This window comes from Hyaena hyaena, unplaced genomic scaffold (genome assembly GCF_003009895.1).
Source record: "Hyaena hyaena isolate Hyena2069 unplaced genomic scaffold, ASM300989v1 scaffold_722, whole genome shotgun sequence".
NCBI classification, from domain to species: Eukaryota; Metazoa; Chordata; class Mammalia; order Carnivora; family Hyaenidae; genus Hyaena; species Hyaena hyaena.
In genome coordinates this window covers 715,414-859,592 of record NW_024081357.1, presented here as the reverse complement: position 1 = coordinate 859,592, position 144,179 = coordinate 715,414, and the positions used below count along the sequence as shown (strand labels likewise).

General features: G+C 41.7%; 2 protein-coding genes and 1 pseudogene across 2 annotated transcripts in view; 1 reads left to right on the top strand and 2 right to left on the bottom strand.

Moving 5' to 3' along the window:
- Positions 1 to 63,038: 63,038 nt before the first annotated feature.
- On the bottom strand, positions 63,039 to 70,125 carry LOC120220777 (annotated as a pseudogene).
- A 1,019-nt stretch (positions 70,126 to 71,144) lies between these two features.
- Positions 71,145 to 123,789, top strand: DAPP1 (dual adaptor of phosphotyrosine and 3-phosphoinositides 1). Its single transcript, XM_039217949.1, has 9 exons — positions 71,145 to 71,387; positions 92,501 to 92,623; positions 97,019 to 97,152; positions 109,687 to 109,817; positions 115,399 to 115,446; positions 116,709 to 116,771; positions 117,863 to 117,948; positions 120,289 to 120,376; positions 122,132 to 123,789. The coding sequence occupies exons 1-9, from the start codon at positions 71,287 to 71,289 to the stop codon at positions 122,198 to 122,200; spliced, it is 843 nt and encodes a 280-aa protein (XP_039073880.1). The 5' UTR covers positions 71,145 to 71,286; the 3' UTR covers positions 122,201 to 123,789.
- An 8,347-nt stretch (positions 123,790 to 132,136) lies between these two features.
- The window catches only part of LAMTOR3 (late endosomal/lysosomal adaptor, MAPK and MTOR activator 3), a 15,421-nt gene continuing 3,378 nt past the window's right edge, over positions 132,137 to 144,179 (bottom strand). The window contains exons 4-7 of the mRNA XM_039217950.1: positions 137,768 to 137,826; positions 136,144 to 136,277; positions 134,597 to 134,660; positions 132,137 to 132,717 (exon numbers count right to left, since the gene is read on the bottom strand). Of these exons, the coding sequence (XP_039073881.1) occupies positions 132,644 to 132,717; positions 134,597 to 134,660; positions 136,144 to 136,277; positions 137,768 to 137,826 (331 nt within the window). The 3' untranslated portion in view covers positions 132,137 to 132,643. The remainder of the gene's footprint in view (positions 132,718 to 134,596; positions 134,661 to 136,143; positions 136,278 to 137,767; positions 137,827 to 144,179) is intronic.

The window sequence follows — 144,179 nt, the reverse complement described above, 5'->3', positions numbered from 1 at the left end:
TGAAATAACGTATGTAAAGCAGTTATCCCATTGCCTGACGTGGAAAATGCCTCAATAAACTTATCCACCTGGCAAATATATTTTTCTTGCTAAGACCTCCTATCATGGGCTGAGTCGTGCCCTGCGAACTCCACCAATGCCTTCCCCCACTCCCACCACCAATCCATATGTTGAAGTCCTGACTCCCCACACCTCTGAATAAGACTGTATCTGAAAATAGTGTCTTTGAAGAGGTGATTAAGTTAAATTGAGGGCATAGGATGGGAACTCATTCATTGTGACAGGTGTCCTTGTGAGAAGTGGAGATCAGGACACGTGCGAATACAGAGGAAAGATGAGGTGAAGACACAGGAGGAAGGTGGCCATCTACAAGCCAAAGAAAGAGGCCTCAGAAGACACCAGCCCAGCCCATACCTTGACCCTGGCCTTCTAGCCTCCAGGATCCTAGGCAGATCCTGTTGTTTAAGCCCCTGGTCTGGGTACAATGTTGAATCTTCAGGTGCTTCTGAGCCCTAGCACGCTAATGACCACACAGTGGGGACTGTCACCTAGGAACCTGCTTCAGGGCCCAGGGGAGGCCATTGTCCTGAATCTGGCATGCCTGTGACAGCTTCGCTTTTGGTGAAGTAGCCAATTGAAGGAGGGCAGGGTATTTCAGTGACTACAGTTAAAAGATCAAGGCTGCAACTTCAAGCCATTATGCTTTCACTTCCTTTTTTCTCTTAATTTGTTTGCAAACAGGCACAGGTTATCTGCAAATGCCTGATTGGCTTTGAGAGAGACTACAGTTGGCCCATTGTCTATATTCCCAGAGGAGAGTGTGAGCTACTATCATTGAAGAACCAACCAGCAGCATAGTTTGGGCACAAATTTTCTCCAAGAAGACAGGAACAGTGCAAGGGAAAAATAAATAATGAACTGAAATGAAATAGACAATCCTGACATGCTTTGTGGGGACCACAACTCACACAAAGTTACACCACAGCAAATATGCTGTGAAAATAGTAACTGTATCCTCTCAAGAAAACAACACCATCATTTCTGATGCTTTCATGTGGGACATGCAAAAGAGCTTTGAAGGGAAAACACACACACAACACTGAGATATCCAAGCTAACAGAGGTTTTTAAAAAGCCAGCAACATGGAGTATCTAACAAGGAAGAAAAAATCTAGGGTACAAAGTGCCAAGGTCCCTCATCACTGTCATCATTTAAAGCCCTGATTTAGTCAGTCATCTGCAGCCAGCCCACATGCTTTGATTGACTGCAATTTGGATATTTGTGTTTCCTGTAACGTCAACCTCCATGTGACTTCTGAACTCCATTGTCTTCTGCTCCCTTGATGTCAGAGGGGGGGAAAAGGACAGAGTGGAGGTTGGAGGGGGCATGAACCACTTCTCAGGCTGTCAGAGAAGCGGTTGTTTCCTCCAAAGAGGGACTGAATGTCAAGATTTTTGTCACGATGTTTTTTACCTCTTCTCCATCTTGGCAGATTTGAATTCTATAAACATCTGTATGTATTTTTGCATCACTGTGGGAAATAGCTACAACTTTGATTTAATTTTAAAGTATCTTTTTGAATTTTTTTAAACCATTTACATGGTGCTGTGATCTGAGAATCCTTAGTTTGGAGGATGCATTGTTCTCCAAGAAGCCAAATGGTACCTCCCAAACAACAGTTGTCGAGTTATGAGAAGCTTGCTCGGTGACTCTGAACTCTCACCTGTGCTTTCTATCAAATGAAAAGGATGATCAGGAGAAAAGAGGCATTATTTCATTAGTCTTTGCAGATTTTGATCAGTCTACAAAATCTCTACCAGACTTTTTCCCATTTCCAAGGACTGTGGCTCTGAAGTGCTTACCGACTATACCTTCAACAGGCTACATAACTTTCTGCAAAGGTATGATTTTAATTAAAATTCAAACTTAGACCCTCTTCAGTGATGACTTCTCTCATGCTTGCTTAATTTTTTTCTTGCCTTGTGCCACTATAATTATTTTAATATAAATCAAATGCAAAAGGATAGAATTTTCAACCATATTCTTCTACTTGATGAAGTCCTACTGTACACAGATGCTCAACTCAGATCCCTCTACCAACCTTTAAGAATCTTCTCCAGATGGATGGATCCAGTTCTACCCTTCCTAAGTATCCTACGCATCATGTATGCCCATCTAGAATATCACCACATCAGAAATGTCTTTCAACACTGGATTACACACTCCTTGAGGAGAGAAGCAGTACATGATACTCGGTATTCCCAGGGCCTGTATATATAACCCCCAGAATACAGTCAATGCTCCATTAATCCTTATTGAATTGACTCTCAGGGCCCTATTGAGATCAAAGGCACCATCAGATACCTGTTTTATGAAAACTCACTCATGATCAAGGTACTAAAAAATAAAGACCATCCCAAGAGGATGTTTATACATGATACACAATCTTTGGGATGATTTTTCATAAAGTTACCAAAACAATCTCAGATGCTTCTCAGGGCCATTGTCTTTGGAACTCATTAAAAAAAAAAAAAGCTATTGAAGAAAGAGCCAATGTCAAGAGCCTTGCCACTCTGAGAGCTACAATGATTATAAAGATGGCTAGAGCAATTTTAGGACCTTCTGAGTTCTATCTTTTTTCCCCTATATATTTCATCAAGAAGGGTAAGAATCAAAAAGAATCAAATCAACCTTTGCTTTACATGCTTATCTCCGTGACCATGAAATTTTCTCAGGGGTGTTTTCTTAGTCTCATATATGAGTGACACCTGAAAGGGGCTTAGCATTTCAGGATTTGGGCATGCTTTATCTTAATGTTTTAGGGCCTCATTCAACAAATACATATAATTTACTATTTGCCAGGCATAGTGTTAGATGCTGGGATTGTAGCAATCACTACTGTTTCCTAACTCAAATCCAATTCCTGCCCACCCCTAGACCCCACCCCAATTTCCTTATTAATTTTGATCAAGATAAGAATGTGTCTGGCTAAAAATCTCAAGCTTCCTAGACTGTCAGAATTGGGTGTGGCCAAGCAACACTGTCGCAGACAATAAGATATAAACCGAGGGCTTCCAGGAAATCGTTCTTATACATTTAAACCATTCTGGGGACAGCTCTCTGTTACTCACAGCTGAGTGAATTTCTGACAATACAGCAAGGCAAACCCAAGTACTGTTGAAGTGTGACACTTATCTGCCGGAGGAATGATAGGGCTTAAATGTTCACGTCTCATATCCTGAGCCTTTTATTTCTAGACCAATCTGAAATCTTCTCAGTGGGTGGATGAATGAGAAGAATTGAGGAAATACAGCTTCCCCTGTTTTAGGGAAGGAAGTGGATTATGGGCCCATGTTATTACCAGTAGGCCTAAGATACAGTGTGGGTGTTTGTTGTAAGGCAGCATCATGCTAACGAATCCAGCTGGGGTTTGTCTTCTGTCCTTCTCATTTTCCCAGTAAAGCTGGAAGCGACGGATCAGTTCCCGTAGTGCTTCGAAACACCTCTGGGCGACAATCTGGCCCATCCACGGGAGGGAACGTGATCATTATAGGAGGACGCGGAGGCATTTTCTCTTCTTCTAAATCCAGATTTCCTTACCGACACGGCCACTTCACGCCCTTGAAGAGAAGGCGGTCCGGGACAAGAGTTGCCTTCTTAGCAAACAAATTATGGCTAGAAGCCAGAGCAACCAGCGGAGGAGTATGTGGTTTGGGGAGAGGAGGCGATGCTAAATGAATCGAAATAGAGATATATTATTGCATTTCCTGCCTCTCTTTTGAGGTCACCTTAGTCCTTAGATCATCTTTTGTAATGATCATTCACTTCAGACTGGAAAAGCAAAGTCACTCCCACTGGCCACGGTAAATATAGTAAGACCTTGCAGAGCAGTGCCTTTGAGCCGCCAGGATCCTCTATAGGGAGCAACCTCATCTCAATAACAAAGGGATCATGAGGGGCCTCCAGCTGGCCTGCTGGGTGTTCTTGGACTCAAACAGCTGCTTCCGGATGGATGTGTCATTCCCACCTTTTACAGCCTTTCAGCGGAAATATTTTACTGACTCAATCACGGAATAGCAAGTCTTTCCAATTAAGCAAGTTGGTATAAAGGCCCAAGGTGAGAGCTGGCGAAGGTTCCTGGAGGAACCCACCGCGTGTGACAGCCTGAGTCTGAGTGGAGGGCAAGGGGGCTGCGGGCACGTCAGAGGCCTTCGGTCACAGATCTGGGACCGGGTGCCGAGGTCGGGGTCCTTCTCATTTTCTTCTTAATATCTCATTGCTGCTGTTGAAGTTTTTAGTTTTTCCAAGGCATAATCACAAACGCCCCGCGCCCCCAACAGCTGTGTGCCCATATGTTTGTAGAGAAGAGAAAACGGGTAGGAAGAAAGAGGCTTCTGCCGCCTGGAGACCGAGGTATTTGCAATTACCCGAGACATTTGTAAATAAATATACTTACGGTACTGTCTGAAAAGCTAAAATATAACAAACATGGAAAAGAAGGGAATGGACTAAAATAAAAAAGCGAGTCTTAGGAAAGGGCCTTGCTGCTTGGTTTAAGGAGCAGAGTTTTTTTTCTCCCTCTGTCACCTGCCTACCGGGTCCCGGCCAGCTTGTCTTGCCAAGGCCAGTGACTCAGCAGAGCACGCCTCCAGCAGCTACTGAATGACACCCGCGGAACAGTTACCGCGGGTGTCTGCACTCAGGAGCGACACAGAGACCCATGAGGCACTGTATCTTTGTTCCTGACGTTTTCATCTCCAAGTGCATGCCCGCCACTGTGTGCGTTTTCCGCACGGCTCCAGCTTGCCTCGGTGCTGTAAGTAATGCAGTAAGGGGCCACGAGAGAGGCCTCCCGCAGTCTCCAGGCTCCAGCTTGCGATGTTCCTATCTGACTTGGCATTTAGAACAGCTGGATGGCTCCAGCTCCTTGCCAAATGTGGCTTGGAGCTGTGCACCGGGGGTATCTCGCTTTGTGACATGATTAAGTGAAAGCATACGCTTTCTCTTTCGTTGACTTTCTCTGTGCCCAGAGCTGACATCAGTCCAATCAGTAAAATCCTGATGCAGCAAATGATGAACTTCAAGGTTTACTACTGTTACTGAAAAAGGGCCAAACGCAGCTTCCTTGACCCAGCTGGGGGAGTTTTGCCTTTACCTGGAGACCATGAATTTCCCTCCCTGTTGAAGAGCATGAAATTGCCATTAGATGGAGCTCAATGAAAGAAAAAAATAGAGGATGGGCTTTTTCTGGGTTAGAAAGAGGTTTTTCCTGGGAAATCTCCTGGAACTGTTAAAGGAACAAGTGGCATTGTGGCATGTGATTTCACAGAGGAAAACTCCATATAAGCTCAGCAGATGTCTCTCTGACATTAATGTTACCAGTGCAAACTCATACACCTAAAACATCAGAGAGGAAGCTAGCAGGTAGGAAGTATGGGGACCCAGGAAATGACATCAAAATCAAAAAGAATAGGGGCGCTTTGGTGGCTCAGTCAGTTAAATGTCTGACTTCCTTTCAGGTCGTGATCTCGCCGTTTGTGGGTTCAAGCCCCACATAGGGCTCTCTACCGTCAGCATGGAGCCCACTTCGGATCCTCTGTCTCCCTCTCTCCCGTGTGCATGTTCTAACTCCCTCTCTCAAACATAAATAAACATTTAAAAATGTTTTTAAAGAATAATCTAGTCTATATCATGTGGGAGGTAAATTATACCAGCAAACTAAGATTTCCTTGTAATTTGTAAAATGAGCTCTGTTCTACCTTGTTCCCCTCTCTGGGCTCCTTAGTCATCTAGGCCACCAGCAGACTTTCTGGCATTCAAACATGGAACAAGCTAGAGTCAAAGAGATGGATGGCCCGGGAAGGGAAAGGAAGTTTCCAGTCCGGCTTTGTGTGAGGGTTTGTATGATGACGGAGCCAACCACTATGGCCAGACATGATTGTTCTTTGCTTTATGGGGAGGGTCAACTCAGAATCTGTGTGATCCTTTGTAATAGGAAAAATGCATGTGTCATGGGAAAAATATAACCTTGCTGAGTATCACAGAAGAAAAAAAACCTGGAGATTTTTCCTAACACTCAGCTAGTAATATTACTTAACTGTATCGTAATCATGGATATTCCATTGAGTGACATCGGAAATTTTTGAAGGTTGTTTCATTTCAGAGCTTCTGCATGCTGAGGTGTCAAACTACCATAGAGTTCAAAACATCATGAGAAAGAAAATAAAACTTCATTATTTCACTGAGTTTCTTTATACCCACATGAAGCCACAGTACAAGACTTGTATGTTATCAGCAGTAATGAAATTATGGGTTTAAAAGGTGAATTGGATTCTACGAACTGATCTGTACCACTCGATTTCTAAAAGAAGTCATTTTCTTTCTGTTTTCTAATTGTACCTATACAGTTCTTCCATCAGTGCAGAGATTGTCCATTTGTCCTTTCCTTTCCACCCAATACACATCACTTGCCATGTCAGAAGAGATGTGCCTTTAAAGTATTTGTTTGTAAATCAAAATATATTTTAAGTGTTTTTAAACTGGTGGTTGCCAGTGGGGGATGGGTGAAATAGATAAAGGGACTTAAGAGGTACAAACTTCCAGTAACAAAATAAATAAGCCACAGAGATGAAAAGTAGAGCATAGGGAATATAGCCAGTAAGATTGTAATAACGTTGTATGGTGACAGATGGTGACTATACTTATCACGGTGAGCACTGAGTAATGTATAGAATTGTTGAATCACTGGGTCGCCTGGGTGGCTCAGTCGGTTAAGTGTCCGGCTTCGGCTAAGGTCATGATCTCACGGTTCGTTGGGTTCGAGCCCCGCATTGGGCTCTGTGCTAACACCTCAGAACCTGGAGCTTGCTTCAGATTCTGTGTCCCCCTCTCTCTCTGACCCTCTCCTGCTCACACTGTCTCTCTCTCTCTCTCAGAAATAAATAAAAATGTTAAAAAATTAAAAAAAAGAATTGTTGAATCACTATGTTGTACACCCGAAACTAACATAACATTGAATGTTAATTATACTTCAATTGAAAATATGTTTGAATCTCACTGGGAGAGTCTTTATTACATTATTAGGAATAATTTCAGACAAAACATCTTTTAGAGAATGAATAAACTGTTGTAAATAATTTTACATAGATAAGAGCTCATATACTAAGTGTACATAGTACAAAACACTCTGCACAAAGTAGTACATTGTGTATCCATTATGTAGAGGGCAGGTGCTTTCAGTTTGGTCAGCTAGTTAATGCTTTCCGAAAAGACATCCCCAAGGTCCTTAAAGATGTCAAAGATCTGAGCTCCGTCACTAGATCTCAAAATGATGCTCTCCCACGCCTCCACTTACATCCTGATTTTCACCCCAGACACAACTATCCACCTGGTCTCGAGTCTGTTCACACCCAGAATCAAAGGTGGCCATGTATAGGAAACAGTAGCCTTGTTATTAATTCTCCAGGAAGGTATTTTCTCCCGAAGAACAAGGAAAGAGATGTCTTGGGGCAGGAAGGCAAGACAGAAGGAGAGGAAGAGGACAACACAGCACAATTAAAGAGTGCTGAGCCGTTGGTTTATGCTTCAGTGCTAGCTTCATCAGTGAATGCCCGTGTGGAATGTTAATTTAGATTTCTATTCTTGCATTTACCCTCTCTAACAAAGAAGAAATGTAGATTCTCCAGGACTCAGTGACTGATTGGGGAATGAGAAGAGGAAAGAATCAAGGAGAGTGTGGCGTTCCTGATTGGGACCACCAGTAGATGATGGTGTTGTTCACTGAGATCAGGGTAGACACTTCTACAAGTTCAGTGCTAGGTTGATAAATGTTGAATATGTCTATCTGTATTTGGTAAAAGACAGTGTTGTAAAGAATGAAAGTGTTATTGCATTATGTTTATATAGCACTTTATAGTTCTCAAAGTTTTTTTCAAAAACACTATCTGTTTTGATATAACAGCCCAATAAAATATGTTGGTTAGTTATCAATAGCCTTGTTTCAGAGATAAGAAACCTGAGGCCCCAAATGCTTAAATGACTGTCCAAAGGTCACTGGGGAGAGAAGTGGCAAGGTGGGGCTTGAACTTTGGCCTTCTGTTTCTGAATCTTTAGTCCACTGAGTTTAGGGTCGCCTGGGAGACTCTGTCAGTTGAGCCTCTGACTCTCAATTTCTGCTCAGGTCATGATCCCATGGTCATGGTATCAAGCCCCTTACCGAACCCTATGTTGGGCTCCAGACTGAGTGTGAAGCCTGCTTAAGTTTCTCTCTCTCTCTCTCTCTCTCTCTCTCTGTCTCTCTCTCTCTCTCTCTCTCTATCTCTCCCTCTCTACCCTTCCTGCCTCCCTTTGCCACTGTCCCCCACTTATGCTCTCTCTAAAATAATAATAGTAATAATAATAAGTAAAACATAGGCCACTGAGTTTAGTATTTAACTATTCTTTATAACTTCAAAATTTGTAAGTTAAGTTGCTGTTGTGAAATTAGAGCATATAGTCTCTTTTTTTTAATTAAAAAAATTTTTTTAATGTTTTAGTTATTTCTGAGAGAGAGACAGACAGACAGCGTGAGCAGGGAAGGGTCAGAGAGAGAGGGGGAGACACAGAATCTGAAGCAGGCTCCAGCCTCTGAGTTAGCTGTCAGCACAGAGCCCGACACGGGGCTTGAACCCACGAACCGTGAGATCATGACCTAAGCCAAAGTCTGAGGCTTAACCGACTGAGCCACCCAGGTGCCCCGAGCATATAGTCTCTTAAAGAGAGAGTAAGAGTATATGCATAGTCCCTGATTTTTTCTATCTTAGCACTCTCGACCTTTTGGGCCAGGTGTTGCCTGTGCATTGCAGGGTTTCTAGTAGCCATTAGAATGCCCATTAGATGCCAATACCACTTTCCATGTTGTGACAAGTAAATATGCTTTCAGTCATTGCCAGATATTCTCCGAAGGGCAAATCACCCTTGTTTGAAAATCACTGATTTAGCATGTTGCAATCCTGGGCACATAGACATCCAGTAAATTCCTTGTAATTGAAAGCTAGTATGCATTCTGATGTTTTTAATAGAAACGGATCAAACAATGAAGTTAAACTGGAGTGTAAAGTCAAGGACTTGGCCTTTTAGCATTTGGCACGGTGCCTGGCAAACTGGGAACGATTGTGACGGTGACTGTCTTGCGCTGATTAGCAGAATCAGCACAATTCTGTGGGGATTAATTCGGGAAGAGAAGAGGGACACGGTTTCTTTCAAAAGCAGGCATGTGCAGTCTCGCTCTCCCTCCCTCTGCAGCAGCGGGTCTGGAGTAGAGGACGCACTCATGTACATTTCCCCTGTTTAGAAATCCCAGCCACTGGGGAGGAGCTCATTAAAGGGCGGTGAGTAGAAGGAGCCGGGGATTCAAGCACCTTGCGAGTGGAGTCTATTTCTATCTCTGCTACTAACCGAGTAGTAAGACCTTTGGCAGGTCACTGCACTTCTCTGGACTCCGTGTCCTCATTCATAAAACGAGGAGGTTGGAATATATTAGTACCTTCCCACTTGAACATTTATTTATGATTCCATGATACGGGTCCCCACTGCCCTGTTTGAAAACCTGGAGATTGCACGTGTTACTGAATTCAAGCTTGTCACATTCTTTCAAAGGTACTAACGTGCATACCCTCTTTTTTTAAATAATATTTCCAGTGCGGACTGAAGCAACAGCCCCAAATCAAATACATTGATATTTCTACAGTAAAATGTATGCCTGTTCATACTCCGTGAAATAAATAAAGATAATTAATAGCAATGTATCAGTTCAGGGTTGGTTTTTCTGGTCACAAAAGCAAGCAAACAGAAACCCATCTTGATTTTCAGACCACTTTAAACTTCAGAATTGTGGATATGCAATCCTCCATGTGTACCTAATTTTGATTATTGATAATTCATTAATAAATCCTGTTATGAGTAAATAAAGTCTGCTAAATAAGCCTAGGGTAAACCTTTACAAAAGATTTAAAAGGGATATAAGAGTTTTATTTTAAAAGAATAAAAGGCCACGGGGTGCCTGGGTAGCTCAGTCAGTTAAGCATCTGACTTTGGCTTGGGTCATGATCTCTCTGTTCGTGAGTTCGAGTCCCATGTTGGGCTCTGGGCTGACAGCCTGCTTTGGGTTCTGTGTCTTCTTCTCTCTCTCTGCCCCTCCCCTGGTTATGCTCTGTCTGTGTCTCTCAAAAATAAATAAACATTTAAAAATTTTTAAATAAATAAAAGGCTTTTTATCAATATTTTTTCTCTTGGTTTCCAATTTCAAAGCTAACTCAATAGGCAGTTTTTCAGGCCTTGATTTTCATTCTACCATTTTGTTATCATGGAAAAAATGTGATGGGAAAAATATGAATGAAAATGAAAACTAGAGGTGCCTGGGTGGCTCAGTCAATTAAGCATCCAACTCTTGGTTTCGGCTCAGGTCATGATCTCGTGGTTTCGTGAGTTCAAACCCTGCATCGGGCTCTGTGATGACAGTGTGGAGCCTGCTTGAGAGTCTCTCCCTCTCTCTCTCTCTCCCTCTGCCCCTCCCCTACTCATGCTGTCTCTGTGTCTCTCAAAATAAATAAATAAACTTAAATTAAAAAAAAGAAAATGAAAACTAAATAAATTCCTTCTATGTCTTAATGTAAAAGCATATTATAAATTTCATGAAAATGGTAATGAACTAGAAACTTATCAAAATATGTGTATCACAAAAAAAATTTAACAAGGAAAATACTATTGTTTGTTTTACGTTATATGAATTGGGGTCATGTTAACTTACAGTTTGACAAAACGGAAAAGGAAGAAAATTCAGTAAATGCTGTTTACAGGGCGATGCTACCGGAAAGCTCTGATAGTTCCTGGCCGGCCCAGACTTCAAGTTCTTCTGTTGGACGTGAATCTGACTCCTGCACGTCTCCATTTTCCAAATTGCTATTAATAGTGCTGCCACGCATAGCACTTTCCTTCCCTCACTCAACACTTTCTGTCACACACTGGGAATACTTCTCAACAGACAAACACCACTGAGCTAAATATGTCTGAAAGTCTTTAGCAAACAGAAAATGCATGCTCCCTGTACTGAGGGAGAAACCCAAGCAGGTAGGGAGCCAACAGTGAAAGCCATACAATTTTTCAGCCAGCAGCTAAACGCAGAATATAATTGCTTTGCACTTTCTGGGAGCAGCAGAGCAGAGAGTGGAGAAGTCAAGGTTGGGGGCGGGGTTGGGGGAAGGACGAAGGGAGGAGGGAGAAGTAGGAGGGAAGAGTTTGTGAAGTGGTGCTGATTCTGGAAGGTCACCATGACAGATCCAGCTGTCTAGTTGTCTCTTTTGTCTCTCATTCACCAGCCCGAGAATGAAGATGATGAAGACAAATGGCAATCACGGTGCAGGGTGTTGGTAGCACAATGGCCAACAAGGCATTTGATACCTAGGGCTTAGTGGTAGGAACGCACAAGAAACAAGTCAGAAAAAACCTTATTTTCAGGTGATGATAAATGCCGCAAAGGAAAGCAACCACGTAGTCAGATAACATGTAAGCTGCATGGGACGCTTCCAAAGGGGTTGTCGGGAAAAGCCTTTCTGGGACCTGGGAGTTAGACTCAAAACCTGAAGGAGGGAAGTAAGCCAGCCACCGGACACACTCCTTCTGCAAAGCTCGAGGTAGGAATGGGCTGGGGCAATTGCAGGAGAGAAAGGAGGCAGGGGGTAAGGTTGGAGAAGCAGCGGGCTCTGGGGTGCTGGGTCTAAGTCAGGGTAAGGAGGCTGTACGTTCCAGTGAGGACAGTGAGAAGGCCCTGAAGGGCATAACAAAGGAGAAGTGACTGCTTTGTATTTTAAAATGAGTGTGCCAGCTGCCTTGTGGAGAATGGATTGGGAAGGGCATGAGGGAAGGTGAAAGCACTCATTAGAAGGTTGAGTTGAATAAGGCTATTGCATGAATTTAAGAATGCTCAAATACACCAAGACTAGGGGCTTGTTAAGGGGAGGTTGGGCGATTGCCTTTACATGTCAGCTTCCCTGTAGCCTGTGATTTTTATAAGGTCTACATGTATCTGTTTATATTTTCAACCTGCAACTTCTGTACAAAAAATGTTTATTTTCTGTGTGGGCAATTTTTTTTTAAATAATCCAAATATAGACAAGACCTCCACAAAGGCCATATTGCTAAAGGACCTAAGTAAGCATTCCCCCTGACCTCAGATGAACAGTTCCTCTTTAACTTCTCTGTATCTTGTAGGATATTAGACTGAAATTAAATTTCCTTTCAAACTTTAACTTCCGAGACTGAAAAATATCTGTCTTAAAAAAGCTTCCCCCTTATTTTAGATCCTTCTACCACTCTTTTTTCTAAGTTGACCAGTGGATTTTCTTGAAATGTAAAATTAGCACACCCCAAAAACCAAACATGGATACTATGTTTTATTTGGTTTTCTTTAGAGCAAAATTTTACTTTTTTTCCCATTTATACGATACTCAAATAGGTCAGCAGTTTCATTCAGCTGGGAACCATGGGAAGTGAGGGAGACACCTGTTGTTATGTGTGTGTGTGTGTGTGTGTATGTGTGCAAATGCACACACACACACGCATGCATGTTGGCTTTGATTATCATGTTTTTACAATTTTAGTCAGGTTTTATATGTCTTTTCAACTTTTGTAGTCCTGTTAAGACCATGATTTCATGGTTGACCATGAATGGTCTCACTGGTGAAACAAAGTTAAATAAGGGATTTAATTAGTTACATATTGCTGTGTAACAAATTTCCAAACCTAGAAAATTATAACAAGAGATATTCATTATCTCACAGAGTCTATAGATCAGGATTTCAGGAACATCTTAGCTGTTTGGTTCTGCCTCAAGGTCTCTTACAAAGTCACCATCAAGATGTCTGCTGGGGCTGTAGACATCTGAACACTTAAACGTGGCAAAGATCTGCTTCCAGGATGGCTCACTCACTTATCGAAAATTAAAGCTGGCTCTTGGCAGGTGGCCGCAGTTCCTTCACAGGGATGTGTGAGTGTCCTCATGACATGGCAGCTGGCTTCTCCCAGAGCTAATAAGCCAAGAGCGAATGAGGCAGAAACCACATATCTTTTATAACCTAGCCTTGGAAGTCATATTCCGTCATTTATGCAGCATCCTATTGGTGACACAGTTCAGCTCTATTCAGTGCACACGCAGGCATGAACACTAGGAGGTGAGAATCACTGGGGGCTAGCTCGGAGGCTGCCTACTGCAGGATGTAAACTAGAATAAGGAGGGGCAGATTGGGAAGAAGCAGGCCGTGGAACCAGACACCAGAGCAAGATCAACTATTTTCCTTTGGGAAAGTCCCACTGGCCAGGCTGCACAGATATCAATGCCCAGCTTGGTCACTTCCCACCATCTCCAAGGACACAAGTCTCTGCTTGTGAAAAAGATTCATAGTACCCACCGGAATACGGTTATGGAATCAGACAAGTTAACATACATAAAGTCCAGAGCCTGGTACAGTCTGAATACTCAACTAATGTAAATGATTATAAACTGCAAAAGCTTACCAATATTGCTTGAAAAAAAGCTTAGCAAAATTTACACGTCCAAAAATCCAAGCCGTGTGGATTTGCATCAACATCAATTTCTGTCTCAACTGATCTTCCAAATGCTTCCACATTACTTTCTGCCTACCCTGAAACTTTCAAACTCAGTTTAATTACTTAAAAATGTTAAAATAAGAAGTTAGAAACCGTACTGGCAACATTGGTTGGATGGTGGTAAAGATGATGATTGACATTTGTGCTACAATATTTTTTGCCTGATGTTATTTGGAAGGCAGTGTACACAGTGACCAAACCACCCATCATGACAGATGGTGGGCAGTGCCAGGCTCATCTGCACTGGCACGATGATGGGTAGGCACAATGACAAGGCCCTGACCTTTGAGTTGTTACAGGAAAGACAAGGATGATGCCCAATTCCATCTCTGTAATCCTGGGCCATTTCTTCTGTAGAAGTATAAAGCAGGTCATATCGCCCCCCATTTTTATTAATGAGGGAGCTGAAGCCCCAAAGTTTTCATGACTAATAAAAAAAGAAAATCAGGATTCAAAACCAGCCTGTTAAATGTAGTCTAGTTTTTGTTTTGTTTTGTTTTGTTTAAACCACTATACGGTCTTTCTATACAATAAAGAGGAGTCTATTAAAAATAACATTCTAGGGGCGCCTGGGTGGTTCAGTCGGTTAAGCATCCGACGTCAGCTCAGGTCGTGATCTCGCAGTTCGTGAGTTCAAACTCTGCATCGGACTCCATGCTGACAGATTGGAGCCTGCTTCACATTCTGTGTCTCCCTCTCTGCTGCTCCTGACTCATGCTCTGACTCTGTCAAAAATAAATAAACATTAAAATAAATTAAAAAAAATAACATTCTAATGAGCACTGGGTGTTGTATGAAAACCAATTTGACAATAAATTATATTAAAAAATAAAATAAAAATAACATTCTAGCATGACATTGGAGTGGGACTCAGAGAAACAGAGAGAAACAAAGCAACACATTAATTTTATGGACACAAAGAATAGTTAGCTATGACAACCAAGTTTAAATATTTAGGTACCCACATCTCGGGGATATTGAGTGGCACAAGACATGTACATAAAAACTTACACATATAAATGGTTTGGAGTCATAAAGATATATAGAAGTAAACTTCATGGCAGTTGTTGAAGCTAGCAAAGTAACAATATAAGTGGGGTTATTTGGTGGTTGTAAGGAGACAGTGACAAAGGATATTTTCATACCTACTTTTGAGAACATGGAAGATAACCATACTGGGCACTATTTATTGAGCACCTACCCTTTGGTAGGAATTCAGAGAGGCTATCTCATATAGTTCTAAAAAACGACCAGGAGAGGTAGGCATTGACTTGAACATTAACAGAAGGGAAACTGAGAATCAGAGTAGTTTGTCCAGTGGCACAGGACTGTAAGTGATGGGGAGAGTTGCTATTTGAACCCAGATCTGTCTAATTCCAGCCCATATGTTCTTGCCCCTACACCAGCTGCTTCAAGTCAACGGAACCAAAAGAATTTTCCGTTCTTTCTCTCTTAATTCCTTAATGCCGAGTTTGCTAAAACCTATTCTTGTTAACTGATGTTTTTCCCAAATCTGCTTCTCCTCATGTGCTTTCTCTCTGTGATTCCCTTGGCAATCATCCCAATCAGCCAGGCTTGACGCCTTTCTTCCATTCGTCCTACCCATCCAATCTGTTTGCAAGTCCTGGCAATTCTAATTCCATCTTCATTTTCACACCATTCCCCTATCTCAAGCCTGACAAGAACCACCTACTGCAATGCCTCACTACTTCTAGCTTACTAGGTTGAAATAACCCCTAAAATGGGCCCCCCGTGAATCCTACCTATTTATTTACACCCTTGTGTATGGACTGGACTTGGTAACTTGCTTTGAATGAATAAAATAAACACAGTGAATAGAATATGGTGCATATGATGGGCTATCACTCCCAAGATTAGGCTACAAAGAGACTCTGGTTTCCATCTTGCTTGCTTTTTCTTTTTCTCCCCTCCTCTCCTCTCCCCTCTCCTCCCGTCCCCTCTTCTTCCCTCCCTTCCCTTCCCTTCCCTTCCCTTCCCTTCCCTTCCCTTCCCTTCCCTTCCCTTCCCTTCCTATCCCTTCCCTTCCTTTTCCTCCTTTCTGGCTTAAAACAAAGAAATTTATAGCCTCACATTCTGTAGGTCAGAAGTCCAAAATCAAGGTATCAACAGGGCCATGGTTTCTCTGAGGCACTAGGGAAGGATCTGTTGTGCATTCTTCTCTTTCAGCTGTAGAGAGATGAATGACTACAGTCCTGAGTTTATCTTCACATAGCCTTCTTCACATGCTCTTTGCTTGCCCTTTCTTGCTCTCTCATTTGCTGGATCTGATGGAAGCTGGCTGTTATGTAATGAGCTACCCTAAGGTAAGGCTCACTTGGCAAGGAAGTGGGGGAAGCCTCTGGCCAATGACCTTGGAGGAACTGAGGTTCCCAGTCTAATAGCCTGTGAATAGCTGAATGCTACAATAACTATGCCAAGATTTCTCATCTACAGAAACTGAGATAATAAATGCTTGTTGTTTTAAGCTGTTACATTTTAGGATAATTCATTATGCAACAATAGGTAACAAATATACCTTTAATGGGTATTCCCAAATCTAGGAATAGTATTGTTAATTTTGGGGCTGCCAAATCAAATTTCTAGTAATATAATTCTGATTATGTCATTCCCTCTTGAAAAACCTTCAATGACCCTTTCTTTACCTTAAGAAAATATCTCAGCTTCTCGACTTAGCAGTGAGATGCTTTATCATTAAGTCCCAGCATATGAGTTAATAATTAATTAGAGGCTTATTTCATAGTTGAAGGCAATTGTGTACAATTCAGGTATCCACTGAATCCACTCTGTCCTTTAAAGCCTAAATAAGATAGGCTCCAGCCATCACCACACAGTCTGTGGACCCCCCACCCCAAATTTCAATCAATTGCTTTTGGGTTTATAACCTCACAAACACCTCTGGCTTCATTTTTCTCCTTTTTCTCCTGCTGAATCTCAGTACGGTGTATGGATTTTCTCTGTGCCACACATTACTGTTCCACATCATGTCAACCCCAGATGTGGAACTCAGTCCTGTTCCTTCACACACACACAACCACACCTATGAACAAGACTGTTGAGTGGAACAGAGTTTGCTAAATTTTGAAGATTTGCCTCACATCTCAAAAAACTTAGATTGAATTTTAGACATCACTATTAACATATTTGGGGAAGTTAGAAAATAAAAACTTAAATTAGTTTTGGTCTGTGTTTGCAATAAACACTGGAAAGATACCCTAAAAATTAAAAAAGAAATTATCTGGGAGAGGGGGAGGGTGGCATGGGGTAGATGGGGACACAATTTGGACTAAGGCATTTCACTGAATGTATTATTTTGATTTATAAACCACATAAATGTTTTTCCCCAGAAGATTAAAGTAAAAAAATAATTTAATTTAAAAAAATCATTTAAACCGTGTTCAGAATTTCTCAGTGGCCACATCATCCTGCTGGATTCTGAATCCCTCTCTTATTTCTCCTCCTTAAACACTCCTTCAAGGGTTCTCTTTTGTCCCACTCTCAAATTCAGCTCTAGGGATACTTTTGTAAATCAAACACTCACAAAAAGGGGTGCCTGGGTGGTTCAGTCTGTTTAGTGTCTGACTTCAGCTTAGGTCATTATCACATGGTTCATGAGTTCAAGCCCTGCATCACGCTCTATTCTGACAGCTCAGAGCCTGGAGCCTTTGGATACTGTGTCTCCCTCTCTTGCTGCCCCTCCCCTGCTCACATTCTGTCTCTCTCCCCCCCAAAAAACATTTTTTTAAAACCTCACAAAAGTACTGATATACACAAAGTACAAAGGAAGACCTACGAGTGATACTTTCCAATGCAATCCCAATGCACCTACCTATCCAGGATACAGAATAAGATGGGGCTGATGGGGAGGAGTTGTCAATGGAGCCATGTTACCACAGACAAGTTGGAAGGGGGAACCCAATGGGTGAGGTGAAAGGAGAGCAATGGCAAATTGTTCTCATAACACAACTTTGCTCGGGACCAAACAGACCACACTCCCTGGCTTCTTCTCATGCTCTCTTTGCTGGGCATGTGTGTGCTGGATAAGCTAATAAAGCTTAAATTGCCGCTAATGACATGCATTGTTCAAGTGACTTCCAATTCAGTAGTGTAACTTTCAAACATCATAATTTTTTTTAACTAAGCAAAAATTTGAACTGGCATTTCACACAAAAGAATACACAAATGGTTAATAAACACATGAAAAGGTGCTCAATTTCATTTGTCATCGGGTAAATGCAAATCAAATATATAGTGAGATATACAACATGGTCATCAGAAAAGCTAAAATACAACAGACAACCTGAAGTGTTGGCAAGATTGTAGAGGCCCACTGGTGGAAGTGTAAATTGGTACAACCACCTTGGAAAACTGGCCATATCTACTAAAGCTAAGCTTCCACACCGTATGAATACTCTGACTCAGCTAGTTCATTCTTAGGTGTAGTCCAAACAGATATGTGTATATATGTCATGGTGATACTTTAACATTGTACCTTATGTTAAATTCAACTACATTTTTAAAGATAATCAGAGATATTATTACAATTATTACAATCTCACTGCTTAATTTGTTCTGTACCTTAGTTATCTGTGTGACCTTGGGCAGGTCACTTCACCTATCTGGGCCTCATTTTCCTCAGATACTGAATGAGGAAGCTATAAATGAGCAATCCCAGACTGAAGGTCTCCAGCTGTAGATGACCAGAAGGACTGGTGAATACTCTGGAAGCAGTGTGGCACAGCCCTGCTCCAGCTAAGAGGCAGTGAACAAAGCTAATTGCCCCCAGAGCAAAGCCAGTACTGGGGTGGAATGTTCTGTGGTAAGCACAGGAAGGGAGATTAATTTGTAGCCAAGGGTACAAGTAGTTCCTGACCTCTCCCGACTGGAGAAATGGTTTGGGAAATTGAGAGAGCCCAGTGTCCCTCTTCCTCTTGCCCACACAAGAGAACTGAGACATAGCTCCACCCATTGTGGAGAGCATCTTCTGGCTCTATCCAATTGGAAGGGTTGGAGACATCTACTGGAAGCAGTGTAGCCCAGCAGCACTGGAAGTGAGGTGCATAGGCAAAACTGATAGATTGCAGAGCAAAGCCAGTGACCCTCTGCAGCTGGGGAACTTGGAATGTGGGTTGGCTTCCTTAAGACAACAAACAATGAACTTTACCAGTTTTAGAGTTACTTCTGCTGCACCCAGTCAGAAAATCTAAACCCTATCCCTGTTCATTGCTGAATACAGCCTTCAGCCTGTCCAATCAGGGAACCTAACCATAGCACACAAAGTTGTATAGCTCATTCAACAGCACTATGTACTATGGAATCTTGAACGGGAAGCACAGACCATGGCTTCCCTATGCAGAGCAAAACTAATAACCTCATCTGACCTGGGAATTCAGTGCACACTGGGGCCTGATTTCAGCCCCCAACCAATGAGCTGTACAGGTCTGAACTCTGCCCTGCTGCAATCCCAGGGCAAGAAAGCTAACTGATAGCTCCCATCTATAACTGACTATAGTACCCAGTCCCAACCATCTAGTAAGCCTGACCAGAGAATCCAGGCAACTGAGAGCCCATCCTACAGACTCACTTGAGCAGGAATCAAGCCAGCAGTCCTATCAACCTTTCTCAGCCTGTGGTTCCCCCATCCCTATCCACAGAGCTCACACAATTGCCTCACCCCAAAATAGACCATAATAGCAGCTCCCACCGCCCAAGGACATTTCCAGCAAATACAACCTGAAACCCAAACTGAGCTGACAGGGAAAGAACTCTCTATGCCAAAGTGAACCTGCAAAGTCTGGAAGAGAAGCCCAGTTACCCAAATGCACAGATACCAACATAAAGAATCAAGGATCGTGGGGCATCTGGGTGGCTCAGCCGGTGAAGCATCTTACATCAGCTCAGGTCATAATCTCTTGGTTTGAGGGCCTGAGCCCCGCGTTGGGCTCTGTGCTGGCAGATCAGAGCCTGGAGCCTGCATCACATTCTGTGTCTCCCTCTCTTTCTGCCTCTCCCCTACTCGTACTATGTCTCTCTATCTCTGTCTCTGTCTCTCTCTCTCAAGAATAAATAAACATTAAAAAAAAAAAGAATCAGGATCATAAAAATTCAGGTAAATATAACACCATTAAGGGAAATTTGTAAGTCTCAAATAACTCACCTAAAAAAAATAGAGATCTATGAACTGTCAGACAAAGAATTCAGAATAACCCCCAGAGTTCTGGAATTTTCCTCAGAAAACTCCTGAGGAGGAGTTAGAAACCTCCTCAGGAGTTCCACAGAAATTTTAGTGAGCTACAAGAAAACACAACAAAACAAAATTAGGAAAACAATGCAAGAACAAAATGAGAAATTTGACAAGGAAATAGCAACCATCAAAAACAAACTAACAAAACCACAGAAATCTTAGGGTTGAGTAATTCAATAACTGAACTGAAGAATTCAATAGAGAATTGCAAAAGTAGATCAGTGACCTGGAATATAAGGTATTAGAAATTACCCAGAGGAGCTAAAAGGAAAATAATTTTTTTTTTTTAAATAAAGCCTATGAGAATTTTAAGACAGAATGAAAAGAAACAATATTTGCATTATGGGAATTTCGGAAGGAGAAAAGAAAGAAAAGGGAATAGAAAGTGTATTTAAAGCAGTAATGGTTGAAAACTTCCTGAACTTCAAGAGAGAAATGACATCCAGATTCATTATACACATTGTAATTAAATTGTCAAAAGGCAAAGACAAAGAATTTTAAGAGCAGCAAGAGAAAAGAGAGAAGTTATGTACAAGGGAACTCCCATAAGACTAGCTGCAGTTTTCTTAACAAACTGTTCAGGGCAGAAGAGAAAGGGGTGACATATTTAAAATATTGAAACTGTCAACCAAGAAGTCTAAACTCAGCAAAGGTGTCCTTCAGAAATGATAAAAATTTTCCCAAACAAAAAAGCTGAGAGAGTTCACTACAGTCAGTGCTGCCTTACAAGAAATACTAAAGAAAGGTCTTTGAGTGGAAGTAAGAGGATGCTAATTAACACCATTAAAACATAAAGAGGTAGTGTAAGTATCACTGGTAATGGTAAATACATAGTCATAGTTAGATTCAGCAACTTAGTAATAGTGGTGCATAGTTCACTCACAACTCTAATTTAGAAGTTTAAAAAAAAGAATGCAGTAAAAATAACCAAAACTATAATATTCTGTTATTAGTAACACAATATAAAAACATGTGACTTATAACACCAATCATTTAAAATGTGAGGGGAACAGGGTTCCTGGGTGGCTCAGTCCACTGAGCATCTGACTCTTGATTTTGGCTCAAGTCATGATCCCATAGTCATGGGACTGAGCCCTGCATCAGGCTCCTTGCTGAGTGAGGAGCCTGCTTAAGATTCTCCTTCTGCCCCTCTCCCCTGTTCACACACTCTCTCTCTCCAAAAGAAAGAAAGAAAGAAAGAAAGAAAGAAAGAAAGAAAGAAAGAAAGAAAGAAAGAAAGAAAGAAAGAAAAGAAAAGAAAGGAAGGAAGGAAAGAAGGAAGGAAAGAAGAAAGAAAGGAAGGAAGGAAATATGTGAGGGAAAGAAGTAATATGAAGTTTACTAAAAAGGTATTATAAGTTTAAGATATTTTACATAAGCCTCATGGTGACTACAAAGGAAAATCCTATAGTAATTACACAAAAGAATAGGATAAAGAAATCAAAGCACACTCATACCAAAAGTCATCAAAACAAACCAGAAAAGACAGCAGGATAAGAAACAAGAAACAATGGATCTACAAAACAACCAGAAAACAATAAACAAAATGGCAATAGTGAGTCCTTACCTACCAATAATTATTTTAAACATAAAGCATTAAGTTCTTCTACTGAAAGACATAGAATGGTTCAATCTATTAAAAAAAAAACAAGATACAATAATATGCTGCTTATAAGAGATTCATTTTAGCCTTACAGATACATATAGACTGAGAATAAAGGGACGGAAAAAGACATTTCATGCAAATAGTAATCCCCATAAAGCTATACTTATTTCAGACAAAATAGGCTTTAAATTGAAAATACTAAAAGAAGACAAAGAAAATAATTATGTAATGATAAAGGGGGCAATACATGAAGAAGATATAACAATTTAAATATTTATGCACCCAATATGGAAGCACCTACATATATAAAGCAATAACTAACAGAAGTAAAAGGACAAATAAATTGCACTACAATAATAGTTAGGGACTTGACTATTTCACTCTCACAAATGGAGAGATCATCTAGACAGATAATCAATATGAAAACAGCGAATTTAAACAGCACTATAGACCAAATGGATCTATCAGATCTGTACAGAATATTCTATCCAGCAACAGCAGAATATACATTCTTCCCAAATGCACATGAAACATTTTCTAGGATAGACCATGTGTTAGGCCACAAAACAAGCCTCAGTAAATTCAGGACGACTGAAATCATATGAAGTATCTTCTCTGACCACTATGGCATGAAACTAGAAATAAATAACAAGGGGAAAACCAGAAAATTCATGAGCACATAGATATTAAATGGCAGTCTTCTGAACAACCAAAGGAGCAAAAAAGAAATTCAAGGAGAAATAAAAATGTTTCTTCAAATAAGTGAAAATGGAAACAAAACATATCTGAACTTGTGGCATGCAACAAACACAAGTCTAAGAGGGAAGTTCATAGCAATAAACACCTACATTAAGAAGCAAGAAGAATCTCAAGTAAACAACCTAACTCTATATCTTAAGACATTAGAAAAAGAAAAAGAAAAACTAAGCCCAAAGTTAGCAGAAGAAAATAATAAAAGTAAAAGCAAAAAGAAATGAAATGCAGAACAGAAAAGCAATAGAAAAGATTAACCAAACTAAGAGTTGTTTCTTTGAAAATATTTTTTTAATTGACAAATCTTTAGCTAAACTAACCAAGGGAAAAAGATAAAGAACCTAAATCAACAAAACAAATTAAAAAAGAAACATTATAACTAATGACACAGAAATTCAAAGAATCATAAGAGGCTATTATGATCAGCTATAAGCCAACAAACTGAATAACTCAGAAGTTGAAAAATTCTTAGAAACATACAACTTTCCAAGACTGAATTGAAAGAAATAGAATATCTGAATAACCCAATTACTAGTTGGGATATCAAAGCAGTAATGAAAAATCTCCCAATGAAGAAAAACTCGGGACCAGACAGCCTCACAGGTGAATTTTTTAGCAAACATTTAAAGAAAAATTAACACCAATCTTTCTCAAATGCCTACAGTAAAGAGGAAGGAGCACTCCCAGACTTATATTATAAAGCCAGTATTATCTTGATATCAAAGTCAGAAAAGAACTACTATAAAACAAAACTATAGGACAATATCCCTGATGAATATGGTTGTAAAAATTCTCAATAAAATTCTCCACACTGAATTCAACAATACTTTAAAAAGATTATATATCATAATCAAGTGGGATTTATCCCTGGGATGCAAGGATGGTTCAAGGTATGCAAATCAATTACTGTAATACATCATATTAACAAAATGAAAAAAAGAATCATATGATCATCCCAATAAATGCAGAAAAAGCATGTGACAAAATTCAGCATCCATTCATGGTAAAAATTCTTAACAAATTAGGCCTCAAAGAAATGTACCTCAACATAATAAAGGCCATATGTGACAAGCCCACAGTTAATATCATTCAATGGTGAAAATTTGAGGGCTTTTCCTTTAAGATTGGGTGCCCACTCTCACCACTTCTATCCAACATAGTACTAGAAGTCCTAGATTAAAGCAACCAGATAACATAGGGAAATAAAAGGCACCAGAATTGGAAAATTGTCTCTATTTGCAGATGACATGATTTTATATATAGAAAATCTTAGAGGCCCCACCAGAAAACTGTTAGATCTAATCAATAAATTCAGTGTAGTTGCAGGATACAAAATTAACATATAAAAATCAGTAGTATTTCGAGGCATAGGAGCACATGTACCCCAATGTTCATAGCAGCACTCTCCACAATAGCTAAAACATGGAAAGAGCCTAAGTGTCCATCAACAGACGAATGGATCAAGAAGATGTGGTTTATCTATACCATGGACTACTACATGGCAATGAGAAACAATGAAATCTGGCCATGTGTAGCAACATGGATGGACCTTGAGGGTGTTATGCTGAGCGAAATAAGTCAGGCAGAGAAGGACAAATATCATATGTTTGCACGTATAGGAGGATTAGGAGGAACTTGACGGAGGAACAAGGGGGAGAAGAAGGGCGGAAATGGTGGGGGAAAGGGGGAGAGGCAAACCATGAGAGACTCTTGAATGCTGACAAAAACTGAGGACTGATGGATGTGGGGGAGAGGGGGGATGGGCATGGAGGAGGGCACTTTGGGGATGAGCACTGAGTGTTATGTGGAAACTAATTTGACAATAAACTATTTGTAAAAAAATAAAAAACAAAAAAATAAAAATAAATCAGTAGCATTTCTATACTCTAACAACAAATTTTCTGAAAAAGAAATAAATTAATTGCATTTACAATATCATCAACATCAATAAAATGCTTAGGAATAAATTTAATTAAGGAAGTAAAAGATCTCTACTCTGAAAGCTATAAGACATTGATGAAATAAATTGAAGAAATGGAGAAGTACCCTATATTCATGGATTGAAAGAATCAGTACTATTAAAACATCAACACTAAACCAAAAGCCATCTATAGATCAGTGGCATTTATATTAAGATTTCAATGGCATATTTTACAGAAGTAGACAAACAATCCTGAAATGCACATGGAACCACAAAAAGACCTTGAAGAGCCAAAGCACTCCTGAGAAAGAAGACCAAAGCAGGAAACATCATACTTCCTGATTTCAAGCTATACTGTAAAGCCACAGTCATCAAAACAGTGTAGTACTGGCATAAAAACAGACAAATAACCCACTGGAGCAGAACCGAGAGCCAGAAAGAACTCAAGCACGTATGGTCAACTAATATTTGGCAAGGGAGCCAAGAATACTCAATGGAGAAAAGACATTCTTTTCAATAAATGGTGCTGGGAGAATTACAGCTTATAAAAATTAACTGAAAATAGATTAAAGATTTAGATGTAAAGCCTGAAACCATGAAACTCCTAGGGGAAAAAAACAAACATAGGAATAAAGCTCTTTGACATAGGTCTTGGTAATGATTTTTTGGATATGACTCCTTAAGCACAAGCAACAAAATTAAAAATAAACACCTGGGACTACGTCACAAAGCTTCTCCACAGCAAAAGAAGCCATCTGCAAAATGAGAAAACAACCTACAGACCAGGGGAAAAAATACTTGCAAGCTATATATCTGATAAGATGTTAATTCCAAAATATATAAAGAACTCATACAACCCAATAGCAAAAACAGCCAAGTAACCCAACTTAAAAATGGGCAAAGGATCTGAATAGACGTTTCTCTGAAGAAGATACACAAGAGCCCAACAAGGATATTGAATGATGCTCAACATCACTAGTCATTAGGGAAGTGCAAATTAAAACCATAAAGAGGTATCACCTGACAACTATTAGAATAGCTATCATGAAAAAGACAAGAAATAATAAAGGCTGGCAAGATGTAGAGAAAGGGAAACACTTGTACACTATTGGTGGGAAGGTAAATTGGTGCAGCCACTATGGAAACAGTATGAATTTTCCTGAAAAAAACTAAAAATAGAACTATCATACGATCCAGCAATTCCACTTCTGGGAATATATAGAAAGAAAAGGTAAACACTAATTTGAAAAGCTATCTACACCACCAAATTTGTAGCAGTATGATTTACAGTAGCCAAGACATGGGAACAACTTAATTGTCCATCGATAGATGAATGGGTAAAGAAGCTGTGGTTTATGTATGCAGTGGAATATTACTCAACCATTAAAAAAAAAACCCAAGGAAATCCTACCACTTGTAATAACCTTGAAGGCATTGTGCTAAGGAAAATATATCAGAGAAAACAAATACCATATGATCTCACTTACATATGGAATCTAAAACAAAACAAAAAAAGCCAAAAAAACTCATAAAAAAAAAAGATTAGGTTTGTGGTTGCCTGCCAGAGGTGGGGAGTGGGGAGAGGAGAAAACAGTCAAAAGGTAGAAACTTCTGGTTGTAAGATAAATAAGTTCTAGGGATGCAATGTACCACATAACGACTGTAGCTAACACTGCTGCAGGATATATAGTATAGTTATTAAGAGAGTAAATCCTATGAGTTATCATCACAAAAAGAATTTTTTCCTTTTTTTCTTTCTTTTCTTTTTATTGTATCTATATGGAAAGATGAATATGTAAGCTGAATCTATAGTGGTGATCATTTCACACTACCTGTAAATCAAAGTATCATGCTGTGCACCTTAAACTTATATAGTGATATATGTCAATTATTTCTCAAAAGGAAGGAAGGAAGGAAGGAAGGAAGGAAGGAAGGAAGGAAGGAAGGAAGGAAGGAAGGAAGGGAGAGAGAGAGAGAGAGAGAGAGAAAGAGAGAGAGAGAGAAGGAAAGAAAGAAAGAAAGAAAGAAGGAAAGAAAGAAAGAAAGAAAGAAAGAAAGAAAGAAAGAAAGAAAGAAAGAAAGAAAGACCGACCTGGAAAGGAAAAGAACCTGGTGAACTAATTAACTCATTTAAGAATGCTAATACTATCAAGCCACTCCTCATACTGCATAAGAAATCTAATACAGAAATTTCTTTAAAATATCGCCATCAAATGACCGAGATACCATTGTTATTTTATAGCTCAGTATGTTAGTGCATTAGGGTTTGTGACATGACAACTAAAGCAATTGAATCTGGTAATTACTGTACTATGGAGCTGTCTTCTAAAGGGAGTGACCATGATCATCTGAGAAAGTGTGTATTAGTTTCTGAGACGGAACTGAACTCCTTTCCTAAGTAGGGCAGCAGGAAGAAGAGCTGACTCTATTTGTCTCATGTTGGTCTTCTTTCCCTCTCTGGCCTCCTGGGTGTAACAGATGCAGAAGAAAGGCTTTGCACAGTTATAGCCAGGAGAACCATCCCCAGGGAGGGTTCAGTTAACCTTCATTAGTTGCTAACTATCTTTTGCAGGTTGTTTCTAAATTAAGTTCTGTAGATTAGTGGCCTTCAGTCTTTCCATGCATGAAGCAGACTGTTCTTGCTCCTGTGAGTAATCCCTAAGGAAGTCATAGCCACGATGATCCATGCGGGGGTGAAAGCTACACTCAAGACTGGAGGGGTTTTTAGGGTAATAAGATTTTTTTTATGTCATTTTCAGTTAGGAATGTAACATAATGATGTCGAATGTTAGCCAATTAAAAGGCAGTTATCGTTCAAACAAGAGCCTTTACAGAATGATTTACAAAGAAAAGACACGTGTGCCTGTTGCATCTGACATTTGGCTGTCAGCCATAAAGGCCGTGGGGGTACACGGAGAACCTCCTTCTCTGCTCCTCTCAGATTTCACTATATCTGGAAATATAAATGTCAGATGTCTTGTTCCAGGTGGAGTTTCTTTGATTCACAGCAGAATTTTATCCTGCCGGGAATTACAGTTACATTGTCAAGGATGAAGAAGGGTGTGAAATTGGACATGTTTTTGCTGAATGTTTTAAAAGGCACTTTAATTTTGAGGTTGGCCTTACTGGAAAGAAATCTGGAAATACGTATTCAAAGTTTCAAAATTGGCCTGTCCTTTTACCAAGAAGTTGCACTTCTGGAAAATTAATCTAAAGAAACAGTTAAAGATTTGTCCCAAATATATACCTCCAAGAATATTGATATGAGAACCATTTGTAGCAATGAGAAGTCAGCAATAACCTAACTGATCAACAATAGAGGGTTGGTTAAATCACCTTTGGTCCAGTCATATCATTGAGTACTATTCAACTCTTCCGAGTGATATTACACAAAAGGATATTCAATATATATCCTTTAAAAATGTATCATATGCCCATTTTTTATATAAACAAATGGCTAAGTGTGTTGAATACTTACTATGCACTAACATTCATATGCATCTTCATATTTAATCCTAACGCAGCTCTATGAAGTAGATATTATTATTACATTACCTTCACTTTACAAATGATGAATGTTCTCAAGGTCACATGAGTAATAAATGTCAGAGACATGAGAAAGAGAGAGGGAGAGTAAGGACAGGGAGAGACTGGGAGGTATAGATTAGAAAATCACATCATAAAGGATCAGCCCTAAGATGTTAAAAGCTGTTATCTATGATTATATGGGATTATGAGTATTGTCTTTTCCTTCTTTTTGTGCATATATTCTGTTTTTTTCCATAATGAGACTGAGTTGGTTTCATAATTAGAATGGCTTAGCCTCTCAGCCATCTTTTCTTTGCCTTGATCCTTTTCAAGATAGCGTCATATATATGGGAGAGAACACTGGCTCCTGTGACTTCTTGGTTACAGGGCTGGTGGGAAGGCAGGGATTCACGCAGAATCCTCTAGATCTTGCCAATCTCCATTGCAGAGTGGCTGGTCCCAGCTGCTCCTTGGACTGGTGAATACTGAGATACAACGAGTCTTATTTAACTTGTTAGATAAATATCCACGACTAATGGCTACATGGTCTTTGGTCATCGGGCTCTCCATTCTCAGAAGCCTCCTTTTCCCAACGCCAGGCTTTACAGACCAACGAGACTCTAAGAAACACTGTGCTCCTCTAAATCAGCACCTGGGTACATTTGCACCCCATGAATATTCTGTGTAAATTAAAACATTACCTCTTTTTTTATTGTGTTAAGAACAGATAGCATGTGGGATGCCTGCCTGGCTCAATCATAGAGCATACGACTCTTGATCTCAGGGTCGTAAGTTTGAGCCCCGTGCTGGATGTAGAGATTACTTTAAAAAGTCTTTTAAAAAATAATATATGTTTAAGAACAGAGAACATGAGATCTATCCTTTTAGCAAATTTTTAAGTGTACAATACAGTATTGTTAACTATAAACACAGTGGCATAGAGATCTCTATGTTCAGTTATCATGCATAACTGAAACCTTATACTTTATGTAAAGTTTTATATGGACTGCAACTCCCCATTTCCTCTCTCCCTAAGCCCCGACAACACCATTGTACTTTCTGTTCCTATGAGTTTGACTATTTTACTCCACTAAAAATTTTTTTTACCATTTTTTCATTTTTGAGAAACAAAGAGAGACAGAGCGTGGGGGAGAGGCACAGAGAAGAGAGGGAGACACAGAATCTGAAGCAGGCTTCAGGCTGTGAGCTGTCAGCACAGAGCCTGATGTGGGGCTCCCACTTACCAACCCTGAGATCATGACCTGAGCTGAAGTGGGATGCTTAACTGACTGAGCCACCCAGATGCCCCTTGACTATTTTAAACCAAGGGTATAATCTCTTAAACCCACTCCTGCTGGTACCTCTCCACTATCTCTCTGAATCTTCCTGGAAGTGATCACAAATCTGGCCTCTCTTAGTGCCTGTACCCTTTCTCCAGCATGTTCAGGCAAGTAGGATTCCTCTAGGTGGTTCCTCCCCAGTCGCCATCTGTATCTCCCTTCTTCTCTCACTGCCCATCCCCAGAAGAATGAAGTCTTTCCTCTATTCTTTTTTTCTGTCAGATCAGCATGTTCCTTAAATAAATCTTTATGAAGAGGTACACCAGACCTGACTCATGATATGCTAAAGGTGGGGACATTGAAATGTTACAATTTTCTCTCTCTAAAATGACTAACTTCTAGAATTGTTATTGCAAAATTATGTTTTAGGTGTCAGAAGAGGAATATTAACTCTTTATCTCTCTTGATATTCCTTCTGCAACACTTTGAAAATTTCCCTAATGAATCAGTCAGAGGTATCAAGTGAATTTCTTCAGAAGATATAAGGTAAGTCAGGTCCAGAAAATTCAAAGACCTAATATTTAGATTTCCCTAGTACATTGTTATAGGAAAGATTGAAATCTGGCATAACAATTATATAATTAGGGAAGAAGACAAGTTATGTGGGCTTTCAGAGTTATAGAAAACATTTCAATTAGTGAATTTGAGAAAAATGATCAGATGCTTTGTCTTTCTATAAAGCCCTGCAAAAAATATTCTGAGAACATTCTCTGAAAATGCTAGGTAGTGGTATGCCATGAATGTGAGTTGGAATAGAAAGGCAAATTTGAAAATAGTCAAACAAAAGTACTAAAAGAAAAATGTAAGATACTTTGAAAGAAAAGTCAAGAAGCCAACTCAGAAGTAAAGGAACTGAAAGAGATGACAGTGGAGAACCATATGTGCCACTTGCAACAAAAGTTGTCAAGTAGAAGGAACTTGGTCTTTGAGGTCAAATAGAACACAAATGAAATGCAGCTTTGCTATACTGACTATATGACAACCAGAAGTGACCAAACCTTTCTCTTGCCAACCATTTATTCATCTAAAAGATGGAACATAGGGCACCTGGGTGGCTTAGTTGGTTAAGTGCCAACTCCTGATTTCAGCTCATGTCATGATCTCATGGTTGTGCGATCGAGCCCTGCGACGGACTCCGTAATGAGCTGTAGCCTGCTTAAGATTTTCTCTCTCTCTCCCTCTGTCCCTCCCACGTTTATGCTCTCTCTTTCTCAAAAAGACTTCCTAAAGAAAAGAAAAGAAAAAATAAAAGATAGAGATAATACCTAACTCAATGAATTATACATTGAATAAAAATCAGATAATGAGTAAATGATGTATGTAAATTCTTCAAGGCAATGGGAGGGGGCATCTGTTCAGTAACCAGTGGCTTAACACACATCATCATCATTGTCATTATCATTATCATTGTCGTCATCACTACTACGATCATTAGAAAAGCACAGACTATATGAAAAACAACTAGAGAAAAAGGTTATGGTCCAGGCCTAGAAGAAGCCATTTGAGATCATTGCAAGAATGATGAGTGAGAGTCACACAGGAAGACAGGAGATAAACCAGACATTTAAGAAACTCCAAATGAAAGCAAAAGGAAAATGGGGATATATATATATGAGTTCCTTATGGATATGGAACCAGATGTGGTAGTAAATTCAGAGTCTATGCACGAGTTTAAAAAGGTCATCTTGCTTCCTCTGCTGATCTGCACAACTCTGCAACAAGAGAGGAAGAAAAGGAAGAAGACGAGAAAAGCAGCCCCACTAAAGTTAGATTTTTCACTGATCACAATAAGAGCCGTGAAACCCTAATCACATCCTCCACACATGTAGCTTCAATATCCAGAATATGAAACCCTCTGTGAATACAGGATATGTTGTAACCTGGATGTTCTCCTGGGGTTTCTGCGCAGGGCCCCTTTCTCCCATCCTGCTCTTCATTTCCTGGTCTTTCTGTGCAAGAGACTTTTAACTATTGAAAACCTTTATGAATTGCTACACCTGGTGCTGCGCTAGGGACATGGCTCCTGACACTTATGGGAGCAAGACGGCTTAATGCTTGGGACTGGCATTTCAAGAAAAGGGAAGGATGCCGCAGTGAGGCTTTATCTGTGAGAGCTCCCCTTCAGGCACAGTACCTGCGAGAGGTATCCTATATTTGCCCCTTGTTTAAATCTGCTATTCTTTTGTTGTTGTGCTGCACTTCTTCAAATGGGTGGAGCTCTGTTTCTAGCCTACAGTGTGGCAGGTCCTGGACCCCACAATGAACATGCTGATGAATTACTGCCTTCTTCCTTGGGCTCTCTTCTCTAGGAGCTCAGCATAACTATGTGACCAATTAGCAGATGTGGCTGCCGTCTGGTTTGTTGTCTACTTCTCCACCAGGCAGGAGAGCTTTATTTGGGAACATTCTATCCTAGCATGAATAATTTTGCTTACCTCTGCCAACAGCCCAATATATATGTCTGTTCCCACACTGCATATAGGTCCACAGCTGAGCTGCTATAATTATGACTGAGAATTATTTTTGATCTAAACTAATATTACTATTTGCCTACAGTCTTCTCAGTATGTATTTTTAGGAGAGGGGGGCTGAAATATCATGTCTTCGTTTATGCAAACCTGTATGTAAAGAGGAGATACAGAAAAAAGCAATTTGCACATTCAGAGAACTTGGAAATGAAAGTTTGCATTATTTATACTATAAGAATGCTTTTCTCCCGCAATAGAATTCCAGAGATCTTTTCTTCAAATCACTTACTGTGATATAAATATTGTGGATAAAGCTACTAGCCTTTGGCTTTTTCTATCCTACAATTCTCAAAGCTATCTGTTTATTTAATTAATGCCTCATGCCTCAAATCACATTTATTTGCATATGAGAACACAACTCAGGTTCAAATCCCCAAACACTTCTGAAACTCGAACACAACCATGAAATCTGAAGTCGGTGTAATTTATTAGTGATCAGTGTTTGTTAAGAAATTGCTAGTCTTGTTCCATGCCATTCAGTTTGACAAACAGAATGCGTCATGCCAGGCAGAAGGGAAACGAAGATGCCCTCAAAGACCTGAAGGTCTCCTGGGGAAGACTGGAGCACGAATGGATCATTTCAATCCACTGCTTAGGTGCTCTCATTGGCCTTTGCACAGGTTGCCATGGAAACATGGAGAGGGAACCTTTTACGGTCGGCCATTTGGAGAAGATCTGGACACAATGTCCACCAGAGCTAAGATGTGAAAGTTGTGCACGAATCGGTCAGGCCAGTGTGGGCATGTGCATTCCAGCAAAGGAATTTACCTGTATGTGTGAAGTGTGAGGGAGGAAATGACAGCAGTTTAAGTCGGAGTTTTAGGTGAACCATAACACTCCCCTAGAGTCAACCATTTGGACCTACAGAAATGGCAGTTTTGTATGGTTGCACCTATCAGTGAGGATAAGTTACAGACCACTTTGTATCAACTCCAGGATGAACAACACGTGCTTCATCTTGCCTGGGGTAGACACTAATGAAGAATTTTAATGAGGTGAGTTTCTGTCTAAAGTACAGATCTATGGCACAGATGAAAAGCGTGGCCCAAACTAGCTTACTCCTCAACTCATTTCTCGCTCTCATTTTCTCTCATCAGGTAATAGCCCAGCTGAGAGGCAGTGGAGGCCGGAACTAAGACTGTGGTACTAGTGCACAGTACAATTGGAACAGGTAATCACAAGATAAAATCTGTCAGGTTTTTGGTGGAGTAGAAGAGAAGGAAGAAAGACTCAGATTTCTGGTTTGTGTCACCAGAGGGAATGTGGAGCCATTAACTCAAAGAAGAAGAAAAGGAGCCAGACTGGAGTGAACATAATGAGTTACATTTGGATGTACAGATTACGAGGTGCCTGTGGAACATTCCAGCAGAGATAGTTATCTGGAAGGAAAGTGAATATAGGAGGCTAATCCAGGGAGGACTCTGAACTGGAACGAGAGATCTGGGGACCATGAGATGAACAGCAGGGTGGGAATGAAAGGGTCAAAGCATGAGAGCGGCCGATACTACTTAGAGGCACACAATTTTCAAGGGAACTTTAAAGAGCTGATGTTTTCTTTACATAACTTTCAGCTGAAGAAGCTTTAAAAATAGTCTTATTTGTGGGGCACCTGGGTGGCTCAGTTGGTTAAGTGTCCAACTTCGGCTCAGGTCATGGTCTCGCGGTTCTCTAGTTCGAGCCCCCTGACAGGTTCTGTGCTGACAGCTCAGAGCCTGGAGCTTCCTTCAGATTCTGCATCTCCCTCTCTCTCTGCCTCTCCCCTGCTCATGCTCTGTCTCTTTCTCACTCAAAAATAAATAAGCATTTAAAAAATCTCATTTGTAAATGTGAAAGAGTTGCTCCGGTGGAAATGGGAGTGAGAGCCACAGAGCCCTACTTGTTCAGACCCCCTACTCCTCCTCCATCTCTAAAGACACCCCCCAGAGGTCTCTGAGGAAACTTGGGAAGTGACTGACTTGGATCAGGGACTTTTCCAACTAAGTCCCACAGGCCACATCCAGCCACTGCCTGCTTTGGTAAATCAAGCTATATTGGAACACAGCTACACGCATTCTATTTCTTATTGTCTGTCTGCATTCATGCCATAGCAGCAGAGCTGAGTTGTAACAGGGACTGTGTTGACCACAGAGCCTGAAATATTTACTATCTGGCCCTTTACGGAAAGAAGCTTACTGACCCCTGATCTAGACTAAACCCTTTAGTTCGCAAATGAGAAAGCTAAAGCCCAGAGAATTTAAAAACAAATGATGAGCTGTTCAGGCTAGAACCCATCTTGGGATCCAGCTCCCACTGTCTTTCTTAAAAAAAAAAAAAAAAAAGGAATTAATTTGCCAAAGAATGAACTAGATGCATTGGCCACCCACAATAATTCTCATGAGAAAAGCAAACTAATAACTCTTTCGCTGAACTTCTTTTCACCGTGGAGCAAAATACAGTTTTTAGTATTTCTTTTTTGCTATTATCTTAGAAATAAACTCCCTTTGGGGCTCCTGGGTGGCTCAGTCGGTTGAGTGTCTGACTTTGGCTCAGGTCATGATCTCATGGTCAGTAAGTTTGAGCCCCAAGACAGGCTCTGTGCTGACAGCTCAGAGCTTGGAGCCTGCTTCGGATTCTGTGTCTCCCTCTCTCTCTGCGCCTCCGCAGATCATGCTCTGTTCTCTCTGTCTCTCGAAAATGAATAAACGTTAAAAAAAAATTTAAAAAGAAAGAAAGAAACCCGTTGTCTATATTGCTAACTATTCTATTAATATTTTTTCTTGCCTCATTCGATGAACTTAATTCTTCCGTAACTTAACACTTTATGTTAAAATGTGAGGTAGGGTATCCTCTTTCCTACAATAAGAAAGACGGATTGAGATGTTAGTTCCCCAAGATGGGGTCAGTATGGTGGTTCACAGAGGGGTCACACCTGCTGGCCCCAGTCACATGGCACACATCCTTATTACACCGCCCCCCGCCACATGTAGCCCCTTCCCCTTCCCTCATCTCACTCCTTTTCCCTATCACTCCCGTCCGCAGACACCATGTTAAGTGGGACCAGAAAGGAATTGGCGCAGAAAGGTTCTGTAGTTGCAGAGGTGGATGAGGTGGAAGAAAGACGTAGGGAAGCGCAGGGACCAGCCGTTCCGCAGGTGCGGGCAAGGTACTCCTGCCTCTGGGTCCTCCCCTCCCGGGGTCCAGCTCGCACACTCGGGCAGAGGGGAGAAGCACAACGCAGGAGGCACACGTGGCAGAGCGCTAAGTGTAGTTCAAACGGCACCGACTGGGAAAGGAAATCTTTCCCACCACTCTCCAGAAGGGTTTTAATGTAGTCGGAGGTCTGGCGGTGAAGAGACTTGATCTTGGTTCATCTGCTGATGACAAAGCAATATTGAAGAGCCTCCATTTTCTCCAATCCGGATCCTGTTTTTCTAGAACAATAAAATGAATAGAGAGGCATGAATAATAAACATGTATTTGTCATGTTTCTTTTAAGAATGATAAGGGAGAAGTGATCAGCCACTCATGAAAAGGAAAAGGTCCTTTTGGTAGAGAAATAAAAATTACAATGTTTAAGAACATCAGAATAAAATTTCCACTATGTTTAGTTAATATTTTGTCTGGACACATGAGGTGGGGAAGAGAAGTGTGAAGAAGGAGCACTGAATAAAGAAGGTCTTTATAAGAAAATGAAACAGTTAACTCTTATTTACAAGCTTAACAACCCTCTTCACATACTTTTCTCCACTGGTTTTGTAACTCATCAGTTCCATTTCTTATCATTAGCCATGTTGATTTCAAGTAAAAGGAAGAAAAGCAATATGGTGCTAAATTCTTATCTTGAGGGTGGATATTTTAGTACCATGCATTTATTTATCAAATATTTATATAGTTGCCCGCTATTGCCGAGAACTATTTTAATATTTCATAACTATTAACTCTTTATTGAACAGTTATGGAGTACATCAGGGAAAGAACTGATCACTAAGTTATAAAAGTATAGAAAAAAAAAGAGGAAAATATTACTCGAAGCAAGATTCAGGGGAAAATGCAAACAATATGTTGACAATTGGCATTTTATTTTACCCTATCTCGCTTCTACAGAACATCTCCTCTCCTGAACATTTTGTTGCTTCACTTAGAGTGTTTCTGTGAGAAAAAAAAATCCCATACCTAACGGCTCAGCAGTCAAGGGCGTTTTATCTCCCTAAGGCGACACTCACAGAAGTGATTGACTTTCCTCACTACTGGGATCTAAAAGAAAAAAATAAAACACTTGCATTTATATAGTGGTTTTAAAGTTATTCTATGCACATCATTTTACAGATTTATATTAAAATGTGTATTTAAATATGTAAATTGGAATACCAAAACCATTATTTAACTACAACATCTGTATACTTCCATTTACCAAGAACTTTTTATAAGCATACGACAGCCATTTTCAAAAATTGCAGTAGACTCGAGTTTTCATTATTTTCCTTTCGACTATTAGAATCTTCTCTTTTAAAAATATGCTCCATCTTTCTAACTGGCTCTTCTGGATGTTTACATGTCTCCGACATACACATTTCTACTGGATCAATAACCTCATCGACCCAAATGCAAGTTTGTGAGCTTCCTTTCCTCCTTCAATTAGCACATACCTAACCAATTTTTCTTCAGAGCATTCAAAGACTGAGCATTATTATTGTCTTTCCTCCAGTGGCCTCCATCCTTTCCTCCAGCGTTCTCCATCTTTGGTCAGAAGTTTGCTATTGACCCTGCGTGCTTCATTGCCTATAGCCAGCAGGGGGCTCTGTGAGTTTTCCATGTGTTACTGTTGTCTGAGCCCATCTGTTTCCTGAGCTCATGCTTCATCCTCAAGTCCATGCCTTTCTAAAGATCTTTTTTATTTCTTTATATTAGATGAAACAGGTGTGTCGAGTTCCTTTCCTCCATTCATCTCACAAATGCTGTGTTGAACTTCTAGGATGTGCTAGGCACAGGTGTGTCATCTCTACACATCCAATGATGAACAAAACAGACCCCATCCCAGTTCTCATGGAGCATAAAAAAAGTAAACAAATATTGTTTCAGTTGTTTGAAGTGCCAGGAAGGAAATAAGATCACCAAGGAGAATAAAAGAACTAGGACTTAGGGCGCTGGGGTGGCTCAGTCTGTTGAGTGGCCAACTTCAGCTTAGGTCATGATCTCGAGATTTGTGAGTTGGAGCCCCTCATCAGTCTTGCTGCTGGCAGTGCAGAGCCTGCTTTGGATGCTCTGTCCCCCTCCCCCCTCTATCCCTCCCCCACTTGTGTTCTCTCAAAAATAAATATTAAAAAAAAAAAAAAAGAGCTAGGACCTATTCAGAGTGGTCAAGAAAGGCTTCTTTAGTGAATTGTCACTAAAGCATCCTTTTACACAGGTGCTTTCCTCTGCTAGCAAAACTAGATTAACACACACTTCCTGCCACTTTTTTGAGAACTGGGAAAACTTGCTTTTTTTGTTGTCATCTCTTGTCTTAGAAATAAAAGAGCTCTATCTATCCCCTCATGGCTCGTGCATGGAAACATACGCTGCACTCTTCTCTACCTCAGGGTCAAAATAAGATCCTCTCCATAGGTTGCTGTCCTGGTGGCCCAGCCAAACTTGGCTAATGGGAAAGAGACGTGGCACCAGGGATCATATGACTAATTTTATTCTTTTTCCTGAAGACTTTCTCATCCAATCCCTTCCTCCCCCAGGATATTTTTTCCACATTTTAACTTTTATTTCTGCTTTTCTCCTGCTGCCTTCATCTCCTCTGAATGACAAATCAAGATTCTCTAAACTATCCTCCACGCTTACCTCTTGAACAGATTGAAGCACCTTTGTCTTCTGAATTCCTAGCTTTGGGGAGGCAGTCCAGCACAGCCACAAACACCCAGCAATGCAGGAGACACACCGTACTTGAACACCAACCTTACCACTTTCTAGTAGTGAGAGCTTGAACATGTGATGAACTTCTAGATTTCATTTTCTTCATGGATAAAGTGAAGGACAATACATCTGTATTAACTTCCTAGTTCCATGTACTAAATTACCATAAACTTAATGGCTTAAAACAACACACACTATTGTCCACAGCTTCTGTGGGTCAAGAGTCCAAACACAGCTTAGCCGGGTCCTCCGTTCAGGGTCTCGCCAGGCTGCAGTCCAGGCATCAGCTGAACTGTGTTTTCATCTGGAGGGTCGATTGGGGAAGAATCTGCTTCTAAACTCCCTTACTTTTTTGGAGGGATTCATTTTCTTGCAGGAGCAGAACTGAGGACCCCAGCTTCTCCCTGGCTGTTGGCTGGGGGCTGCCCTCAGGTACAGAGGTCCTCTGAAGTTCCTTGACACATAGCTTCTCCAGTGTGGCCACTTATTTCTTTAAGCCTGAAAGTAGAGTTTCTAGCTCCAGTGTGCCAAATGGGAGTCTTAGATAATGTAACATAATCATGCCTTTGCCACATAATGTAATCCAATCGGGGATTAGTTAGTGACATGCCATCACCTTTGCCATATTCTATTGTTAGAACTCTGTCTACCCCAATGTAACTCATAGGGCTGCTTAAATAGGTACATTAAATAAAGTTACACATGTGTTAAGTGTTTTACAGGTCCTGAGTGCTGGCAGGTCCTAAATACTCAACAATTAGCTAGTGCTGCACTGCCTCTTTGTTGTACTTTATAAAATCTACTGCCAGAGGGATGTCAGCTTTTTAAGTTATCACTGAGCACTGGTCACATCTTCTAATCACCATTTAACCTTCACAAGCTTGTCTTTTAAATACATTAACTGACAAATGGATCAAGAAGATGTGGTTTATCTATACAATGGAATACTACCTGGCAATGAGAAAGCATGAAATCTGGCCATTTATAGCAACATGGATGGAATGCAAGGGTATTACGCTGAGTGAAATAAGGCAGAGAAAGATAGATACCATTTTTTAAAATAGTTTATGAAGATACCATTCGTTTTCACTCGTATGTGGAACAGGGGAAACTTAACAGAGGACACAGAGGAGGAGAAGGGGAGAAAAAAATAGTTAAGAAGAGGGAGGGAGGCAAACCATGAGAGACTCTTAAAGAGAACAAACTGAGAGTTGATGGGGGGTGGGAGAGAGGGGAAAGTGGGTGATGGGCATGGAGGAGGGCACTTGTTGGGATGAGCACTGGGTGTTACATGGAAACCAACTTGACAATAAATTATATTTAAAAAATCTTTTAAGTTTAAAATAAAAAAATAAATACATATTCTGAGACCCTTATTTCTCCTCTCTTTGCTGGTCACTGGATTGGCTTTCCCACCTGCTAAGCACGAGAATGAATGAAGGTCATATTATCAGCATCAACTCTAGCACATTATGCCAGGGATAATCTTAAGGAGAGAATTACGTTTGTCTGATCAGCTTTTTTCTGTAGTCCTGAACATAATAAATATTTTCCCACACTCCTCCTTTGGCACATTTTCTATTTCTCTGCTGCTTGTCTGTACCTCCACACCATCAGTGCTGTGCCCTGTGCTGTTCTTGGCAGCTTTGTAGCTTTGTAGAACTTCTACTTCAAAACCTCTTAGAACAGTGTTTAAAATATTAGTAGCTTCCAAGGTCTAATTTCACTTTGCTTAAATGAATTTGACTGCCCCTGTCCTTATATCATTGAGCTGGGTCATGTCTGTACCCAAGACTCTTGGCATCCCATGGGACCCTAGGTCCTGTGTAAAAAAGGACCTAAAAGTTCATTGTCCAAAAGGCCAATAAAGTCTAGGGTTGAAAGCGATGCTGTAGTTACTGTTTTAATCTGGCAGAAGCTGGCATTAAAAATGGTGCAGTACCAGGGGCGCCTGGGTGGCTCAGTCGGTTAAGCATCCGACTTCAGCTCAGGTCATGATCTCACAGTTTGTGGGTTTGAGCCCCGCATCAGGCTCTGTGCTGACAGCTCGGATTCTGTCTCCCTCTCTCTGAGAGATTCTGCCCCTCCTCTGTTCACACTCTGTCTCTCAAAAATAAATAAATGTAATAAAAAATTTTTTTAAATGGTGCACTACCAGAAAGGAGGGTCCAGCCTTAAGGAGAGATTAAAAAAAGAGAAAGAAGAAGACACCCGAAGAAGGGACCATGATATCGACATAGTAGCCAGACTGAGATCAGAGATGGAATCCTACAGTCTGGTGCTCATGCTAAAATCAAGTGGATTGAGAGACCCAAAAGGAAATTGAAGCAAAAAGGGAAGAACTCCATTGTGCTTCGGCATTGGAGCACATAGACGCAGGGGTAGAAGTGGCGGCTGTAGGCAGGTGGGCCACAGAGACGGTGAACGGGAGGGAGAAAGTATCCTACCTATAAGGTGAGTCTTCCATCTTTAGCTTCCTCCATATGCAGTCACTTTTAGAGTGCCTGTTTTGCAAGCTGGCACACTGGCATGACCCATCTAATTTATTAGCAACTGATTCAGGAAATGTGATTCTGAAGACCGGGGCTATCCTGGTGACCCTGTCGCTTGGCCTGTGAGCACCATTTACACCATTTTCCTATGTGGACCATGGCTGACTCAGGCCATCTTCAGGTGTCAACTATGATGACACCGGCTGCTCTCATTTTTGACTGTTAATTAAATTCCAACCTATGTTATTTCCCTTCTCTCTTTATTTTTCCTGCTTGCAAAGCAGTCCCTTAAAGAACTCCACTTTCAAAATTTTAGCTATGTAAAAACTATATGTACACTCAAAACTATGACTTACCATGTCAACATATGTGTAGTAGTTTTCTACGGCTGTTGTAACAAGTTGCCTCACACAGTGACTTGAAAATACAAATTCATCATCATACAGTTCCGTGGTTCAAAAGTCCAAAACGAGTCTCATTGGGCTAAAACCAAGATGTCAGAAGGGCCGTGTTCCTTTCTGGAGGCTTCAGAGGAGAATGCATTTCCTTGCCCTTCTCAGCTTCTAGAGGCCACCAGTGGCCCTTGGCTTACAGCCCCTTCCTCCATCTACAAAGACAGCACGTGGGGCGAGGGGCTCCTACTGCCAGCCATCTCTCTGATTTTGTCTTTGGACTTCCTCTTCTACTTTTTAAGGGACTTTATGATTAAATTGGGCCTATGAGAATAAAAGATAAGACTCTTACTACCTCAAGGCCAATTGATTAGCAAACTTAGTTGCATCTGCACCTTTAATTCCCCTTTGCCATGTAATCTGACATAGTCACAGGTCCTAGGACTCGAATGCAGACATCTGTGGGGACCATTAGTGTGCCTACCATAGTAGGATTAGGGGTGATTTTGTTGTTGCCATTTTTACTTCACCTTATGTGTATTCTTTAATTTCTATATAATAGACATGGATTACTTAAATATATTTTTAAAAATCCCAAAATGATATATCTTTCTTATCCAAAATTTCCCCATCAGTGTCCCTCCCCTAACACCACCATGACCACTACCACTTAAGGGCAAAATAAATCACTGAAATTTTCCATAGGAGACTACTCTTTCTTGACTGTTTGTTTTTAACAGCTCGATTATATTTCCCCAGTTATCTTTGACTTGCTGTTTAAATTTTACTTTTTTTTAATTTATTTTTTTACTTCAGTGGTTGGGAGTGGGGAAAATATTTGTTTTTAGAACTTTCTCCATCAGAGTCAGCATTGCGTCTTTTACTTGAGAGAATATTGACATATTTGTAACATATACCCTCGGTCTCTGATATTTAGAAAAATCGATCAGCATTTTCTCCATTGATCCTGCCCCATAAAATGATAAAAGCTTACATTTATGTAGTACTTATGCTGTCCCAGGCACTGTTCTAAGCACTTTACCTATATTAAGTTAACTCATTTAACTGTACACAATCTTTTAATGAGATAGTTACTATCCTTATACCCTTTTTAAAAATAATGTTTATCTACTTACTTATTTATTTAGAGAGCACAAATAGGGAAGGGGTGGAGAGAGGGGGAGAGAGAGGATCCCAAGCAGGCTCCATACTGTCAGCGTGGAGCCCGATGTGGGGCTCGATCTCATGACCATGAGATCATGACCTGAAGTGAAATGAAGAGTCGGGTGTTTAACTGACTGAGCCACCCAGGTGCCCACTTATAACCATTGTAAAGATAGAAATAAGGCACATAAGAAGGAAAAAACTGAAGCACAACGAAGTTAAGCAGCTTGCTTAAAGCCACACAATCAATAAGTGATGAAGCTCATATTTCAACTCCAGAATCCAGGATCCACCCTCTGGTATTTTGTTACATCACCATTCATATTTTTGTATCTTCTTTTTCCAACATTTTTTGCTTAACTTACAATATTTTTTCATCTCTTATTCCTTTTGCCCAAATTACCATGTTTTTTGAGAATGTAATTTTTTTTCTGTTAGCATACCAGTATCAGGAAAGGAAGTACAGCATCTCTCATAATCTCTGTTCATCTAAGGCACACAAATGACACAAATTCTACTGGTGATCACTCTTTTTGGAAGAATATTCCTCACTATTTACTGCTGTGCTTTTTGATCCTCTGTTCATGCAAGCTGCTTCTAAGTATTTGGTTTCCTTTTACTTGTTTATTATTTCTGATCATGTTTGAATGCTTTCTGCAACATAGTTAAATCGTGTTATATCATAATCAAGACAAATATTATACCCTAACCTCAAATTCTCTTTTACATTTGTTTTAGAAGAAGGGAAACTAATGTCTATTGATTGGCTCTTGAGCTAGGAAAGAGAAGATGCTGTTTCAAATGTTTATTTAACCTTCACAAGGCAGCTGTGAGGCACGTGGGACCATCCTTACTTTATAACTGAGAAATGAGATGTTAGAGAATAATTGTATCTACAATTTACTGAAGGCTTGCTTTGACCCACCATCTGTTTTCATGCATTATCCTAGAAACTTAGAAGGTGTTATTGTTTATCTCCATCTACAGATGAGGAAACTGAGGCCTGAGGAGGTTAAATAAATTCCCCAAAATCATATAGTAAAGATGGTTTCTCTGACTTTAGGGACCTTTTCTTTAAGGCCTTTTCTCATTACCACACAGGGATTTTGGCTCCAACTTCTGTTGGAAAATCTGTTATTCTTATGTTTTTCAATCTTACTCCAGGAATTTCTATAAACCGAGTTAAATTCAAATGCCTGCAGGACCCAAGCAGGTAACAAAACAGAGCCAGACAAACCATGTGTCGGGTGCACAACGGTGTAAGCTAATGAAAGTCGCAACTGATCCTAGACCTTAATATCCGCAAGGGCACATGGATAAAACTGATTGTGAGGCTGCGTCCATGCACAAAATAAAGGATGGAAGCCCCAGATCCAGAAGTGATTGAGATGGCTGTTGTGGGCTCAGGGGCTTGGGGCTCTAGTGTAACGTCTTCATGGGGGAATGCAGTCACATGTTCCAGATCGTCAGATTTTTAAAGACAGAAAGTTATACTTTTCAATTATAGTTCCTAATTTTTCAATGATGACAATCAATTTGGCCCTTTGCTCTTGGGCCTACAGTTTGGGACCTCTGTTCTAAGCCTCTCTTGTGCCTTCTAACCCACTTTATTTTCCTCCTCCTTTTCCATATGTCGTAGAATTTCTTTTCCTTATTTCCTATACCATTTTTTAAAGAAATATTTCATTTCTAACTTTTTATTGAGGTACAGTTGACATACAATCTCATATTAGTTTCAGGTGTACACCAACGTGATTTGACACTTATATACATTATGCAGTGATCACCCTAAGTCTAGTTACCATCATCACCGCACAGAGCTATTACACTATTATTGACTGTATTCCCTATGCCGTACTTTATATCCCCATGACTTCTTCATTTTATAACTGGAATTTGTACCTCTTTTTTTATGTTTATGTATTTATTTTTGAGACAGAGAGAGATAGAGAGCAAGCAGGGGAGGGGCAGAGAGAGGGATACCCAGGATCTGAAGCAGGCGCCAGGCTCTGAGCTGTCAGCACAGAACCCGATGTGGGGCTTGAACCCACAAACCGTGAGATCATGACCTGAGCTGAAGTCAGACGCTTAACCGACTAAGCCACTCAGGTGCCCCGGAAGTTTGTACCTCTTAAATCCCCTTCACCTATTTTACGCATCCCTCCACCCCCTTCCTCTGGCAACTACCTGTTTATTCTCTGTATTTATGAATCTGTTTCTATTATGTTTTGTTTGTTCATTTGGTTTTCTTTTTAGGTTCCACATATCAGTGAAATTATATTGTATCTGTCTTTTTCTTTCTTACTTTTTTCACTTAGCTATAGCCTCTAGGCCCATCCTTATTGTCACAAATGGCAAGATATTTTTTTTTTTTTGGTTAAATAATATTCTATGGTGGGTATGTATGTATGTATATAACATCTTCTTTATTCATTCAGCTATCCATGGAACTTAGGTTGTTTCCATATCTTGGCTATTGTAAATAGTACAACAAACATAGGGGTGCATTTTTCTTCTTGAATTAATGTTTTTATTCTCTTCAGAGAAATACTCAGAAGTGGGATTGTGGATCAAATGGTATTTCTATTTTTAATTTTTTGAGGAAACTCCATACTGTTTTTCATAGAGACTGTACCAACTTACATTCCCACTAACAGTGCACAAGAGTTTCCTTTTCTCCACATCCTCACCAACACTTTTTATTTTTTGTCTTTTTGGTACTAGCCATTCTGACTGGGATGAGGTGTTATCTCTTTGTGGGTTTGACTTGCATCTCCCTAATGATTACTGATGTTAATCATCTTCCCATGCATCTATTGGCCATGTATATGTCTTCCTTGGAAAAATGTCTATTCAGGTCCTCTCCCCATTTTGTAATTGGATGTTTGCTTTTTGGTATCAAGTTGTATTCATTCTTTATATATTTTGGATAGTAATTCCATATCAGATATATCATTTGAAAATGTCTTCCATTCAGATCCAGAAACATTTCTAAGATGTCCAAGAGTTCATTACCTGTTTCGTTTTAGGAGCTTTATGCTTTTAGGTCTTACATGTCAGTCTTTCATCCATTTTGAGTTGGTTTTTGTGTATGGTGTAAGAAAATGGTCTGATTTCAGTCTTTTGCATATAGCTGTCCAATTTTCCCAGCACCATTATTCAAGAGGCTGTCTTCTCCCTGTTGTATATTCTTGCCATTTTGTTGTAGATTAATGACCATATAAGCACGGGCTTACTTCTGGGCTCTCTACCCTGTTCCACTATCTATGTGTATGCTTTTGTGCCAGTGCATACTGTTTTGTACTGTATCTTGAAATCTATGAGTATGACACCTCCAGCTTTGTTCTTTTCAAGATTGCTTTGGCTGTTCAGGGTCTTCTATGGTTCTATAAAAAGTTTAGGATTATTTATTCTAGTTTTATTTTTAACTCCATTGGGTTGCACTGAACCCGTAGATTGCTTTTGGTAGTGTGGACATCTTAACAATATTAATTCTTCCAATCCCTGAACATGGCATATCTTTCCATTTATGGTGTCTTCTTCAATTTCTTTCATCAATGTCTCATAATTTTCAGAGGACAGGTCTTTCATCTCATTGGCTAGATTTATTCCTAGGTATTTTATTCTTTTTGATGCAATTGTAAATGAGATTATTTTGTTAACTTCTTTTCCTGATAGTTTGTTAGTAGTGTCTAAAAACCAAACAGATTTCTGTATATTAATTTTGTATCTTACAACTTTACTTATTTATTAGTTTTAATTATTTTTGGTGAACTTTAAAATTTTTTCTCTATGTAGCCTCATGCCATCTGCAAATAGTAACAGTTTTAATTCTTTCCTACCAATTTGGATGCTTTTTATTTCTTCATCTTATCTGGCTGGTGTGACTAGAACTTCCAGTACTATGGTGAATAAAAGTGGTGAGAGTGGACATCTTTGTCTTGTTCCAGATCTTAGTGGAAAAGCTTTCAGATTTCCAGCATTGAGTATAACGTTAGCTGCGAGTTTGTCTTATATGGCCTTTATTATGTTGAGGTGTGTTCCCTCTAACCCACTTTGTTAAGAGTTTTTTTTTTTTTAATCATAAATAGATGTTGAATTTTGTCAAGTGTTTTTTCTGCATCTATTGAGATGATCATACAACAATTTGTATTTTTTAATGCTACCTATAATAACAAGTAATATGACCTTTATTATATGGGGAGATGAAACAAGAGAGGCTTCAAACAAATTATTTCCTTCTGGCCCTCTGAAGAAGCCAAACCTGTTGTCAGTCTTAGTTTCAGACTTCTAGTTTCCAGAACTGAGAGAAAATAAATACCTTTCTGTTGTGTGGGCCAATCAGTGTGTGGGACTTTGTTATGGCAGCCCAAGCAGACTGTTACATCCTCCTTCAGTCTATTTTCAACATAGCAGCCAGTATGACCCTAAGTCAAATTATGCCTCTTCCCTGTGAAATCTCCCCAAAGCCAAACTCGTTCCCTTGCTTTGAAGTGGTCTATTCTCCCTGCTGCCTGCCCTTCGCCCTCTCCTGCAGATGCCTCCCTCACTCCTGCTCTGGCCACATCAGCCTGTTGACCTGCGATCCCTCAGGGTGTTTTCATGGCTGGCCTTCTGCCAAATGTTCTTCCCAGGATAACTACCTGGCTCTCGCTCCTCACTTCCTTCAGGCTTTTCCTCAGGTACAATCTTTTCAGTGAGGCCTTTCTTAGCCATTTAATCTAAAATTGCAACCCTCCCACACCCCACGATCCCCTTGCCTGAATTCTTATTCTCCTTAGTCCCTATTACCATCTAACACAGGGTATACTTTACTTTTCTTTTAATATTGTCTGCCACCCTATTCAAATGTAAATCCCAATGGGGGCAAGGATTGACTGTTTTATTCACTCCGTTAGCTATTGTCCCTGACACATCATTGATGCTCAATAAATAGTTCTTGAATAAATAAAGGAATTAAAGAATGAAGAAATTCTTTAGACCAGTCAGAAGTCTTCATTCTTCCTAAACAAAAAGCCTTGGTGATATTATTATCAACTTACCATACCACATTGAACCATGGTCCAATATCGCTTAAAATGCCTAATCAGTTTTGAGAGAATGAGAGGTCTTTTTTCTTCGTAACTGCCAATGACTCTTTTTATCATCCTTCTTCCCCAATTAAGTTATATCTAATAAATAAATCTAATTTCTTTGCTGTTCCAAAGTTCCTCTCACACCCATTCACAATGGTTCTTCTCTATTATCCTTTACATCTATTCTTATTGCATAGCATTTGAATTACTCCAATCATATCCCTTCAGTTTATCTCTATGGAAATAATAATCAAAATGCTCAGTGCCTTGTTACGGCAAATGTACAATGTCTGCTTTCCTAGGAAAGCTAAGGATTCCTGCTTTCTACATGAGGAAGGAATTCTGAGCAATATTAAAACCATGATAGCTTTAATAGAATGCTAAAAAATAAACAGCAATAGATTTCTTTTCTTTTTTTATGTTTATTTATTTTTGAGAGAGATTGAGAAAGCAGAATAGGGAGAGACAGAGGGAGACACAAATCTGAAGCCGGCTCCAGGCGTTGAGCTGTCAGCACAGAGCCCGAGGCAGGGCTCAAACCCATGAACCACATGATCGTGACTTGAGCCAAAGGCAGACACTCAACTGACTGAGCCACCCAGATGCCTCATAGATTTCTTAATTTTCAAAGATAGAACCATAATCTAAACTTGACAAAAGAGTTATAAACCCTGTGTTTTTCAAAATATGGCCTTGACAAGTCTCAGAGTGATTGTAAGCATCCGATGGAGCAAATTGTAGCTTCCAACCTCTTCTGTTCCTGGTAAGCCCCTGAGCTAATCCTGTCCTTCTGAACATGACTGCTGTTTTCCTGTCTGCCATGTGACTCACAGGATTAGAAACCAGGCCTTCCTTAAAGTCCCTTCCATCAGGATTTTATGAATTTTGCTCATGCTGGGTAAGGAACTGGCCATAACAGACTTTCGCTGTCATTGGTGTAAGATTCCTTGTTGGAATACTCTTGGAGTTTACGGAGATATGTTTTTAAGCACCAATCTAGTCTGCTTTTTAATTTCTAAAAGATTTCTAGGAATCAGGGTTATCAAGAGACTACCCTAACTGTTGAAGCTTCAATGACACTTTATTCTTCGACTTGATTTCAAGGGCTTCCAAGAAGTGTTTGCCAAGTGAGGCCATGGTGGGAGGCAAAAAAGATGCATAACGTCAGCCCTGAAAATGCTTGCCTTCTGGTAGAGAAGATCAGATTAACACCTTTAAAACAGTGAGAGGCCAAAACGTGCAAATTGGGTGGTACTGATCAGAAGTGCGGGATTGGTTCAGAGAAAGTAGAGCAGTGTGGTCTGCAGAGATCAGGAAAAGCCGCAGGAGAGAGGCAGTAACTCCGGCTGACATTTAGAGAACAATAAGATTAAGGTTAACAGTAGGAAGAGAGCACCATAGTCAAGAGAAATGACACACGCAAAAGCATGGACATCTTTCCTGAGGGAGTCTAAGTGGAGGGTAAAAGTCTTCATCCTCCGACCTTTTCCCCTCTTCCTCCGAATGCATGACTGCCTGGCCCCCACGGGGTTCTGGAAGCACCCCAAGACTGAAGCTCACGTGTGCCAGGTGAGAATGCATGTGCAAGTCTCTGTCAGAATGATAAGTGAGTAGTCTCGTAGTTTCTCCACTACATTTTGAAGAATATAAATGAGCAAATGTCAGATTCAAATAGATCCCTCAAGAAAGATAATTTTAGTTGACTGTTTGGGACTGGAAGCCTGTCTGGGCACGTACAAGCACACAGATATCAGTTACCTTTGGTTACTGAGGAGAAGCAGGTGTCTAAACAAAGCCGCTGCTAGCCAAACTGAATTAAAATGACACCGCGCTTCTCCACAGCCCCAGGGATTAGTAAGCATGCACTAATCTTTACAGATCACCTTCTTTACAGATGGCTTTTGAGGACACCTGTACTTAATTAAGCGCCACAGTCAATGGCTACATCTGAGCCTGACATTCTGTCCTGAAAGGATCATGGGTATACGAACATAACACTACGGAGCTTAGAACCTGGAGAAAGTGACTCCAAGCTTTTTGTCCCAGGCTCAGTGACTTCTAAAACGTTCCCACGTCTCTCTGAGCTCCCATTTAACTCTAAGTACATTAGGCAAAGGTGCAACTTCTTATTCATTCTTCTTTCTGCGCTATTGCCTTTTCTATCGGATTAAACATGTTTACTGAGCACTTACTCTGTGCAAGGCTCTCTGCCAAATGTTTGAGTGAAGAAGGGAAACAGAGATGAATGAGGCAATTTATGTCCCCAAACAGCGTGAAATCTCCTCCAGTAGCTCAGTGGAGTAGAGTAAGCCTGAAGCCGTCTGGGATACAGAATATGCCAAGGGGAGGCAGGGCGGGGAGCAGTCAATTTTGAGGAAAGTTTTTGCGATGACTCCTCAGAGGTATTCTTTGACTTATGTTTTCAAGAACAGGCAATATGCTAATAGAGAAAAGAAATATTTAATAACAAAAGAGTGTAAACGAAGGCAAAAAATACGAAAATGCATGATATATTTGGAAAATGATCAGGAAGCCAGTGTAATTGGAGGGGACATAATGGAAAATATGTTTTAAAAGTTAGATTGAAGCCAGATAATGGGGAAGTTCAATGGCAGACTAAGGAGATATACGTTTTTTATATATCTGAATAATAGAGTTACTCAAAATTTTGAGCAAGAGGATATAGCATGACCATATGTAAGTATTATAGTATGTGAATTGTGGTAGGATATGCCACCGAAAAATATACTCTTTTGGCATAAGGATTATTTTGAGTGGAAGGCAATGGAGAAGCAGATATAAGAATCGCTCCTTACCACCCACCCATCCCCACCATTTTCCTAAAAGCAGGCTATACATTTGTAAAAGTGTCCCCTTCCCCTCTGTACAGGACAGAAGTTAATCAGCGGAGACAACTCTACACCTTTATTGGCCCAGGGTTTGGGCCTATTTGCCACCTCTAGCATCTCAAAGTCCTTTTCCTTTGTCTTGTCACTTCTCTAAAAATAACTTGTTCTTTGTTAAGCTTCATAAGCCCAGATGCTGACCACTCCTTTGAGTTACTCACCACTGAATGTTCCCATATGTATGCACAATGCACTTGTTAATAAACCTGCTTGTTTTTCTCTTTGTTAGTCTATCTTTCATCAGTCCAATTTATAGGGCCCCAGCCAACAAACCTAAAGTGGGTGGAAAGAAAATAAGTTTTCCCTCGTCTACCTGTACTACCAGGAATGTGATGGATGGACTGAAGATAAAAAAGGTCAGTGAGGACAAGCAATCACCATATTTCTAGAATGAGATGGCAGAGGCCTGACCTGGTCCAGGGACAGTGAGAATGACCAAACGGGGCAGATTCAGTAAACTGGCTGAGGCACAAGGAAGAATGGAGGTTGGCTCCAAATTTAGCTGGAGTCGGTGTTCACACATCATCCTCTACTGCACTTTCTATGAACATCTCATCCAATGGAATAGGACTTCAACCTATTTCTATTCACAAAGAAACTTAAACTTAGAGACCTTTTAGATCTTCCCAGAGCCCAATTAGTTATGAGTAGACTAAGACTGACAAAGGATCTGACTTCACATCCAATAGCTGGAAGAATAGAGATACTTTCAAACGAGAAAGAGGAAACAAGAACCAGTTCATGAAGAAAGAGACTGGGGACACATTTGATGTTCAGCTGCCTGGTGGCCATTAATGTAGAGATCGCCTTACGGTAATTAGGAAGGCTCACTTGGTGTTCTCTCATAGCATTTGACAGAGGTGATGCCTGCTGTTTCAGATATTTGTGAACATTTAGGGTAATCTTTTGTTTGTTTTTCTTCATTTGTTTCTTTGGAAATTAACTACTGAGGAAACATAAGTTTCGGTTCTAGTGAGTCTTCCACATTGAAGACCAGATAGAAAATACTCTCAGAGACTGAATCTCTTCTAGAAAACTTCATCAGCATCGAAATAAACATTATGGGAAGCCACGTAACAGAACTATGAAGGCCACAACCTTGTCTTTTAAGGGGAAGACCAGGCCTTTGGCTGATAGTATAGGATGAGGATGATTTATTTTTATTTCATCTATTAAGGCCCTTATTTATTTAAGCAATTGCTTTTGGCCTATTACAATGGCTTCCTGAATCCAATTGTTGAACATCATCTTTCCTAAAGATTTTGAGGGGGAAGGACTTCATTTGTGATCTTGGGAGCTACAAAGGGCATCCCTCAAGAGCATCCCTCCACACAGGGCAACCTGCCTTGCCTCAGGAACAGAAGGGACAGCCAGCCTTCGTCCAAAAAGCTTTTTCATGATGAACTGACAGTGAAACTGTTAGCAGGAAAATGTGAGGCAAAGTTTCTAATTACTCTGAAAGTCAAATTAATGCCCTCATTGACTTCCAGAGTAAGTATTAAAGTCTTCTTGAATTTTTATCGAAATTGATTGATTGAAAACTTTAAAAAGACACAGATCATTAGAAATAATATGTTTTTTTAAAGAAATCTTTATTTTTATTTGTTTATTTTCTTATTGTTTTATTTATTTTTGAAAGAGAGAGAGACAGCATGAGCAGGGGTGGATCAGAGAGAGAGGGAGATGCAGAATCTGAAGCAGGCTCCAGGCTCTGAGCTAGCTGTCAGCACAGAGCCCGATGCAGGGCTTGAACCCACGAACCGTGAGATGATGACCTGAGCCGAAGTTGGACACTCAACCGACTGAGCCACCCAGGCGCCCCAGAACTAATATGGTTAAGTGGTCTTGCCTAGCATCTAGATCATCCTGAGTAATTTAGATCATAACATTTGCTTTATGCTCTAAAACACTTGTGAGACATAAGTTTGAAAAATACACTCTTGAATGACAAAACCAAAAACATAAAGCAGATTCTGTGGCCCCAGATGTGGGAATTTTGATAGGTTCATTCATAGTTACATTTCAACAGTGTGTTGACCCAACTGACATTTTTTGAGACTTGTTACCTTCCAAAGAGTATTCATAGCCTAGGATTCATGAACAATTGTGAGTATGTGGATACACACGTGTGTGGGGGTGGGGGGGAGGGGTGTTTGAGGTTTGCCTCTACTAACCGAAGAAAACGTGCATAAATTTGCCACTTAGGAGACAATCTTTATCCAAAAATAGATCTTGGTTCTTGTGCTTATATTGTCACCTTACAGTTTGAGGAAGAGGCAAGCATCATCTGGAAGGAAAAATATGCTTAGGAAATTCACCATGACTCTCTGATTTTTAGGTGGTTTCCACAAAGCTGACATGGTTTTGTACACACAAAACCATGTGTATGTGTGACTGCTTCTTTCACAAAAGAAATGAACAGATATATAACAAAGAAGTGTTTTTACAAGACTGAGTTTTGCCTCTGTTTTTGGTCCTAAAGCTAAATATTTTCAAGATTAAAAACTTTCCAAGCAAGAGGAAAACAAACACTGGCATTTCTCTGTAAAAAAGAAATGCCTTCTTGTCACTAATGAGAATGATTTTAGGTGATTACAGTTGGCCATGATGCAAACTCTCATGATGCAGGATCAGTATGGCATTAGGAATAGAAAGTACAGACTCTTTCTCAGAGCCTTGGGCACCATCTCAGGTCAAGTTCTCTCCTTCCCAGGCCTTCTTCTGGCTCATTCCCAACCCACGGCCTCTCATGCTAAACCTTGTCTAAATCTGACAGCTCCACCAGGTCCTATACTCGGTGGAAAAATACCATGTTCACATGTTATTTCCCATTCTCTGTAGCTGGAATACACTGATGACATGTAGCACTCCAGACTTCCAGAGTCATTTCCAGTAATGAAATATTTTTCATGGCAGGTGTCCATGAATCACTGTGTTCTATAGATGGTTGGGCTGAGTTTCAAGGATTGAATGACTTGCACTCTGAAAATCCCTGCAGAGCAACAACAGAGCCAGTTTCATAAGGTAAGGCCTCCAAAGAAATGGGTCACCCCACATGCAAACCCAGGAAATGAAAATGTGGCTTCGGGCTCAGTTGCAGGGGAGAAATTTTAGGAGGGCTAAATATAGTCACCTGAACTGGAAGACAGCCAGCGCTCAGGGTGCCCGCTTTAGGGGCTTACCCAAGACCACTCTGGGATCCTTAATTGCCACAGGTTTGCACAGTTGTTTTAAATCTCTCCTAAAAATAAGTCCTTAACAAGTCTTACTCCAAATGTTGACTGTATTATCAGTTTTAAGGTAAGGATGCAAAGAGGTTGTGTTCTAGAAAGAAGAGGTGTTCATTCTTGGGAAATCAGAGGTATAGTCCTGAGTTGCTAAAGAATGATTTTGAACGTTGATTTTCTTTCTTCTTTTTAAGACAAATTCCTTGCAGACACCTGTTTCATTTGTTCAATACCATACTCTTTTCATTCTGTGAAAGCCTGAGAAATGTATCTGTCAAAGTGTGATTCCTTGCTGCCCGGGTCTGGGTAGAAGGCCGCTGTTCTTTCTGCCTCACCTTCAGAGTTGTCTGTGCGCAGCCCAGAGGTGCTAATCCTGTGGTGGGTGTAGTGAGCCCAACATATGGGCTAGAAGGGTCCCTTCACTCTCCAGGGAACCCTAATTTCCCGGGTTCAGTGTAGTAGAACAGAGTGGGTATTAGCAAGGGGTTTGGAGCAGTGTAGACCTAGCAGCTGAATCAAGGTTTCACTTCTTACTGCCATGTCCATGCACAGACCTCAGGTCATTTGTTTCTACCTCAGAAATAATAACACGAGGCCCTCCAACAGAGGCTGTGAGAACCGATGCGGGAATGGGTCAGGGTAGCCATCAAAGGACCCAATATCATCAGTACACCTTTAGGGGATCTTGCTTAGCGGTGAAATAATAATCTGGAACAATTAGGTAATCATAGTTGCTTTTACTACATCTAAGACACTTTTGTAGAAATGCCTGGCTGGCTCAGTTGGGTGAGCATGCGACTCTTGATCCTAGGGTTGTGAGTTCGAGTCCGATATTAGGTGTAGAAATTACTTAAAAATAAGATCTTTAAAAGTAAATAAATAAAACACTTTTGTAAAACATGACTTAGCATTTGGCATAGAGTATTGGGGACAGGGTTGGTTTTGCAAATGGCATTGTTTCCATGGGATAACTCACAGAGACTAGCTTATTTTATCACTACCAGAAATAGAGAGAGAAGAGTCTTCTTAATCCTCATTTCAAATCTCTCTGAATTTTTCTCTTTGACTCTCAACTTAAAGTCATATGAACTCACTTCCTTGCTAGAAGGTGTGTACATTATGGTGATATTCCACTATGGTAGACCAGCTATGCCAACCTGGCTGCTTATTTATGCATTTGCCATTAGCGGTCTTCCATATTTTCCTATGTGTTTTTCCCCTTCCTCAAAAGCAGGGGCCACATGGGCACCTCTCTCATTCCCTGCTCCCCCAGTTCTGTAACTAGCTAGTGTTCAATGAATCTTATTGATTAACTGTTGGATGCGTGTAGAACCATTTACTGCTGAGGGATTCCTCCAAAGACACAACCTACGAGCTCCCCATCTTATGAAAGCCACTGTCTCCACCCAAATATTTGTATTTAACTATAATCTCCCATACATAAGAAGGTGTTCTGGGGTTTTGTTTTGTTTTGTTTTGTTTTTTGGGCCACTGGTTAGCTCCTTTTATGTTTAACTGGTTTTGTTTCAATCCAAGACTACTCCTTTGTTTTTTCTTCCTACAAACCCTTTTTTAAAAAAATGGGGTTTTCTCTGAGATTTTCAGTTTCCCTGAGGCTGGGTGGATAGACTTATGAGGCTTGAATTTTGTTTATGTGCTTGAAAATGCTAATTATAGCTCTTTGGGGAGTTGCTGTGCAAAGTGTCGTATAAAAGAAGAGCTGGATGGTGGACTGACAGGCTGGCGGGGATTAAACGTGCATGTCACTGCGGGGCTGGGTGCAGCTGCCACAGCAGCTAATGCTACAACAAATAACCCTGAGACAAAGGGTTGCTGCAATACATTGTCGTAGCTTACTGGGCTCTTAGAGGGGATCTGGTTAAAGGAGGGCAACGTAGCACTGTTAAATATGGTGATGTTGATGGCCTTTCCAAGCTGATTTAGGGGAACCAAGGAGTCCCCCCAAATCGGTGCAAGCCTTTCATTCTATAGCTGAAAGGTCAAGTGTGAAATCTAAAAAATCCCTGCCAAAGGCATAGTGTGCCATTTTGTAAGAGAGAGTCACTGACTGGCCAGGGAGTTGCAATGAGGAGACAACTTGAGGTCAAAGCCCTTAGGAGAAGAGGCTTTGGAGTAGGGTATTGATATGTTTGGTTCCTAGGCTGGTCCAATGGGGATAAAATCAACGTTCTTGTAAAGGATATTCATTGAGGAGTGTCGGGATAGCTACTTCACTCCCCTCCGACCCACTTTACCACACAGCCTACAATCCCCCATGCATGTCCAGTCTTGTGGGCTAAGAGTTGATTGTCTTTCCGCCTCCAAGTGTCTCTTTTTTGTCATTATTTGCAAATGCTAGGGCAAGGAGAAAGCCAATGGAAACATCAAGTTGTTTACACCTTTGCTTCTCAAAGTGTAGCCAATGGACCGGCAGCATCAACGTCACCTACTGACATCCTACTCGTTATAAATGAAGACTCCAGCCCCTACCCCAGACCTACTGAATCAGACTCTGCATCTTAACAAGGTCCCCACATGATGTATGTGCACATTAAAGTTTAAGAACCCCTGGCTCAGCTCTTAATGTAGACTTATTTAATTTTGGTTTGCACATTAGAAAGACAATGGATCATTTCTGGATGTCGAAAGAGGATACGAGGACACAAGAAACTGTCCCCCGTTCTATGCCTTGATGGATTCACTTGGGTGTCTCCGGGGCCCATCATTCTGTCAATCCTAGGCAAAGTCACTTCACTAGTTTGTCCCTACGCCTGCTGGATCAGTACAGTCCGCCTGCCAATGACTAGGTCTCAGTCATCCCCTTCTTGTGTCCGTCTGGACATTCCCAGAAGAGGAAGGGAGCAGCTCACATATGCTCGCGCCTCCACCTGCTGCCCTGCGTCCCCTCTGCCTCAAGTGTTGTTCTGCTCACGGGCAGCCTCTGCTGCAGGTCTCTGAAGCGGTCAAGCTGCTACAGACACAGTGTCCAACCAGGCCAGAAGAAGAGGACATCTTTCAGACCTCCGCGGCCCACAGCAGCTGCACTCTGGTCTACTGTTACCTGGGGCTCTTTGCCACCTGCTGATGAGGCTTTAATATTTACCTCCATGTCAGGTGAGAACACTTCCCTTCGAGGGGCCACCTCTTTTCTGAAGACAGGGCCAGGAAGTGACAAGGTCAGGAAAAGAAGAAGGCCCCGTGCAAGGTGGTGGGAAGTAGTGGCCAGAGGGCAAAGTGGATCCCCAGGTAATGCTCTGTAGAGATGTGGAAGAAGAAATTCAGCACACAGTCTGCTATCTCACGTGAAGTTTTTTCTGAGCTGTGCTGTAATAAGAGCCTCCCTCCATTTCTCCAAGCAAGCCTTTAGCAAAGCCTGCTGTGTCCAACTCCTTGGTAGGAGAGCTGAGCTTCAGAGACCATGTGTATGTGGTCAGGTGCTGTGGTGAGAGGAGATAGCGCCTCACCGTTGAAGGCACACCCACCAGCTGGCTAAGTCATCTAGATTCCAGGGGAAACAAGAAGTTAAGAACAGAAACTATGGACATGTAAGTCCCCCAAATTAATGGAAATCTTGGGGACATTATTGTATTTCCCACAGAATATGGGATGAGGGAGCCTGGAACAATTACTTCTGCATTAAACGCATTGAGTGCTCCCAGTAGGGATTTGGATCACGTAGGAAACAATTCTACTACTGAGTGTAACTGTGTCCTTTCCTTCCTTTCCCTCTGGTGGCTGAGGGAGGTGAGGTTGAATTGAAACTAGGAAAAGCCACTGCTGCCTGCCTGCACTCGCCCTGAGGACCCCATTTGTTGCTCTCTGAAATCCAGCTTCCATCCCTTTCTCCTCTGCCCCTTGTCTGTCAGACCCGTATGTGTCTGAACCTTAAGTTCTAATTCCCTCCCAGAGTCATCAGTGATATTGAGGAACCTACAACCCCCAAGAAGATTTTGTCTGTGGCGCACACTTCAAGGGTCCCCACAGGAGCCACTAAGTCCTGACACCTGCATAGCAGAGTCTCAGCTGAGCTGTAGCTGAGAGACAGGGGACAAGAGAGCTTGAGTTTACTTAGCTGCCAGCAAGCAAGCAAGGAAAGCTGCCTTTCCTGTTTCTGGAAGCTCTCCTTGTTCTACCTACCCAGCCTAGCATCTGCCAACATACACAGATGCTTCAAAGGAATGACTGAGCCTTCTTTCATGCAGGGGTGTTGATGGTGCAAACATGTATTTCTAGTTAGGTCACGAGATGCTTGGTTTTCTTCATTCAGGCTTATAGCACTTGTTTATCTAGAAGCCTGGAAATCTATCGCCACGCCTCTTGTGGTCCGCAGGCTCTGCCACAGTCTCCAATAGTCTTCAACCTTGGGAGGCAATGAGAATCACTTTGGGTGACGGTCAAAGATGCAGATTCCTTGGCCTTCAGCCCAATTGGGACTTTGCCTTGTGGTCCGTGGGCAACACTGGGAGAATCCCTGCTCCGGGGTGCTAATTCCAGGCCCCATGTCCTCTAGAGTCATTAATTTCTGCTCCTCCATGGCCTTTGGATTCTTAAATTCCCTCCAGAGGTAGGTTCATCCTTTTTGCTTGTGGCATATTGTTGCTTTAAGAGTCACCTATTTATTTACCAGCATAGTCAAGTTCCTCTTTTTCAGTTTCTCTGAATCCTCATTTCCCCCCCTAAAACCCTCTTCTGGTTCCTCATAATTCTGCCCTTCCTCCTGCTTCCTCTCTCTACTTACCTTCTGGGAAAAATCCACCTTGGTAATAGTCCTTTTTATACAGACCACAAAACAAAAGGAAACACATTTACATTTTAAGAGAAACTTCTCTTTACTATCATTAAAATGCTTGAAATACCAAGGACCCCATCTTTATATGATTAACAGAAAAACCTCAGACCTGTGGGCACGGAAGGAGCAGTGACAAACTTGACCTACCTCAAAATTGTTTCTGTGCCCAAATCATGTTCCCTGTAAACAGGGGACCACGCTCAAGCTGCTTTCACTGTGAGACCGAGACCCTGAAGATGTCTCACTGTTCCTAGTCACCATTACAATGAAGAGATGCTTCGTTAGCAGTTTAATAGTACCTCCCTTCCTTATTTTAAATGAAAAATAAAATGCTTTGAAGATTTATATTTACTAAAGGGGTGGGAAAAGTAAGTGCTTCAAATATTGCAGGAACAAAAGAATCATTTTTTAGGTATAGGCTGGAAGTTTTAGATTCAAATCACTTTTTACCCATTCAAATCCTTTTGGTAAGGTCGCAAAGCTTTAAAGGAAAGGACAGCTAGCTGAATTAAGAACTGAATTGTTTAAAACTTGATGAGACGGATAACGAATTATATTAAATCATTTAATAGTTTGGTTTTTAATGTATCTTCTATAAATGTGGTGTTGGGTAATAGTGCTTAAATTCCATTTTTAATAAAGAGCTAAACTTTTATAGAAAGGAGGAAGAAAAGCAACGGATTTAATCCCCAGGCCAGAGAAGCCAGAGCTCCGAAACCAATGCAGTATGACTGCCACCTAGTGGCAGCCTATCCTCATCACAGAAGCCTTGCCTCGGGGAAGTAGGGGAGAGGGCTGCAGCAGGTGCCCTGACTGCAGTACCAATTTACAAACTAAATCACCACCAGGTGACTACAGTAAAGTCATGTTTTCCATCGTGTCAACTCTCATAGCTTCTGAGACTATTTTAAGAAAGATATATTTGTTAATTAAGTTTCAAAGATAGTTATGTGAGGACATGTGAATCGTGGTTTTCACTCTCCAGTAGTTTATCTTTATTTCACTCAGGCTCCAAATAGACAAATAATATATATCTGAGGTTCAGGTTTCCTATCAATTTAATTCTATGTCAGAAAACACTTTGTGATTAAAAAAAAAAAAAGCGCTAAGGCTGGCTGACTTTAGTATCTTTGGACTCAGTAAGGTAAAGAACAGTGGGGCTAAGTTAGATTCACTCAGCTCCAACACTGACCAGCTGTGGGACCTTAGGCAAATATTTTATTATTTCACAACCCATTTGCCCAACCTGCTAAACAGAGGAGTTGAAATAGATTGTCTCTAAGATGATCTCCATGAAAAGTTCCAAGACTTCACCTGTTTCTTAATTTCTACCCCACAGTGGATCAAAATATTTTAAAACTTCGGCCGAGTGGCTCCATGAGCCCTGCACCGGCCCTCCCACCCCCACATGATTAGGGTGATTTCAGGATTGACGCAGTTTTCATAACCTGATTCTATCCTGGAGCCTTCTGGGAGACTGGAGTGTCTCAGAAAGAGCTCAACTGAGTTGGTCAAGCAATCTTTGCTGTTTGCCATTTGCACCTGTGGGTTAGTAAAGCAGTCTTTTCAAATGAAGTTGGCAAAGAAGGCAAACAGGATTTGAATAAAGCCCACAAAGTTCAAAAGTGTGTAACCTGACATAGTTTCATTTTGTTGAGTTAGCAGCTATTTTTGCAAACTTTAAAAAAAAAAAAAGCTGGTGTGTTCGAGGTTTCATTTCAGTCCATGCTTTCATTATTCAGAAATCAGTGCCAAGACGATTAAGCATGACCTTTCTATACAGATGGTGCCTCCCTTTGCTGGCGCAAACAGCACCTGTCACACTCAACCCCAAATGCAGATGTTTGCATATTTTGAAGACACGGTGTCTTAAAATGGTAAAATGAGTGCTGACGTAAAGGCTTTGCGGAAGCATGCATAATATCACTTAATCTGTTTGAATTACTTGATAAGAAAAGCCATATTGCAGTTCTAGGAAATTAGGAGATATGTAAAACAAAGCAGTCTTCTTACACCACATGTCCACAAGCATTCTTAAAATTATTTGGAATAATGTACAGTGCTGTTGATTCACTGTGATAAAAGGTCTTCTTTAAACGTACACGATCCTTCAACTTCAACACAAAGTCTAACGTGTACTCCGCATGTGCAGAAAAGCTTCAGCAATCCTGCATGATAATTTCCAAAGAGTCACAGTTATCTCAAAGTTAAAAGGAACCTTACAAGTCATTTCCTCCAAATGTAAGAATCTCTTTACTAGTAGCTACAAAGGCAAGGGAGAGAAAGGGCTGGGAGTGATCTAACTCCAAGAATAGCCAATAAAATTGAAAAAAAAAAGAAAGAAAGAAAGAATAAACTTGATGGCAAGTCAGTCTGTATTTATTATCCTCAGCAACTAGCAGTTCCAAACAATGTCAGTGATAAAGTCCTCATCCAGGCGGGAGCAGACAGCCTTCACTACCCTCCCCCACCCCCCCAACTCCCATGCTTTCTACAGGATCTGGCCTCTGACGTAATATTACACCACTAAGAACGTACTCCTTTTCTTTGAAAAATAAATGCTCTTCTTTATATCTTCTAGTTATCAAAGTGATATTTTATAACTTAAAAGGCATAAAAACAATATAAACATAAAACATTTAAACATTTGTCCATAATTTTCATTATTCAGAGCTGCTTCCAGCCTGCCAACACGTATTTCCTTCCGGCATGTCCCCCTTCTATCAATTTTCTCTTTACACGATTCAGATCATTTGTATATCCATACTAAAGACTCTTAGTCAATTACATTTTTAAAGGCTGCATAACAATCCACTATTTGGGGCTGTGCCAAACATTTTTTAACTATTCTGTTAACGTTACACATTTAAGTTGTTTCCAGCCTGCCACTCTTATAAGATAATGCCACGGTAAAGATTACCATAATATTATTGCATTTGTCTAAGTATTGTGGTTAAAATTCCTAGAAATGGAATTATTGGATCAAAGATTAAGCACTTCGTACGAAAACCTTGGAAATTATGCTGCTGAATGGCTGGTTTGCATACCAATAGCAGTGCATGAAAATGCCAATCACACTAGGTCTCACTGACAGCAAGCATTATCAGGTGGTTGGGTAAGGGGGGGTTGTTTGTTTATTTTCATTTTTTGAGAATCTGATAAGCAAAAAAAAAAGTATCCCATTGCTAATACAATTTATACTCCTTTGATTACAAGTGGGATTTTGCATTTACATTTTCTCATTTATGCATTTCTCTTTAAGTCCTTGGCTCGTACAGATAACCAGGCTTTGGAACTTATTTTTTACTATAAAATGCATAAAGAAGCACAATATTTTATAAGTTTGCCTACCTGGGCAAGTCTCATACTGAAAAGCTTTCTCTGCTGCCATGTAACCTTGACCGCACTGACCCAGTCCTGGCTCCTGGAGGTTCACACACACTAAAAAGGCATCCTTGACTTTTTACGGCCCTTTATATCCTTACGGATAACCATCATAGTCTTCTCTGTGCTTTTCTTCCCAGACTGATCAACTGTTTCATCATCCTATTTGGTCACATTTTAGTTCATTGGAGTCCACTAGAGTGGTGGATGAGAAGGATACAAGAATCAAGCTATGGTCTCACCAGGAGGATGGGGCAGGACTTTGACCTCCACTGGCTTTGGTGCTGTCTGTTTTTGTTTGTGTTGCCCAAAGTGTCCTTAATCCTTTATCTATCATCTCTGTATCATCTCTCTCTCTCTCTCTCTCTATCTACTTTCCTGTACTATCTCATGGATGTTTCACAAGTAAGAAAGCTACCAAAACTCCCAATTTTTGTTAAATGACTTTTCTCAAGCCATGTCTCTTTATCCTGTGCTCAAAGGATTGATTTGCAGGCCCTAAAAGCAGATCTTTAAATTCATGAGCAGTGTTGCAGACACCATTAGCAATGCAAAAAACAAACAAACAAACAAACAAACAAACCAAAAAACACTCTCCTCTTTATTTGGTGCACAGCTAGGTTTCATTTCCAGACTCTGCTGCAGCTGGGTAGAGACACAGGATCATAGTCTTCAGTGGGTGGGAGAGGTTATATGTATCCCTTATTGGCCCAGCCCCTAAAAACTTCCCTCAACTGCTCCTCCATGTTGTCTGGATTTGTGAAACCGAGAACAACTTTGAAATCCTTGTGTTAAAGACAGCACGACTGCTGATGGCCAGGTTTGTAAATGACTGTGAGATGGGGGGTTGCCCCTACTGACTTGAATACCCTCATTGGACAATTACACAAATAAGAATTAAACTTCCCATGTGCTGAAATATTAAACATTGAGTCCACCGGAAGTAGTAATGTAGCAAACCCGAACTAACACAGGAGAGAGCAAGCCACAGAGGAAAGAACATAGAACAAGAATAGTCTGTGTCTGTTCCATTCCTGACCTCAGCTCCCCTTATGTCACAGGAGCTGGGAGCCCACAAACTACATTTCATTGATTCCCTTGCCAATTGTCTTTTAGAAAGATTCTGTCAGTTGGAAGACAAGAGCAAGGAAGAAATCCTTTTTTGTTTTTTAACTTTCTGCTTTAGGCAGTACATCCAGCAGCAGTGGTGGCACCTGCCAGCCTCGGAAGCTATAGTGCCAGTTTCCAGCTGCAGCAACAGAGGCTGTCCTTCTGGGTCCTGGAGACCAGCAGGGTGTGTGTTTCCCTCCCATCATCAGCGATGCGGACTTGTGTGCCTGGATCAAAGGAAGTCACAGCTTCGTGATCTCCTTCTTACTCCTCTTCTTCCAACCTCTTAGTAGCCAGCTCCCTGCATTATATCCCTTCCTGGATGAAATACCTCGAATGCTTTCTTTTTTTCGCACCTGGACACTGACCGACAATACACACAAATTCTGTTCCTGGAGCTGTTCTTGGAATTCACGTTCCTGAAACATGTCCTTTATTGTTTCTGAGCCCCAATTTTCTCACATATTAAAAAATAACAAGAATGATGAAAACCGCTTTGCCTAATTAACATAACATTCATGGTATCTAAAACAAAGTGATTATGGGAACTCATTGTAATTTATACATACATATTTTTTTCAGTTGTCAAACTTCTAATTGAGGGCAAATCTGTACAACATAGTCAAGCCCTGTTTATTATATTTTATCTCCTACAAACTTAAAACATTTTAAATAATCATTCCAGGCCCCGATGTAGACCATGAATCTACTATCCATTTAAAAAATGTTCCATCTTCCTAAAAGAAGTGTGGTGTTTTGGGCTGACAGATCAACATTATAGATCAAATTTGTTGCCATGAAACACAGATTCTGACCTGGTAACCTGACACATAGCCGAGATTCTAAGACTACAGAATTAAAGGCATTCTTTTGAATTCTGTCCTTTAATGGTTTTCAAAGGAAAATCAGGAAAAGGCTTCCAGCTCAGTGGAGACCTTGATCAAAGCATGATATAAGTGAGCAGGTTTGCAGACCTTGGGTAACGCATGGCACATTCAGCGGACCATAGGAGTGAGTTTGTATGATGAGGCTCTCACCACTCACTGGTTTGGAGCCGGTTTCCCATAGCCTCCTCTCCCAGCGCCACAGTCCTGCCGATGATCATCTGGTAACTGGCCCCCAGATCACCCACGACCCTACTGCCTGCCCTCCTTAAAACCTGCCTCCCCATTCTGTGTGAATGATCCTGTCATCCAGACGAGTTCTTTTATGTACCTGATGGCGTTGAATAGTATTCCACAAAGCAGAACCCACATGCTGTTTTCTTCACCTTATCCAGGCCCATAATGATTTTTCTTCATGTTGTCACTTTTGTTGACAAGTTCATAGATTTGTTCTTCAGTGTGTAAAGGAAAGTTGTGTATTCCAACATACAACGTACAGCTCTTCAGTAATTTTTCCTGTTCTTCATCATCACCCCGGAAGTTTTCCTGTTCTTCAATGTCACCCCAGAAGTGCTGGTCCCGGTGGTGGCTCAGCTCCACGTAGGAGTCGCTGCACAGCACCTTCAGAAGGCCTCGGACACAGTGCAGAGAGGTAGAGGAAGATACACCCCTCAGAACAGTGAAGCTCCAAGGCCCATTATTATTATTATTATTACTATTATTTTAATGGAACCTGGTTAAGCTTCCTCTTGTTGGGCACATCTTTCTCTTTCTAGAATTTCAGAAGCCTCTCGAATATTTCTAAATCTTGATCCAGTTAAATATATTCATTATTTCATCCTCTGAAAAAGGCTAATATAACCTGCTGCCAACAGGGAAAGAGCTGTTCTTCTATAACCACTGAGATGATTGTGTTTCTTATTTCAGGGCAAAGCTTCAGTTGTTTCAACACTGCGTGTTGGCAAATGTCACCAGTAAACCAATGAATACCACAGATGGGCTTGGGCACAGAATACCTTGTGGTAGACACAAAGGAAGAGTACCTCAGTATCCCAGGTGAATGTTTCTTCACTTCTACTCACTTATGCTTAGGCTCCTCTTGGAAGAAGCAGGACCTCAGCCCTTTATCACTCACACCCTCCCCAGTTATTTCTGGGAGTTCCCAGAAACCACCTCATGTGTGCTGAAGACCAAGTCCCCTCCTGTTCTCTTGCTCTATCCTTTGTACCAAGGGTCTTGCAAAGACCATGTAGCCATGTCCTCCATGAGGCTGCCCTATGCAGTGTACAGGGTTCCACCACATTCCCCGGGTTCTGTGGAAGCAGTTCAGTAAAGTGCACACAAGCAGGAAAGGGCTGGCTTTTGATCCCACTACAGCTGTCCTCAGGTAGGGGACTTTATATAATTGCCTTTAACAGACTTATGATATCATCATTTTTATGATGTTCTTGGAGTGAGAAAAAATTGTGCTTGAGGTAGGTCAGGAAGAATGACAAGGTCATATTGCAGAAGGTCATGTTGGGTGAGAGATACTTTCTCGCACCATACACAAAAATAAATTCAGAATGGATGAAAGACCTAAATATGAAACAGGAAACCATCAAAATCCTAGAGGAGAACACAGGCAGCAACCTCAGTGACCTCAGTCATAGCAACTACTTACTAGACCCGTCACCAGAGGCAAGGAGAACAAAAACAAAAATGAACTATTGGGACCAAATCGAGATTAAAAGCTTCTGCACCATGAAGGAAACAATCAACAAAACTAAAAGGCAGCCCATGGAATGGGAGAAGACATTTGCAAATGACATACCTGGTAAAGGGCTAGTATCTAAAATCTATAAAGAACTTATCAAACTCAACACCCAAAAAACAAATAATCCAATTAAAGAATGGGCAGAAGACATGTGTGGACATTTTTCCAAAGAAGACATTCAGATGGTTAACAGACACATGAAAAGATGCTCACTCATCATCAGGGAAATGCAATCAAAACCACAATGAGGGGCGCCTGGGTGGCTCAGTTGGTTGGGCGTCCAACTTTGGCTCAGGTCATGATCTCACGGTTTGTGGGTTTGAGCCCCGTGTCGTCGGGTTCTGTGCTGACAGCTAGCTCGGAGCCTGGTGCCTGCTTTGGGCTTTTGGATTCTGTGTCTCCCTCTCTCTCTGACCTTCCCTTGCTCTCGCTCTCTCTCTCTCAGAAATAAATAAAACACTTAAAAAATTTTTTTAAAAAACGCAACAAGATACCACCTCACGCCTCTCAGAATGGCTAAAATTAGCAACACAAGAAACAACAGATGTTGGCAAGGAAGTGGAGCAAGGGGAACCCTGCTGCACTGTCAGTGGGAATGCAAACTGGTGCAGCCACTCTGGAAAACAGTATGGAGGTTCCTCAAAAAGTTAAAAATAGAACTACCCTATGACCCAGCAATTGCACTACCAGATACTTACCCAGAGGATACAAAAATACAGATTCAAAGAGGTACATGCATCCCTATGTTTAGAGAAGCATTGTTAATAATAGCCAAACTATGGAAAGACCCCAAATATCCACTGACAGATGAATGGATAAAGAAGAGGTAGCATAAATATACTGTGGAAAACTAGTCAGCCATCAAAAAGAATGAAAATCTTGCCATTTGCAACAACATAGATGGAGCTAGAGTGTATTATGTTAAGTGAAAGAAGTCAGTCAGAGAAAGATAAATGTCATATGATTTCACTCATATGTGGAATTTAAGAAACAAAACAGATAAACATATGGGGGGGGGGAGAAAAAAGAGAGGGAAGCAAACTCTCTCAGCAGAGACTCTTAATGATAGAGAACAAACAGAGTTGATGGAGGGACGTGGGTGGGGGGGGGCTAGATGGATGATGGATATTAAGAAGGGCACTTGTGATGAGCACTGGGTGTTGTATGCAAGTGATCACTGAATTCTACTCATGAAACTAATATTTCCCTGTAAGTTAACTAATTAGAATTTAAATAAAAACTTGAAAAAGAAAAGAATGTTGGGTGAGACATAGAGATATAACATATATTATGTAGCTTTATATATCATATAATGGATTTGTCACAACTAGTCAGCAAAAATCTATGTAATCAATTCAGGTAGAGCTAAACAGAAGTGGTATCCAAAGTATCTGGATCGCAAATGGATACAAGGAATCTTTTGGGGGTGATGAAAACATTCCAAAATTGAATTGTGATGATGGCCATGCAATTCTTTAAATGTACTAAAAATCCCTGAATTCTATGCTTACAGGAAATGGACATTATGGTATGTAAACCATACCACAATACACCTGTTACATACACAGTTGGCATGTCATAAGCACCGAAGAGTTAGAATAGACACAGGCATTAACCCTAGCGCTAGACATGAGCTCCTTCATTTATTGGGTGGTGGGAAGGTCTCAGGAATCTGGGAACAGGGGTGGCCAAGAGGACTGGGGGACAATCAGGGGTTCAGGGCAGTGTCTATTTATAAACTTGGATGGAAGTACTTCAGTATCGTAACAACAAACACTGAGTGTTTTGACAAGCAATATGGCAGAGTATGGAAATTGGAAGGACAGGCCAGAGGCAGGAGAAGCATTTGAATATGGTGGCTAAGGAAGCCTCTTCTGAGATGGTGACCTTTGAACAAAACAACTGTGTGAGGTGCAGGAGGAAACCACATGAGATCTAGAAAGAGAGAAAACCAAGAAGAGGGAAAAGCTAGTATAAGGCCCTGAGGCAAAAATGAGCCAGGCTCAAGAATGAGCAAGGAGGGCAGGAAAGTTAGGTTGAAGAGAGTGCATAGAGTGCCAAATATGTATGTTGTGTAACCTTGGGGAGGCCCTGTCCCTGCTCCAATCACACAGCAGCTGAAAATATGGGTAGGAACGGAAATAAAGTCCACAGCACCCATGAACTCGATCCTTGGCATGCCCTTCCTGTGGCCCTGATGGGGCCTGTGGCTTTTGCTCTACTATGGATCAGAGTGGATGAGGGGCACATAGAGCCCTCGAGAAGTTCTGAAAGAAGGGAGCTTTTCCTGAGTGACATATGGCAGTGTGATTCCTAGGGAGTCACTGTGCAAACGAGGATTTCCCACCACTGCAGGGGACTCTTGATTCTCCATCTTCCCTGAGATGGGTTTTGTGAACTGCACTGCTATACCACTTCTATAAAGCTTTCAAACACTGGAAGATGGTATGAAGGAATCAAACCGCATCACGGGCTTGGTGAAAGGAACAAATATTTCACATTAGATAAAGACGGTTGAGAATGGAGTTCCAGAGTAACTACTGAAAATGAAAAGTGAGAAAACAATAGAGAAGAGGGTAAATTAGAAAGAGGAACAGGGAATGTTAGGAAGGTTGAAGTAAACTTTACACCCTGAAGTTGGTGAGTTATACCCGTATCTGGACAGCCTTATTCAACAAAGAAGCTAGGACTGCCTATAGAGATAAGAAAAAAATAAAATAGAGTCTCAATTAATTCAAGACAACCTAACTACCTTAGCCTTTGATACTGGATTAAGTGATCATATAATTGTGGCAGAAGACATGGAGGTGGTGGCCTGAAGCCAAGCTAAATTGGCATTTTTAAGTGTATTTACCTATTTGGAGACAGAAAAAGAATGCACAATTGGGGGGGGGGGGAGAGAGAGAGAGAGACAGAGACAGAGAGAGAGAATCCCAAGCAGGCTCTGCACTGTCAGCACAGAGCCCAATGTGGGGCTCAAATCCACAACCCTTAGTTCATGATCTGAGCCAAAATCAAGGCCCAAGAGTTGGATGCTTAACCAACTGAGCTACCCAGGTGTCCCTAAATTGGCATATTTTTAAAAGCAAAATGGCAGCTCTGAGCCTGCCACAGAATTAAGAGGAGAGATGGAAGCCCTGCTTTTGGAGAGCTGGCCTGCAGCTGGAAAACATGGTTAGTTCTTTCTCTGCTGTTTCTGTGCTCTAATTTACTATAAAATCATGAATCTTTCTCTTTTTCATGGGTTGGTAGAGCAGACAGTAGAAAACAAAGTTAGATAACCTCAGTCCATGGCATTCCCAACCCATAGTTTCCCTTTCCAGAATGTATCCTTGGTTTCCCACCAAAATAAATCATGGAGAGGAGGAGACCATGCTTATTTACTAACAAACAGTTAACCAAGGAAGCAGAAAGACAGTTTCTTCTGTGAAGGGAAAGCATAGCATTGCCATTTCAGGTAACCAGGTGAGAAGCAGACATTGTGATAGTTAAGCTTCCTGTAGAGAGAAATAAATTGGGAAAAGATCAAAAAGGATTTTCAACTATAAAGAGTCATCTTTTCAAAGTTCTTCTTAGAGGAGTCTCAAATGTTAGAAGCCCATTCTCCTAAAAGAAGTTCAACTCTGGACACAATGGCTCTCCCCAAATTCCCTTTATAAGAAAATTGATGATTTGGGTGTGATAGTCATTCCAATAAAGTCCCGAGATTTCTTTCTTTCTTTTTTTTTTTTAAGTGTTTATTTCTTGGAGAAAGTGTGAGCAGGAAGGGGGAGAGAAAGGGGGATGGAAGGTCTGATGCAGGCTCTGCACTGACAGCATTGAGCCAGATGCAGGCCTCAAACTCACAAACTGTGAGATCATGACCTGAGCTGAAGTCAGATGCTCAACTGACTGAGCCACCAAGGTGCCCCAAAGGCCCAAGATTTCTTGATAAAAAAAAATCTTTTCCAACAGAGCAGAAGATGTTCTAGAATTGTTAAAACAACTTGATAGTTTGTATCCATTTCTATGTTCAAAACCCGCATGGAAAGAATTCAGTGCCATGAACGGCACCATTGAAGTAAGTAAAAGGTCATTTGCAACTACGTGGACGGAACTAGAGTGTGTCATGCTAAGTGAAATTAGTCAGTTAGAGAAAGACAAATATCATACGACTTCACTCATGTGAGGACTTTAAGACAAATAACAAATAAACATAAGGGAAGGAAAGCAAAAATAATATAAAAACAGGGAGGGAGACAAAACGTAAGAGACTCTTAAATATGGAGAACACACAGAGGGTTGCTGGAGGGGTTGTGGGAGGGGGGATGGGCTACATGGGTGAGGGGCTTAAAAAATCTACTCCTGAAATCATTGTTGCACCATCTGCTAACTAGCTTGGATGTAGATTGAAAAAGAAAGAGTGAAATCGGTAAAAAATAAACTATGTGATATTAAATATATATACCTCATATTTGTTTGGAAGCAAGAACTGTAGTTTCTTTAATTAAATGTATGAATATAATATCTAAAAATCAACCATACACTGTATAACCAGATATTATTTATGAATGCCAGAATTTTGTTGAAACCAGCTGGTAATGCTGTAGCAACCGGTGCCACTGTGATACTGAATGTGCGGATAGTGGAGCGGGGGCCAGTGGGGAAGGGTGGGAGGCTGGGGGAAATGCGATAAGTGACAGAATGACATCAAAGGAGAGGGTCACAGGAGCGCCTGGGTGGCTCAGTCAGTTAAGTGTGGACTCCTGATTTCCACTCGCGCCACGATTTCACGGCTCCTGAGACGGACCCCCACACTGGGCTCCTCGCCGGACATGGAGACTGTCCGCGATTCTCTCTCTCCCTTTCCCTCCGCCCCTCCCCTGCGCGTGCGCACACTCACTTTCTCTCTCAAAAGAAATAAGTAAACATGAAACGAATAGTTTTTTAAAAAAGGAGAGGGTCGTAGATGGGATGGCAAAATGAGCAAAGGGGAAGGACAGGAAAATTGAAAGGGAAGAGGGTCGTCTTAGTAAATTTTTTTACTTTCCTGAAAGAAAAGGGGGGGAGCAGAGGTTACGTTAAAAAAAACACACCAAAATTTGCTAAAATGGGAACAACACAGATACTGAAACACTGAACAAGAAGCTGTGGACAGAGACCAGGAAATCTCTGCGCAGCTGCCCCTTATCTCTGCCGTGTGCACAGGCAGCACCTCCCTGGCCAGCACCCGCATCTGCTGCAAGTGGACCGGGTGCTCCTCTCGGGACAAGCTGTAGCAAAAAGGACTTTAAACGTTCACGTACAATCAGTTCATTGTGTGTTATCAGAGCTTAGTCTCCCCCAAGCTGTCTTGAGTCAGGCAGGAATTTCTCCCACGGACTCCGAGTAGGCCCGGGTCTCACAAATTGCTGACAAACGGAGGTCGTAGGGAAGAACTTTAAGGAGAGATGAAACGATGCCAGGCACAGATCCTCTCCCGTAGGAACAGCTCTGCTGGCCTGGCATCCTATACGGCGGTCTCCTCAAACTTTAAGGGGCCCGGGAGTCACCTTGGGAATCTTATTTAAATGCAGGTGCTGGTTCACAAGGACGGAACAGAAACTCTGCGCGGGAATCAGCTCCTCGTGATGCCAGCGCTGCTGGTCTGCAGACCATATTGGGAGACACAAGTTCTAGGGCACCCTGGTGACCCCTGAGTGAGTCAGGGTGTGTGTGTGTGTGTGTGTGTGTGTGTGCGCGTGCGCGTGAGAGAGAGAGAGAGAATCCAGAAGCACATTCTACAGGTACATAGAGAAGACAGGGGAAAACACATGTTCTTTGTTCATTTATTACTGCACTTGTTCGATTCCCAAGGATTCAGAGCTACAGTAGTTTCCCTTTAGCACTTTCAGGCAGATGGGATTCTCTCATCAACCGGGACACAAAGCAATACCAGCAAACCCAGTGAAGGAAGTGTCACTCAAAGATTCTGGGAGTTCTACCACGCCCGTTAGCCGGGCACCGGGCTGGCCTCTACAACTTTTCCTATCTTCTCACCCAACTCTTCCTCCTCAGAGAAAATAGTCATGGGCATGTTGAAGGCTTGGGTAATTGAGGCAGAAATATTGAGAAGATACTAAAAACCAGACTTCAGGATCAAATCTACTGGCCTGACTCACATTTCTTTACCCACTGTACAGGTGTTCCTGATACAGAAGCTTCCTTGGAGTCGTGTGTGTGTGTGTGTGTGTGTGTGTGTGTGTGTGTGTGACAGAAGATGTGGGTAACTTGCACCCTCTTCTACAAAGCTGATAGCACCCAGAAGAAACTATGGTTGACCTCATGGAAAAAGTTAGACTTAATACCCCAATCCCAGCTGGCATGACTTCATCCTTATTCCCTTTGCCAGAAACTGCTTGTTGCGTGAGGCAGTGTGGGTGTCCTCAGAGGTAGCTACCTAAGTTTGCATACTTCCTGGCTGACAGAACACTCCTGCCCGTGCCTCAGGGCCAGGGTGGTGAGTGTCAGTGGGAGGAGTAACCAAGTTTCACTTCCTTGCTGGTTGGAGACTCGACCACAGCAGGCTTCTCCCTCAGAGGAGGAGACCGTGAGGAGCAGTTGGAACCCATCTCTCTCTGCCTCTTCCCGTAGCACCTGGCAGGCGCTCAGGAGACGTGAGGAGCGCGAATGGGCAGAGCAGAATCTCTAGAAGGGAAGATGAGCGCCCAGGATCCTTCAGATCTGTGGAGCAGATCAGACGGAGAAGCTGAGCTGCTCCAGGACTTGGGGTAAGAAAGCAGATCTTCTTCTCAAAGTACTTCTTGGGTGAGCATGGACTCCCGACTCTCACCCCAAATACTCACTTTGATTACCTTTAGCACGCTGCCACCTCCGTCTTCTATCCTTTCCACTTCACCCAGTTGCGTCTCTTAGGAAACCTTCTGCCTGGGGCCAATTGCATTTTGAAAGCATACCATCTTTTCCCAGATGTGAAACGAGGCATGGGGAGACAATGAGACAAAAATCAAAGGTCGGGCATTCTTTGAGACTAGGGACAGGATTGAGATGCAGGAGTTGGTGTTGCTTGGCTTCCTAGATATGGACCCGCTTTATGAATGAAAGCGCTGTTCAAACGTTTTGAGCTCTAAGCTGTATTGCTAGGAAGATAAACAGAAAGGTCAGCCTACTGCACGAGAGAGGGACTTTTTCAAAAGAGGAAGAATGAGGAAGTGTCTGCAATGTCTCCTCTGTGTTTGTCGCTCCTGACACTGCATCTGTGAGTCCTTGTATGTCTGCGGGCGCAGCGTTGAGCCTTTTACATACAAAGAAGTCAGGGAGAGGATAATACTTCTGCCTCAAACAGGTTGTAAGTTTAAGGAGGTGGAGTCATCATCGTCCTGTCTTTCAGGAGGGACCAGATGAGCCAACTCATGGGGATATTTGATAAAAGAAGCATTACGCAAGAGAGATGTAGGGGGTTTCCTGAAAAAACTGGACCTTTACCCTAAAGCATCAGAAATATCCTAAAGAGGCTGATTTTGACACTCATGCTTCACAAGAGGTGAGACCAGCACCTCTGTCTTAATAAACAGCACCATCTGCACAGCAGCCCACTGCCATAGAAACTGCTATCATCTCCATCTTACGAAGGAAGGAAAGTGGTACCAAACCACTTTGTAGTGCCTACATCAACCGTTGGCAAAGTTGGGATTTCAAACTGCAAAAGCCTATGTTCTTAACCAGAGAAAAACTGAAACAGAGATGAAATCTCTCTGCCTTAAGGCTGCACAGGTTGTATCTTTTTGAGTGGTGTTACTGTAAAAGTTCTCAAGAAGTCCTGTCTTGAGGTTTTAAAATGGAGGTCTCCTCCTTGAACTCTACCTTCCCAAGATAAATAAGATAGAACAGCTAGACTTTTTTATAAAGTAAACTCCCCCCACTGGGAATTCAGTGTTCCAGGATGTCACTATTCTTCTAGGTTGAATCTCCAAAGGGAAAGGGTACAGGGCGCCTGGGTGCCTCAGTCGGTTGGGCGGCCTGGGCGGCCGACTTCGGCTCAGGTCATGATCTCATGGTTCATGGGTTCGAGCCCCGTGTCAGGCTCTGTGCTGACAGCTAGCTCAGAGACTGGAGCCTGTTTCAGATTCTGTGTCTCCCTCTCTCTCTGACCCTCTGCCCACGCTGTCTCTCTCTCTCAAAAATAAATTAGAAAAAAAAAAAAAAAACGTTACAAAAGAGAAAGGGTAAAATGCCCCTGAGTATTCAAATGGGTGTCACAAAGTCCAGGCACCTCACTTATGGCCTTATTAAATTATTAAAGTATAATTCTTTACAAGCTTCATTATCAATATTCCCAGCCCATTATCTATAGGAAGCTCTAAAAAAGAAGAGAGACAAAGGAGATACTCGATTCAGTTAAACAATCCAGAGCCCACATTCTGTGCCTGAATGACATCACCTCCCTGGATGACAGAGATGAGCTAGGCCATGTCTCTTCTCTTCACCATTTGCCCATAGCAGGAAGTGACTGTGGGTAAAACCCCAAGGAAAACAGAATCGTGCCTTCCCTCCTTGTTCAAAGAATGGATGCTCAACACACCCCAGAAACACCCAAAACAGATACGTTTATGTCCAGACTTCTGTATTCAGAAGGCCTGGAAATTTACTAAACATTTGAGGATGATTTCTACAACAACAGACAAGCTACAATTACCTGGGACAATTGCTCCACAGTCGTGGCTCTTCAACCTGAGCTGTACACTAGAGTCACACAAAGAGTTTTTAAATGTTCCTGTCCAGGCCACACGGTAGACAAATGCCATTATATCTTGGGAGTGAGCGTTTTCTTTTTACATCCCCCAAGTGGTCCCAGAGAGAGACCAAGCTTGGGAGCCACTGCATAGAATATAAATCCATCGGGAATGCTGAAAAAACTGTGGCTTTATTTTTCATTTCTTGGGTACGCACCTGTATCTTAAAGCCGTTCATAAATGTTGATTTTTGTCAGTTGGTTTGGAAGCATTTTGCTTAACAATTTTATTGGGGTATATTTTACAAAAGAGTAGTACAAATATCACCATAAATTAATTTTAGAACATTTTATTCCCCCTAGTAAGAACCTTCAGGAGCATGGTTTATTTAACTATACTCAGTGGCATTATGATAAACCCCTCGGACGAGGGGTGATTTCTACAGTCTTGCTATTTCCCTGATATAAATACTTCTACCATGGGCAATTTCCAACTGCCAAGCATTTAACAACCTGCTTGTAAAATTCCTGAAACTTTAATAATGGACTTGAGAAAGTACTTACCCCTTCAGGACATCACACCTTTTATAAGTGATGATATCTGAGAAAACCTGAAAATGACCTGTTGCCCCAGGCAGGATTCTGAATACAAAAGAAACCTTTTCTTTAAAATTTTTTAAAATTTATTTCTGAGAGAGAGAGACAGTGAGCAGGGGAGGGTCAGAGAGAGAGGGAGACACAATCTGAAACAGGCTCCAGGCTCTGAGCTAGCTGTCAGCACAGAGCCTGACGCGGGGCTCGAACCCATGAACCGTGAAATCATGACCTGAGCCGAAGTCGGCCACCCAACCGACTGAGCCACCCAGGCTCCCCCAAAACTTTAAGTCACTGGTTAGGTATGATCTGTACCAAAACTTCTGGATAATTCAGTTTTTTAAAAGCTCTATAAAAACAAAATGATATCATGTAATTGATAGATAATAAGTGGCTGGTTTTAAAGACTTCATTTTAAAATTATTTTAGGTATACTATTTGAGTAGTTAGGCAGTATTTTTGGTAGCTATAAACAGATAATGTGGTGGTTAAAGAGATCTCCTACATCCTTGTTCTTTGGTGCCTATTTTTATTCAGGCTCTTGAATGTGTAAGTTCTGAAAATTAAAACCAAATTAAATCCCGAGCTGCAGCAAATCCATCCCTTACCTTTCTAGGACACACATGGCTTACGCAGAGCACAGGTTTATTCTTTCCTAAAGTACTTAAATGAAGCAACTCAGGTGCATTCCTATGTCTCACTTATAGAGTGTCAGTCTAAAACATTTATTTTCTTTACTCCTAAATGTATTCATGTGTCCAAACCAAAGGGGAAATAAAACCATCTGTGATTGTTGATCAGATTCACTTAACACTTTGGCGGTGTGGGCTTGGGGCAGGAGGTGGCCGGTGGGCAGGAAGGGAGGGGCGGGGGGTGTGGAGAATGGTCAGCAATAAGGAAGAGGTGCTGGGCACAGAATCAGGCTCTTTGAGCTCTCTAAATGAAGCGGGGCAGGGGGAGAGGAGAGGAATGAAACATGCAACGAATACTAGAGAAATCCCCGAAATCACAAACTGGTACAACATTGCTAGTTAGTTAATAATTTGGAGTTCCAGAAGCCCAGACTTTCTGTAGAGGACAACGTAGGAATAGTATATACTTTGTAAATGGGTAAGCCTTCATAAAGTGTGTAACTATAGACACAAAAGAGATACTAGAAAACAAAAATAGGACTTTTTAAATTAAATCTTCCAGTGATCTAGTCAGACAATATTCCTTCAAGTGAGAAATATGGTACCTTGTTCTCTTTTTATATACTTTCCCAAATCACAAATTTTAAGAGAAAGCGGCGGTGTGTAGCTGCGTTGGTAGAGTAAAAAAACTAGATTCTAAGTTCTGGTTATTTAAAAAAATAAAGAAGGTTCTAATTTCTCTGCCTCCGTACATGTTTAGAAGAGATCAGGGGTCAGCAAACTTTGCTTGTGAAGAGACAGATCATAAATTATTCAGGATTTGCAGGTTTTATGACCTCTGCCATGCCTGCTCACATCTGCCACTGTCATGCAGAGACAGCCGTAGATAACACGGAAACAAGTGACCGTGACTGCACAGTGTTCAAAAAATATTATTTATGGACACTGAAATTTGAATTTCATACTATTTTCATGAGTCAGAAAATATTTTTCTATTTTTTCCCCGAACATTTAAACTTGTAAAACCATTCTTGTCCCTCTGTCTGTACGAAAACATGTACCCTGGCAGGAAGTACAGAAGCGTACCCTGGCAGGATTTGGCCCTCAGGTGGTGGTTTGCTGACTCAGGGAACAGATGATAATAACCAAAATAAGCCCTCATTATGAGGCAGACATTTTGCAAACTGGCTCTGGTCTTCAGACGGTCTTGGCATTCTACGTTTCTATCCAAGGAGACTCACTGGCAGCAAAATCAGGTTGCCTGAGGTCCCAGAGTATCTGTTGTGATATTTGTTATTGACTGACCAGGTACTATGAGCCGGCACCGTACCACATATGGGCACTATTGCCATTGAGCTTTCCCAGTACCACTTTCAATGTGGTATGATGATACTCGTGTCATAGAGATGGAGAGAGTTCAGATAAGTTAGGTGGACGATCCAGGTCACAGACCTCATAGCGGTACAGCTGAGGGACACGGCCACGCGCTTACCCCAAAGCTGAAGCTGATCGAAGAAGCTGTATGTTCTAATCATGGCAGTTAGTAGTTATTGGAAGCTCGCCATGTGCTAGGTACTGTCTGTCCACCTGTCTGTCCACTAATGCAACTTCCTGATTTCTATGAAACTTTTCTCTTCTTACTGTATTAGCGCTATTTGTTAGTGCCCGATGAACTGAGAGACAAAAAGAAAGTTCCATGATTATTACCACCAGCAAATGTGATCACTAAAAGACGTTATTCTGGAGCGCCTGAGTGGCTCAGTCAGATGAGCGTCCAATTCTTGATTTCAGCTCAGGTCATATACCAGGGTCGTGGGATGGAATCCCTGTGTTGGGCTCTGTGCTGACAGCAAGGATCCTGCTTGGGGTTCTCTCTCTCTCTCCCTCTTTCTCTTTGCCTCTCCCCTGCTCATGTGTTCTCTCTCTCTAAAATGTAAGAAAAAAAAAATTAAATAAAAAAAAAACAGACTAGGTGGCTCAGTCAGTTAAGTGTCTGACTTCAGCTCACAGTTTGTGAGTTTGAGCCCTGAGTCAGGCTGTGTGCTGACAGCTCAGAGCCTGGAGCCTGCTGCAGATTCTGTGTCTCCTTCTCTCTCCGCCCCTCCCCCACTTAAGGTCTGTCTCTATCAAAAATAAATAAATGTTAAAAAAAAATTTTAGGTAGACATTATTCGTTCACATTCTTCATATAATAAGCCAGGCCAACGTCCTAATTAATCAAAAGTTTATTGAATTTTGTGTAGGTTCCATTTTTCAGAACTAGACAAATAAAGTAGGATAAGAAAAGTGTAGAAAAGTCAAAGTTTTAAAGGAATCTATTTACTGGACGGCTGGGTGGCTTAGTCGGTTGACCATCTGACTTCAGCTCAGGTCATGATCTCTCAGTTCACGGGTTTGAGCCCTGTGTCGGGCTCTGTGCTGACAGCTCATAGCCTGATGCCTGCTTCAGATTCTGTGCCTCTCTCTCTGCTCCTCCCCTGCTCACACTCTGTCTCTCTTTCTCTCAAAAATAAACACTAAAAATTTTAAAAAGAAAATAAAATAAAGGAATCTGCTTACAGAGCTGTGATAATAAGTAGAGCAATAAAGCTTGTTCCCTTCCTGTGCACAACTCTGTCATCTTGGATTCTAAAAATGGAAGGTGAGTCTTCTGCTCTCATACAGTTCAATCTCTCCTTGACTCAAATGAGTTTCCTCTTCAGCTGTGTTTTCTGTTCCCCTCTGAGTGATGGTGACTTCCTTCTACTTACATATGGAAATCTGTCCACAAAGGTTTTCCACACTGAGTGGGGTCACTTTGTTTCATTCATTCACTCTTCCATCCATTCATCAATCCATCGGCTGAATGAGCCCATTATGCCTTGGGGACACAATTTCAGTCCAAAGGGACACTGAAATTGAGAAGACACGCTGTCCCCTTGAGGAGTTTACAGTGCACAGGACAGAGAATGCAGCCACATGGACAGTTAGAACACAGGGGCTGAGGACCCCCGTGACTGAGTCTACATGAAGCACACAGCTTATGGCAGGCAGGAAAGAGATCACTGGTTGTGAAGAATATGGCTTTTGGAACTGATGGGCATTTGTCACTTGAAGTCAGAAAAGATGACATTTGCTAAAGAGAAAACGGCATGAGTAAAGGGGTAAAAGTGGCAAAATGCATGAGTGTTCAGGAGATAAAAGCAGCCCACATGACTCAGAGCCTCTCATCCCTGGGACCCAGTGGTTAATAAGTGCTCACTCAGTTGGTTCTGGGCTCTACCTCTCAGACTCCCCACCGTCTGTCTGCCCCGTTCTCGGAGAAGACATCCACCTGCCTTTCCTCTTTTGGTTTCTAGGGTCATAACCATAGCCTTAGCCTTTTTTTTTTAGAAAAAACTGCATTAATGTCTCACTCCTACCAACTGCCCTGGTAAATTCCTGTTCTGAGCTCACACACTCTGGCTCCCACTCCCTGATACCGACCTATCTGAAACCACCATGGTCCACGTAGTCAAGACTTCACCTGTTCCCTGCTTCCCTTTTAGAGTCTCTGTGGCCGTATGTTTTCCCTGCACACCCACCTGCTAGTGCCTGCCCCTAGTATCTATTTTCAGACATTTTTGTTTATAAATATTTATAACTTAAAGAAGTGTAAGAGCGGGGCACCTGGGGGGTTCAGTCAGTTAAGCAACTGACTTCAGTTCCGGTCACGATCTCACAGTTTGTGGGTTTAAGCCCCACGTCGGGCTCTGTGCTGACAGCTCAGAGCCTGGAGCCTGCTTCAGATTCTGTATCTCCCTCTCTCTCTGACCCTCCCCTGCTCATGCTCTCTCTCTTTCTCTCTCACTCTCTGTCTCTCAAAAATAAATAAACATAAAAAAAATTTTAAATGGTCATCCAAAAGCACTGGGTATTGCATGTAAGTGATGAATCACTGAATTCTACTCTTGAAACCAATATTACACTGTATGTGAACTAACTAGAACCAAAATAAAAATTTGGAAGAAAAAAACAAAAAATAAAAATGTTCATCAAGAATATATAAAGAACATATGGCAAAAGCTTGAAAATTATTCTACCTAAAATATGGGTATTATTTAAATATGTGTATTACTTTCTTTACTACTTTATGCTATGTTTCTACTTTCTTTTTTATATAATGTTTATTTATTTTGAGAGAGAGAAACACACACGGCATGTGCATGGGAGGGGTAGAGAGAGAGGGATAGAGAGAGAGAATCCCAAGCTGGTTCCACACAGTCAGCATGGAGCCCTGTGCAGGGCTTGAGCTCACAAACCATGAGATCATGACCTGAGCTCAAAACAAGAGTCAGACCCTTAACCTACTGAGCCACCCAGACACCTCCATTTTTCTACTTTCTGACGTTATGCATAATAAACAGTTAATAATAATAATACGATGTGTTAATTATTGAAATTTTGGGAAAGGAAAGTACACAAACAGTCAGCAGGTACAACCACCCAGAATGACATATTGTTCAGCTTATCGCCAGTCTTTTAAAAATATTTTTCTGGTGGCACCTGTGTGGCTCAGTTGGTTAAGTGTCTGACTTCAGCTCAGGTCATGATCTCACGGTTCGTGGGTTCGAGCTCCGCATAAATAAAACATTAAAAAAATTTTTTAAATATTTTTCTGTTGGTCCAATTTCCAGAAGACTTTACATAGATTAAGAGTTTGGACTTCGCTCAAACTCCACTGGGCAATATGGAGTTATTGAATGTTTATAGGAATGTGGAATTATATGGCCATCGTGTTTTGTTTTTAGATTAATCTGGAAGTTGAGCATGATAGGTAGCAATGGGTCCTGAGCCAAGAAAACAAATTAGTGAGGGAGTTTACAGATTGGTGAATGAGGAACCAGAGTGATCACCTGGGAACAGCAAGAAATTAACAGAGGTGGAAGCGAGTAATTCCACTCAACTAAGCACAGTGACTCACAACCAAATAAGAACGACTTCTGCTTTTGTATCATTTTTCAAAATAACATCAAAGGAATTTTGAAAACCTTAATGTCACAAAGTGTCTTAAATTCATTCTTTGTTGGAGCCCCTGGGTGGCTCAGTTGGTTAACTGTCCTACTTCAGCTCAGGTCATGATCTCATGGTTCGAGCCCCGCATCAGGCTCTGTGCTGACAGCTAGCTCAGAGCCTGGAACCTGCTTCAGATTCTGTGTCTCCCTCTCTCTCTGACCCTCCCCCATTCATGCTCTGTCTCTCTCTTTCTCTCTCTCTCTCTCAAAAATAAATAAACATTTAAAAAATTTTAAATAAAAATAAATTCATTCTTTGTTTACTTTACCACTATCCATTTCTAAAGTTGTCCAGGATTCATGTTACTGCTTTTATGGTTCTGACCAGTAGAGTCTATGTTTTGGGTTGAGTCTCCAGATAATAGAAACATGTCACAAATGTCAATCCCAAGGCACTAAGAGGTTTGCCCTCTTTCTCTAAGCTGAGCACAGTAAACTCCTTCCGATGGTGAGCTCCTTAGGAGCTGGGGTGCAGCTCACTCACCTTGCCTGCTCCAGTCCAGCCCACCCTGTGGCAAAGAGCAGACATCTGAATGTTTGAGTTGTCCCAAGCTGAGTCAAAGACAAGACCATAATACAAGGTCCCTGACTTCAGCGCTCTACTGCTCCAACCCTGACGACATATTTGCGTTTATTACTTTCAGACTCCGTCCCTTTATACCCAGAAGTTTTTACCAGTGGGACAAATTGACATTGGTGGCAGGCATCATCTGAACCATGGAATACGGAGGAGATAATTAATGAAACAACAATCTGTCTATATTTTTTCATCCCCCCAAAGTCTGGGGCTCTTTCCTATAGCTGTGGCTTGCTGAAAGTGGCCCTCTCTGTCTCCTGGACCAGCCCGCAATTGCAGGTTTCCAGCAGCAATTGTCCAAAGACAATTACCTGGGGGCACCTGGGTGGCTCAGTTGGTTAAGCTTCTGACTTCAGCTCAGGTCACGATCTCCCAGTCCATGCGTTTGAGCCCCACATCAGGCTCTGTGCTGACAGCTCGGAGATTCTGTGTTTCCCTCTCTCTCTGTTCCTCCCTTGCTCATGCCCTGTCTCTATTTCTCAAAAATAAATAAAAATGTTTTTAAAAAGCCCTCAAAGACAATTATCTTCATTTTCTGCAGCACAGGCTTCAAGAGTAATGAGAATAGGTGCAGAATCAAGTTTGATTCCACTCGGAGATAAGCCCTCCTGAGCAACCTCTGGTATGGATCCCTATCCAGCTATTCCAGGCCTCGTTAAGTTCTTATCCATGAAGTATGCATACTGGTCAGTCTCTGAGCTTTGGCTCTCCGTCCATATCAATCAATCGCTGAGCCGCACTCCGTGGGGACACAGTAACCCTCTTTTTGTCTTGCACACATTCCTGTGCCTGTGCTGGCTGACCTGAGGACAGGGCCAAAGGACCCGTGCTGGAATGAGATGCCCTCCAGTCCACGGCACTGCCCCTCTGGTCTCCGCAGTTCCTTGACTTCCCTGATATGTCGTTCCAGCTACAAGTCAGGCGCCGTGGGTCTCTCTTGAGGTGTCTGTGTCCTTCTCTCTTTGGCCTCCCCGCCTCTGTGTCCTGAATACTCTGCTCCCATCTGTTTTGTGCTTCCTAAGCCACTGCCCTGTGTGCTTCTGCTACCTGGGTGAGCCCCTGTGCCTTTCTCTAGCTCTGGGTTTTGCCTAATTTCTCTCTTTCTCTGTCCACATCTCTTCCCTTTTGTGTCTCTGACTCTTTGCGCCCGTCTGTGTCTCCAATTATCTGAGTCTCGGGCTCTATCTCTGTGTCTCCATCTCTCAGAACTGCCTGCCTCATTGCTCAGATTCCTTCAAGAACAGGTCTGCCCTGATCTCCAACTCCCACAGAATTCTCTGCCTCCTTTCGGCCCTGTTTCCCTCTAGCTGAGCCTTGACTCCTACCAAAAAGAAAAACACCCTTGGGCCCCGCCTTCGATTCTTTGTTTGACCAGAGAGCCAGAGCCCTGCCTCGGTGGTCACTCAGGTAGGCTTCCTAATGCCTGGGGCAGCGGGCCTCACCTTCTGGCTCTGCCATTAGCATATGTAAATGTGGGCCTGTACAATGGCAATATGAAAAGCCACAGACAAACCGTTCCATGACAGAAACCTCAGTGGTAGGACTGTGGCGAGCTTATTTTCGGCCTACGCTGTGCATCACACTTAGGCCTCCCTCAGGCCTCATTAGAATATTCAAAGACTTGGCAAGTCCTGTTCGGTTCTCTAGTTCTCTCTGCTTGGACAGGGTCCGTTGCTACGATCAATGGGAAAATAAGCTGGCGTTTGTGAATATAGGACCCAATGTATTTATGCAGACAACACGGTCTTACCCTCGGTATTGTCACAGGCCGACTTTCATATAAATGGCGGCACTCATAGCTCTTGAGCTAACAAGGTATTTCCTTACCCTAAACCCTTGATTTCTGATGGCATATGGGGCCAAGAACGTTGTTTTTCACAAAGTCACAATATTTAGCACAAACATGACCAACGGAACAGGGAGGACATCAGCACCCATGCAATCTGTAGAACGACTCAGGCACTGAGGACAGATGAACCCAAGTAAAGATTGCTTGGAGTAGGATTGCCCAATAGTGGCATCTGATATTTGATCACCTTTGGGTTCAGATGGATTCTGAGGCCAAGTACAGCCTTAGCAAGGAAGCAAACAGATCAGCTAGCTGTATTATCCATGGCCTTTAAGAAGGGGAGTGACATCATACGTCGTACATTTGCTGTCTTCCATCTAGAGGGTGCAGAGCATGTCCGTGTCATTCAAAAGTGAGAATCATTTTGAAAATGAAGGAAAAAGCGAAAATTCTCTAAACAGTGTTTTTATTGGCGGTTCAATTCCAAGGACTTTTAGCTGCTGTGACATGAACGGGAGCCTCTGTTCTCGCCTTAGATTGAAATATACGTTTTCTTTGTAACTCTGATGGGACAGATCTAGGTTCTGTGTGTCACTTCCCTTGCCAGGAAGGGGAAGAATAAGTCATTAAATATGTGAATAATCTAAGAAATATTCTCACCATGAACTATATAATCTAAACGGTTGTGTGGCTCACGTTGTAACATGTGAGATCACTTTCTCTGTCCATGTGTCCTTCCAGTGTTATTTTGCATTGCCCTCCAACACTCTGTTCCAACTAGGCATTCTGTTTCCTATATACCCCATGCAAGTGTCAACCACAGTGCCTTTGCTTATGCATTTCTCCTTTTGAAATGCCTTTTTTTCCTCACTACTTAATGAAACCTAAATTTATTCCTGAAGCTTAATTTATGATCTTCCTCCTCCATGAAGCTTTCCCTGATAGGCCAGCCCTCTGTGAGCTTCTCCTCCTATACCATTTCTTGGCCATATCTCTGAGATTGCAGCTATTTGGGCATTTTCTGACCAGGATAGCAGCAAATCCTTCTCTTTTCCTCCCCACTGGTATTCTAAAGCCGCTTAGTACTTTCTTTGCCCTCTCGGTGCTCCTTGTTAGATGAGACACACTGTGAACTCAAACAAAGTAACGTTTTTAGGACCAAGACTCCCCACCCCTGTGCTTCTCAAACTCTAAACTGCGAATCAATCACATGGAGCTCTCTGTAAAAACAGGTGATGACTCAGCAGGGCGAGGGGGCCTCACAATGTACATTTCTAACAAGATTGCAGGGCACTAAGCGGCAAGGCTTCACGTTGGTTTTCAAACACCAGGCCCAACACATTAGTGTTCATAAAGTCAATTTTGTGCGTCACAATCAATGTTTGTTGAAAATAAATGGAGAAGGGGTGCCTGGACGGCTCAGCTGGTTAAATCTGACTCTTGATTTCAGCTCAGATCATCTCTCGGTTCATGAGATCGAGCTCCACATCAGGCTCTGCACTGACAGCAAGGGGCCTGCTTGGGATTCTCTCTACTCCTCCGCCTCTTGTGCGCATGTGCTCTCTCTCCCTCTCTTTCTCTCTCTCAAATAAATAGTTAAAATCTTTTTTAAAAATAGAAAACAGAAAATAGTAAATAGTAAGTATCTTATAGAAGAATAGTATCATTTCCTATAATACTTTGTTTTTTGTGTCTGTATGCTATATTGTGTGTGTGTGTGTGTGTGTGTGTGTGTGCACGCGTGTGTGTCTGTTTAGAGAGAGAGATAGAAATGTATTTTATACTGTGGGCTGATTCAAAAAGCTTGAAAGCTTCTTCTTTAAAGGATAGAGCAGGGGCTCCTGGGAGGCTCAGTCAGTTAAGCGTCTGACTTCAGCTCAGGTCATGATCTCAGGCTCGTGGGTTCGAGCCCTACATCGTGCTCTGTGCTGACAGTTAGCTCAGAGCCTGGAGCTTGTTTCAGGTTCTGTGTCTCCCTCTCTCTGACCCTCCCCTGCTCACACTATTTCTCTCTCTCTCTCAAAAATAAATAAAACATTACAAAAATAAAAATAAAGGATAGAACAAAATGAAATATCAACTCATATCAGCAAATTATACTAAAGCAATAAAACCCCAAGGGATAAAAATGAGGAAGTCTCCAATATACTGGAGCAATTTTCCAGAAGGTTCCAATACAAAGGGGCGTGGCACCGGAATGCGAGAAGCCGACTACAGGAACGGCTTTCTGGATCTAGCTTGTCTGCGTTTCTCTGTGGTTGACCTCACTTCCTGTAGCTCACTGAGGAGGCAGCTATGGAAATTCTTGAGAGGGTGGGTGTCTCCTAATTTGTTACTATATCATGGAAGGGATAATACCACTGTTTCCTTCAAAGTCAACTGCTGTTTGGGTGATCTCAAAAACCCAGGGCAGATATTCTTTTGAAGCTTGAGGAGTCTCTATTCTATCCCCTCCATTCACCTGACACATAATTACAGCAATGTGAGGGCCTTGGGGAGAAAGGGAACGATGACATCATGTGAAAATGTGTTATAAATAGTAGTGTCTTGCCCTTTTTCACTTCTTCAGAAAAAAATGAGACGAAAAGAATTTTTTTTTTCATTTTTGTTTCAGGACAATGAGTCGTATTCCCACTTATGCCCACACCTAGCACATCGCCTAGCATAGTTATAATGTGTTGTATAACTAGCAAACCTTGCACCTTGCTGTCTTCTGCAAAATTAAAGAGTCATGAAAAAAAAACTTTGTAAAAGAAGGCCATGTTCCAACATATGAAAACAAGAGGGTTTCCGTTCCATGGCGCTGTTATTAGTCACCTTACCTGCCGAGAAAATTAAAGTCGCTGCTTGTGTGGGGTCACAGAGCTAAGAAGCTGGAAGCTGCTGCAGACAGACAAGCTAAGAAAATGACTGGAGACACAGGCATGGGCCCCCTCAACTACATTCTCTCCGATACCGTTGCTTTCCAGTTGGCATTTCCCGGTAGTAGAATGGTTTCTTAATGCACTTCGTTCTAGAGCCATCACCTCCTAGGGCAGCTGGGGAAGCCGTGACAGCACAACAGAGGAAAATGACTTGTAATGAACAGTAGGTTGGGTGTGAATCAGCAGCATGATGCAATTGTCAAGAAACTAACGCAACCTTGGGTTGCCTTACTGTGTACCTAGCAACTAGAATAGGGGAGATCCCTCAGGTCTTGGTTTCACACATCAGATCTTACTTTAAAGATAGATTTTTATTTTTTTAGTGTTTATTTATTTTTTAGAGAGAGAGCAAGAGAGCACAGGCTGGAAAGGGGGAGAGAGAGAGAGAGAGAGAGAGAAAGAATCCAAAGTAGGCTCCAGGCTCTGATCTGTCAGCACAGAGCCTGACATAAGGCTCGAACTCATGAACTGTGAGCTCATGACCTGAGCTGAAGTTGGATGCTTAACCAACTAAGCCCCCCAGGTGCCACACTTTGAGGATAGATTTTTTTTTTTAATTTGAAAGATATTCAGAGAGGTTAAGGTCCTTGAGTGATAGCGGGACTGAAAGCTTGTCATAAAAAGAGAAGTTGAAGATGATAGAAAGAGAAAACAGGACAATCTAAATGCTTTTAACTGTTTATTTAAGTGTCATGTATATAACTCCAAGAAGCAGCCCTGGGATCGTCTGTGGAAAGCTAGACTGCAGGAAACAGCAATTCAATGTAGGCAAGTTTTCTGGCCATCAACCATGGCAGTGTGGAAAGAGCTTGTCTATAGAGTAGTGAGTTCCCCGTCATTAACACTATGCAACATAGATTGGGTAAGTTTTGTTAGGGTTTAGAATTTTGTTTACACACTATACGATAGAGTTTTTGAAAAGATTTACAAACCAACCTGATGGTTGCAGTGGGGGATTATACGTGGCTTTCATTTACTAAGCTAAACATTTCTAATTGCTTAATTTTTTAGAGATTAAAAGCATAAGTGACTTTGATTATCACTAGAGGGAAGTTTACTGTGAAGCCAATGAGGCTTCAGCTTCAGGGATCCTCCCTGGTATAACCTCTAGTGATATGGTTAATAAATGCCATCAACCCAAAGAATATTTAAGATTAGTTCTTGTACATGAAAATGTAAAACGCCCTGTAATCTTAGAGCTCATAATCGAAAGAAATTAGATAGACGTCCCAGAATTTGACAACAGTTAAAAGAACTGCATTACCAATAAATCTGAAAATAATTTTTCTATGCTATCAATAGTTTTTAAAAATATTCTAGATGAGGGGCGCCTGGGTGGCTTAGTCGGTTAAGCATCCGACTTTCGCTTAGGTCATGATCTCGCGGTTCGTGGTTTCAAGCCCCGCGTCGGGCTCTGTGCTGACTGCCAGCTCAGAGCCTGGAGCCTGTTTCAGTCTGTGACTCCCTCTCTCTCTGACCCTCCCCTGCTCACGCTGTCTCTCTTTCTCTCTCTCTCTCTCTCTCCTAGAAATAAATAAAACATTAAAAAAAATATTCTAGATAAAAGACTGAATTATTGTTCTAGTCTCTCTTAGAAGATTATATTATCAAATTGTTATATGAAGAAATAATCAAAGACAATACAACTAAAAATATAGAGGATAAAAGTACAAAGGTATGTGAGACAGTTCATCAATGACAGGTTATTTTTCTTGGTTTTGCCATGTTTGTGATATTTGTTAGCTTTTTGAGTTTCTAATTTTTTGTGATTTCTCATTCTAGACGATTACTTTTTTTAAATTAAACAACATACTTTTTTAATGTTTATTTATTTTAGAGAGAGAGAAAACACAGGCGTGTGCGTGCAAGTGAGACAGAGGCAGAGAGAGAGGGAAACAGAGGATCCAAGCAGGCTCTGCACCGTCAGCACAGAGCCTGATGTGGGGCTTGAACTCATGAAACTGTGTGATCACAACCTGAGCCGAAGTCAGGTGCTTACCTGACCCAGTCACCCAGGTGCCCCTGAATAATCACTTTTCTTATTTTTTTGTAATTTGATATGAATTTTCTTACACAGAATTCCAAATTTTACAAGTTTCAAGCTCCTTAAAATCTAACCCTTCCCTCTAAGAATCAGAATAACAACAAAAAATATTTTAAGCTCAGTTCCAATTATAGGAACTTAGTTGGAACACAGTTCCATGCAATTGGGACTCCATGGAATGAGCTGTCGGATGTGTCTATTAAGCCATAAGAATCCCTGTATCTGTCAGCCAAGGACCTGTCAATATCGAGCGCCCAGTGTCACACAGACCACCCCCCATCTTCATCTCACCAGATGTGACCACCACCTGCTGGCACTCAACCCAACCCGAGTCCTTCACTCCACCAAGCGGTGCTCTGATGCTAGACACACCCGCCATGCTCTTGCTTCCAGGCCTTCACTCCTGTTTTATTCCCTTCCACGGAATAGCTCCCTGAACGATTGTCACTCCGAATCTCACCAGACTCTAAATGGAGAAAAAGTTCCCTCCCCTCTGTCTCTCTCCCCACCCAAGTGCTAGGTCGGTTCCAGTGTTCAATTGAATAAATGAAAGAATAAAACAAATCATTAGCAAGCAGGACTATCTCTGGAGGTTGGATTAAGGAAGAAATTGTTTTCATTGTTTCCAGTTTTCGTTTCCTAATTGATACATGAATCTGTTTTGTTACTATCTTTCTCACTGGAACAAGCCAAATTAGGAAAATTTGATTGAGCTCAAGTCTCCCTTGACGGCACTCTTGGTTTTTCCAGGATTTGAGTTTAGGGTGATTTCTTCAGACTTTTATGCTTTTACATGTCTTTGTATGTAAGCGTATATGTGCTGTGTAGTTTGGGTGGAGGGGGATGTTGTTTCCAAATAAGTGGTATCATACTGTACCCGCCGCTAGTTCCTTTGACGTCATGACATGTTTTGAGATCTACCAGCCTTGATGTGTGTATGTCCACAAGATCCTCCGTGATTCTTAGCGAGGACACCCCCAGCTTCCAAGCAGGACACTTTGCACTTGTTTCAGGTCTGCACTTTTCTTTTTGGGAGCTAAGCCTTCTTGACACGCCCCTCACTCTCCCTCACAAAATACGGAAGCACCTGATTCCTTGGCCTCGTTATTTGGCAATCCAGTGTTCTCCACACGTTTTCGCTTTCGGTTAACTTTTTACATCATTGTATTCTATGAGCTCTCACCTTTATCATTTCTCTGTTGGTACATATTTAGCGTGGCTCCAAATTTTTACTCTCACAAACAAAGTTTGCAGTAAACACCTTTGTTCATACTTCCTTCTGCTTCTGGGTGAGTGTTCACAAAGCGGACGCTGGCACATGTCCATGTTCGGTTCAAGTGTGCTACACTGCCCTCCACCTTATACCCTTACCGACAGTAGGTGCTAATATCCATTGCCCTGGATTCCTCAAGACTTAATGCAGTCTAATTCTTCAATTTTAACCAATCAGGCAAATAAAGAAAATATCACAGTTGTCTTAATTTGCATTTCTCTGCCTACTATTGAGACTATCTGAAATACTTATTTCCTCTTTTGTGAAAGACTTTCGCTTTCTCTTCTGTATGTGTACATATTTTAATTTTTACTCCATGTGCTTTATGATCAGAAAAAGTAATATGCATGTTAAAAAGTAACTTACACGTCCTCCAAGGCCTACTTAGATATTGACTCCTTCAAACAACAGTCTTGATCTTTCTTCCTGCAACCATTCTCTTCAACATAGTTTGCACGGTACTTGTCTTGTCCCTTGACTAATTAATGGAGCCTAGACTGGGGTTCCTCCATTTGTGGTCCCTTTGACCTGCCTACTGCAATGTCTTGTGCAATGCTCTGTGCAGATTTGAAGCTTGATAAATAAAGATTTGAATGATAGAAGGTAGAGAAGGTTGATTATAGGAAAACTACCAACTTTATTTTCAACCTTTAGCTCTTCGAGGACACGGTCTTGAACCATCCTTACCAAAAGTGGACATATTCCTAAAAAGGACATGTAATGTTATTTGGATCTAGAGTCATTTCCCTGGAAGATATGCTCATCAAAATTTCTAGGAAAGGAATACTTAGCTCAACTAAAAGAGGAAGGTCAGATATTTGTGCAAGGGCTCTTGGCGGAATGAGGATCCCATCACCCCACAGACATCATGAAGTGTAGGAGGCTGCCTGGCAGTTTCTGTCTCAAGTTAGCCCATGCCCAGGACTCCATAGAACCCACCACATGGCAACCAAGCTGACTGAACCAAGCTGCCACCCAGAAATTAACGTGTGCGGAGATGTGTCAAATTAGAGCGTGGTGTGATCCTCCTTGCTTATACTCAAGTATTCTTATGTGTTTCTGATACATAGTAGTACTTAAAAGATTACCATTAAGAAGTTCTTAGTAAAAACTGCCCCCCAGCTTTAATTATCAGAAAAATTCTGTAAATGTTTTAAACACAAACTTCAGATCTCACTGAAAAGAATCCAGAGGAATGTTCAAATCTTTTATGTTTTAGAATTTTGTTGATCAAGTTTCATCACTTCAAATCCAAATAAGCAATCTATTGGTCCAAACTGAATCTTATGCCAAAATGTTCATCCTAAAATTAATTATTGGCATAATGTATCTAAGAAACGTGTGACCCTGGGGCACTTGGGTGACTGAGTCAGTTAAGCGTCTGACTTTGGCTCAGGTCATGATCTCACCGTCAGTGAGTTCTAGCCCTGTGTGGGGCTCTGTGCCGACAGCTCGGAGCCCGGAGCCTGCTTCAGATTCTGTGTCTTCCTCTCTCTCTCTCTCTCTGCTCCTCCCCCACTCACACTCTGTCTCTCTCTGAAAAATAAACATTAAAAAAACAAAACAAAACAAAAGAATATGCGACCTTGTGGAAATTTCACCCATCAAAAAGAATTGGAATTTTGGCTGTAGCCAAACCTGAGGTTTTTTATAGCTTCATTTTTAATTCCTCCAATTGTTCTTTTTTCATTGAGGTATAACTGTCATACAATATTGTATTAATTTCCTGTTCTAATTGTTCTTTGAAAGCATTCTGTAATGAGAATATTTGAATTTGTCAGCTAATCAGCTCAAAATGAACGGACTGCTTTATTCATAACTAACTTAGTGGGTTTTCTTATAGAATGCTTCTCTCCTGGGGCACCTGGGTGGCTCAGTCAGTTGCGAGGCCAACTTCGGCTCAGGTCATGAACCTGTGGTTCATGAGTTCAAGCCCGTTGTCAGGCTCTGTTTTGATATCTCAGAGCCTGGAGCCTGCTTCGGATTCTATGTGTCTCTCTCTGTGTTCCTCACCTGATCATTCTCCATCTCTCTGTCTCTTTCTTAAAAATAAAAAACAAAAGAAATGTTTTTAATGTTTCTCCTTGCCATTGCTTTGAGCTAGAAGATACATTTCTAATACAGGACAGAGACCTCTGTGTCCCCACAGAGGAAATATGCTAAAGAAACATACATTAGGAAATGCAGATTTAGGAACCAGATAGCTTGGAGACCTCTGTTAGAAACTTCCTTCGTGGTCTTTCGTGTACTTTTTATTATCAGGCTGACGTTTCATGCCATAGGGATGCGACATTAGATGCCAGTGTGGTTCGTAAGAGCAGGGTCCCTCAGCCTCAGAACGGGGCTCTCCCTTGAGAGAGCCCTTGAGGTTCCTGTACACTACACATCCCTCTTCAGTAGCGCTTGGTTCACTGACATCATTGGCTCTGTCTGTAGAGTCTCCTGTTTCCCCTTCCTCTCCACCGCCCAGAGGTGTGGATCCCTGGCAGCAGCAACTTCGCCCAGTACCGATCTTTCTGTTAGCCAAAATAAAGTGAAGTAATGAAAAGTTACATTCGAGCAATAAGAAAACCGCACCACACAGGATGTATCATGACCCATGGCTGGGTGGGTCTCCACGGTTTCATGCAACAGCTAATGTGTGCTGAGTTTGACCGTTTCATGTGTGTTGATAGGAGCAGCACTCACAACTGGCCCATGAGCTATGGCTCTTATTAATCCTGTTTCAGAGGTGAGAAAACTGAGGCTCTGACTGGTTCTGCAACTTGCCCGAGGTTGTACAGCTGGTAGAGGTTAGCATCTGGGTAGGGCTCAGGCAAACAGGCTCTTGGAGACCATAATCCTAATTCACCAGACCAGACTGCCTCTACCAAGTCATTAAAAACATGTGAAAGATCTGTCATTAAGAGACAGGTACAAAGTGCAGAACAGTGTACCTAGCATGCTCTTATTTTCATAGAATTAGGAGGTGGAGGAACATACTAGATGCCCTTATAGATGCATAAAATGGCTCTGAGGAGGAAACACAGGACAATGGTTGACATTGGTGTCCTCTGTGGGAGAAAACATGGAGACTGGGAGTTAAGGTTGAGAACAAGGCTTGATTTTTACTAACACTTCTTCGGAACGATTTGGATTTTTTTTTCTCAGACCATGGATATATGCTGCCTTTTCTAAAACAAAATTTTTATAATCTCCTTGGGACTTCTCTGGCTCTTCAGATATTTGTCCGTTTGGAACAATATTTGATGGGGCTCACGTGTCAAGTATGAAACATCTGAGTTCCTTGCTTTCCACTTCATTTCACTCATGCCAGTGGACTCCAGTGAATAGTGCAGTGGTTTTCCATACTGCAGAACGTAGTTCCACACTTGCAAAAGAGAGTGTGTGAGAGAGAGATCAAACAAAGGACAGAAATTTGGCCAAATCTTATCCTATTTTTTTAATGTTTATTTTTTAGAGAAAGACAGAGGGTGAGGAGGGAAGTTACAGATAGAGAGGGAGACACAGAATCCAAAGCAGGCTCCAGGCTCTGAGCTGTCAGCACAGAGCCCAACATGGGGCTCGAACTCATGAATAATGAGATCATGACCTGAGCCGAAGACAGACCCTTAACTGACTGAGCCACCCTGGGGCTCCATGGCCAAATCTTATTTTTATGGTTAGTTTTGATTCAGACTTTGAAAAGAATGTGTTTACACCGTGTATGTTTGTTCACTAAGACCACCATGAAAAAGTACCACAGAACGGGCAACTTAAACAGCAGAAAAATTCTGGAGGAAAGAAGCCAGAAATCCAGGTGTCCGTAGTGTTGGTTCCTTCTAAGGCTTGTAAGGGAGGGACCTGTTACAGCCCTTTCTTCTTGACTTGTAGGGGGCCACATTCCCATGGCATTGTCCCTGTGTGCAAGTTGGTCTCCAAATATGCCCCTTTTATAAGATGGCATATTGGACTAGGGCTCACCCTAAATGACCTCATTGTAACTTGCTCAAGACAAGAGCTTCCCTCCAAATAAGGTCACATTCTGAAGCACTGGGAATTAGAACGTGAACATATGTATCCCGAGGACACAATTCAACCCATAACACTGCCATTAGCCACTCCTCCCTGCTCTCCCCTGAGCCTGGCTCAGAGAGTTCCTTGTCCTGACGTTGGGGCTGAGAGTTTGGTCTCTGGGCTCCCTATGGTGGGGAATATTGTTGATGTCATCTTTGAGAGGAAAACCCGGAGAAGGAAGAGACACCTGCGGTTTGTCCTGAGAGCAAGTGTGGTTCTCTCCCTCGTAGGTGGTACCACGGCAACCTCACGCGCCACGCGGCCGAGGCTCTTCTCCTCTCCAATGGATGTGATGGAAGCTACCTTCTGAGGGACAGCAACGAAAAGACCGGGCTGTACTCTCTCTCTGTGAGGTAGGATGTCTAAAGAACTATGAATTTGGGGCGCCTGGGTGGCTTAGTCGGTTAAGCGTCCGACTTTCGCTTAGGTCATGATCTCGCGGTTCGTGGGTTCGAGCCCCGCGTCGGGCTCTGTGCTGACTGCCAGCTCAGAGCCTGGAGCCTCTTTCGGTCTGTGACTCCCTCTCTCTCTGACCCTCCCCTGCTCACGCTGTCTCTCTCTCCTAGAAATAAATAAAAAACATAAAAAAAAAAATTAAAAAAAAAAAAAAAGAACTATGAATTCAACCTTGCTCTGTCTCTTCCTCACACGGGCATTGCTTTATCAACACACTCAAATTGCCAGATAGCGAAATCCTCCCATCTCCAGATAAAATTCTCTCAGCTCCTGTTAGACCTGAAGGTCTAAGGATTCTGAGCTCCTAATGGTGGGCTGTAAAGAAACATTTTTCCTCCTTCCCTTGGCAGGGAAGAAGAAAACGTTAGAGCCTAAGGATACTTTATGAATTGTTTAATGTCTTTCTTGACTGATGGAGAAACTGAAACCTGGAATGGCAGAGTGCCTTCACACTCAATAAATCAGCCATAGAAACAGCACTGGCATCCAAATCCCTAAAACCTGGCCCAGCACCCTGTGAACATTCATTGCTTCCTCCGGAAAATCAGAATGATTTGTGGCTGTGCAACTTTCCTTGTCACAAACTCAAGCAGGCAGTGAAGCAAAGTTTAAGTTTTTCCTGTAAACGGACCAACCTTTCTCAAGGCTCCACTTCCCCTGAATGTTAGTGGAATTAATCTAGTCCCAGGGCGCCTGGGTGGCTCAGTGGGTTGGGTGTCTGACTTCATTCAGGTCATGATCTCACGGTTGGTGAGTTCGAGTCCACCTGCTTCGGATTCTGTGTTTCCCTCTCTCTGCTTCTCTCTCTGTCTCTCCCAAAAATAAATAAACATTGAAATAAATTTTTAAAAAAAGAAATGACTCTAGTCCCTACCAGCCTAAACCAGTGATGACGCAGTCCTTTCCCCGTCTTTCTCCTCCTCTGCTTCCTCCTGGCTGGCCTCCTTAGCCGGAAGACGGCCTCGCCGTGTGATAATCAGGATGGCATCTGTCGCCTTGGCGTGCGGGCCTGTAGCAAGTCATTCTGGGTTGGCAGGGAGTTGGGAATGTGAGGAGTCCCTGAAATCGCCCTCAGCCACCCACTCATTAACCTCAAACCGCGACTGTTCTGTTCCTGTTCTGATGACGCCTCCACAAACCCCTGAGAAAAGTTCCTTCTTCCTGCGTCCTTCATGCCGATCTGCATAAGGAAGTTTTCTTTATTCTTTTCTGCCCCACGTTGTCTAGGCCTTCTTGTCGCTACCTCAGGAGCAACATCTACACTCGTTTCTCTCTGAATCCTCTTTTTCATCCAGTTTAGCAATAGTTTTTGTTTTGTTTTGTTTAATTTTTTTTTCATGTTTCTTTATTTTGAGAGGGATTGGCAGCGCATGAGCATGAGCAGCAGAGGGGCAGAGAGAGAGGGAGACACAGAATCCGAAGCAGGCTCCAGGCTCCGAGCCGTCAGCACAGAGCCTGATGCGGGGCTCCAATTCATGAACCATGAGATCATGACCTGAACTGAAGTCAGAGGCTTAACTGACTGAGCCACCCCGGCGCCCTTGTTTTGTTTTTTAAAGTGTCCTCTCCTTCTGAGAGGGGGAAAAACTGGCTATAAAAGTATTTCTCTAAATAATTGGTGGCAGGCTTCTATGAGCTCAAAAGAGAAGAATTGACATATTTTTTTAATCTTCTCTTTGGGCTTCTGGATCTACGTGTTTTCTAGGCCACATAACAAATTACCCAAACTGTAGTGGCTTTAAACAACATAAACTGATTGTCTCACAATTTCCGTATGTCAGAAGTCCCAGAGGATTCTCTGAATTCTCTGCTGGGGCTCCTACCACACCGAGATTCAGGCGCTGGCTGAGGCTGTGGTTCATCTGGGGCTCCACACGCTCTTCCTTCAGTCTCTTCTTTCTTCTTCATCCCTTTTCACTCATTTCTTTGCTGCTGTGAGGACTGAGCTCCCTGCTTTCCATCTAGCTGTTGGCCAAGGACCACTGTCAGCTTCTGGAATCCACCCACTGTTTCCTGACAAGAGGAATTCACAGGCAATTCACAGGCAATTCACAGCATGGATGTTTGCTTTCTTCTAGACCAGCTAGAGTCCTGTGACTAGCAAGGGAAACCCTTTTGCTTTTACCAAGACTTTCATGTGATTAGGTCAGGCCCACCCAGATAATCTTCCCTATTTTGAGGTCAGCTAATTTGGAGCCTCTATTATCTGCAAAGTCCCTTCATAGTAACATCTGCATTCACATTTATTGAAGAAATGGGAAAAGGTGTATGTAGTCCAGGGGCTGAGAATCTTGGGCTCCTGTGGGAATGCTGCCTGCCACACCTTCCATCCTGGGGACAGGGCAAGTCTATAAGCCGATTTTAAGGGGAGTGGACGAGACAGGTGGGAGGGGAATGGGGTAAACGAGAGGGTCACAGGTTTTTAAAAACCACATTCATTAACATTTTTCATATCACTCTGCTATATTTTGCTTTAAAATTTTCCTAAATAACATTTTGGAGAAACTATTACTCAGACATGACATTGTGCATCAGAGAAAGCAAGAATGGTGCTTTTTCCATTGATAGCAAAGGTGAAAACTTCATCAATGGGTCAGGCTGCAGGTCCTTTACTGCAGAGATCTCCCCAGAATCTCAAAGAAACATGTGGAATTGTTGGATCAAAGAATGTTAACTTTTCACCTGTATATTTTTCATTGGAACAATTAGGTCAGAAGCTTCTTCCAATTAGGTAGCATATATATATTGCATCTATATAAAAATGTAAAAAAAAAAAGAAAAGAAAGAAACCACAGGGGGCTCCTGGGTGGCTGATTTGGTTGAGCATTGGATTGTTCATCTCTGCTCAGGTCATGACCTCACAGTTCATGAGTTCACGCCCCACATTGGGCTCTGCACTGACAGCACAGAATCTGTTTGGGATTCTCTCTCCCCATCTCTCTCTGCCCCTCCCTGCTTTTTCCCTCTCTCTCTCTCTCTCTCAAAATAAGTAAATAATCTTTTTTTAAAATTATTTTTTTACTGTTTATTTATTTTTGAGAGGGGAAGAGACAGAGCATGATCAGGGGAGGGGCAGAGAGAGAGGGAGACGCAGAATCCAAAGCAGGCTCCAGGCCCTGAGCCGTCAGCACAGAGCCCGATGTAGGGCTCGAACTCGCAAACTGTGAGATCTTGACCTGAGCTGAAGTCGGGCACCAACGGACTCAGCCACCCAGGTGCCCCAATAAATAAATAATCTTAAAAAAAAAAAAAAGGCACCAGTAGAGGTGACAGCAACCACAGACCAGCTCAAAAGAATGACTGTTTTTACTCATTCATTTGTCCACTCCATTCATAATAAATATTTAAGAGCACCCCCTCTATGCCAAGCTCTTTGATAAGTCTTGCGGAAGATTCAGACTTCGCCCTTGGGAAGCACAGCTCGCAGAGCAGTAGGACGCTATACAAGCAGCTCAGGCCGGGAGGAGTGCAGTAAATGATGGGGAAGGAGCAAGGGGAGTGTGTGGGCTGTTGAGGGGAGAAAAGCAAGTAACTCAGGCTGCGAGCGTCATTCCATACTTGTCCGAGCAGGTGTATTTGGGCTGACATTTGCTCAGAAACAAAGGGGCCGATGTTGCAGACGAAGGGGAGTGCAGGAGCTAGGGCACAACAGCAGAGACCGAGAGAATTGTAGGTCCGGTTGGATCAGGGCAGCCGTCTTCAGGGTGTGGTCCCCACACCAGCGGCACCACTGGCGTCACCGGACAACGTGCTAGGAATGCAAATTCTTGGGCCCCACAGCCTGGACCCACCAAATCAGGAAATTCAGGGAGCGAGGCCCGGAAATCGGAGTTTTAGCGAGCCCTCCGGGTGATTCCGATTTCTGATGTGTGCTAACATTGGAACAGGACTTACACAGAGAGAAGAGGAACAGTGGGAATCAAATAATACCTATCATTTGGGAGCACCTGGAATGCTCTGTCGGCTAAGCACCTGACTCTTGATTTTGGCTCAGGTCGATCTCACAGTTTTGTGAGTTCAAGCCCCGGGTCTGGCTCTGCACTGATAGTGCGGAGCCTGCTTGGGATTCTCTCTCTCTACCCCTCCCCTGCTCATGCAATCTTTCTCTCTCTCTCTCAGAATAAATAAATACACTTAAAAAAATTTTAATCCCAGCGCTTTCAAGAATTGTGTTGTAATTCTCAGTTTTTAGAAGGGTTTAATGATGATGCTCATGTTCAATGTTATAGTTCCCTTCAAAAAAAAGAGAATTCATTTCTTAAATAAACTTAAGCTTTCTTTTTCCTTTTCAGAGCCAAAGACTCTGTCAAACACTTTCATGTTGAATATACTGGATATTCATTTAAATTTGGCTTTAATGAATTTTCATGTTTGAAGGATTTTGTCAAGCATTTTGCAAATCAGCCTTTGATTGGAAGTGAGACAGGTAAGCGACAACAGATAGATACTTGACTTATGAGACATGGTTTCAGGATGGAGGAAGGACAGGGAGGATTTCGTTAAATAGTTGTCACTTCTGTTGGGTTATGTGCATATGATATGCAATTAGATATGTTTAGAAACAACTTTTTCCAATTACTGTGCTGTACGCTACGTTAATAAATTTTATCTATATCTCTATCTACATATCGGTATTATCTTTAGGAGAAAACAACGTACTTTCAACAAAATAGATAGTTTTCTGGAATGTGTTAGAATAATGGTTTGATTTAAAGTACACAACTTTTTAAAAAGTCTGTTCATTTTATAAAAATATATACAGTACACAAAGAAAGAAGAAGGGCTAGAACAGCTTTCTGATTCCTCATAATTTTAGATATGGATGGTTTACATTTGGGGAACACCCATAAAAGATAATGTTGAGCATTTTTTAATACAGAATGCATACTTAAATTTTCACAAAGATCACTGAATATTAAAAATATTGACTAGAAATTGCTCTTCGGAGCCTTTATTACATCATAAAATCCTGTTTCTCTTGTTTCGGTTTTTCTAAGTGTTTAGCTGGAATTAAATATGGATGGAAAAATTTGAATTTCCCCGTGCGAGTGGTTCCAGTCCAACTAGAATATTCAAGTTAAAAAAAACAAAGACACACTACCTAGGATTCTCTAATGTGTTTCTCTGTACCAATTAAACAAAGTAAGCAAAAGTTCACCCACGTATCTGTGATACAGAATCACAATTTTATGTGGCCTAAATGATGATTATTCTCGGGTAATCAAAAGTTGGGTGATTGCAGAACTTATGGCAGAAGAGGAACTCAAGACTTAACAGTACAGCTGTTTTACTGTGAATTTTATACTTGTTTTCTTGGTAAACTTGGCCAGTGGGCTTTTTGTTATCTTCAGTGTGGTGGGAGAGAGGCCCCACCGGTCTTTTCCTTTTCTGCTGTTTCTGTGGCCTGGATAGACCTTGATATGAATCACACAGTATCGAGTGAAGATGAAAAGCACAGTGGAAACACAGAGTAGTCGCCTTACTTTATACTGACTGTGTAAGACCTATACTAGAATATTCCAAACTGCAAAATTGAAGCTATAAGTTTTTTTTTCTGGTGGAAATCTTTCTGGTCGGCCCTGAAAACTCCTTCACCATTTAAGCAGCAGTAGTTCACCTAAACAAATGACAAGTGGGCATGCGTTATTTATTTCCACTGCTACTTTGGTTTTGGCAAGCATTTCAGTTTCTCAAATCCCTTCGCTTCAAACTTACCTCCTACTTGTTTCCAACCCTATACTCGATTTTGTTCACTTCTTGGTCATGAGAAATTGAGAAGAGATTTTGAAGCTAAAAACTTTGTCTACCCCTTCTTGTGTCCTCTATGTCCCCCAGGTCCCGATACAGTGCATGACACTTTCGGTGAGGGGTGGATGGGTGGATGGATGATGATTATGGGCAGGAATTCTTTGTAGCCTCAAAGCCATGATAAGTGTTATCTTCCAGCCTTTTTTCTTCCTCTAAGCAATGTCAGCTTCCTTCTTTTGAACTCTCCTCCTAGACTCTATATTTAATCCTTTGATCATTCTCTGTGCTCCTTCCTGGACCTTCTCCAAGTTAGGGAAAAGGTACACATTCTGCCCACCAAAGGGTTTCAAAAAATTTCAAGGTCAAAGTGAATGTAGTGGTTTCTGGGTGAGCCTTCTGGCACAGATCCAGTCTCTAGGCAAGAGGATCACCTAAGACTTCTTCAAAGTCAAGCCTCCTTGACATTGGATTTAAGACAATGTTAAATTTCCTTGCAAGTACAGTAATCCAACTAAAAAAGTTTTACTATTAATCCTTCGGGATATTGAAAATCTGTAATCCTGACCCCTATGGTAGTTTTATCCAAAACTAAAGTGTGTTGTATCATTATCATTACTATAATCATGTATTATAATAAAACTCAGCAAACTAAGATTTTTATCCTCTGTAGTGCATCTTCTCTGTTCTATTCATTATCCCACAGGGAATTTGCTATTATTTGAATCCCATGCTACAGGCTCTGGATGCTTGTGGATATGTACTTGGCTTCCTAGCTTCTGGGCCTGGAGTTAGAGTCCACCAACTCTGAAACATTCCTCTTATCTGTCCCAGCCAGATGAAGGCAAAGCCCCTGAGGCCGGGTACAAGGGGGAAAACCCATGACAAACGAGTGTTTAGTGTTGCCCCTCTGGAAGGAATAGGCCTCAGGAAACAAGATAGCATGCTAAAGTCACGCTGACTCTTAAGCCCAGCAGATTTTCAGAAGCCACAATCAGCACTATGGCTTGTGAACAACAGTGAATGGAAACGAGGATGCCACCTTCTAAAAATAGGTCCTGTCTTGTCCCTTTGAGTTTTGGCTCCTGGCATTGATCAGGAGGCCTCCAGGCTGACGATTTCTTAGTCGCCATCAGACGAAGGGCAAATTCTTGAAGTTTTTGTCCAATTAAAGATTACCAGGGAAGCATTTGCCTGTGCAATGGCCGAGGCCTGCCAGGGTTCTTACCTCCAGATCCTAGAATGGAAAGGACTAGAACTGGGGATTTCAGGCCACTCCTTTTAGCCCAGGCCCCCGTCAGGCCAGTGTCACGTTGCAGGGCCTGGAGAGTGAGTTTATTTAAAAGAGACTTTCCCCCATGTTTCCACTGGCAGGGATGGCATTACATCCAAGGGCAAAGGGCAGGACCTCCAAATAACCAATAGCTTTATACTTCACCTTACAGTTAAATAAAATGTAGAGGAAATCCCAGAACACTTGGTTCTGGGTTGTAAGAAAATCTTTATATTCCGTACAGGTAAAGGTGTTAACCTAAAGGAAAAAATACTATTTTAAGATCTCTTTTTTCCTATTCTATTCCTATTCTCTACTCTTCAAATTCTCAGGCTTTCTCTTTCCTTAATCTGAAGAATGAAGATTTCCTAAGCAAGAGCTCAGCCTTCTGACAACCTGAATGTTCTGTTAGTATCATTTCCCTTTCCCTTGCTATAATCTGCACTTAACCGCTCCAATCTCCATGAAAGTTTTTGTTCACTCTAATTTCCCCTTATTAACACCCATAAACACTCGTTAGAGGTTTCTGATTGTCAAATCCCAATCACTTCCCAAGTATATCACAGAGACATTCGGCATGCTCTCTTCCTTTACTTTCCTCAGTGGCTCTTTTATCTTCTAACATTTTGTTTAATTCACTTTTTTAAAAAATTTGGTTTACTGTTTATTTTTGAGAGGGAAAGAGAAACAGAGTGCAAGTGGGGGCGGGGCAGGGAGTGAGGGAGACATGGAATTCGAAGCAGGCTCTAGGCTCTGAGCTGTTAGCACAGAGTCCAATGTGGGCCTTGAATTCACAAACCAGGAGATCATGAACTGAGCCACCCAGGTGCCCCAGAATTTGACTTTCATTTGTAATAATAACCTGCAATATAAAACTTTTCTTCCTACTTGTACATGACTTCTAAATTCCACTCAAATAGACTTGGAAATTTGAGACTTTTTTATTAGCATGGATGCGTTTGGTCCATTATTAATTTTTACTGTACCCTCTTGTAATTAGCTAGGTTTCATACATATATATTCTTTAAATGTAGCCAGCATTTATCTTTATCCTTAAATGTCCTAATGCTATTAGAACAAAAATCACCTTTCCTACTACCTTGTGTTTCTATTAGAATACTTCTGTATATGAAATTGTCATATATAATTTATTATAGGAATTACTGTGTTGTGACTTTAAACACCTACTCAGCATGAAAAAGTATGACATAAATCAAATGCTAAGTTTGTACTTACCCTTTATAATAATCAGTTCTCAGTTTTGAGGATCCTAACTGGTTCTTCGTAAATGTCAGATTTCCACTTCTCTTTTTGTTTTGACGTGGGGACTCCCAACCTCTTGATAACTGCTGTAGTTATTATTAATTTATTTGGTAACACCAGCCTTTTTACTCAAGTGGCATTTTAAAATAATTAAGTTAAAACTCATTGCAGCTTGAGAACTGTGTGCCATTTCTGAAAATAATTGATGACAATTCAGAGTTCCGCCAAACCACAGCCAAGAATCACTCCTTTAGCTTATGCTTGCCAAAAACAGCAAGTTTTCTTCGTTTGTCATAAGGTGTGTTTGCAAAAGGAAAAGGCAGGCAGGGAAGGGAATACGGAAGCGACACGTATGGAGTGCTTCCCGAGGTCTGAGCTTTCCATGGGATGTTTTCACAGGTATCAAGTTATTGAATCTCCTGAACCGATCGCGGTAATGTGAAAGTGGTCCCAATTTTAGATGAGGAAACAAAAACGTAGACATGTTACCTTATTTGGCCAGCTTGGCACAGCCAGCTAGCATCAGAGCTGAGAGTGAAATCCGAGCCAACCCGGTTCTCAAGCCTAGGGGCTTTCCTTTCACCTCACTGTGTCCTGACCCTGGTCTACCACCGACACAGCAGCACGGCATCGCCACAGCACAGCGTGACCTTGGGTGGGTTTGGCTGGGAAGATCCCTGCCACAGGATGTTTGTAGGACAGCACAGGGCTATCCCGCGGTCTCTTCTTTAAGGTCTATAACAGTATTCTTGGTATGTGATGTAAAGGCATTGTTGTAAAGAACGTGAATCAATTTGAACTTCTGTCTTTGTATTTACCGCTGTTCCTGTGTTATTTACATGAATTGCCACTTGGGAAGTTATCTTGGAGGACATCTTAAAACATAAAAAGGCTGACTAGAAAAACATACATATGCCCATTGCACCTATGTCTTTCCAGAAAAGATATAAGGCAGCCTATGTAAATATAATACGGTAAAAGAAAATGTAAAGCTTGGGGCGCCTGTGTGGCTCAGTCGGTTGGGCGTCCAACTTCGGCTCAGGTCGTGATCTCACACTTCCTGAGTTTGAGCCCCGTACCCGGCTCTCTGCTGTCAGCGTGAAGCTCCCACATTCCTCTGTCTCCCCCGCTCTCTCTGCCCCTCCCTGCCTTGTGCTCTCTCTAAAAAATAATAAATATTAAAAAATATAAAATGACATTATAAAAAATAAGTAAAAGGTAAAGACTGAATGAGAATGTGGAAGAAAAGGAAAATGAGGCACAAAGACACAATGATGTCAGAAGTAAAGTACATTAAATGGATCGAGTGCATTACAGGAAACAGGACACACCTTTGGTTACTAAGTGCCCTGGTTTCTCTTGCCCCTGAATTGGGCCTGTGTGTGTAACTAGATTTATAGGATATTAGAATGGGAGGGGATCCCATAGACCATTTAATTTTTCCTTTACAAATGCAGAAACTGAGGCCTGATGAGAAACGTTGAGGCAAAAATTCTCATCTCCTTTCCTCAGGCTGCCTCCTCAAGGATCTGCTTGTTCAAATTTTGATTTCTGTGTACGCCCTCGGGCCCACAATAAAGTACATTTCACGGGCCCGTAGAGAGTTTCCATTACTCCATAATGAGTAAACACGCGAGCTCCCAGTTCACCTCCAGCCTCTGTCATTCATTCACCAGCTGTGTGTCCTCGGGCAAATTATGTAACCTCTCTGAGATTCAGTTTTATCATCTTATGAATCAGAGCCGGTGATCTAATAGTTCATACCTTAATAGTTCATGACTTGTTGTTGAAGACTGAATGAGATTAGGTATGAAAGACCGTCAAAATCATTTTCAGCTTGGCATCAATAATCACTATTATTGTTTTCTAACGAAGCACTTTTATGGCTAATCCCATCATATTGTATGCAAGAGCTGCACATTCGTTGGTATACCGTGAAGCGTTAGTTAGGGACAGTTAATTACATTCGTATGTATCAAGTATTTATGTCATCAAATTTTAAGCCAGCTCCACAGAGAATTCAGATGAAAGGTCAGATAAAGTGACCGCTCCGAAAAGAGCAGCCTGACTTGACTTGGATATTTTAACAGAATCTCTGACCTGGCCAGCTGATCTGCTTCTCCTTCCTCTGTGTACTTCTCACTGTGAAGCTGGAAAGGGACTGTTAAAGCCCCTGTGTATGTAAGCGAACGTCATTTGACCAGCACCATCTCACGATGGATTAAAGTTCAGTTGCAGAGCAGGCTGCAAAGAAGAAAGGAGAAAGATCTTGAATATTCCCGTCACTCCCTCTAGAAAGCCACTTCCCACCGGCAGGAAGTGACAGAGGAATCCGCCATGTCCACGCCAGTTGCAAAGCTTGTTTTCTGAACCTGAGGGCAGTAATGAAGCCTGAGTAGTATGTAGTTTTACTCTCATTTAATTCAACAAACATGTATTGGGAGCCAACCACGAGCTGAGGACTACTAGCTACTGACGATGCGGTGATGAATCAGGTACCATCCTCACCCTCCAACATCCTACAGTCTAGCTGGAAACCTGATGGGCGAGCACAAGCTTTAGTGCCTAAAAGAAATATTCTAAATAAGTTTCCCCTTTAAGAGCTAGCTGTGCTCTGTGCTACACTCCGTTTCAGATCTCAAACCAATGCCTGAGGCTTGAGAACCGCTCTTCCTGTGTTTCCGAAGTGCCTTAGGATACAAGATAAGGGGTCCTTCAGTACAGGCTCACAGCTTCACATACAGAGTGGGTGTCCTGTAAATTACCCTCGAGCCAATGCAAACTGAAATGCCTCCCTTGGTCCTGTTCTGATCACCTCAAAAATGTACCTCCACCGAGTGTTTCTGAAACCAGGCTTCATATCAAAGGCAGGAAACAGCAATCTCCTTCATGTAGTTCAGAAACCGAAGTGAAACTCGCAGCCAGGTTTCCAGGAGCTGGGCTGCACAGCTTCCTCTCTCCTCCCTCCACCGGCCCCTGCCTCCTGTTGCTTTTCAGCTGAATCTTCCAACCAAATCCTGGAATTAGTGTGGCCTGAATATCACTGACTCCAAGTTTCTCCCTTATGGGGCCAAGGCACTACCTTGGACCTTAGATGGAAATACAGTGAGTCTGTGATGGCTACATTAGACAAGTTTCTTTTGATGGCAAATGACAGAAACCAACCTTGGCTAGCTGAATTAGAAAAAAAAAAAAAATGGAGGGAGGGGAGTACAGGGAAACGAGCAGATTTTTTTTTTTTTTTTTTTTTTTTTGGTAACGATTAGTATTCCCTCTCTGAATTTAAAGGCAGACTGAACACCAAGAGACAGTAAAGAATCAGCCCCGTGATCACGGCAGCGCTAAAGCTTTTAGCAAACTGACATGCCTGCCTCGGTCCTGCTCTGATCACTCAAAAGTGGACCTCCACCGAGCGTTTCTGACCAGGTTCTATGCCAAAGGCAGGAAACAACAGTCTCCTTCAAGTTGTTCAGATACTGAAGTTAGTAGGCCTTCTCTCAGGAAAAGAAACCAAGTGGATCCCCGGGAAGTGAGTCCTGTGAGTGCAGCCCGAGTGTGGTATTTGTGAGAGAGGCCCAGGGTCTCTGGGGATCTACGCTGGCATGCAAGGATGGGGAACCTCTAGGGAAGGGGAAATCACTGTTAGCCCAGCAGCCATGCAGGGAAGTCTATGTATTATTGTTTTCTCTTGGGCAGACTGGCCAGCTAAGAAGGCCTGTCTTTCAGGAGGCTGGATTTTTATCAGTGGAAGTTATCATTTTATAAGTACTTTGCCATTTTCTTCATTCCCCCATTCAATCCAGCCTCCTTCATGGTCTTATGAGGTAAAGTCAATCTATAGTCAATTCTACTTTCCTGCTGACTCAATATCATTTCCCTCAGCTTAGCTTTTGTTGGTGAAACTTTAGAAGAGGTTTTCAAAATAGAATTTGGTTCCCCCCAGCAGAGATTTGGACAGCTGTACTCGACCTTGCCCCCCAACCGGGGTAATTGTGGGCCTGGGAGGCTGGTTCCTTCCAGGCTCTTCTCTGATTTAAGCCTGAATGACTACGGCATCCATTTATGCACTCATTCATCAAGCCTTCATTATGTTAGCATCTGTATCAGGAGGTAGGATTACAAAGGTAAACTTGGCACTGTACCTCCTTCGAAGAGACTCACAGGGTTGGGAAATGTACCTGTTGCAAAGGCAATGGCTTTATAATACCAAGTGGTTATAGCATTGTGACTCAGGCTGCACCCAGAGATCCTTACACTGTGGCACAGCTGGCCCCCAAGGCTATGCTTATCTCCTGGGCACTGTGCTGTGATAGGCAAGATAATGCCCCCCCACCAAAGATGCCCATGTCTCTCCCTCGACCTGTGAATATGTTCTGTTATGTGGCACAAGGAAAGTAGGCTTACAGGTAGAATTAAGACTACGAGTCGGCTGACTTTGGCTGGGGAGGGTACCCTGGATTTCCCAGGCATGTCCGTTGTAATCATAAGGATCCTTACAAGTGAAAGACGGAGGCACAAGAGGGAGACCCAGAGACATAGCAGCGTGGGCAGGCTTTGACACGCTGTTACTGGCTTCGAAGATGGAGGAATGTGGCCACCAGGCCAGGAATGCAGGCAGTCTCTAGAAGCTAGAAAAGACAGGGAATGGATTCCCCCCTAGCGCCTTTCCAGAAGGAAAGCAGCCCTGACACTATCTTGATTTTTGATTATGAGACCCATTTCAGACTAATGACTCTAGAACTGTAAGGTAATAAATTTGAGTTGTGTTAAATCACTACGTTTGTGGTGATTTGTTACAGAAACAATAGGAAACCACTACAGGTATATGCTTGGGTACGTGCCAGAAAAGGAGTGGCTAGAAACATCTTTCTAAAGCATCATTTAAAAAATTATTTTCATATTGGGGCGCCTGGGTGGCTCAGGCGGTTAAGCATCCGACTTCAGGCCAGGTCATGATCCTGCGGTTTGTGGGCTTGAGCCCCCCCGCCCCCCACTTCGGGATCTGTGCTGACAACTCAGACCCTGGAGTTTGCTTCAGATTCTGTGTCTCCCTCTCTCTGCCCCTCCCCCACTCACTCTCTGTCTGTCTGTCTGTCTCTCTCTCTCTCAAAAATAAACATTAGAAATTTTTTTTAAAAAAATGGGTCACAGACGTAGTTTGGATCCTTATAAAAATTATTTTAGTATTAAACATATGGAAAAGTAGGGGCACCTCGGTGGCTCAGGCGGTTAAGTATCCAACTCTTTGATTTCAGCTCAGATCTTGATCTCAGCCTGCTTGGGATTCTCCCTCTTTCCCTCTGCCCCTATCCCGCTTGCTCTCTTTCTCAAAATAAATAAATAAACTTAAAAAGTATATATGGGAAAGGGAGAAAGCATAAGATTTCACATTTTTTCTAACTTGGGAGCTGCTCTGAGCCCTGGGGTCTAGTCCCCTCTCCTCCACGATTAGACGGAAGACTTTAGGAGGCACCGATACATCTCAGAGCTGCCATCAGGGGCTACGAGACTCTGCTGTCTTCACTCCTGGCAGAATGTCACACGGGGGTCTTTGTAAACTCAACATGTAAAAATCCGTGTTCCCAAAGACGCAATCGTTGGATTTTCATTTAAGAATTTACAACTGGGGTGTCTGGGTGGCTCCGTCGGTTGAGCGTCCAACTTCGGCTCAGGTCATGATCTCACGGTTTGTGGGTTCGAGCCCCGCGTCGGGCTCTGTGCTGACAGCTCAGAGCCTGGAGCCTGTTTCAGATTCTGTGTCTCCCTCTCTCTCTGTCCCTCCTCCACTCACCCTCTGTCTCTCTCTCTCTCAAAATTAAAAAAGAAACATTAAAAAAAATTTTTTACAAAGAATGTAAAACTACTCTGTATCAAAGCCTAGTAACATCTAACATTTTCTTTTTCACTATCCTTTTCACAAACATTTCTGATTTGGTGCTTCAAAGAGCCTTGTGAAGACAGCGTTATTATTCTCAAGTAGCTGGGGAGGAAACAGAAGCTAGAACGATCGTCCAAGGGTCAACAGGCACTGAGTAGCAGTGGTGGCTCTTTCCATAATGCCACGGTGACCGACCGGCACATCAGTGGGGGTGACTCCCCGGGACGGGTCACTGTGGAGCCGACCGCACACTCACCAAGCATCTGGCATGCTGGGCTTGTGTCACACCGCCCCTGAGCTGCACAACGGCTGCTCTAGATTTACATGTCTCTGCTTTCACTCTGACTGTAAAACTGTAACTGGCCCCTTGTCCTCATATGACTGGATCTGTTCTCATGAAAGGGTCACATTGACGGGAGAGCACTGACAGTGTGCAAGAGTGGGGCCGGGCCGTCTGATACCTGCAACAGCCAGTTTTCACTGTAATCCTCATGCTACGGGTATGAACTGGATGCTCAAGGAGGAGGAGCCCAGAGGCTCATTCTTTTCTGGGGCCAAGGTCAAGGACCCTCTCCTGGCTCTTCTCAGTGTTCCTTTTCAAGCGATAGCAGGGCGCCATGCAGGCGCAGTGTCAGAGGCCACGGCTGTGTGTTTGCAGCCAGTACGTTGCGCTTGCTCGAGCACCGTGGAATGGTTTGGCTTTGTTCGTAGGTCTATTATTATTATCAAGTGCCTTTTAATCGCAGAGGTGGTTTTTCTCTTTACTCGTGTCTCTCTCTCTTTTACTCCAATTCAAGGTCCATACTTTCTATAATCTTTTGAAGTACCTTTTTGGAGAAGCCTTTCTGACCACCCTTTAAAATACCACCTTCTCCGGATGCTGCCCTCATCATCCGCTATGCCTTTACTGTGCTTTCTTAGGGTTTCCATAACACTTCTCTCACTTGACATACTTTTCATTTTTTTTCTGCGTGCCCCCCCCCCACCAAGTAGAGGATCACGTGCTATATCTTCTTTGTTTGCTGTTGTATTCCTTCTGCCTGGTCAAGTGTCTTTCCCAGAGTATAGCCCAATAAGTATTTGTTGGATGACTTACTGCATTCTTTACATCTCCCCCTCACCCCCCCCACACACACCATGTTTGGTATAATCTCTGTCTTGCCTTTACAAGACCCAGTGAAATAAAAAGCAAGAAGCCTTTTGGGGAAAAAACCCTTGACTTACTCTTTTTGTAAAATATCTCATTCCTGCTGGGCTGGTTGATTGGGGAAGGGAAGGGTATAGAGGGGGGAAGGTCAGAAACGTGGTGTCAGAAGGGCTCTCAGCTCCAGCGTGCCATGCCCAAGGCCCCAAAGACGGGCCCCTGTTGAAGCCCTTTTGCTGCCCAATCCCCTCCTCCAGATGGAAGTGAAGGCAATCACACATAAGCCAGTTCAGGTCAAGTTCACTTGAGGAAAAGGCAAAAGCTTCACATAGCTTATTTTGTTAAGTGGGTGGCAGGAGACAGTGGGCAAAATGCTATGAGTCCCGCTTTTTTGAGATCCACTGATTTGTTACCAAGTTTGTTCTGAAACTAGCGAGACATAAGGTCTATGGACTAAATCCTCCCATGCCCCGGTGCATTTACTGGGTTTTGCCCTCATGGCTTTATTTTTATTTTATTTATTTATTTTTTTTGAGGTGATATAATTTTTCTTTTTTTTTTACAAATAGTTTCTTGTCAAATTAGTTTCCACATAACACCCAGTGCTCATCCCCACAAGTGCCCTCCTCCATGCCCCTCCCCCCTCCCCCCCACATCCATCAGTCCTCAGTTTTTGTCAGCATTCAAGAGTCTCTCATGGTTTGCCTCTCTCCCTTTCCCCCACCATTTCCGCCCTTCTTCTCCCCCTTGTTCCTCCGTCAAGTTCCTCCTAATCCTCCTATAAGTGCAAACATAGGATANCCTAATCCTCCTATACGTGCAAACATATGATATTTGTCCTTCTCTGCCTGACTTATTTCGCTCAGCATAACACCCTCAAGGTCCATCCATGTTGCTACACATGGCCAGATTTCATTGTTTCTCATTGCGGTGTAGTATTCCATGGTATAGATAAACCACATCTTCTTGATCCATTCATCTGTTGATGGACACTTAGGCTCTTTCCATGTGTTAGCTATTGTGGAGAGTGCTGCTATGAACATTGGGGTCCATGTGCTCCTATGCATCAGCATTTCTGTATCCCTGGGGTAAATTCCTAGCAGTGCTATTGCTGGGTCATAGGGGAGTTCTATTGTTAGTTTCCTGAGGCACCTCCACACTGTTTTCCAGAGGGGCTGCACCAGTTTACATTCCCACCAACAGTGTAGGAGGGTCCTCATGGCTTTATTAAAGCCTGCCCGGTAAACCTCCAGGGACAGCTTAAGGGCTGGGTCCACATCGTCCCCTCTACGAAAGCTTTTCCGAAGTGTTCCCTAGGAGGGATCTTCTGGGGTCCGGGGACCACCAGCATGCTTTGTCCACCCCTCTGACACTGGCTTTGTCACCCTGTTTGTGCCTACAACTGCCCGTTAAGTGACATCCCATGCTGGATCCATCTGAGCACTAGGAGTATGGAAACCCTTGCATCATCCGTTACGACTGCAGCGCCCAGCTTAAGTGCCTGGCACAAACTTGGTACTCGATACGTGTCTAGAAACGAGTGAGTGAATAGGTAAAAAAACACGAGACTGACATCCAGCCAGAGTTATCTGGTCATTAACATTTGGACCTTCTTTCTGGGGCTCCTCTTTGATTATGTTCTTTTATCTTCATCCAGGCACTCTGATTGTTCTGAAACATCCCTATCCAAGGAAAGTGGAGGAACCTTCCATTTACGAATCCGTCCGGGTTCACACAGCAATGCAGACAGGAAGAACGGAAAATGACCTTGTGCCCACTGCACCTTCTGTAAGTGGCCCTCCATGGGACTGCAGCACTTTCACTGTCTAAACGTGGTCATGTGCAGTAAGAGTTAGATAGTTTTATATATTTTTTAAATGTTTATTTTTGTGCGTGTGCACAGAAGAGAGAGAAGGGGAGAGAATCCCAACCAGGCTCCACCCTGTAAGCACAGAGACTGATGTGGGGCTCGAACTCATGTACCGTGAGATCATGACCTGAGCCGAAGTTGAAGACTTAACTGACTGTGCCAACCAGGTACACTGAGTTAGGTAGTTTTAAAGGGATGTTTGTTCAAATAAAAATTCTAACCTGTGATGTAAAACCTGGAAAGGAACATAAGGGTTGAAGTCCATAACTCAGTTCATCTGGTCCAACTGGCTAATCTTCAAAAAATAGAATGCCATAGTAATAGCATTTTAAGTACTTTGAAAATGGCACTTAGGGACGCCTGGGTGGTTCAGTCAGTTAAGTGTCCAACTTCTGCTCAGGTCATGATCTCACAGTTCGTGGATTTGGGCCCCATGTCAGGCTCTGTGCTGACAGCCCAGAGCCTGGAGCCTGCTTCAGATTCTGTCTGTCTGTCTGTCTGTCTGTCTCTCTCTCTCTGCCCCTCTCCCCTTATGCCCTCTGTCTCTCTCTCAAAAAGAAAAAAATAAACATTAGAAATAAAAAAAGAAGAAAATGGCACTTAAATTCCTCCCTTAGCTAAACAAGTTCTTGGTAGAATGGGTGAGAGATTTTGAGGTTCACATAGTTGGCTAAACTATTATTCTGACACAAGTTTCTTATATTAAGAAAATTTGAAAGGGGCACCTAGGTAGCTTAGTCAGTTACATGTCTGACTATAGTTCAGGTCATGATCTGTGATTCATGAGTTCAAGTCCTGCATTGGGCTGTCTGCTGTCAGCACAGAGCCTGCTTTGGATCCTCTGTCCCTGTCTCTCTCTGCACCTCCTTTCTCTCTCTCTTTCTCTCTCTCTCTCAAAAAAAATAAAAACCAGTAAAAAAAAAAAAAAAAGGATGAAAAAAATTTTTTTACATCTCAAATGTCTGCAAAGGAACAATATTCCCCACTTTGACTATAAAACTCGGGGATGTTATTCTTTTCCTATTCTTTTTTTCCTCCCCTGGATGAAGGGTACAGACGGACGGACAGACAGAAAACATTTGCACTTCTTTGCAACGTGGGCCTTTGTTCAATTTCAGTGCAACAGCAGCACTCACTGCGCCTCAAGTCCACTTCTGTTGCCTCTGCTTCTGAGCCGTGAGCCTGCAAGGACCCCACCAAGCAGTGCTCCCCTGCCCTGTGCTCGGGCTCTCCCGTTCTTCCTCTCTTCCTGGTTTGCCAAATAAGCCCCGTATAAAGCGTCAGGATTTGTGCGGAGAGTGAAGAAGACAACAAATGAACCACACAGAACCAACTCTAGACAGGAACCATGACAGCTGAAAACAGTCATCCCTTGAAGGTTCTTGGCTCCAAATGACAAATGTGTGGCCTCTCTGTCTCTGCAGAACTTTATCTACTCTGCCACCACAGGGATCTTTCTTAAAAGGCGGATCGATCACCTGACCTCCCTCTTAACCTTGGGTGTGGCCGCTGTCTTCCCTGCGCACCTGGCCCTGCTCCTCTCTGTGGCCTCACCTGTGCTCCTCTCGGGCTCACAGCCACGTGCATCCCTCTGGCTCTGCACCTTCTCCCCTCCCTGCCTCTGACACGCTGTCAACACTGCTGCTGTCCCCTCACCCTTCAGGGCTCATCACAGATCAGTGTCTCTCAGGAAGCCTCCCGGGGCCCCTCCTAGCTTTCTTGAAAATGACCCTCTTGTGCATGCAGAGCACACACGGCTCACTTTGACCCTGCCGTCGTCACACCAGAGGCTAATAATAACCGTCTCTGCATGTGTCTGCTGTCCCCGGCAGGCTGACACTTCTCAGGACAAGAATCTTAGCTTGTCATCGGAGCTCTGTAGCCTAGCCTGGTTCACGGGCGTGTGTTACATTTTCGTCACTCTGCCCTATATCTACTCGAAAGTAAGCATTGTGGGAGTTGGCTGAAAGGGGTATTTTAGCTTTGTTAGAGCGGGAAGAGGGAGTACCAAACCTCAGAACCAGCAACATTTCTAAAAGCAAGACAGGGAATGGTCTCAAGTCAGAAGGGACCAAAGGCCAAATCAAGGCTTACCCCCTAATCATTTTCCGGCCAACCCACCCCTCCCTGACTTTCCTCCTTATCCATCCTTACTGCGCCACTAATCACCTCACATCTCTTTCGTCATTTGTCCCGTCAAGGTGACTTCACATTCTCCTCACCTATACCCCCACCCCGAGACCCCTGCTCAAAGTCAGTGGCGCCATATTCTAGTATTTGCCTTCTTTATCAACAGTAAATTGCAAGAGCCGATCTGTAGAGCTGGCGTGAGCATGGATGTAGCTTATATGGATATAGACCTTAGATAGAAAGGGACCTCTTTAAACCAAATTCTGCCAGTCTTATGTCTCACCTTCTTTGCTCACTCCGAGTATGGGATGGATTCTCCTGCCCAGGTATCTCAGGATGACTGGACACAGGGGATTCTGTACAATGGAGTTTTTAAAACAGTGGTGACGGATTGGTGGGGCGTGACTGCACCTCCCACTGCAGAATGACAAACCCGTGAAGTCTATTGTGCATTAACGCAGACAGAAAACTGTCATCGCTTTCTAGCATCCCAGGCAGAGAGAAGAGTACAGAGACTCTGAGGTGAGAACTAAACTAAGGTGTTTTGCAGACTCGCAAGAAGATCATAATGATTGGCATGAAGAGAGCGAGAGGGAAAGGGGTGGAACATGAGATGCTTGAGGGAAGGAGGGGTTGATTGCCTACAACAGTGGAGTTCTCCGAGGGCCTGCCGCCCAGCTGAGTGGAAATTCGTGGTGCTTTGGGGCCCTCCTGGCATTGATGGGTGTCAAGAACTGAGAAGGGCCTGAGACCTCACCCTGCTTGCAAACTAACAAAGCTCTGCAGCCTCAGGGGGACTTCTGTTTGTCCCCGTTTTCCTCTAGAGGGAAACACTATTTCTATCTTCTAAGGTCGTTTGCTCAGGAGCGCCTGGGGGGCTCAGCTGGGTAAGCATCGAACTTCAGCTCATGATCTCACAGTTTCTGAGTTCGAGCCTCATCAGGCTCCATGCCGACAGTGCAGAGGCTGCTTGGGATTCTCTCTCTCCTCCCTCTTCCTCTCTCTACTCTCCTCCCTCCTCTCTCCTCCCCCACTTGCACTAGGGTTGTTTGTTCTGCAAGCGTATTTTGAGAATAGGTCTGGGAAAAAGGGCTGGTGTCTTCCTCAGAAGACATACAGAAGCATGAGAACCCCCGAAAACTTGTTTCGTGGAAAAGGCAAGGGCCATGGAGGCTACCTATGCCCCCACACGTAGGGGAGAATCATCCTGTCCAAAATGCCAGCTGTCTTAACAATATGAAAGGCCTTATGGATAAGGTAAAGCATTTATTTTTTGTTCCAAGTGTCGAGGAGAAATTATATGAGTTTTGAGCGACATACATGAGGTTTTAATATTTTTAAGAAGCTCGTTCTCACCACTAAGTGCATGGTGGAACGTTTGGCAAAGTTGGAGTGAGGCGCACGGTGAGGGGCTGTTGGCGCAGTCCAGTGAGACAGGGGCGGGGAAAACTGGCAGTGGGAGTAAGAAGTGGTGAACGTCAGGCTGTGTTTGGAAGGTAGAAGAGACGAGACTTACGGTGGGTTGAATGTGGTATGTGGCCGAGTCACAGAGGAGGCCTCCTGCGCTGTTCTCACGGCCAGGTTGGCAGGAGGGGCGGATGGGGACCCGCAGTCCTGTTTGGGCTCTGGGAAATGTGAAATACAAGTTGGTTCTGTTGGTGAAGGTTAAGGGAGATAATATATTTCAAGAGCCCGACACAGAATAAGTCCTATCTAAAATGTTAGCTTCCTGGGACACTTGGGTGGCTCAATTGGTTAAGCATCCGACTTCGGCTTGGGTCATGATCTTGCAGTTGTAGGTTCGAGCCTGGCATTGATCTCTGTGCTGACAGCTCGGAGCCTGGAGCCTGCTTCGGATTCTGAGTCTCCCTCTCTCTCTGCCCCTCACCCACTCACACTCTGTCTGTATCTCTCTCTCAAAAATAAATACACATTAAAATTTTTTTTAATAAAATAAAATAAAATGTTAGCTTCCTGGGACATTTGGGTGGCTCAGTTGGTTAAGCATCTGAATCTTGATTTCAGCTCATTTCATGATCTCACCATTTGCAGGTTTGAGCGCCACATCAGGCTCCACACTGGCAGCACAAAGCCTGCTTGGGATTCCCTCTCTCACTCTCTCTCTGCCCCTCTTCTGCTTTCTCTCTCTCTCTCTCAAAATAAATAAATAAATTTTTAAGATGTAAAAATAAAATGTCAGCTTCCTTAGCTTCCCTGTTGTGGGATTCATCCTTGTTTTAACGACTCCTTCCTTCTAAAATTTGTTTCCTTTGCTTCCACATTTTCCTCTCTTTATTCTGTTATCTTACTAATATAAGATAAATTGTGACAAAATATCCTATAAACAATTCAGTTTCAGGAGTGCTTGGGTGGCTCAGTTGGTTAAGCATTCGACTTCAGCGCAGGTCATGATCCCACGATGTGGGTTCGAGCCGCACATCGGGCTCTGCACTGACAGCTAAGTCAGAGCCTGGAGCCTGTTTCAGATTCTGTGTCTCGCTCTCTCTCTGACTCTCCCCTGCTCATGCTGTCTCTCTCTCTTTCAGAAAAAACAAAAAAAACCCCAAAAACATTAAAAAAAATTCAGTTTCTTCAGGAATGTATGGAGTTATAAAGTCTTCACTTTATGGTCCTTGTTTTAGGCATATTTCCTTTTGCACGGTTCCCCACCGTGCCTTACATTTTTATAGGTGCTAGCTATGTATGTGATACTGTTACCCTTGAATTAATGCTACATGAGTTAAGAAAGGACTCGTTGTCACTTCAAGTACAAATAAATCTGCTTCCTGAAAGTCTTTTCCATGGAACAGAGGTCTGGGGGGGATGGTCTGTGAAAAAGAGATACTGAGATGATGGATGATCATGTGATAAAATAAATAGGGGAAATGCTATTTCTAATGTGCCCTCTTAAAATTCACAAGACATATTGGCATCATACAGACTCTGGGAAGTAAAGAAATGTCCCTACTCAGTCCTGCATTTTCCAAATTTATTGAACCAACATGAACATATGGGTGCATGTCTTGCTGCCTAATACCCGTGCAACAAAGCAACGGTTTCACATGACACACTTTACCCAACACTGACTTTTACAAGTGATGTGATGTGGCTTACTCTTTGCAACTTGCTAACTCAAGTTAGAAGAGTCTCTCAATTGTTGTCTGTTGCTATAGGATTCCCCCAGAAAATCAAGTCTGAAAACAGTCTCTCCCCACACAGGGAGGATTTTCAAGTGCTTAGGTGAAGAACAGAAGGTGATTACTCAAAGATCGATGGCAAACTTGTGATTCATTTTAAAATAGGACAGAAATAGACAAAAATCACCTTGCAATAGTTCTGAGCTTTACTTTGTGCTTCTCTCTTTTTCAGCTGGGCACCAAAGAGGGTTACCTCACCAAACAGGGGGGCCTGGTCAAGGTAAGGAAATGTGCTTCTGCTAGTGCCGGCCACAGAGAAAGAGAGCATGCCATGTAGGCTCAATTCTCACTTTGACATTTTTTTCTAAAACATGCTTGCCTACTCATTTTGGCCCAGTTGTAAATTTTTTCTGTTTCAAGAGTTGATCTTTATGACTAATATTGGTCAAAATTCTGGAAAATCACTTGACTTTTCTTTGGCAAAGTCAAATGTGTAAGAGAAGCCTGCAGTTAATACCCTCCCCCTCCCCTCAAAACCTACGGTCCTTTTAATGGAACAATCAAGGATGGAGGATGAAAGTAGCAAGTTAACTCTAGAACATTCTTCTTTTTAATTTTTTTTTAACAAAGAAGTCAAAATTGTATAAAATGTTTACCCAAAAGTAGGCCCAAAACTTCACTGGCATTGATGTAACTATGTTATAATATCCCGAAGAAAACACAGTTTAGAACTTTACGAGTCTGGGGTATCCAACTGTCCCTCCATTTATGTAATTGTACCAAGAAGGCCTTCATGGAATAGATCTGCTCTTCCCTATTGTAGGAGTTGGGGCACTTACCCTTTCTCATGGGTACTGGCCTTCTTGAATTCAACGTAAATATTTGTTTATTTGCGTCCCTACCAGACTGGATGCTCCTTAAGGATAGGGGGCATTTATATTCATAGCATATCTATTTTTAAGTTCTCTGTTACTTCTTTTAACTGGACACATTGCCACCCAAGATGAGGGCTCTGTCAGTATGGAGGATTGAGGAGGTGAGGAATAGTATTTCCTGCTACCAATGCCATGGAATTCTTAGGCAAGTCTTAGAGAATTATGTGGTTTGAGGTTCCTAAACTTCAGTTTGTTAAACAGGAATCTTGGCATCATGTAAGGACTGGCTATAATATATATGAACCTCCACGGATAGTATGTAGCCCATTGTAGGTGCTCACAAAATGACATATATTCTTACTATAGAGTCAGTAAGACAGACATTTAAGGGTTTGTTACAAATCACCTTGGATATTTATGATAGACTATTTCTTCTTATTTGCTTAAGTATGTCAATATCTCTATCTTCATTACGAACTTAATACATGAAATCACTTTCGTTTTTGTAGACATTTTGAACCCTTTCTTCAGAAATGACCTGCCACAACAATATTTTATTGGATCTAATCTTTTAGATACTGTTCACATTAAAGGAAATTATCCAGTTCAAATATAGTACTCCTCTATTCAAAACCTGCATGTTTTAATGATTTTTTTTTTTTCTCAGACCTGGAAAACAAGATGGTTCACATTGCACAGGAATGAGCTGAAATACTTCAAAGACCAGATGGTGAGACACATAATGCATTTGCCCTTTAAAAATCAGCTCTCTAGATGCAAGGAACATCTGCCTTTGAAATCTCTGAAATTTTCCTTATGAGTACCTGAAACATCAATAAATGATTGGAAATGTGTGTTCTTGATTCCTGACATGAGGGGAGTCTTTTTTCTTTTTAAGTAATCTTTACCCGCAACGTGGGGCTCCAACTCACGACCCCGAGATCAAGAGCTTCATGCTCCAGCCAGGTGCCTTGAGCAGAGCTCTTCTGCAAGGATGAGATGCGTGTCCCAGAAACCGCTCTCTTGAACTGCTAAGCCAGCTTCCCAGGGCACATCATTCTCTTGTTTAGGGCAATGGCTTTGTTCTCTTGCCGGGATGTATTAGTTCTGTCTGTAGCAGCTTCTCCTTTTATTAAAGCATGTCCGTTTCCCATGCCCATTTCATGAAGCCAGTTTGAAGTTATTTTATTTCTTCTCATTTTCCCTACACTGAATTTCTGAGGAAGTAGAAGTTTAAAAACATGAAAGAAAAACATGACTCCCTTCTATGATTAAAATCCATCCCCGCTAAAGACAAATGTCGTATGACTTCACTCATATGAGGACTTTAAGATACAAAACAGATGAACATAAGGGAAGGGAAGCAAAAAATAACATAAAAACAGGGAGGGGGACAAAACGTAAGAGACTCTTGATTATGGAGAACACGCAAAAGGTTGCTGGAGGGGTTGTGGGAGGGGGGATGGGCTAAATGGGTAAGGGGCATTAAGGAATCTAGTCTTGAAATCATCGGTGCACCATTTGCTAACTAACTTGGATGTAAATTAAAAATAAATTATTAATTAAAAATTAAATTAAAAAAATTTAAAAATCCTACCTCACCAAATTTAAATTGATGAAGACAATCTCTTCCTAAATTTCAGTTTCATGAATAGCCAATCCCCAAACCAAGGGTTATGACTTCCCTTAGGAAGGTTCTCTATGATCAGTCCCCTTAGTGAAAGTAAAGATTTTTAGAGGGATAAATGATGGACAAATTTGTGTGTTTTATTGTGATGACATATAGGTTGATATTTTCCTTTTTTTTTTTTTTTTTTAAAGTCACCAGAACCAATTCGGATCCTAGACTTAACAGAATGTTCAGCTGTACAATTTGATTATTCACAGGAAAGAGTAAACTGTTTTTGGTAAGTTGTCTTGTAAAGAAAATGATTTTAAAAGTCTTGGCAGACAGTTATTTTAGCTGATGAATAAAAAACAAACCCTGTATGTCTTAATGTGTACAAATGTCTTGATCTGAGGGGCACGGATTGAACAAACACAGAGCACATGAATGTTCGGAATGTTTCCAGCTGAGCATGACATAACACTTCGTTTAAAGTGACTTAAACAAATAGGCAGGTCTGATGGCATAATTGCTCATGTTGTACATTGCGTAAGTACATATGTGGCAGGATGCCACTCACATCTTAGCTTTATTCCTTTGGAGTTTTTTACTCAATTTTAACTTTGCTGACTGTCACGATGGGTGATTTGTATTAGTATGACTATTTCTGGCAGATAACACAAAAGTGTGTCGCTCTAACCTAATCAGCGCATCATGCCAATGAGACGTGTCTTGAAAAGGAGTGCCTTATTTCCCACCAACTTTATTTTCATATTTTTCAAACATACCCACATACCTTTCAGCTAGATGCATTATTAATATCTTGCCATTTCCTGTCATTTTCTTTCCTGAACCAATTGAAAGCAAGTTGGAGACATCATGGCACTTTACCCATATACACGTGGGTGTATACCCTTGAAGAATAACAATGTCACTGGGGCGCCTGGGTGGCTTAGTCGGTTAAGCCGTTCGACTTTCGCTTAGGTCATGACCTCACGGTTCGTGGGTTCGAGCCCCGCGTCGGGCTCTGCGCTGACTGCCAGTTCGGAGCCTGGAGCCTCTTTCAGTCTGTGACTCCCTCTCTCTCTGACCCTCCCCTGCTCACGCTGTCTCACTCTCTCTCTTCTAGAAATAAAAGTAAAACATAAAAAAAAAAATAAAAAAAAAATAACAATGTCACCATAACACACCCAAGGAAATTAACATTAATTCTGTAACATTAATCAATAATGGATACCATTTTAAAATTCACTTAAAGGTACCATACAAGCCAGCGGGGGGAGGAGTTTGCTTATATAACAAATCAGGAGGCAGGTCCCTCACCTGACAAGATGGCTGCCAGTGTCTCCACAGTTTCCTGGCCTTTAGCAATTCACTTGCTACTTCAGTGTCCAAGATAATACTCCAGCTGTAGGCCTCACATGTTCATGTCAATCACGAAGAAGGGTATAGGGATGGGATCACCCACGTCTGTCCCTTTTTATCAGGAAAGCAGAAGTCTTCTCGGAAATCTTCTATCAGATTTCCCCTCCTACCTCACTGGCCAAGGGTGGGGCCTGGGGCCAGCAGCAGCAGCAGCAGCAGCAGGGAAAGCTAGAAAACTAGTATGATCATAATTGGCTCCAACTAATTATAATTTATTGCCTGGGCCTCTGTTAACAAGAAGAAAGGAAAAATTATCAGCATTAACAGGCAATTAATAATGTCTCTCGAGAGCAGTACCAAACAATGACAATTCCAGAAACCAGTTTTGGATCGCACCGCCACTGTCCCCTCACCACCCAGCTGGACCTCACAATAACATTTACCTTCTATACACAGGGACTTACTTCTTGTCTGTTCAACATTAATTACTGATAAAACAAGATATGCTGCTTTGGCTTTAAGATATAGAAACCCTTCTGAATTAGAGTTCAAGGCTTTTTGTTTTTTCCTCATGAGAGAGGAAAAAAGGATTTTTAGTGTTTCAGACAGGAAGTACGGGCAAGATGTAAGTTAGGGCTGACCTTTTTAGTCAAAAGATTTGACTATATGGCCAAAGAGAGATAGGCAATGAAGAGCTACCATATTCCTAGCATAAGTTTTCATGCCTGTAGGAAAGTTTGTCTTCTTCCAGCAGAGATTAACTCATGACACGGTGGGCAAAATGAATAGTTGGGATTTATTATCTTTCTTTTTCCTGTCCTAATTAGTTAAAACTACCTCCATCCAACAAAGCAGCTTATTTCTCAGCGAATCAAGCCAATACAAATGGGTTTCTGCAGTAAACTCTTATCTGTCTTGCTGATTCTTTGAATCATAGCTGGGGCTCGGAGTCATTTAACACATCAGCTGCACAAACACACAAGTGTCGTATTCAGCCTAAGACATAAGCAACAAAAGGATCTGTGAGTGTCCTGGACATGCTTTTTTCTTCTTTGATTTTTCATCAGAAAATAGAAATCTGACCAGTAATAATAGTATGAATCCACAACTTCCTCCACATTTCTGCCGTTTGTTGGCAGGAATCACTCTGTATTTATCAGTTCTCCAAGTTGCTCTTTGTTGATTATTTTTTCCCGCTGAATATTCTAATTACTGTTCAACTAATACATTCAACCAACCATCTGGAGTATCTTCTGTTTTTCTTTCATCTTCACAGCTTGGTGTTTCCATTCAGGACATTTTATCTCTGTGCAAAGACAGGAGTAGAAGCTGATGAGTGGATCAAGATATTACGCTGGAAACTGGTGAGTTACACAAGTCCTCTGGACGTCTAGCACTCGGAAATAACACATTGATGACTTCAAACATATTTCTATTGCAAGTGTCAGACTATCCCCAAGAGCGAATGGGATGTCCGTTGACAGGCTTGTGCAACAGTCCGTTTCTTATGAGACACAGAAGGCATGGAGACGGGGATAAAAGAGAAAGGACAGGGCTGCACTGGGGTCTCAGCCCTGGATCCTTAGCCTCACGCCCTCAAGATGAGTCTTCCTTTGATTGAGTGGCCTGGTCCAGTTTTGCCTGGAGGAGGACATGTGGGACGGGAAGGTCATGCAGAGGCAAGTTGCCATATTTTGATAGTAGAAAATCCTTTCAAATACAGAGGGAAGCTTGCTGGAGGAACTTACCTTAGCTTCCAGTATGTTACTTCGTGAAGATCAAGGATGAAATGTGGTTTATTTTATCTGCTTCCTTGTAAAGTGCTTATAATAATTCACCCGCCTCATACATTTTTTGTATATGTTTTTGCAGCTTCGTGAGTTGTTAGTCAAGAACGTGTCCTTAAAGCTTTCTAAAATTTTCTATAAATACCATCTTGAAACTCTTAATGTTTTCAAACATAAAAAACTTTTTGTACTTTTTTTATGAAGAAACTTGCTGAGTGTTCTTTTCTAGATGCTGGGACTTTTGTTTTTGGTTATATTTTCAGCTTAAAATCCAAATAAGTATACCACTCATTTTTATTTTTTATTATTAAAATTTTTTTTTATTATTCATTTATTTTGAAAGAGAGAGATAGAGAGCAAGCAGGGGAGGGGCAGAGCGAAAGAGACCGAGAATCCCAAGCAGGCTGAGTGCTGTTAGTACAGAGCCCGATGTGAAGCTCGAACCCACAAACCGTGAATGAGATCATGACCTGAGCCAACATCAAGAGTCGGACACTTAACTGACTAAGTCACATAGCCCCCTCCCCCCATTTATTTTTAGATAGTTCCAATGTATTTCATATTCAGTGGGGAACTACTTTGGCACATGAAACATTTGCTCAGATATGAATCAATTTTTTATTCTTTGTATTCTGTAATTATGCAAGTGACACATCATTATTACAGAAAAATCAAAGTAAATATATATCAAATTCACACACTTTCAGACTTCTTCCTGTGCAGATATTTAAAAACAAAATTTAATCATTCTTTACTGTTCTTTATACACACACTCCACTGACAATGTGTCATAAACATTTTCCCCTGGCAATAAATTTAGACCTAAGTATTCATTTTGATTCATTGAATAGTACTGCATTTTATGAATTACCATGAGTAGTAGGCCAATTCCCAACTTGTACATGTTTTCAGCAACTACTTTTCAATATTTATCCTGCAAAAAATACAGAAAGCCATATTGAAATTCGGTGCGGGTTGGGGGCGTCACTTTTTTTTTTTAACGTTTTATTTCTGAGAGAGAGAGACAGCGTGAGCAGGGGAGGGTCAGAGAAAGAGGGAGACACAGAATCTGAAGCAGGCTCCAGGCTCTGAGCTGGCTGTCAGCACAGAGCCTGATGCAGGGCTTGAACCCACGAACCATGAGATCATGACCTGAGTCAAAGTCTGCCACCCAACCGACTGAGCCACCCAGGCGCCCTGGGGGTGTCACATGTTAATGAATTTAGTTGCATGGTGTCCTTACTAACCGGCATGGCTTAGTTAATATTTGTTAAGTTTGTGGTCTTAAAATTGCTCAGCAGTAAATATGCATGTGTGTTTGCTCTATTACAGTCTCAAATAAGAAAGCAGCTCGACCAAAGGGAAGGGACAATCCGATCTCGGTCGTTCATCTTTAAATAGACCTTCCTTGACCAAGGATGCCCTGACCCGGGAGCAGGGCGGAACGGTCCCTGATGTTGTGATCCACAGCAGGCTTCAGAAGAAGGCTGACTAAGGATTTTTCTTTCGAAACAAACCAAAAGCACATGCAGATTTGGACCTTTTGGAACCCACCACGTTTGCTCACGCACGGGTCACTGCTTGCCCTTCAGGACGTTGTCATCCCCGTGAGAATACCAAAGCTATCATCCTTCTGGTGGAAGCCGATGAAGCACCGACCCGGGCGTGCTCACTCTTAGAACACGCCACAGAAGATAAAGGGGTTTTGTTTTCCCTCACTGAGGTCACTGAGCTGCGTGGCGCTAGGTGCCGGGCGTCCCGTTCTGCGTCACGGTCAGTTCCTGCGACACCCAGGTTGTGCTACCAACCAGGAAGGGAACAGCTCCGTGCTTTCTTTGGCTGCTTCTACAGAAAGCATATAGAAATAGCCAACACCAAAGACTGAGGGTGGGGGGCAGGGTTAGTTCTGCTTTTTTTTTTTTTTCTTTATACAGAAAACCAAACAAAACTACAATGGGAAATTTCTTTTCTCTTTGTAACAGGCTCAGAAATCTAGTGGGTCCTTCCTTCCCTTCTAATGACAAGCCTGTGAGAAGTACGTGTCCTAGAGACACTTAGGTGGGATGAGAAAGGTAAAGGAAGGTTAAAACCTAAAAAACATCTCTTAATCATTTTGTGGGAAATGTTTTAAAGAGTAAGAAAACATAACTGGAGGAAAGGCAATAACATAGTAGATAACTTGTAGTTTAATAGTAACAGTGTTATCATTCTTGTAACTAGAACAATAATAGAGTACTTCTAAGCACTCAGTTGTCTTCATCCAACAGACCGAGAGGCTTGTCAAGCGAGTGTGTGGTGACCGTCCCTTCCCCGGGGCGAGCTGCAGGCGTTGGCCTGGGGCAAGTAGGAATGAACCCCTTGCCCTGAGGTCGCACAGCGCCCTGCACCTTATTCAAGACCAACTTCCGCGGCCAGCTGAAGGCGCAACACCTTGGCCAGCTGAAGGCGCAACTGCCTGAAATGAACAATGATGTGCGAGGCCGCATTTTCAAATTAGAATACGAGGATTGAAATAGGTTAACAATGAACTGGCATCCAGAGCTCAAACAGATTCTAACCCCTTCTCTTATCTTTATTAATACTGTTTTTTTTTGTTTTGTTTTTTTTTTTTTACATAGAAGTTGGAAGGGAAATAAGAGCGGAGGAAGACCCCAAATACAAAAGATTACGGTGTATGGTGCGAGGCTAGGATAGAACACTGCTTTTGCCGTTCCAAATGTGTACCTTGATGAATAAGTTTCTTCTGTTACTTAAACATCTAGGACTCAGAGATTACATACACTCTTGTGTATTTCAACAAGGTCTTTCATGTATACTGTTGTTTGTATCATATGAGATAAAGCAAATGGAAACTTAAAAATGCACTATGTCAAGTTCACAAAGTAAGCAGTTGCAAATGAATCCTCACTGAGACATGCGGGTTTATGTTTTATTTTCTTAGAACAAAGAGTTTTTCTTTATGTAGGTAATATCATTCTTATTTTTTTGTAAAATATGTCCTGTTTATTTATATTCTTTGGTTAAGTTTATTAAAAAGCATTTTGCTGTGCCTGTAATGTTTTGTTATTAAAATATTTTTAATATCTATACTTTAAAAAGAAATACAACCGATTAGTGTCATAAATGGCAATGAAGAATCCACTTCTGTTAGATTGGGTGTTATGAAGAATTTGGAGTTGAAGAAATAGTCTCGGTCCTGAAGGAGCTCTTAGTTAAAAATGGAAAACATAATAAATAAATACATACATACAGGGGCACCTGAGTGGCTCAGTCCATTAAGCATCTGACCCTGGATTTCAGCTCAGGTCATGATCTCATAGTTCCTGGTTCGAGCCCCACATTGGGCTCTGTGTTGACAACACAGAGCCTGGAGCCTGCTTCAGGTTCTGTGTCTCCCTCTCTCTCTGCCCTTCCCCTGCTCATGCTTTGTCTCTCTCTCTCTCAAAATAAATAAATAAACTTTAAAAATAAAATAAAAATGGGGCACCTGGGTGGCTCAGTGGGTTAAGCGTCTGACTCTTGATTTTTGGCTCAGGTCACGATCTCACGGTTCGAGGTTTCAAGCCCCGCTTCAGGCTCTGCGAAGACAGCTCTGAGCCTGCTTGGGATTCTCTCTCTGTCTCTCCCTTGCTGGTGCTTACTTACTTGCTTTCTCAAAATAAATTTAAATACATGATCATGTATAGAACTAAGTAAGACAAATTCTGCACATGAGGCACACACAAAGCTGCACGATAGAGAGTATACCTCAGCAGGGATACAGTCATTTTTTAGAGGGTTTTGACACAAAGAGGTCAAGCTCACCTATAATGTAACATACTGTGTAATTCGTACGCCGCTAGATGCTTTACCTGCTCTCAGCAGCCCTGGAAAGTGGTCATGATTTCGCCCCCTGCCAGGAGCCTGGTACAGGTCCCTCAGCTATTTCTCCAAATCCAAATGAGGAAGGATGTTTTGTGCCAACAGCAAATCAGAGCAGGGCTGTCTGGGAGAACGGCCAGCGGGGTGTCTGCGTCAGGTCCCGTCCGTTACCGGGTATGTGTTTATCATAAAGGAAGGGCCACTCAAGGCACAGCCAACGTATTAGCAGGTATTCTCAGAACTCTGCCCGGGAAAATCTTACCGCACAGCAGCCCTGTTCCCTCTGGACTAGCGGAGTCGCCCCCATGGTAGGGACAGCTAGCAGTGCCTCTCAGGGCATCCTGTCCCCTAGGACAGAGCCACTAGATAGCAGAACACTCAGTAGACCACGGCCCTTCTCTTCCCACCCACATGGCATGCAAGACTGGGTTCTTCCATCTCCGCTCCTCACATTCGCCAAACATGGGTCAGAGAGTTAGGCTGTGTCCCGATTTCAGGCCAAGAGCAAGAGAATAGAATGGCGTTAAGATCAATCCTCCCTCCCTTCCCCTCCACTGCTTCAGGTTCGTTGCCACAAACGCGCATTTTTGCCGAACTCCCTGCTGAACCCCTCCAGGCCAAGTATGCTCATAGCAGATTCCAGGCTTGAGCCTACACCCAGCCGCTTCAGACTCAGACTGTCTGGTCATGATGTGCGGCAGTTTCCGCCATCATCTGCAGTGAAGGATCAGGCTTTCTTTTCCCTTTTTAAAATTCCTGATCTATCACGGACTGAGACTTTGTAAAATCCAATAAAAGTAAGTCATTAGAGACATGAAGTCAAACTACAAATATCACAGTCTCAATTTCTTATTATCAAAATCGACAGACATGAAGTTGGTTATGTCTAATTGCTGGCGTTTAAACACTTACTCTCAACTTACGTACTTGTCACGTACTGCTCCTAGGCTTAACGGCCCAGTTTGTGGACTCCATTTCGAGTCATGCTGACCTAGTGAAGTGGCAGAGAAAAGGAACCGAGAGCCTTCTTGAGAAAGAATGCACCAGAGGGAAGAGAAGGTTGGGATGCAAGTGTCTTATTAATGGATTATGGACCCTTGCCATAGGGGAGGGGTGATTCTGAGCACAATCTTGCCTGGTACTCACGCCCACGGCATTCTCACTAGGGCCTCAAGGGGAGGACATTGGGATAGTGTGTTGTGTCACATTTATAGCTGTGAAGACCATGCCCTTGGCCTTCAGCAGCATCTAGGCACTCGGTACAGCAGCAATGGCCAGGGTGGCTCATCCCAGAGAATGAAATTGGCAGGTGCCTGCAAAAAATCGGTTTCAGGAGTATATGTAAAGTGCTCTATGGGGACTCGCAGAAATATCTGGAAGACACTCGAGAGGAACTGGATTTTCCACAGAAGCGGCAAGGATGAAACCAGAGAAGCTTGTCCAGTGAGTTCCTGAACCCGTGGTTATTTCTCCAGTTCCAGAATGCTTGATTGGTATCGACTTAGTAACTGGCAAAATATGCAGCCTGTTTTTCTGATCTGCGTTGTGAGGGCTACTACTGTTGGAAATGACAAATGTAAGTCACTGAAACTGTCTCTACCAAGGAAGATAGCAAACCAGAAGCAATACCACATGTGGGGAGGGGTTTCAGGGATTAGCACCACCACCACAGACTTGAAGGGTGCAGGCAAGGTGATTTCTGCCACATCCCCATGCAAGCCACCTGCTGGACCTTTGCAGAAAATAGACAGATCTTAGAGAATGACGGTGGATGATCACAAAATTAATCCGGTGGTGACTATAATCACAGCTACTGTTCTAGATGTGATTCCATTGCTTGAGGAAATTAACACATCCTCTGCTCCCCGATCTGGCAAATGTATGCTTCTTGATAGCTCTTAGTAAAGACTACCAAAAGCAGCCTGCTTTATTTGGCAAAGCCAGCAATACACCTTTCACCATCCTACCTCAGACATTTATCAGTTCAGCTCCATGGCATAACTCAGTCCACCAGCTGTGATCATATTGCCCATAAGACATCATATGGGACCACTGCATTGATGACATTATGCTGATTGGACCTAAGGAGGAAGAAGTAGCAAGGATTCTAGACTTATTGGTAAGACATTTATTTGAGGGTGGGAAATATAGTCAGCAAAAACTCACGGGCTTTCCACCTCACTGAAATTCTAGGGGTCCATAGGTGTGGACAGGTCAAGTATCTTTTCTTTTTTAAAATTTTTAATGTTTATTTATTTTTGAGAGAGAGACAGGGCACGAGCATGGGAGGGGCAGGGACAGAGGGAGACACAGAATCCAAAGCAGGTTCCAGGCTCCGAGCTGTCAGCACAGAGCCTGATGTGGGGCGTGAACTCATGAACTGTGAGATGGTGACCCGAGGTGAAGTCAGGTGCTCAGCTGACTGAGCCACCCAGGTGCCTCTAAGGTATCTTTTCTAAGGTAAAGGATACCTTGTTGCATCTGGCCCCTCTCACAACCAAACAAGAGGCACAATACCCGAGGGCCCTCTTTGGCTTTGGGAGGCAATATTTCTCATCTTGCTTATGGAAATTGTTACTTTTACCATGTTCCCCATTCATCCTGAAGCAGCAGGCCTGATAGAATTGGTGGAATGGCCTTTGGAAGACTCAGTTACAGCACTACCTAGGCGGCAGTACCTTGCTGGGCTGGGGCAATGTCCCCATGTTCTGTGCTGCGGTAGTCTAGAGGCGTCTGTTCCCAAGGGAGGAAGCCTTCCACCAGGCTACCCAGTGATTCCATTACACTGGACATTAAGCCTGCCATCAGCTACTGTGGGATTCTATCTCCGATTCAACAGATAAAGAAGGGAATTACTGTACCGGCTGGGATGCCCGATCTTGACTTCCAGGGGGCAACTGGGCTACTACTGCACAGCGGAGGTAAGAGTATGTTCACAATACAGGGGATCCTCTAGGGCATCTCAGTACCACCAGGTCCTGTGACTAAAACCAATGGAAAACTACAATCCATTCGGGGAGGACAACCAATGGCTTGGATTCTTCAAGAATAAGTGTTTGGGCCACCCAACCAGGCACAGGCATGAACAGCCCAGGTGCTTGCCGAGGGAGTAAGGAATGGGTAATAAAAGGCAGTTCTAAATAGCAGCTACAACTGCCTACTCAGCGGGAGATACAAGGGCTGATTATTACCTTTCTTCCTTGTTTTGTCAGGTTTGTGTGTACATAAACAAATACCTATGTATGCATTATAAATACACACATATTGAAGCAAATCTTTTTACTTCCCTCTGGTGTCCTCATAGTACCTAACACAAGATGTATGAAAAATGGTTAACCTTGGGGCGCCCGGGTGGTTCAATCGGTTAAGCGTCCGACTTCAGCATCAGGTCATGATCCTGCAGTTTGTGGGTTTGAGCCCTTCATTGAGCTCAGTGTCTGGAGCCTGCTTCAGATTGTCTCCCTCTTTGTCTACCCCTACGCCACTCACTCTCTGTCTCTCTCTGAAAAATAAACACTAAAAATTTCTTTCTAAATGGTTAACCTATGTCATAGCACTTAAGCTATAGTATATGAAGGAGAGAAGTGAGCATCACCTAAGAACTTTGCATCCTCTTCTGGGGAGAGTTAACATGTTTTCTGTATGTGGGCTAGTTGTTTGATGTTAGAAGTACTTTATTTGGGGATTAAAGATACTTTACGTGGACTGTGAATGTTATTCTGTGTGTCAATTTAGCGAGGCTGGAGTACCCAGTTATTCAGTAGACCATGAACCTACATGTCATGCATTTTGTAGATGTGCTTCACATCCATCTATAAACCACTGAATTTAAGTAAGAGATTATCCTCCATAATATGAGGGACTTCATCCAATCAGTTAAAGCCCAGCCTTGGGGCGCCTGGGTGGCTGCTAAGCATCTGATTTCGGCTCAGGTCATGATCTCACGGTTCATGAGTTCGAGCCCTGCGTTGGGCTGTGTGCTGACAGCTCAGAGCCTGGAGCCTGTTTCAGATTCTGGGTCTCCCTCTCTCTGTCCCTCTTCCACTCGCATTCTCCCTCTCTTTCAAAAATAAACAAACATTAAAAAAAAAAAAAAGCCTTAAAAGCAAAACTGAGGTTTCCAAGAGGAAATTCTGCCTTAAGACTGCAGCCCCGGATGTGCAGGCGGTATGGCTGCAACATCTGTCACCCCATCGATCGCCAGCGTTGATTTGGCTGATCTGGCTGGCTAGGCTGTCACCTTCCTCCCTCACCACTCCATGTGTGTCACTCCCGAAAGCTGCGAGCCCGGTCGAAGAGGACGACCTTCCCCAACAGAAGGGGACCGTTATTTGGTCAAGGGTGGCTGCGCTCCCCTGCTAGAGTCTCCAAACAAGCTTTCAAGGTTGAAAGGAGAACGTAGGGTGGTCAAGCTTCCAAGACTCCAGACACAGCCAAATGAGGTGCTGCACGTGGCAGTCTGCCTTTAAAAAAAAAAAAAAAAAAAAGTGCAGCCTCGGCTCCTGCCACAGCTTTCCCAGCCTTCTGACCTGCCCTACAGGTTTCGGACCAGCCAGTTCCCACAATCACATAAACCCATTCCTTGACATAAATTTAACACATATATATCCTACTACTTCTGTTTCTCTGGCAATCCCTGATACAATCCCCTTCCCCAAATACCCCCATATGTTATTACAAATTTTGTTTGCTGGCACATTTAAATTTTATTGTTTTTGAAGTTAAAAATTCCAGAACCACCAATGAAGTTTACAGTGAAAAGGCTCCATCCTGGGCTCCCTGTCCTCCAGGTGCCTTGTGTGCCAGTGCCACCAGGTTCAGGTGTCTTCAGACAGTCTACCATATGCAATCAAACATGAGCACACGTGTAGTTCTTCTTCTTATTGTGAACTGCAGCATTCCATGCAACCTCACACCGTGCTTCTCTCATTGAACGTCACGTGTTAGATCTCTAGCTCAGTAACTAAAGAACTTCCCCATTCTTTTTTCCATTGGGCAAATGTAGTCATTTATTTAACCCATCCACTACAATTAGAGTGACCCAATAATTTCTTACCGAAAGTGGGACACTTGAGAGATGAAAGCAGCATTGATACACCCAAAACAGCAGGTATACACTGGTACTGTTAAGCCCAGAACATAGGGTCACCCTATATATGAGGAGTTATTCAGGTTGTTTCCATTCCTTTGACATTACCAAGGTGCAATGAATACACCTATAAATATAGAATCTTGCACATGTCCGCTTGCATCAGCAGAAATTTCTAGAAATGGAATTACTGGGTGTGAGGACTTTTTTTTAATCAACTATACTGGCTACAGGGTGCTCAAATTACATCATGTCTTCGAGGATGTTCCCATATCCACATAATCTGTGGACTAAGTGGACCCTCTGCAGTGGGGGTGGGTACCATGCACTTCACTGAGAGCCTGAATGAAACAAAAGCTGGAGAAAGGAGGATTTGCCCCTTTTGTTTGCCTCACCTAGGAGTTGGGACATCTTATCTTCTGCCCTCAGTGAATTTACACCAGTGGCTTCCCTCGTTCTCAAGCTTGCAGATCCTGGTACTTCTCTGCTTCTAGAATTTGGAGAACCAATTCCTCACAAGTAGTCTTTTATTTGTAGAGGTTAAAATACTTATTTATACATAAAAGTATACATCTTACTGGCTCTGTTTCTCTGGAGAATCCTAAATAACTAGGCCAAAGGTTATGTGCATTTGAAAGTTGAACAGATTACCAAAAAGTCCTATATGGGCACAGAACAGGGGCCCTTGGGTGGCTTCGTGGGTTGAGTGTCCGAATCTTGATTTCGACTCAGGTCATGATCTCATAAGGCCCCATGTCGGGCTCTGTGCTGAGCGTGGAGCCTGCTTGGGATTCTCTCTCCCTCTTTGCCCCTCCGCTGCTCGTTCTTGCTCTCTCAGATATTTAAAAATGCCTATCCTTCTTACTAATATTTTCCCATTGACTTATGTCATCTTCATGTTTTAAGTTCTCATGTATACATACTGAAGTCTGTTTCTGGGTTGGTCTGTTCCATTGACTTGTCTAGTGCACATCTAATCAAGTCTATGCTACCTTTTAAAAATAATTCATCTAGTTTTACACTACCTTTTCAAACATTTCTTAGTGATTTTTGCCTTTTCTAGAACAATGTATCAAACTCCTTCAACCAGAAAATTTTAATAGTAGTAGTAGTCACCATGCAAAGGTTAAAAATACCTCCGTTTATTATAGTTTCCATTCTTGGGATTTTTAGGTATGTAATTATTAGTACCTGAAATTAAAGTTCTGGCTACCTCGTTTATAATCGACCTTCTTGTTTAATCATCACTGCATTAGCAACAATCTCCTGGACACTATTAAGTAATCATCCAGATAATGGGAATTCTAGATTTTAACGGGTGCATCTAATGCTTTCCTAGGTTTTATTACTTAGAGCTTCCTGCAGATTAAGCTTATCCTCTTGCCTATTTCCACATAAATGCTGCTGCTCATGTCCGATTTAAATGCCCCCGTTCTGGGTTTCCACAGCATCCCGTTTAGCTTTCTGACAGCACTTCCTATACCTGTTTGCATTTGCTGAGCTCCTACGTTCTTTAAAGGAAGGTACCACAATTTAGTTTCCAATCTGTTCAGAAGGCGGGGGAGAGGGAGGGAGGGAGGAAGAAAGAGAAGGGGAAGGAGGAAAGGAGGAAGCAGCAGCAAGCACGCAGAGTCTGGCTGACCGCTCACTGCACAAGTCGAGCCGTAGCACTCACACTCTGCTCACACGTGAGAGGCACCTCTGGAGCATAGAAATACGAACTGTACTCCTTAGAGGTCTGCGGTGTGGCGGCTCCAGGACATGGCACACAGCAACTGGTGCTCAACGCATGGGAACTGAACTCTACCAGTGACCCTCTTGTCAAAGAACCTAGGAAGAAAGTACCAACTCTGAATGATGGACTGCATTCCTGAATATAAAGGGCTTATTCCAGAACCAAGATACTTCTTTTGTAGATTAAATGAGGCTCATGAATGAGGCGTACGTTCCAACTGACATTATAAGGTAGGTAAAACAGTCTCCACACCAATATCTATAAGAAACACTCACTACTTATCACATGGTTGAGTGGATTCCATTAATTATATTCTTTAAGCTTTTGAAAGAAGTCAGAGAAGAAACCTATTTAGTGTTCAAACTATATATTTTAAAAAATACTATTTTATTTATACTCATGTATGAAAAAAATTGGCTGTACTACCATGTTTACATACACACCAATACTGGAAACAAATTCAATAATGAATCACTTTTAAATTTTATAAAGAACACACAAACATTAAAACACTGATTGGTTATAGAAAGCAGAATGGAGAAAAAAACATTAGCTATCATTTTCATTTTCATTAAAGAGCAGCACCCTCTGAGAAGAATCAAATCAATTAGTAATATTCATCTATATTGCAAAATAATATATACATAGAAAAGTTAGTGATTGTACTGATTTTATTACTTTTACTAAGCCATTTTATCTTCCTCACACTCAATGCAAAGAAATAGAACAATATAAAGAAAAATATGTCCTTATTATTATTCACAATAAAAAGGGTCTGCTTCATTCTGCAGGCCTGGGCATATTATATAATAGGGAGCACTTAATGGCTCAAGTGGGTCAAAGTACCATTTTGATTCTGACCCAATGAATAGAAGCTCATGCATATCTGGTGACTGGACTAACTCCATGGGAGCTGTGATGTATGAGCCATTTCTGTGGTATCTCTAGATCTCACTAAATTAAGAAAAGACCCTACACAAGAAAAGGTAACAATCAATCTGTCCATAAATTACATCTACAGGCTCTTTCTTTAGTGGAAGATGGGAAAGGGGCCCTTTCTTGAGTATATGGATACAAGTGTCGTTGTGTCTAACGATTGCTGGACTGATACTGTGTCTGTTATAACAAGCATAAGGTGAACATCAAAACCACTGCCAGATTAAGAAACTTCCACAACTTGTCTCAATTCTTCGAATAATGGAGCAAGTTCCTTTTCTAGGCTGACAATGAGTCCTAAAACAGAGATTAAGAAAATTAGAACATCAGAAAAATGTTCCTCAAGTCTTTGACTTAAATTTCCTGTCAAAATTTAGTTACTAAAAAGGAAACAAGATCTAGTTTATTCCCCATAACTAAAGCAAAATATTGTAATTCTAAATGATCAAAAACCCCATATTAACAAGTTTATTTTCAGGGCGCCTGGGCGGCTCAGTTGGTTAAGAGGCCGACTTCGGCTCAGGTCATGATCCCACAGTTTGTGAGTTTGAGCCCCATGTCAGGCTCTGTGCTGTCAGCTGGGAGCCCGGAGCTTGCTTCACATTCTGTGTCTCCCTCTCTCTGTCTTTCCCCTGCTTGCATGCGCACCCTTGCCTTCTCTCTCTCTCTCTCAAAAATAAACATTAAAAATATTTTTTTAAATAAATAAAAAAAAGCATCTGAGATTCTCAAAAAAATCTTCTAGGGACTAAAATATAATTCTGTACATTATGAAAATTTATAACTGATTACTTAGTACATGATGGTGATTTATCACAAGGTTTAATATATTTAAACTATCGACATTATTAACATCCTACACAATTTACAAAGTGTTTTCACACAGCATTTTACAGCTTCAAAACATTTAGAAATGGAAGAGACCTTGCAGATCATCCAATCCTAACCCTTCACTTTAAGAATGAGGAATGTAAAGACAGGTTTCAGTGACATAGCTGGTAACATAACTTGCTCAAACAACTTAGAAAGAAAAAAAAAACAGAAAAAGAATGTGTAACAGTTCTAAAAAACAGTCAAATCTAAAGGAGTATATAATACTAAAAAAAATCCCACTTTGTCCAAAAATGAGTTAATAAATTACAGAATACAGTCACATTATTTTATACATAAATGTCCCGTGAAGGCTACTGGATACAAAGGGATTTTATGATCTGCTATAAAATGCACAGCCTCCTAGTATTTGTTCCCAAATTCTTCTACCCTCACAAATGAATGTGTATGTTCATCCTAGTCACGCTCTTTGAATTCTCAATCACAACTAAATATGCTATGATTTCACTCATATGTGGAATTTAAGAAAACAGATGAACACAGGGGAAGTTAAGAAAAAATAAGATAAAAACAGAGAGGGAGGCAAACCATGAGAGACTCTTAAATAAAGAAAATAAACTGAGGGTGGCTGGAGGGGGTGTGGGTGGGAAATGGGCTAAATGGGTGATGGGCATTAAGGAGGGCACTTGCTGGGATGATCACTGGGTGCTATGTATAAGTGATGAATCACTAAATTCCACTCCTGAAATCATTATTACACTATATGTTAACCAACTTGGATTTCAATAAAATTAAAACAAAAAAAACATGAATAATATTGGAATACAAAGAAAACATAATAACTTACCAAAAAAACTCTTAATCACATTAATCTTGCTTCCTATTGTTCAAGATTTTGTAAACTCCAATTGATTGGTCTACATGGAATTGAACTCATCCCTGACCATTTATTATGTGTTTTGTTTGGTTATCTTCACCATTCATTCTCCTTTTGTTTTAAGCTGTTTTAATGTGAACAAGATGTTGCATTCAAGAGATGAAGATAACATTTAATTTTCCTTTCTATCTTACAGATTCACTTACCCATGCAATTTCTCACCTATGTCTAGGGCTATGGGGTTAGAAAATAACCCTGTAAGACAGAGCAGATATCAGCTCCATTACACAGCTACAGAAAACAGAATTCAGACAAGTTACTTTTCTGGAGATCAAGGAACAGACTGTGGGGTTGGGCCATGAATTCAGGTTTTCTGATTCTAAATCTACTATTCCTATCATATTAGACCACTCAGATATGGTGTTTTAAGAAATTAAAAGCTATATATTAACTTAATTTAATACACACCTGTATTAGCATTGCTGCTGGCTATGAAACTTACCACCAGAGGTAAACGATTGAATTGAACCACCTAAAAAAAAAAAAAAGATTTAAATTAAGATGTTATTCAAGGGACACCTGGATGTCTCAGTCAGTTAAGCATCCAAATCCTGGTTCATGAGTTTAAGCCCCGTGTCAGACTCTCTGGTGTCAGCATGAACCTGACCTTATTTTGGATTCTGTGTCTCTCTCTCGCTCTCTCTGCCCCTCTCCCACTTGTGCTCTCTCGCTCTCTAAAATAATTAAATGCATAAACTTAAAAAAAAAAAAGATGTTAATTCAAATGAGACATTTTAATCTTCCAAAAATTTTAAAATGACCAATGTGTAAGATACTATGTAACATCATGTAATATGAAAGAGCTGAAAATAAGTATTTCCATAAAACAGACTTACTGATTATCTCTTACAGATATTAATATTACTTAGCCCACTAAGTTTTTAAAGAAGTGTAACTATGTCATCCTCCTCTATCTTTAAAAACCCAGCAGCGTGTCAATTATTACAGAGCAGAGCTCCATAAATATCTGATAATTAAATGGCTAAATAAAGTCAGTATTTCTCATTCAAATAGCAATACCATCAAGATTTTTCTGCTTCCTGTGTACCACTATTAATTTAATTCAAATTTAAATTAACTTCAAATCAACTTTTTTTTTTTAAAAAATTAGTTTCCGGGCACCTGCGTGGCTCAAGCCCCACGTCAGGGTAGCCCCGCTTCTCTCACCACTTCTCTCTCTCTCTCAGTGCCCTTTGTGGGATTCTCTCTGTCCTTCACTCACTTGTGCCCTCTCTCAGGAAAAAAAAAAAAACCCAACACTCCCACCCCCCAAAATTAGCTTTAATGTAATCCTTATCAGTGAAATTAAAAGTCAAAAGGGTTGGTCATCCTTTGCTTAATACACATTAAAATACGTTAACTTCTAAAATAAAAAATATCATGTGTGTAACAGCAGCAGCACGTGAATTACACCCTGGGAACACTGCTTTAAAGCTACTAATTTATTCTAAATAAGAAAATGCAGCCAGAGATGAAGAGGTATGTAGCAACTAAATTCTTTCATAATAATTTCACATATTTTCTATATATATATATATATATGTAAATATATATATTCCAAATATATATATATATATTCCAAACCACTGAAGGAATTAGCAGCAGTTAACAAATTTAAAGAACTCTCATTTGACCGTCAAAGAAAATATTTTATCTGTCAAAATAACAAAAAAGTGTGTCATTTGAGAAATCACATTTGTTAAGCTAAGGGCACCATCTACTGGAAGTAACAGTGACCTGTGAGGATAGTGTACTTTATTCATAAAGCTTTTAATTACTTTTCCATATTAATTCCTGATGTAAAATGTAAAGAAAATTACTACAATTCAACATAACCAATTTGAAGGCTAATGGCATCTATTTCAAAACTGAAATTTAGAGTAACATAAGCTGTTCTATATAGAAGATGCAACAATAGTCAAAAGCAGCAAGCCATTCAGTAAGGATGAACCTACCTGGTAGGTGTTATAGTAACAGATGATACTTTTATTTTTAGAAAGTCCAAGTTTGCTCCCTTGGTCTGTTGCCAGGGCAAAAGTAGATAAGAAACCAGGTCTCAAAGCATGCTCTGGAGCATTATCATTGGCCACTGGAAATACAAATGATTTAAATAAAAATTATGCAGTTTACTGCACTTTTTATTTTTAAACATAAATCAGTAAAAATATCAAGCACAAGGGCTTTTATGCTTCAAAATATTGAAAATCTTATCACTAACTGGGTGTTACCAATTTAGGGGAGATAAATTTCTCAATCAGAAATTGAGTGATCAATAGGAAGGAAGAAATGGAAGAAATGCCGATTCTCACAATTTTTTTTAAAGAATACTAAACTTCTATATTTTCTTAATTTCTACTCTAAAACACAGACTAATCAGTATGTTTACTAATAAACTTAATATTCTGGTTAACCAAGAACCAAGCTAGAATAGTGAAAAAGACTTCAAAAAAATCTTTGCTTTCATAAAACCCATAGCAGTATCACTCATAGATATTTGCAGCTGGTCATCAGTTTTAAGTTTCTTTCACTCATTTAAAGGCCTGAATGAAGTCAGTTGTACCAGTAAGTGCAGTATTTAAGGCTTTAACACAGAGACCCTAAGAAGGAACATGAGAGATGGAAAATCTCTGAGATTATTTTGACTTTGTTTGAAGCTCTCACTACAGAACTGAGCACAGGAAAAAGGCAGGTGCCTTGCTTGCCCATGGCCCCCTATGTTTCATGGTGGGTTAGAAAGCACACTGACCCACACATCAGAAAATCGTGGTTCTATTATTATCTTCTCACTGACTTATGTGCAACTTTGCACTTGACCATCTTTGTTTACAAAATCAAATTAGGTGATTTTTAAAATTCCTTTCTAAAGTCTAAAATTATCTGACATATATAATAACCTCAGATGGAAAATAAACTGTAAACGGAATGCACAGATCATTATTTAATCTTTCTTTGGTAAAGATATTACAGCATCCCTATGGAACTATGAACATCCATCTGATGATAACTTAAGAAATAGTAAAAACGCTCTTAATACACACTGACTCAGTGACATCATACTTTTTTGAAAAGCTGAAAAATAGGCAAAACATTCTTTCTTCTTTTTTTTTTTTTGGTTAACAAGCTCTTCCTTAGGTGAAAAAGTCTTCTTAGAGTCTGGTTAACTAAAGTAATTTGAAGTTAAAAGTTTAAAAAATCTTATTTCCAGCAAGAAAGCAGAAAATCCACAAAGATTAAACAAAACAATCCACGTATGTGGATTCAATGTATGAAGATGATTCAAATGTCCAAAACCACTAGCAACACTGATTAAAAAGTGCTGGGGGAAGTGTGTGCTTATAATACATCCAGCTGTATACGTGCCCAGTCTCAGCACTTATATGTTTACCAATGGTTTACATTATGCCACAAAGGTCTTCAAGGAAAAATCCATGCTTAAACTCTGGATGGTAACACAATATATTTAACACATAGTTACGTTTATTAAAACAGCTTTTATATGCTTGCCTTCTGCACTACTGAGACATAAATATGTTTTTACTCAAAAGCAAACGTGACACTGGTGCACAGGTGCAGTTTTACCTTTAATAACAGGCACTCCATCTCTATCTGACACAACGATAGCGTGAAGCCCTTCGACACTAGAAAAAACAAACGAGTTAAAATATTATGAAACATTTCATTTTCTCGAAATATGTACCTCAAAGTCATTACGGGGATTTTCAGATGTTTCTGAAAAACTATGTAAACTCAGTTATTGATCTCATAAGCACCTGTATGTCTGAATAAGAGTATTGAAGAAACTGAATAAAATTATTACTGACATGCTTATAATCTTAAGATTATATGTAATTTACAGATGAAGATCTAAAACAAGAAAACCCTCCATTAAAATTGCTAATTATTCTTCCACTGTTTAGGGAAGTATGACAGGTTTAGCAGCAGCAGCAGCTACAGTGACAAAGAGAGACTTTTCTCTTTCTCTCAGTCAATATCAAGAGCCTGGTATTCGAGGCACTTGACATTTATGACACCAGGATAAGGGAATAGTCACTGCTTCCACAAAGCTTACAATCAAGGAGGAAGGCTATCAATCAAATAATCTCATACTAACACATGTCGAACTACAATGGTATCAAGCAAGATTATCTGTGGAGTATGAGAGTCTATAAAAGTGGGTCAGGGCAGGCCTCCCTGTGACAGGGACAACTAAGCTGAGACGTTAAGGCACTAGTCAAGAGATGAGGGGCAGAGAGCTCATTCTAGGCTGAAGGAACAGGATGGAAACAATGAAGGTCACATAGAAATCTTTTCATCAGTAAGAAACAGTAAGAGACATGGTCAAGACTAGAACCATATAGTCCAGTCTAGGCTCTCCTACATTCACTATTTATGCTACCCAGGGCCAGTTCTGAAACCTCTGTAAGCCTCCATTAATAATAAGAAAATGGGAGTCACTGTATTTATTTGGCTATTATAAAAATGTAATAAAATAATGCATGTGGAGACCAGTACATAGTTAACATTCAAAAATATTATTACTCGTTAACATCAGAGTGTCATCTGTGCACACTGACAATTTATTACTGTAGTTTAAGTATTAAATCATTAAAGGATTCCTAGGGCACAAAACTCAAGTGTCAAAAATTAGAATGGGAAAACATTCTCCAACTTTCACCCCTATACCTATCTTATAATACCTGAAGACTGCTACTCAGAATTGTTCAGTGCTCCGAGTGTAATCCACATTACCCATTCCTTACTGTGTTAACCTTAATGTTTTAACTTAGAAATGAGAACTATTCATAGTAAGATACTGAAATTAAAGTTTATTTAAAAAATTTTTTTTAAATGTTTATCTTTGACAGTGAGAGACAGGTAAGTGGTGGGAGGGCAGAGAGAGGCAGACACAGAATCTGAAGCAAGCTCCAGGCTCGGAGTTGTTCAGACGGAGCCTGACATGGGGCTTGAACTCACAAACTGTGGGATCATGACCTGAGCCGAAGTCAGACGCTTAACCAGCTGAACCACCCAGATGACCCTGAAATTAAATTTTAAAGATCCCACTGGCAGAAACTTTTAAGTCAGAAAAGTGTTATTAAAATTTGAGAAAACGTCATAAACACCATTTATGAACCTCATGTTAAAAACAGGAATGATGAGATAACTGTGTATAAATATTTACTGGTATTATTCTTTATTATCATTCAATCCTGAGATTATCTATGGATTAAAACGTGCTCTATAAAGTTAACATATAAAACAAATTCTTCTTAAAAACTAAGTTATATAAGAACATACCCCGCAGATACCTGCACACACAGAAACTACCCTGTACATTTTTCAATAGCAACATCACTTGAAATAGGAAAATGTCGGAAACCTGTCTTAAAGAAGGACAAGTTAAATATATTAAGACACACATATACACTGAAATACTCTGCAGCCATTCAGAACAAAGCAGCAGCTCTTTAAATGCACTGGGAAGGACTGATCTCAAAGGTATACTGTTAAACGAAAAGACGGTCTTGAATAGTGTATGCAGGAAGCAACAAATTACGTAACAACAAGTGTAGGCATGTGTATATGTATGTTTGCAATGGACAGAATGTTTGTGCCACCCCCAAAATTCCTATGTTGAAACCCTTTTCCCAGTGTGATGGTACTCGGAGATGGGGCCTTTGGGAGGTAATCAGGCCATGGAGGTGGAGCCCTCACAGACAGGAACAGTGCCCTTACTGAAGGCTAGAGTGCTGGCTCGTTCCTCTACCATATGAAGATATGGAGTCTGCAATCTGCCACTCAGCAAAGGGCCCTCCCCAGAATCCAACCACGCTGGCACCTTAATCGTGGACTTCCAGGCTCCAGAACTGTGAGAAATAAACTTCAGTTATTTACCGGAAATCCAATTTATGTGGTATTTTGTGGTAACGGCCTCAACGAAGACCCATGTATGTCTGTGTAAATACATGTGCTTATGTGAATGTCTGCAGGTGCAGAAAGTATCTTTGAAGGTGATGGGTGCCTCTCAGAGGGTGACTGTGTAGCTGGGGGGCAGGTAAGGAAACTTCTCACTGTGTCCTCCAGTTAACTTTTGAATCTTGAACTTCATGAATGTATTGTCTACTGAAAAAATAAGCAAATTAAAAGCAGGTGAAGAGTACCACAAAAAATATTTAGAAATATCTGTGTCATCTTAGGTAGTTTCTTTTGTTTTCTTAAATATTCATTTATGTTTGAGAGAGAGGATGTGAGCGTGCATGAGTGGGGGAGGGGCAGAGGGTCTACTGGGGACTCTGCCCCGACAGCACAGAGCCCAATGTGGCGCTGGAGCCGTGAGGTCATGACCTGAGCCCAAGTCCAACACTTAACTGACTGAGCCACCCAGGCGCCCCACCACAGGTGGTTTCTTTTCTCTTAATTTCAAGGTAATTAACTTACATGCCAACTAATGCAACAAAAGAGGAAGCAGAAATAAAAAGGTTGTCTTTTTAATGGATTCTAAATTCACAGAGATAATGCCCAATAAAGTAGAAAAATTACTGACATACTTAAAATACACAAAGAAATCAGGTTACAAATATAAAAGGTGTTTCCAATTGTACACATAGGGAACAAAGAGTAACTTGAATATATTTTACCAATAGCTGAAAATAAGTATGACGCATTAACAGCCACACACATCTAGAAGGAATTAAATTATGAAATATTCTGAAGACATCTAAACCTTAAACTTAGTAAAACATTTTTACTCCAAAAAACAAATGTTGCATTAGTAACCAAACATCATACTTTGTTTTATTCACCTAATGATGAAATGTCTGGTTATTTTAATTTTTTTTAATGTTTTATTTATTTCTGAGAGAGAGAGAGAGAGAGGCAGCGTGAGCAGGGAGGGTCAGAGAAAGAGGGAGACACAGAATCTGAAGCAGTCTCCAGGCTCTGAGCTAGCTGTCAGCACAGAGCCGGATGTGGGACTCAAATCCATGAACTGTGAGATCATGACCTGATCCAAAGCTGAACACTCAACCGACTGAGCCATCCAGGTGCCCCACATTTGGTTATTTTAAAATGCAAAAAGTTGTGATTATTATAAAGCCTGAGCCTGCTTTGGGTCACAATTTAGACTCTTAAAATATAAATTCAAGAACTATATTTAGGAGGGTATTTTAAAATGAACAAAAACATATTCTATTAACTGACTTGGTGAAAATGGCTCTGGTCATTATGGGAACAAAACAAAACATATAGTCCCAATCCCTTTCTTCCAGTATAGAAAGATTTTCATTAGACTTTTACAAATACCCTTTTTACAAATATCCACTATGCTTCTGCTCCTGTATCTATCTTGTTGCCAGCACGGTACTTCCCCTCAACCCCACAGGTCAGTTTCCGCATCCTTTCAATATGCTGAACTATCAACAAAGTAGATACAGATAAGAACAGAAAGCCATTATTTTGTAAGGTTTCAGTATGGACACATTTTAGTTACCACAGTTGAATTAACTAACACTACCCCCCTGGGCCAAATTTCAGGGAGTATGTCTATTAACGGAATAACTGCATAAAGTACAAACCTCACTAACTCTTCACACAAATCACTATGTGAGTAACTTTGTAAATAACAGATGCACATTAAATCTGGACCTAGTCACATCACTTCTTTCAGAGTGTGCTGGTGACTGGTCACTGAGCATCTGTTACTAGGTGTATGCAGAGACAGTAAAGCATGTGACATTAAAAAGAAGAAAAAGCGGCGCCTGGGTGGCTCAACTGGTTAAGTGTCCAACTCTGGGTTTAGGCTCGGGTCATGATCTCATGGTTCCTGGGTTGGAGCCCCGTGTGGGGCTCTGTGCTGTGCTGAAAGCTCGGAGCCTGGAGCCTGCTTCAAATTCTGTGTTTCTCTCTCTGTCCCTCCCCCGCTCTTATTCTCTCTCAAAATAAAGAAACTTAAACAAATTTTTTTTTCAATTAAAAAAAAAAAGAACTGAAATCGGGAACTGGCTAATAAAGATGAAATATAGCAAAGGAAGGAAAAGTGACAATGCTGGCAGTGCAATTCAAATAGAAAGGACACAGTTCTAGACGAAATAACTGGCTAAGAGAACGCTGCCACTTTCACTCTTGTGTGCAAGACGTGCAGCGAGAGGAACTTTGTGAAAGTGCACTTACTGACATAAATTAGGAAAGTGGTTGTGATGAAAACCATGAACCCATCCCAGAGGAAGTGACACTGGCAAAAAACTCTGCACAGCACAGACAGTACAAAGGACAAAACTGTTGGAAGCCGATCCAAACTTAGAAAGGAGTGTGCCAATTTGCCAAGGTACAGAAAAGGTGCCTGCTCCTCACCTTAGGATTATACCTTTCATATATTTTAAGGTTAATGCAAATAAGTAATAAGCACCGTTTGCCTGGGTGGCTCAGTCAGTTAAGCATCTGACTCTTGGCTTTGGCTCAGGTCATGATCTTGAGGCTTTGTGGGTTCGAGCCCCGTATCAGGCTCTGCACTGACTATGTGGAGCCTGCTTGGGATTCTCTCTACACCCCCTCTCTGCCCCTCCCCCACCTGTGCCGTTTCTGTCTCTCTCAAAATAAATTAAAACAAAAAAAAAAAAAGGTAAGCACTGTTCAAACTACATTTGATAAGTTTTTTACAGAGAAATGAACGTTCAAATACTCAGTTTTTCTGTTTTTATTTAAAAAAAAAAATTTTTTTTTTTTTAATGTTTTTATTTCTAGGAGAGAGAGACAGCGTGAGCAGGGGAGGGTCAGAGAGAGAGGGAGTCACAGACTGAAACAGGCTCCAGGCTCTGAGCTGGCAGTCAGCACAGAGCCCGACGCGGGGCTCGAACCCATGAACCGCAAGATCATGACCTAAGCGAAAGTCGGACGCTTAACCGACTAAGCCACCCAGGCGCCCCTCTACTGTTTTTAAATTGGAGCGGATTCAACAAGTATTTGTTTTAGCATGTTTCCATTCCCTCAAATATAACCAACAACGAAAGGTTTTAATGTTCTGACAAAATTTTTAAACATCACAAAACTACTGTCATTTTTCCTAGGGACTAGTAAAACTGCTTTGGACAGGTTCAGCTTGTGCGGTCATTTGTGTGGCCCTGCCCTACTGTGCAAGGCTAGGCCTGCCCGCTAATCCTCACGCTGGGAAGACTCAGCACCTGTCTTTCTAGTTTGCAAGCACTTCAAGGGAGTCAAAATGAACCTAAGTACTACAGGAACATGAAATCAACGGTAACGATGACTGAACACTTCAATAGTATTTCTTCCTGGATACAGAAAAATATACGTAAATCAACCCCACGAGGTAGTATCATTAATTTCACTAGTCTGTAATCACAGTAAAGGCACAATACGCAAATCACAACAAACAATTCAGGCAAAACTACAAACAAGAGATCTTTTTTGTTTTTTTAATCTACCGACAGAAATAACAAACTGACATCTGAAATGTTTTAAAATCAAACATTTGGAGACGAAAAAAAGAAGTAGCAAAAGGATCTCCCCACGTCTTCTGCTACATTACACTTCAAAGGTTATTTAAGTATTCTGGAATATGAAAATCGGTGTCTCGAGTTACATTTCTCTCTCACATCCTTATATATTATTTTACACTGAACGAAATGTGAATTTTAATTCAACTTAAGTGACAAAGTCCTCTGAATCACAAAAATATCTAAAAGGAAGTTTGCTGGTCTCAACACAGAGCCTAAGTGATGACGGTACATCAAATGGACTGGGTGCAGGGAAAAGAAAGCCTTGTGACTTTTTCAAGTATGAACTGTGGCCTATGTCCAGCATTTTCCGGTTATGCACACTCAGCAATTAGGTCTTAAAAGGGATACTAAAGGAAAGACAAGTTCTTAGGGTGTTTTTCTCCTGAAAATTGCTCTACTTCAAAGCATAATCCATTAAACTGTTATGGCAGTATACTTGAAAGAACTCTAAAGTGGCAAGAAATCGGAGTTCTAGCCCT

Excerpts from the sequence above, each read along its gene's own strand:
- DAPP1 (XM_039217949.1), top strand. The coding sequence starts at position 71,287 with ATGGGCAGAGCAGAATCTCTAGAAGGGAAGATGAGCGCCCAGGATCCT. Across the intron at positions 71,388-92,500 it reads GAGCTGCTCCAGGACTTGGG|GTGGTACCACGGCAACCTCA; the intron begins GTAAGAAAGCAG and ends TCTCCCTCGTAG. Across the intron at positions 117,949-120,288 it reads GAAAGAGTAAACTGTTTTTG|CTTGGTGTTTCCATTCAGGA; the intron begins GTAAGTTGTCTT and ends TCATCTTCACAG.